The 144,179-nt window shown below is 45.9% G+C and overlaps 1 long non-coding RNA gene across 1 annotated transcript; it reads right to left on the bottom strand.

Moving 5' to 3' along the window:
- Positions 1 to 75,238: 75,238 nt before the first annotated feature.
- On the bottom strand, positions 75,239 to 75,866 carry LOC135185841 (uncharacterized). The gene is made up of 2 exons (XR_010306653.1): positions 75,806 to 75,866; positions 75,239 to 75,675 (listed from the first exon to the last, which is right to left on the bottom strand). It is a non-coding gene; the product is annotated as an uncharacterized LOC135185841 (long non-coding RNA).
- Positions 75,867 to 144,179: the final 68,313 nt, after the last annotated feature.

Below are 144,179 nucleotides of genomic sequence, written 5' to 3'. Positions count from 1 at the left end.
AGACATACCATGTAGTGGTCCTAGGGATGTATTTCTTCTCTGGCCTCCTGTGTGGGGCCATAATTGGACATGTGATTTATCATTATTGCATGATTTATTTCCTTTTCTTTCTTGCTTCCATCAAGTCTAATAGATTTCTCATGTTATTAGATAACCTTCTCTCTGAGCTGTTGCATAGATAATGGTTTTATGCCCCAGACCCAGAGCTTTAATTTTCACAAGTGCACTTAAAAAAAAAATATAATCAAGAAATGAGTTATTAGTCAGGTTATTAGTCTCAATTGTGTCACCATTAAATAATTTGGACTTCTTCCTGGCTACAAGAGCAATCAGCAAAATATCCTCCTGGTCTCTCAGCTGTGGAATAAGTCTGATGATGCCTTCATTACCCCATCACAAGGACTCACGATACTCAGAAGCCAACATTTCTTTGGCATCACAAGTCCAAGGCTCAAGTTTAGCACTTAAACTTAGTACTTATGTCTTGTTGAGTTCAATGGAATTCAAGCAGATGTTTTGTTAAGTCAAAATATATTTAAGTGTGTGATGGTTTGGGTGTTTCCTGCCCCTCCACACTTAAGAAAATCACCCAGACTAGACTCAACCCAGCTGGAAATGGAATGGAACTTTATATTCATAGCTTAGCATAATATATAAGCAGATATTTACAACATCTACATCTATAGACAGAGATATACAAGTTAAAAAGTAATACACAAACACAACAGCCCTCCCAGAAACCAGAGCCTCCAGGAGGGGCTCCCAACCACCCTTCCACCTTCTTTCCACCCCTCTACCTTACCCCAGACTTTGCCTTACATTCAAGGTGAGTTTGGAGGGTTGGTCAGGAGGGTTAGGAAGCAGAAGGTTTAGTCAGGCAGGTTAGAGAAGTGCATGCAGCCCAAAAAGCCAGAAAGCAACTCTCTTATCTATGATTGTGTTCTTGTTCTTATCCATCTCAGCAAGCCTATGAACTAATTGTGCTCACCAAAATACCCCAGCTAGGCTCAAACTAGCACAAAGTGTTTGGCACGGGAGAACTTGGTGGCACTTTGTCCCAGGAGCACATGGTTCCAGTTGTTATAGAACCATAGAACCAACCAGACTGGAAGAGACCTCCAAGATCATCCAGGCCAACCTAGCACCCAGCCCTAGCCAGTCAACTGCACCATATTACTAAGTGCCTCAGCCAGGCTTTTCTTCAACACCTCCAGGCACAGTGCCTCCACCACCTCCCTGAGCAGCCCATTCCACCGCCAATCACTCTGGCAAGAATTTCCTCCTAACATCCAGCCTAGACCTCCCCCAGCACAACTTCAGACTGCGTCCCCTTGTTCTGTTGCTGCTTGCCTGGCAGAATAGACCAACCGCCACCTGGCTACAACCACAGCAGATCCCTGGAAGAGCCACTCCCAGCTACTGGCTTGGACTTTTCCATTTGGAAATTGTATATCAAGTTACTTGGGCTTTGGGAGCCTGATCATATCAGAGCCAGAGTCCACTGTGAAGTGAAGGGCATTTGCTGCGTAATGGATGCTGCTCGGCAGCAGAGGCAAATCAGCCTCTTAAGCTCTTACTACATCCCACAATGTGAAAGTGGAGAAGTCCGAGTTTTATTTAGCTCCATGAAATATTTAATCTCAACAGTGATGGAGTTGATAAAAATCTGTATTTTGTATAAAAGCTTTTGTTTCCAGGCTACTCTTTTTATGTTTAGCCTGTACAATTGCATGGAGGAGGGGGGAAAAAAAAGCAATATCTATTATTACCAGAGAATGATCCCATAAATGTCCAGGGTATTTCTGCAAAACTCCTGTTCAGGTTCCTAATGAGGGAGATATTAAGTTAAAATCAATGTGGGAGTAGTTCTAGTAGACCAGGGGAAAGTGTGTCATTATTTTTGCTGGCCAAATATAGTATCATCATCCATTAACTCCCTAGCGGAAAAATATCCTCTATCTCCCTGGGATGCTGATCAAGTCATGTTCTTGGATATGATTTCTCTCCAGACATGACTAGCATGGATTTTAGCAGGACGATTCCATGGCAGGAGAATTTCAGAGCACTGAGAAATTTTGTGCTGCTAAATTGTACCTGCAGCCTACAGAGCTCCAAAAACAAAAAGAAGAAAGAAAAAACAGCAATAACATAACAGTCCCTGGGGAGGGACTATTGACAAGGTCTTGTAAGGACAAGATGAGGAGGAGTGGGTTGGAACTGGCAGAGGGGAGATTCAAAGTAGGTGTTAGGAAAGGGTTGTTTGCAGTGAGGGTGGTGAGACACTGGCACAGATTGCCCAGGGAGGTTGTGGAGCACAGAACACCCAATGTGATCTTTGATTCAGCATCTCCACATCCCTTTTGTCATAGGGGCTCCAGAATTGGATGCAGTACTCCAGGTGGGGTCTCAGTAGAGTGGAGTAGAGGGGGAGAATCACCTCCCTTGCCCTACTGCCCACACTTCTCCTGATGGAGCCCAGGCTCTGGTTGGCCCTCCAGGCCCTGACATGCTTTAAAGGAGTTGATGCTCTTGCTGGAGCTGGGTAATATTTGTGTGAAGCTTTTGTGTCCTCAAAATACAGTTTGGGGTTGTCAGAAACTCTTGATGGATGTGGCTAAGCAAAGTGAATAGCTCTGACTCAGAAAATGCTCTCGAGTGCACGGTTCAGCTCTTCACTGAATGCAAATTTATCATGGGTACTGCTTATGCTCTCAAGGAAGAATCCAGAATAAGTGCTCAAGAAAAGTACAACAGAAGAGTCAGTAGGAGAAAGTTCTCCACAGAGAGAGTGATTTGGCATTGGAATGGGCTGCCCAGGGAGGTGGTGGAGACACCATCCCTGGAGGTGCTGAAGCAAAGCCTGGCTGGGGCACTTAGTGCCATGGTCTAGTTGAATGAATAGGGCTGGCTGCTAGGCTGGACTGGATGATGTTGGAGGTCTCTTCCAACCTGCTTGATTCTGTGATTCCTGTCTTCTGGATAATTATCATGGTCTATATTTCTAGTTTGGTCAGAAAACTGAGACATGGTTATTCAGCCAGCTCTGTACTTGCTCACATCAGTGTAGAAATGCTACTGAGAAAGTAATGTCGTTGAGCATCATTAAAAGGAGATACCTCAAATCTAAGGCTTCTTCTCACTTCAGATGTAGCAGGAATTACCAAGGAAAGCAACAGATTCTTAATCCTAAATGAGAGACAGCACAAAAAAAATCTACCTTGCTTGACATTTTCTAGTATCATGATCCCCCACAGTGTGGCCTTCTCAGGGAAAACAGTAGAATGTGCTTCAAGAACCTTTCGTTTAACAGAAACAAGATGCAGCTCTTTGGAAAGGCTGTGGCCAAGCTACAAGTGAAGTGCATTTGAAAGACACGCTGGCTGAAGCTGTGTGGGAGCAGCTCTGCTGTGGAATCATGTGCAGCTGTGGGCAAGGGCCATGTGGGGACACAGGGCACCAGGCTCTGCTGGTGAGAGACGCCAACTCCAGACTCTTCTCTCTGCCCTCACACAAGCTGCTCAGGGAATTGCATCTGGCAGATATCAGAGGGTTTGTCCTAGGGGGACCTCCCCACATGCTGCTGGTGGCTGTGCCATCAGGTTTTGCAGCAGCTCCTGAGGGTTGCTGCCAGTGAAGGCTTACTGCTTCGCCAGGGAAGGGAAACCAGACATGCATGGGGCAGCCCTTTACAGTAAACACAATCCTCGCTCTCGTTAACAGCCTCATTTGATAATGATCCACTAATGGAGAGAATTAAAGTTGGCAGCCTTTGCCTTGCAGCTGTTCTGCACTCCCTCCTGCTGAAGACAGGCTTTGGGGAGCCGACCTGCCATCAGGAGATGCTCCTTCCCTTAGGCTCTGCCTCCTTGCATCACACGAACCTAGCCCTGTGGCTGTCTGTGAGGCTGAGGCACCCAACTGGCTGCATTTATCTGTTCCAATGCTGTTAGAAGCCAAGAAGGTTAATTTTGACGCTTGGATGTCTCGGAGTATCTGCCAGAAAAACAAGAGTCTGCTGTGAACTTTAGACTGTATGCTACCAGAATTGCCTAAATTTCTGTTAAACCTTTGTCTTTTTTCACTTTTTGGTTTTGTTTTTTCTCTTTGCTCCTTACATGACTTTTGGAAAAGTCCTTTCAGTCACATTAGAACATTATAAATCACCTGCTGAACGAGTGGGATTCAAGGTGGTTGATTCCTCACAATTTCTGCAAGATCAAAGGCATGGCTGCCCTCCAAAAGCTGTGATGCTTCACATCAAAGTTCACAACGAAAACTATCTCAGTTTTCCTCTTCAGCATTTGGGTTTGACTTGATGACAACAACATTTCAGCTGGCATGTTCAGCCTTCACTTGGGAGAGGGCACGGCTGCGCAGGTCAAGGTGGCAAACGCAGACCCAAACGGAGCCATCCTGATGTCAGAATCTCCCTTGCCTAGAATTTGTCAGTCTGTTTTTAAAAAAGCAAATGTCTTTAGCACTGCTATAAATATCCCTTTGGTAAATGCCTTGAGTATCTTTCAGTCCATGCTGATCCTTGTAATCACAGCCTCATTGTTCTGCTCATGTCACTGAAAACGCTTTTGACAGAACAAATGATGATCACCTGTGCTAGAGTTTGTAAAAAGCCTAAGATCCAATCTGCTATTTCATCAGGAGAAAAAAAAACAACATTCACTTCATTTCTTTCTCTCTTTCATGTGCAGTGCTTTTCACTGGGACATGCTGGGGTTGGTTGTCTTTTTTTTTCCCTCCAAGAGCCTTACAAAACAAATAACTGGTGGGAAGTTCATAAAGGAATTGCTTTTACTTGCTTCAGGTGCTGACGGCCTGGTGTGGCTTGTTATGTTGGGAGTTTTTTTTCTGTGTTGGTTTTTTTCTTCTTAAGAAAAAAGAAAACCCTGAAAAAGCTTAAGGACTGGACTCTGCTTTGCTTGAAAACAAGAGTTCTGCAGATGTGCAGTGGCTGATATTCCTGTACCTCTCCTTGTCCTGCAGAACTAGACTTTAAAGCGTCTGAAGTTGGTATAGTCAGGGAATATCAGTCATAAATACTTTTATGTCTGACTCATTTGAGCTAGAGTTGTAACTTTCACATTGCCATGTGCTTTTATATTATTGAAGTTTAAAGGAATTCCTTTAAAAGCCTAATGTTTGGCTCGTGATGAAAGAAAATCAAACAGCTTATTCAGAGTTACACTAAATAATTACACGTGTAACCCTTTAAATGCTAGATATGCAAATAAAGCCTTAGACGGTCACTTACACAGCAAAGACTTAAGGCCAAATTCCCCCTGCCTATCCCCCCAACCCCCTCCCCAATTCCATTCCTTTTTCTTCTTCTGAAGTTACCCCAAACAGAAATTACCCCTAGCAAAAATGGTTTGATTAGATAAAATACAATCGGATTCCTGAAAACAAAATGTTCATCGTGGAAGACTCAGTTCTGTACCTAACCCATCACTGCTGGCAGCCTTGGAAATTCAGCCAAATCAGCACTCACAGGATTATTGCCTGTTTCTCATGGTGCTTGCTGTGTCCCCCCAGTACTGAGGACTTTTCTAAGTGGGAAAAAATACATCAGAGTCACAGATGCGCCTGAAAAACAGTCACAGAGTCAGAAAGACAACTGCTGCTGTCTGTATCACTGAAATCATAGAATTATAGAATCATAGAATCAAGCAGGTTGGAAGAGACCTCCAAGATCATCCAGTCCAACCTAGCATCCAGCCCTAGACAATCAACCAGACCATGGCACTAAATGCCTCATCCAGGCTTTGCTTCAACACCTCCAGGGACAAGGACTCCACCACCTCCCTGGGCAGCCCATTCCAATGCCAATCACTCTCTCTGCCAACAACTTCCTCCTCACATCCAGCCTATACTTTCCCCAGCACAACTTGAGACTGTGTCCCCTTGTTCTATTGCTGGTTGGGCACACCAATGGGCACACCAGTGAGAGTGCAGATGGTACTCAAGTTGCACGATGCAGAACCTGGGCAAGAAGACTTGCACTTGTCTTGTCAGACCCCACCTGGAGCACTTTGTGCAGCTCTGGAGCCCCCAGCACAAGCAGGACATGGAAGTGTTGGAGCCAGTCCAGAGGAGGCCACCAAGATGCTCAGAGGGCTGCAGCAGCTCTGCTATGAGGACAGGCTGAGAGAGTTGGGGCTGTGCAGCCTGGAGAAGAGAAGGCTTTGAGGAGACCTTAGAGTGACCTTCCAGTATCTGAAAGGGGCTACAGGAAGGCTGAGGAGGGACTATTGACAAGGTCTTGGAATGACAGGACAAGGGGTAATGGGTTTAAAGTGGCAGAGGGGAGATCCAAAGTAGCTGTTAGGAAAGGGTTGTTTGCAGTGAGGGTGGTGAGACACTGGCACAGGTTGCTCAGGGAGGTTGTGGCTGCTCTCTCCCTGGATGTGTTCAAGTCCAGGTTGGATGAGGCCTTGAGTGCCCTGTTCTAGTGGGAGGTGTCCCTGTCTATGGCAGAAGATTGGAATTGGCTGAGCTTCGAGGTCCCTTCCGACCTAACCCATTCTATGATTCTCTAAAACTCAGCAACTGCTCTCAACTTGTATTAGACCTTTCTTGTATTAGGAATTCTGATGTTATTCCAAACTTGTACATAGGAAAAGGAGCTGAAAACTTAAATCCTGTAAAGGACCTAAGCCTAGCTGAGTCATTCAAGGTAATTTAGGAACTGCCTGGATTTCTGCCCTCTGCTCCAACCCCTCTTCAGGTTAACACACAGGATTAGCTGTTTAGGGTCTGTCATTTGACTCAAAACATTAAAACAGAGAGATTCACACTACAGAGGGACACATTTACAAAATATGATGAAGTCTCTTTTATGAGCTCTTGTTTTTGTAACTTCTTATTGGCTTAATTGCTGTCCACAACTCAAGGGAGTCAGAGAAAAATGCCTTTTTTCCTGGGTTCAAGTACTTCAAGGAGAACACTGGGTTCAATGTATTAGAGCATTTGGGGCTCCTCCATTGCCTTAAACCAGGACAAATTGTTGTCAAAATACATGAGCAAATACCATAAAGCTTGGGACAAGGAGCAAAATCTCAGAGATGATTGAGTTTACAACCTAGGCTATGATTCAGATCAGGTTTTGTCTATTTGTTTGTTTCTTTATGTCTATTTTTGTTGTTGTTGTTGTTGGTTTGTTTCTTTCTGTTTATTTGACCCAAGATAATCTCTCCTAGCAAAGTCTTTTTTTTTTCCCCCTGGCAAAACTCCATCTGTCTTCAGTGTGGTTTGCTGGATCTTGTGTTTATGGACCACAGAAAAATGTCTGTCTTCACTGAGAGCCTTGCCAGAGGGAAGAATTACAGTAGTTGACCTTTACGTACGAGACCAGGGAAGGGCATGAATGAGTTCAGGTGAAATGCAGAAAGAAGTTTTGATCTTTGAGGCAATCCCAAGCACAAATCCAGCCTGGGCAGTGACTGGATGAAGAGCATCCTTGAGGAGAGGGACTTGGAGGTACTGCTGGAGGAGAAGCTCAACATGAGCCAGCAGTGTGCACTTGCAGCCCAGAAAGCCAACCAGAGCCTGGGCTGCAGCAGGAGAAGTGTGGCCAGCAGGGCCAGGGAGGTGATTCTGCCCCTCTGCTCTGCACTGCTGAGACCCCACCTGGAGTACTGCATCCAGTTCTGGAGGCCCTGGGACAAGAGGGATGTGGAGATGCTGGAGTGTGTCCAGAGAAGGGCCACTGGGATGCTCAGAGGGCTGCAGCAGCTCTGCTGTGAGCACAGACTGAAAGAGTTGGGACTGTGCAGGCTGGAGAAGAGGAGGCTCCCAGGTGACCTTCTTGTGGCCTTCCAGGATCTGAAAGGGGCCACAAAGAAGCTGAGGAAGGACGTTTTAGGCTCTCAGAGAGTGCCAGGACTGGGGGGAATGGAGCCAAGCTGGAGATGGGTAGGTTCAGGCTGGAGGTGATGAGGAAGTTGTTGAGCATGAGAGTGGTGAGAGGCTGGAATGGGTTGCCCAGGGAGGTGGTTGAGGCCCCATGGCTGGAGGTGTTTAAGGCCAGGCTGGCTGAGGCTGTGGCCAGCCTGCTCTAGGGTAGGATGTCCCTGGGCATGGCAGGGGACTGGAACTGGCTGATCCTTGTGCTCCCTTCCAACCCTGCCTGATTCTATGATTCTATGAAATAATTTTAAGGACTCTCAAAATACACCAGGATGGATTTTTTTTTTCACCCTATTTTAAAAACATCTTTTAAAAACCAAACATAAAAGTTAGAGGGAAACATATTTCTGAGCCACAAACAAAACTCTGGCACTATGAGAACCAGAAATGAAGGAAGGTATTTTTAGGTGCCTGTTTCCACCATGTTACTCTTTTGTTTAGATCACACAAACAGGACCATGGCTCAACTTTGTCCTTCGCTTTCTAAATATTTTACCAAAGGGAATAAACCACCTTCATTTTTGATAGAGTGCTTGTTGCATGCAAGGGCACTCACAGTTTGTTTATAGCATACCAAAAGCATTCTGTTAATGAAACATTTCAAGGCTAATGAACCAAAACTTTGCACCAAACGGAGAGCGGCTGCGAATGCTTTCTTGTCTGCGTTTGTCGGAGTTCACGTTTCAGCAGCACTCTCCACTCCACCCACTCCCAGGAGCTGCAGATAAAACAACAGCTCAGATTGACAAGTCAAATTTGCAAGATTAGCTTTCGATGGAAAAAAAATAACCTCACTGCTGCAAGTGGTGGTATTAACTCTTTGGAGGCAAATGTTAACTCGTGATTGGTTCTGGGGCAAACTGGCTGCTGCTGGGGAGCCAAGCTGCTGGCCTGTTCTCCACAAATTTTGAAGCAGGTTCACCCAGAGCAAGTTGCACAGCATCAAGTCCAGGTGGGTTTTGATTTTTCCAGAGAAGGTGACTCTGGAACCTCTCTGGGCAGCCATTTCCAGTCATAGAATCACAGAATCAACCAGGTTGGGAGAGACTTCCGAGATCATCCAGGCCAACCTAGCACCCAGCCATAGCCAGTCCACCAGACCATGGTACTAAATGCCTCAGCCAGGATTTGCTTCAACACCTCCAGGCACAGCAACTCCACCACCTCCCTGGGCAGCCCATTCCAATGCCAATCACTCTCTCTGACAACAACTTCCCCCTAACATCCAGCCTATACTTCCCCCAGCACAACTTGAGACTGTGTCCCCTTGTTCTATTGCTGCTTGCCTGGCAGAAGAGACCAACCCCACCTGGCTACAGCCTCCCTTCAGGGAGTTGTAGACAGCAATGAGCTCTGCCCTGAGCCTCCTCTTCTGCAGGCTGCACACCCACAGCTCCCTCAGCCTCTCATCATAGGGTTTGTGTTCCAGGCCTTTCACCAGCTTTGTCACCCTTCTCTGGACACCTTCCAGCACCTCTCTTGAATAGAATCATAGAATCAGTCAGCTTTGGAAGGGACAAAAAGGATCATCTAGTTCCAACCACCCTGCCATGGGCAAGGACACCCTACCCTTGATGAGGCTGGCCAGAGCCAAAGAGCTTATCAAAGAGTTTAGCATAAGACCTAGAAGAAGTGATGAGCAAGTACCATTTGCACAGAGTGGTTTCAGGTGCATGGTTTGCAGCAATGGGCTTGTGGTTGTGACTGGATAAAATCAATGGTTAGCTAGGCAGTGCTGATGGCATTTCAAAACCTTTCTCTGGACTTTCAGGATCTACTTCATTTGGGAGAGTATTTTTGGTGGCTGCTTTCAAAATTAATTATGACCTGAGCAATTCAAGGTCTTCATGCTGCAAGTCTGTAAGCAAATCTTCAATGGCAAAATCATAATCCAAGGCTAAGTGGAAAAGGCACTACTCTGTCTCATTTAATTTACATCATCAGCAAAGTCTCTTAGCAAACTCTTGCAAAGACTTCTTCTAGCTGTACATTTGCAGGGTTCTCTGGGCAAAGACTCTGCTCTGATTTGGTACCCTCAAGCAACACCCTGAGTATGCAAGATGCATCATTAATTCTTCTGGTACAAATCTCCACACCGTGCAAAACTAAGGTCTCCAATGCAAATGGAGTGAGGAAAAGCTGTAAACAGAGAATGGGCAGATGTGGAAAGAGAGATTACTCTAAATCATTTTTTGGATCATGGTGAATATAACCACATGGTTGTGGTTGCACTTAACTTCTATTAACAGCCAAAAGATCTCTAGAATCATGGAATCATAGAATCAACCAGGTTGGAAGAGATCTGCAAGTTCGTCCAGTCCAACCTAGCACCCAGCCCTGGCCAATCAACCAGAGAGAGTGATTGGCATTGGAATGGGCTGCCCAGGGAGGTGGTGGAGTGGCTGTGCCTGGAGGAGTTGAAGCAAAGCCTGGCTGAGGCACTTAGTGCCATGGTCTAGTTGACTGAATAGGGCTGGGTGATAGGATGGACTGGATGATATTGGAGGTCTCTTCCAACCTGCTTGATTCTATGATTCTATGAAATCCAAGTGTTTCATTGCTGTCCTTGTCGTTCACACGACAGAAGAGGATAGATACACACATCAGGTACCTGAGAAGATGCTTTTTGAACAGGATCTTCTGTATCAACAGGCAGCTTGCCAGAGGACTGAAGGCAGAGCAAAAAGGCACTGGCCAGTTTCCTCCGTGCACAACAAAAAATGGTGTAGTATAAAGAAATCTGAGAGAGGAGCTAATCAGGAAGGAAAGTGTGTGGCAGGGAAGTGATAAAGGAGAGACTCACAGCCTTTATTTGGCACAATGCCATCATTCTCTGCACTCAAAAACCCCATAGTTTTGAGAACACAGTTACAGGTGAACATTCTGTCTGCTATTCTCCAGCTGTGATTATAGTGATGACTCTGATGTAAATCTGTTCCTTGGCCATTATCCTTCATTATTCTAATAAAGTTACTTCTTCTACTAGGTAAAAAAATAATACTCTTCTTTCAAATTAATAGTGCCTTTGAAAATAACAGCTGTGTATAGGCAATAGCTACTATATCTTAAAGAGCAGTCACAGCCTTTCAGGCAGCTGTGGAAAGGTTATTTTTGCTAGGTCTGAATCTGAGATAATCATCTTCACCAGCCACACTGAACAGGCCCTGTCTGGAAGCACAGACAACATCTTTAGCCTACTTTTCTCCCAAGAACACATCTGAGTGTGGTTTTTTGGTTTGGTAGTAGAGTTCTCTGATGTGTATCAACTGAAACATGGGAGTGCTTTTTCTATTTTATCACCACCATTTGTAGATGTGGTCCAAGTTAGCACTGGGTAAACCTATTACCTGCAACATGAAATATGAATAAATTCACCTGCTTACTGTGGACTCCTGTTATTCAGTGGCTCAGTTTTTATTTGTAGTTATTCCAGGCTTCATTAGTCCAGTAACATGTTTGGTAACTCCAGTGCATGGTGTATGCACATTCAACACAAACCCTGTGAGGAGAGGCTGAGGGAGCTGGGGGTGTGCAGCCTGCAGCAGAGGAGGCTCAGGGCAGAGCTCATTGCTGTCTACAACTACCTGAAGGGAGGCTGTAGCCAGGTGGGGTTGGGCTCTTCTGCCAGGCAAGCAGCAACAGAACAAGGGGACACAGTCTCAGGTTGTTTTGGGGGAGGTCTAGGCTGGATGTTAGGAGGAAGTTGTTGTCAGAGAGAGTGATTGGCATTGGAATGGGCTGCCCAGGGAGGTGGTGGAGTTGCTGTGCCTGGAGGTGTCGAAGCAAAGCCTGTCTGGGGCACTTAGTGCCATGGTCTGGTTGATTGGGTAGGACTGGGTGCTAGGTTGAATTGGATGATGTTGGAGGTCTCTTCCAAGCTGGCTGATTCTATGATAAACAGGATGAAATGTGATGAATCATTCCCAAACACTTGTCCTCAAAGGCCAAACAATGCATGAAAACAAAATTCCTATTATTTATAAAATCAATTTTAACAAAAACCAAACAACAAAGAGTTCATATTTTACACTTCAAAGAACTATGATTCATTACATTAGTAAGGCCATTAACAGAGGAAAATGTAGCTGACATAGAATCATAGAATTATAGAATCATAGAATCAACCAGGTTGGAAGAGACCTCCAAGATCAGCCAGTCCAACCTAGCAACCAGCCCTAGCCAATCAACCAGACCATGGCACTAAGTGCCCCAGACAGGCTTGGCTTCAACACCTCCAGGCACAGCGACTCCACCACCTCCCTGGGCAGCCCATTCCAATGCCAATCACTCTCTCTGTGAAGAACTTCCTCCTAACATCCAGCCTAGGCCTCCCCCAAAACAACATGAGACTGTGTCCCCTTGTTCTGTTGCTGCTTGCCTGGCAGAAGAGCCCAACCCCACCTGGCTACAGCCTCTCTTCAGGTAGTTGTAGACAGCAATGAAGCCTGCCCTGAGCCTCCTCTTCTTCAGGCTGCACACCCCCAGCTCCCTCAGCCTCTCCTCACAGGGCTGTGCTCCAGGCCCCTCACCTGCTTTGTCACCCTTCTCTGGACACCTTCCAGCACCTCATCTTTTTGGAATGTGAAAGATGTTTCACATATTTTACTATTTTGGTGACAGTCTGCCCATAATTATCTGTCAAAACCACCAACCTAACCTTCCCCATAACCCCCCCCCCCAAAAAAAAAAAAGCTACTCCATTATAAAGAATATGACTACTGTCATAACAGCTATTCTACTTTTCCCTCTGAAGTCCTTTCCCACTTGGAAGAATAATAGGGATTGAATATAATTCCATAGAACCAGCTTCTGTAAGGCTAAAACAGGTGTTTAAGTGGGGGGAAAAAAAGTGTTTAAAAAGGATTAAAATTTAAACAGGAAGCATTTTCTGCCAAAAAAATGTTGTGCTTCATGTTGCTCGAAGTTGATGTTTCAGACAAAGGATTGCTTTTCATTTGGGCAGAATGATTTCTTTGCCTTTCAAATGCCTGCAGAGGAACGTTACAAAGCCCAGCCAAAAGGGATGGACACACCCCTTATTTTGGCAATTTCTGTGAAAGTGACACCTGGACAAACATCTGGGCAGCCCTCATCTGTCAGTGGCAGTGAAAGTCAACCAGAAAGGTCAAAAGTGTTGTAGACAGTTGTAATACTTTGACTTCATTCTACATCTAGCTTAAAGCCGTGGGGAAGGCTGGTCCAAAGAGGTGCAGTGAAAGATTAGCCATGGAGAAGGGTCTGGTTTAGCCTGGCACTGGCAGAATTTTGGTGTTAGAAAGGTCACAGAATCAACCAGGTTGGAAGAGACTTCCAAGCTCATCCAGTCCAACCTAGCACCCAGCCCTGGCCAAGCAACCAGACCATGGCACTAAGTGCCCCAGCCAGGCTTTGCTTCAACACCTCCAGGGACAGTGACTTCACCACCTCCCTGGGCAGCCCATTCCAATGCCAATCACTCTCTCTGTGAAGAACTTCCTCCTAACATCCAGCCTAGACCTCCCCCAAAACAACTTGATACTGTGTCCCCTTGTTCTGTTGCTGCTTGCCTGGCAGAAGAGGACGCAGAGCTGTGAGGCTGGGACCTGCCACCTTCTCCTTGATGGCTTTTAACATTTGTGGAAAGTTGTTTCCACAGAGAATAGGACCAGGTTTGGAAAAATCTGAGCATATTCTCTGAGCAATGTGACCAGCTCTGATAGCAGCTTCTGTACCTTCACCTTTCCAAGAGCCATCAATTGGTGGCAAGGCACAGCAGAGCTAGAGGCAAAGACTGAGATGGTATTTTTGGTTTATCACCATAAAACTACACAAAGCCTAAAATGAAAGGAAAATCTGGTGGCCTTAAATCCTCACTTTCTCCTTGACTGAGGTTGCTCCAGAGCTGGAAAGAGACTGAGTAGCACAGGACACACTTATGTTGTCCTAGCTTCACATCTTCACTGCGCCTTCCTGTAAGCCTCTATACACTTCCAAATCTACATCATGATTTATCCTGTGACAGCAGGATGGTCAAGTGCCACTTAGACACATTTTACAAAGGACCATCCATGAAGCATCCAAATGATTTACCTCTGCCATATATATCATTTTCAAGCATGATGGTTTGACATTACCTACCCCCTCACTCTTATGAAACCACCCAGACTAGACTCAGCTGGCTGGAAGTTAAGGAATGAAGCTTTATAGTCACAGCTTAGCATAACACACAAGCAGAGAGTTACAATACACACAGCTACATACAGAAATATTTAAGTTATACAACACTCCTCCTAGAAATCAGAGTCCTCAGGAGGGACTCCCAACCACCCTTCCACATTCTTTCCATGCCTCTGCCTTATCCTAGAGTCTGCCTTACATGCAAAGTTGAGTTTGGAGGATCAGCAAGGGCAGGTTAGAAGCAGAATTAGTTGGCTTACACAGCAAAAACCCAGGGAGAAAAGCACAGACACCAACTCTGTCAGATAGAGACTCTCACACTGTCTTATCTATGTTTGTGTCCTTGCTTTTATCCATCTCAGCAAGCCTATGAGTGCAGCAGCCATCACCATTGTTTCCTTTCCACAGCCTAGCATCTATTTTTTCCTCATTTAAAATATTCCAGTTAGCCTGAAAGCAGCACATCAAGTCTTGTGTTCACTTTCAGTTAGCAGGCTCTCTTTTCACATTGCAGCTGAGTGGGTTTTGCACAGTAAATAGATCTGATTTCTTTAAATAATAAATTCATACTATTCCATCTTTGGGCAAACCATGTTACATTTGGTCTGTGATGAAAAAAAATCACCACACAGCCCAGGCCTGAGAGCTGACCCTGCTTTGCAGTTTCAATTGAACTTGGTCATAAATCAAACCCAAAGGGGCAAGATAGTCTAAAAGGGATGTGGTTTGCACAGTAAAATAGTAAAGCAGGCAAGAAATACTATTTAAATACTATTTCTGACAACCTAGGATTCTTTTTACCCTAATCTGCTCATTTGACCTCATAGATGAGGTAGTAACTTGGTTGCCACATTGGCACATCTGGCATAACCTCCTGGCAGAGCTTGACTTTGCTCCTGCTGGTTTCCCACAGCAAGTACTTGCCTCTCCTGGTGTAGCACAGCACACTACACTGCAAGTGGTCAGTCTGGCTCCAGCAAAACTCTAACATGAGTAAAGCAGTAGGAATCTTGCTCTTAATAAGCAGAGTACTACTATGGAATTGCTTATGGAAGAGGAGATTTCTGTACTCAGGATGCCTGCTTTGATTCATATCCCATGACAGCATACTGGCAAGAAGGGAAACCAGTTCAATTTTGTAGTAGATGTGATACCATGACTGTGCCACAGTTCCAAGCACTTGATTCCTGCTTCCCAGCATCTCCAGTGGCATCCTACACTGTCCTTTGTAGGGTAATCACCATGTTTTAAACACATCCCCCCCCCCCAGCTGTTAAATTTAGGACGATCAAGACTGTTTCACACCTGCCAAGCAAATGGACAATGCCCTCCTAAATGGGCGTCTAATTGGCCCCTGGTTTCATTTGCATACGTTTTCAGTTTTCAACAGGTGGCACTAAAGAGCCAATAAATGATTCTCTTCCCAGTCTCCAGCATGCAAACTCCTGGACAGGCACTTCTATGTGTGTTTATCTATTTAAATATGGCATTATAATTCCAACATAATTAGTCATCTAATTGAATTGCATGACCACATCCATCTGAGACATTTGCATGTACAATTAATTAGGGTTTATCTAACAGCACTCTCTTTGTTCTCTGTTTCCTACAAGTTAAATTACTCCTGGATGGAGTAGATGTTGATGTAGTTTTGAAAGTGTTACAAGGCATACATATATGTTTTGAGAAAAATAAGTGTGCAGAAGTAGTAAACAGCAGAAGGGCAATGAATGAATTTTATTTTCCTCTGTATTTTTATGATGCTACCAAAGACTACAGAGCATGGCCAGGAAGACCCAGAATTGCTGCAATCCTACAGAACTAAAACAGTGTTTTCTTCCAATTCCTTTGTTTTTAGCAGAAGCAAGGTTTACAAAAGCAAAATGGCTCTGCAAATGTTTCAGTCTTCCTCTAGGTCATTTCATACTTAGACTTAGATATTCCTGATGGCTCCACTGCATTTGTCAATTTGCATGCTTGAAAAATAGAGTCATAGACTCATAGAATGGTTTAGGTTGAAAGTGACCTCAAGGATCAGCCAGTTCCAACCTCCTGCCATGGGCAGGGACACCTCCCACTAGAACAGAAACAGAGCTGTTAAAGACATCATTGGGAAACTGCCTTATTTTCATGCAAAAGGTTTATTGCCATTGGAATGGGCTGCCCGGGGAGGTGGTGGAGTTGCCATCCCTGGAGGTGTTCAAGAAAAGCCTGGATGAGGCATTTGGTGCCATGGTCTAGATGACTGGATAGGGCTGGGTGCTAGGTTGGGCTGGATGATCTTGGAGGTCTCTTCCAACCTGCTTGATTCTATGGTTCTATGATCTATCTCAGTTCCAGGACCAAATGGAGTCTCACCTTGAGATGTGCTGTGCTACACCAAGTGGGAAATTAAATACTATGAATAGAAATAGAAATAGAAATTAGCTTTTAAGTCCTCAAACTGATGATGGGCTGTCCAGGGAGGTGGTGGTGTTGCCATTCCTGGAGGTGTTCAAGAAAAGCCTGTCTGAGGCACTCAGTGCCATGGTCTGATTGACTGGAGCAAGCTCCTAACAACCCGTCCTCTATCTGCTTTGTAAAGCTACTCAGACAATGCACTGTCCTCCCTTCTACTGAAACTCTGCTGTTCACCATCCCATTTTATAGGGTAAAGCCGTTTTTTGTAGACAACATATAACTCTTTTGCATTTTTTTGGCCAATCCACCATTGTGGATAAAAGTTATGATCTTCTCAACCTCGGTGGAAATGCTTGTTTGTGACTTTAGAGTGCACTTTGCCAGCAGCCCATTCTTTGTGACAGATACAGCAGTGCTGTTGGCATGCAGTATGCTCTGTGTGGCTGTAAATGCTCCATGAAAGCATGAGAGGTCTAGAATCCATATTTCAACAGCCAGCCAAAGCTCCTGCTGAAACAGTGGAGGATAATTTGAGCATCTAATTAATGTCTGTAAGTCTCTAACAAGCACAAAGTCAGGCAACTGTACATAGAAAGCTATTTAAAAGCCAATTGCCTCCTTTTTTACCTAGTAAAGGGATTGAAATTCTCAATGTCAAGAGTGTAACATTCAAATTTGTCTGAGAAACAGTAAAATAAAATCAAGAAGATCTTTTCCTTTGACAAAAGTATCTTCTCTGCCATTTAAAAGGCAAGTAAGGCAATAATTCCCCAGGTGCTGACTGGCAAGAGGTCATATTGCTGGAAACAGAAGGATGTTGAAAAACAGATGAGAAGAAGGGGAAGTCAGCAGTGTCTTTACTAAAATCTAATTAGGAAATAGCATCTTTTCCTCTACTCTGGAAAGAGCAGAAACTATCAGTGCAATATCAGCAAACAGTTTGGCATCTTCAAAGATATTAATTAAGGAAAATTTGAAAGTGCTTTGAAGATGAAAAATGGTAGGGAGTGCTAAATATCACTATTAGCAGGACCAATGTGTCAACTGATGTTGTCTGCCTGCATAGCATTGGGTGAACACTTGGGTAATTAAGGTCAAATGAGTAGCCTCGTCTGGTCAGTTTATTGGATGAAGTATGTCTTGTTGCTGGCTGAAGCAAGATGTTGTATCTGTGCAGCTAACAAACCTGGAAAGTGGACATCAAACATCCTTCATGAGCCCTCAGTAGCAGTAGCTGTTTCTTACTTTCTGGGCCTGCCTTATGCTCCCTAGTAACAAGGGCAACAAGGAGTTTTTCATGGCATTTAGCAGTTTCTAAACTTGTGATTATTGCTTTGGCATCATACCTGTCTTCCTTAGAGACTTGCATGCCATCCTCAACTAAGACACTGCTTCACTCTCCAGATCTAATTTCTCCAGCTTACCAATATTTTTAATACTAAAACATGTATGGAATTAATCTGGCAAAGGCTGGGGTGGTGAAGGATTGCTAGTGGTGACCAAGAGGTGCAATTAACAACACTATCCTACAGTCTGCATGCATGCTTCAGCCCTTGTGTTGTTACTTTGGAAGCTCTTGCCATGGACTGGCACCAATTTGCTACCAGTTCTAGGATATAAAGTTGAGATTTACCATAAGCTTTTACTGTAATTTTGATGTACCAAACAGAAATTGCCTAAGTAACATCCAGCCTGGAGGTGTTTAAGGCCAGGCTGGATGAGGCTCTGGCCAGCCTGCTCTAGGGTAGGGTGTCACTGCCCATGGCAAGGGGGTTGAAACTGGATGATCCTTGTGGTCCCTTCCAACCCTGACTGATTCTATGATTCTATGATAACAGTCCAAGCTTCAGTGGGGTTTTTTTGTTTACCTTAATGAAATTGCCAGAGTACAGCCAAATACACACCACAATTTCCCCATGAACATGCAGTCAAGCAACGAGTGCAGCTCAACAGGAAAGCATCCCTGAGCAATGGTCTCTTCAAGGGGTACAGAGATTGGTGTGAACAGCAGACCAGGACTTGGAGCCCCAGACCCAGTGAGCACAATCCTGCACACATCCAAGTAGAAAGACCTAGGTATCCCAAATGGTTTTGTCACAGAAGCAGGTTTAAGGGCAGCTTATACTGTCCCACATGAAAGTTCAGAAAGCAGGAGGAATCCTGTACCTTTTGTCTCAGCTGGGGGAGACAGCCAGAAACAATAGATAGAAGGTTGCTGCAAATGTTTGCTATTACCTGCCTAAGACTTTAATCAGCTGAGAAATTGTTGCAGATGCTGCTTTCCAGCTGCATTTATTTGCAGTCTCAAGTTGTGCTGGGGGAAGTATAGGAGGAAGTTGTTGGCAGAGAGAGTGATTGGCATTGGAGGTGGTGGAGTCGCCGTTCCTGGAGGTGTTGAAGCAAAGCCTGGATGAGACACTTAGTGCCATGATCTAGCTGACTGGGTAGAGCTGGGTGCTAGGTTGGACTGGATGATCTTGGAGGTCCCTTCCAACCTGGTTGATTCTATGATTCTTTGTCCAGTGCCAGGATAGTGTGGCCAACCTTAGCACAAGGTGATGTGCACTGTCTAACCACCTGCTTGACTTGTGTGCAGTCCTTTTGGTTTTGGTCTGCAGACTGGAACCTCCATTTCATAACCAGTCAGGTATTCTGGAGCATCCCTTTCTCTTAAACATATTTTCTGCTTTATTTCTTCAAATGTCAAGAAATTCTCCTGCCACATTTCACGTAGGAGAGCACCAGATGAGTATCACTGAGGTAGATTCAGGCAGAATGATGTAAGTCTCTGGCAATGAACAAAAAGCTAAACTAAGCCATCTCTTAAATCTTTTGTTTGGTTTTTGAGGGTTGTTCGTTTGTTTGATTGATTTAAATGCACTGTAATCTAATTAATATGCTAAAGATGAACTATCACTGTCCCTGGAGGTGTTCAAGAAAAGACTGGATGAGGCACTTAGTGCCATGGCCTGGTTGATTGGATAGGGCTGGGTGCTAGGTTGGCCTGGATGAGCTTGTAGGTCTCTTCCAATCTGGTTGATTCTATGATTCTATGAATATACAAACAGGTATTTACAATATATATACAGCTATATACAGAAATAGCATAGAATATCACAGAGGCACCTCCAGGCATGGCGACTGCCTGGGCAGCCCATTCCAATGCCAATCACCCTCTCTGGCAGCAACTTCCTCCTAACATGCAGCCTAGACCTCCCCTGGCACAACTTAAGGCTGTGTCCCCTTGTTCTCTTGCTGATTGCCTGGCAGAAGAGACTGCTAAGCTGCAAATACAAAGCTTCATTCTAATTTCCATTTTGGCTGAGTCTAGTCTGGGTGATTTTAAGTGTGGAAGGGGCAGGTTAACACCCAAACCATCGCAATAGGCTTAGACTTAAACTGAAAATGTGTCTCCTAATAGAGACAGAAAGACTGGTAGAAGTATTGGCACCCTGCTACCTGTCTCTTTGCTGCACACCTGATACAGATGCATGTCAAGATGTTATTCTGTACAAACATGTGAGCAGACTTCAGATGCAGGCATTCAAAAGGCATCACTGAGCACTGAGACTTTTGGCTTTCAGTCAGCATCTCTATTTTGGATTTCAGGTGTGTGTGTGTGTGTGTGTGAAGAGTCTGCCCTCACAGGAGCAGCTACCTACAGCCTGACTGGCTGATTGGAACAGTTCTGTCAGCTATGCTCTGAGAACAGAAATGCTCTTGGATGCACAGTAGCATATGGTCCTTCTTTTCTCAACACAGAAACCTGCTTAGAGCTTATGGTATTCCTATTCATATGCTAGGTGTTGCAGCATATACAGACAAAGGATCTGAGATCTAATACTGGAGTTCTTAAAATGACTTTAGGGAGTTTTAGTTAGGGATGTTGAGCTTACCTGTTTTCCACTATAGCTCAAATAATCAGCATCTAGGGTGAAGAACAGAATCCTATAAAGAATAAAGAAGAATAATTAAACTGAATGACAGACAGAGCCACCCACTATCAATACCTCCTACTGTCTGTGTCCCAGTCTCACAGGGAGCTGTACCCAGCTCCCCAGAGGATCAGGAGCTCCTTTAGCATTTGTCATACTCCAAGGATGAGTCAGCCAATGACTTAACTGATCTGGCACAGTGCACTTCCTGCAGTGCCAAGTCTGATCAGCCTATTTCAGTGGTTCAGCATTACAGAAAAGAGGCACTAAAGACTAAAAGTGATGTTGACTCAGCCATTTGGCTCCTGCCAGTGAACATTAGTGATTTTTTTTAACTGCTCAGAATTCCTTCTTCTAATGAAAATCCATTTAGACAAAGTAATTTGCATGCCTTGCTCATTTCCATACGAGGTTTGCAGCCTTTGCCACATTGCAGTTCAGCAGGCAGCAATTTCTCTCTGCTCTCATACCATGCAGAAATGATTTTGTCTCATATAATTACTTGATATCAATACTCAGTAGATATATTTTGACACATGACTGAAGATAATGGGATTTCCCAGGGAAAGGAGAGAAACAGAATATTCTAGTAGGAAGAAGGGCTTTGTATTGGATTGATTAAAGTTTTTTAGCTGGTACATCAAGAACGTTTCATCTCCGCAGCTAAATCAAGAATTGCCCTGTCATAGCTGGTAGCAAGTAACAGGCTTTTAGCTCCAAGATATTAAGGAAGAATTCCAGCTGCATTGAAGTCAGTGGAAAAACACTCATTGGTTTGCAGGAGTTGAGGATGTCATCCTACTGTGAGCAACATCCAAACAATTCAGCACTTAAATGCAGTTTTAACAGACCACTGAGAAAACAAACTTTAGGCATCGAGAAAGGAATTTGAGCTGCAGGTATTTGTGCCATCATCTTAGTGCCTAAAGGTTTATGAGGCACTGTGGGATTGGGTCTTCATTAAAAGTGAAGCAAAGGCTCCTCAGGTTGTAGTCCTACTTTGGTTTGGGCAGTGGGGAGCTCGGCCAGGTCCAGTCTCCCTCGATCTGAGGGAGTCAAATTCATCCCACCCCGAAGAGCAGTCTGGCCTCACACTTGTCAATTGGCCTTGCTGAAGTTGTCTCTGCCTGTCTTTTTTGACCTGTTATAAATGAAAGTAGTGTAAAACTCATGTGTGTGATGGAGAGACATAAGAAAAGAGCTAGACAAGGCAACTCTGGTGCCATTATTGGGAACTAAACAAATAGAGATCTCAGTTTCAATTCTTGATCCTAGAGATTTTCCTGTGTGGTCTATTTGGTAACAGATAAACTGATAAATTGCTCTTATTCTGAGGATAAAAAAAGCTGAGATCCTGAAAAGTTACAAACATTTATCTAAGTTTATCTAGTTTAAGGCCATAGCAAATTATTAGGATCCTCATGTTCAATTATTTAGAATCATAGAAATCAGCCAGGTTGGAAGAGACCTCCAAACTCATCCAGTCCAACCTAGCACCCAGCCCTAGACAATCAACCAGACCATGGCACTAAGTGCCCCAGCCAGGCTTAGCTTCAACACCTCCAGGGACAGCAACTCCACCACCTCCCTGGGCAGCCCATTCCAATGCCAATCACTCTCTCTGACAACAACTCTCTCCTAACATCCAGCCTAGACCTCCCCTGGCACAACTCGAGACTGTGTCCCCTTGTTCTGTTGCTGGGTGCCTGGGAGAAGAGACCAACCCCACCTGACTACAACCTCCCTTCAGCTAGCTGCAGACAGCAATGAGCTCTGCCCTGAGCCTCCTCTTCTGCAGGCTGCACACCTCCAGCTCCCTCAGTCTCTCCTCACAGGGCTTTCTCACCAGGTAGAGCAACATCATTGACGTTGCATTTGTATGCCCCAAAAAAATCTTGCTAAATTATTAATTTCAGACCATACAACCCTACGAGAGAGAGGCCAAAGCACAGCTGGGCCAGGGGACAATTTGCAGCTGCATTGCCTTTTCTTTCCAGCCTTCCCACAACACTACAATTTTTAACAGAGCAGGCACTCAGCTGCTTCAGTGATAGGCAATGGTGTAAAGCTCCAAGATAGAGAAGAGGATGCTAGAAGAGCAAGTTTCACTGACTCTTACTTGCCTGTTCTTTAAGTAATTAGAGCCCTGCATTTATCCTGGCACTGCTCACAGAGCCTGCATTTACAAAATGAGATTATCTGTGAGGCTGTTCACTTTCAGAAAGCCATTTCAAACTGCAGCTCTGAGGCAACCAAGTGCCTGATTTTGAATGGTGCTGAGCAGACCTAGGGGAGATGCTGGGGTTTATACTTTGTATGGTTAAGGGGTTTGGCAAGAGACATATTTGCCCAGATATGTATCATTTTGGTTCTCTTGAGAGTATTTGAAAATTGAAAGTAAGCACCTTTGGGTTCTGAAAGAGAAAATAAAGTAAAAGTAGTCTTCTTTCTCCTCTGCTTCCAGTGTAAGTTGCTAACCTTTCACAGTGTTGCTATGAAAAGTTGGTAGTCAGGACTCACCCATGGCCACAGCAGTTTTTGGTGACAGCATCCCCCAAAGTTTTCTGTTTAACTGCCAGTCTACAGGGGACTTTTAGGTAAGATGGAGCAGCTGAAGCGATGCTTTCTCTCTGTTCCACATGCTCAGGGTGTTCACTGGCTGCAAAACTGGAACAGCTCCCAAATCAAGCAAGAGAGAACTGTTGTTATGGTCTCAGTGAAAAGTTAGTGCTTACTGCAAACAGAACACCAAAGGAGGGACTGAGACCCACTGCTCTACATTGAGACACACCTTGGGTGGGAGTGCATCCCAAATGAGGCTGCTGCCATCCAACTACTCCACTTAAAACTGCCTCTGAGGATTGTTGTTAATTTCTTCTGTCGTACATTGGTTCAGCTGTTTGGGATGCAATTCGTGCAGTAAGAGCAAAAGAGAGCAAAAGAAGGAAGGCAGAGGAGGGAAAATACCAAATCCTGCTAGGCAGTGAGCTATCAAACCACAGGCAAAAATAAAGGACCTAAGGACCTCATTTCTTTGTAATCTTTTACATCTATTTTACAATGTCAGAGCTTTAATCTAGCAAAATAAGTTCTCAAATGTTAGATTTAATACAGAGCTAAAATATCAAGTCAGGCATGACCCAGTGCTGCATTCTCAAGGAAGGTAGACAGGCTATAGAGGCTGTGGTCTTCACATGAGAATCAAAGTAGAGAGCTGAAGGAAAGTAATCACTCTAGGTAGGATTTAACTCACATATCAGTACATCTAAATACAGCTTTATGTGTGTTTGTCTCCATGAGTGAGCTGTCTAAGCTTCTGCTGCTGTTAGTGAAGCTCTAATGTAAGCTCTGGCCAATGTAATCCAAAGAGCTGCTCAGCACTCTCTGTTAGGTACCTACCTGCTCTCTGATAGGGATCTGGAGCTAGTATCAGTGGGAACAAGTTAATATTAATTCTTCTCAAACAAAATCATAGAATCATAGAGTCAATCAGGTTGGAAGAGACCTCCAAGCTCATCCAGTCCAACCTGTCCCCCAAACCTATCCAGTCAACTAGACCATGGCAATATTTTATTTGGGTGCCTGGCAAACTGCTGCTTTACAGAACACTAAAGTTACACAGATAAATTGATATTTCAACTTCTAGTCTCAGTTAAAGGTAGAAAACCACCATGAAATACCAGACTTACTTGCAGAGGAGCAACATCCAAATGCCTGACTGCTTTGCTTCTGCAATAATCTGTGAGCTGCATTTGTTCCTCTTGCCAAGCTTGTTAGTAGCAGAGAGGGATAATGGCACAGATGACATAAAAGACATCTTCTATTGCTTTGCTGAGGGGCAGAGCAGTGGATTTTGGAGTTACCTGGTAGATCTGTGGCTGAGGAAATACATGTTAAGGTTGGTCAAGTCCTTATTAACCCACTTGGAATGTCAGCCTAGGCTACATTAATTGGTGAGAGTCCATTGTTCAAGCATCTGGCCACTAACTGAGAAAAAACCCCAACATGTTAAAGATAAAGATGGGTTAAGCTCCTGTGTGAAGTTCCTAATGAGAATAAAAGTGTACAGCCTCTACCCCATGTCATATAATCACCAATCAGTTGAAATCTCAAGTACCAAGCACCTCTTTTGATTGCTTCAGCCTAAATCTCGCTTTTTCAAAACCCCCAAACCAACAAACCCCCTCCCCACCCCCCCCAAAAAAAAAAAAATCCTTCCTTAATTTGGCCAAAACGTTTGGTCTCCACTTTAATTGCTTTTAAATCCTGTCAATTAAGGTTTATAATGGAGGAACAAATCTGCTAAGAGTGAAACGAATCCCCCTTGCGTTCCCAAAGTGTGCAGTAAGACTTCCCACTCAATGGTAATAAAATTTGTTGGGGCATAGGTTTTTTTTTGGTGGGGGGGACACCAATACAGCAGACCACTGCCAATCAAAGAATTTTCTACTTACTTAAAAGTTAACAGACTTTTAGTGTCTTTGTGTCGGACTGAGGACAGTCTGAGTTACCCCAGAAGATTAAATCTTTAATTTTACATTACTTCAGCCATCTCTATAGAACAAAGTGGGCTTTACCTGTTGAATATGAGGCTTATGTGAGCTGAAGTGCTCTTGAGACATTAAGAGGCAGTCTTGAACAGTCTCTGAGATTTAAGCTGAGAGGAATTCTAAAGGGATTACTGCAGCATTTTACATAAAACGAGAAATAAAAACAGACCTGAGCAATGCATGATCATAAACGCATTCCTGCTGTGATCAAGAGTCCTGTTCCCATTGCTGTTCTGAGACTAAAGCAGGAAGAACTGTCAAAGGGCAACCATACTTGTAAGGATTTGCAGGAGTCCAATCTATAATGAAATTAAGGGGCTGAGTAGTTTTAAAAGATTTGTTAAAGGGGGGGAAAAAAAGGAGAAAGACAGAAAGAAAAGGAGATACTTTTCAGTCTCTCCAGCCCAGAGGTGAGAAACACAGGCACTACTGGAATACCCTTTTGAAGAGGAGGCAGGTTTCTTCCCAAGAACAGACATGGCTAACAGCTCACACACAGAGAAGCAAAAATGCCCAAAGATTTTTGAATATTGGTCACCCTTTTCTGAAGGAAACACAGGCAAATAAACAACAAAGAAATAAAATAAACAGAGAGTGATTTACTTCTACCCTTGCATACACAGTGTGGGAGAAAATAGGTAATAATGACTGCATTCTTTCAGCTATCTGGCAGGACGTAGTGGAGAGGCTGCTGCTAGTCTCTTCTCACAGGTAGGTAGGGATAGAACAAGAGGGAATGGCCTCAAGCTGCGAGTGAGTGGGCTTAGAGTAGACATTAGGAAACAGAAAGAAACATAGAATTGCAGAATCTTCCAAAGCTGATGAAGCTCTGCCTTTTGGGCACCTTCCTCCTGTTTCATCTCTATGAGCTTCTGCCATAATTCAGCCACCTGTAATGCAACCAACAGAGCAACATTCTATGATTCTATGAATCAACCAGGTTGGAAGAGACCTCCAACATCAGCCAGACCAACCTAGCACCCAGCCCTATCCAGTCAACCAGACCATGGCACCAAGTGTCTCATCCAGTCTTTTCTTGAAGACCTACAGGGATGGTGCCTCCACCACCTCCCTGGGCAGCCCATTCCAATGCCAATCACTCTCTCTGCCAACAACTTCCTCCTCACATCCAGCCTAGACCTCCCCCAACAGAACTTGAGACTGTGTCCCCTTGTTCTATTGGTGGTTGCCTGGCAGAAGAGACCAACCCCACCTGGCTACAACCTCCCTTCAGGTAGTTGTAGATAGCAATGAGGTCTGCCCTAAGCCTCCTCTTCTCTAGGCTAAACAACTCCAGCTCCCTCAGCCTCTCCTCATAGGTTCCTCCCTCAGCCTCTCCTCATAGCACCTCAACATCTGTCTTGAATTGAGGAGCCCAGAACTGGACACAGCACTCAAGGTGTGGCCTGAGCAGTGCTGAGTACAGGGACAGAATAACCTCCCTTGTCCTACTGCCCACACTGTTCCTAATCCAGGCCAGGATGCCATTGGCTCTCTTGGCCACATGGGCACACTGCTGGCTCATCATCAGCCTGCTATCTATCAGTACCCCCAGGTCCCTTTCTTCCTGGCTGCTTTCTAGCCACTCTGTCCCCAGCCTGTAACGCTGCTTGGGGTTGTATGCCACCTCTCAGAAAGTTCAAGCTTTGCCCCTGGGGAAACATAGAAACATTCAACATTTGTAAATAGAATAACAGAATCAACCAGGCTGGAAGAGACCTCCAAGATCACCCAGTCCAACCTAGCACCCAGCCAAAGAACTGGGATATTCCACAGCAGTGAGGAAAACATTCCTGAGACCTTGTGAGAGCAGCTCTCCACAATATCCCTTCAGGTAGCTGTAGAGAGCAATGAGGTCTCTCCTCAGCCTCCTCTTCTTCAAACTAACCATCCGCAGCTCCCTCAGTCACTTCTCATCAGATTTACTCTCCAGGCCCTTCCCCAGCTTCGTTGCCCTCCTCTGTGCTGGCTGCAGCACCTCCACACCTCTCTTGTATTGAAGTGCCCAAAACTGAACACAACACTCAAATTGTGACTTCACCGGAGCAGAGTCCAAGGGGACAATCACCTCCCGGTTCCTGCTGGACACAGCAGTTTTAATCCATGCCAGGATGCCTTTGGCTTTCTTGGCCCCCAGGGCACACTGCTGGCTCACACTCAGTTGCTTGTCGATTACAACCCCCAGCTCCTTTTCTGCTGACAGCTTTCCAGCCACACTGCCCCAAGCCTGTAGCATTGCTTGGGGTTGTTGTGACCCAAGTGCAAGACCTGGCACTTGGCCTTGTTGAAGCTCATCCCATTAACACTGACCATGGATCCAATCTACCCAAGTCCCTCTGTAAAGCCTCCCTACCCTCCTGCTGATCCATCCTGCCACCTCACCTACTGAATTTAGCCAGTGGTTCTGACACTCTGCTGCAAAGCCATCCCATTGTGAGCTGAAGATTAGATAGCCCAGTCTGGGCTGTGTTTATTTTGGTATGTTGGAAAAGATATCTCAGTGGATGAAAATATTTTTTAATAGATTAAAGACATTTTTGTCATTTTTAATGACTTACCACCAGTACTTTATAAAGAGTAGTTGAGATTATGTTGACATATGCTCTAAAACAAGAAAAGCTTAAGTGGTATTTAATGGATAACTTATTACAAAGAAGGAATTCTCCAGGCTTGCTTTACCTTTAATTCACATTGTTTGGATGGAACACTTTTTCACACGATAAAGCACTGTGTGTACAGCTAGAAAGAGGTGATTCGTGTGGCCAGAGAGCAAATCAAAGTCACATTACTGCAAACAGGGAGGGGGGGGGGGACACCCAAGTGCTGTTGTGCATTCAAGAGAGCTCAGAAATGCTGAAGTACATCATGAATGCCACATTCCACACAAATCACCCCATGTCCCCAGAAGACTGATGGAGCTACACAGACATCACCAATATCACCACTGTCTTCATATCCTCCCTGTTGTCTTCACCAGTATCATCACTGTCTTCATAGCCTCCCTGTTGTCCTCACCAGTATCACCACTATCTTCATATCCTCCCTGTTGTCCTCATCAATTAGGGGCCAAAACTGGAGTTGTGGTCCCCTTTGTGGCTCCAAGTGTTTGTAGCCTAAATGGATGGTGGGAGAATAGGGTTGTCAGTTGGTGTCTCTTATCAGAGTTGTTTCTTTGTGCACAATCAACAAAAATGATTGGGAATAAATCATAGAATCATAGAATCAACCAGGTTGGAAGAGAGCTCCAAACTCATCCAGCTCAAGCCAGCACCCAGCCCTGTCCAATAAACCAGACTATGGCAATAAGTGCCCCATTCAGTCTTCTTGAACACCTGCAGGGATGGGGACTCCACCACCTCCATGGGCAGCCCATTCCAATTCCAATCACTCTCTCTGTCATAGAACCATAGAATCAACCAGGTTGGAAGAGACCTCCAACATCATCCAATCCAACCTAGCAACCAGCCCTAGAAAATCTACTAGACCATGGCACTAAGTGCCCCAGACAGGCTTAGCTTCAACACCTCCAGGCACAGCAACTCCACCACCTTCCTGGGCAGCCCATTCCAATGCCAATCACTCTCTCTGACAACAACTTCCTCCTAACATCCAGCCTAGACCTCCCCTGGCACAACTTGAGACTGTGTCCCCTTGTTCTGTAGCTGGTAGCTTTGGCATTTCTAGGTGTCTGCTGCTCATCAAAGATTTCCTCTCTGTGTTTCAATACTCAAGACAAGTATCCCACCTGGAATGATTCTGCAGACTTTTGACCTTCAGTGCCCTCCTTCATGGACTGTCACGATGAGGTGTCTGCCATGTTCATTAACAAACCTTTTCAATAGCTCTCACACAGACTACACTGATCCTGTCACCCAGCAAGGCCTTTCTCCCTTTGCCATTGGAATGGGCTGCCCAGGGAAGTGGTGGAGTCACCATCCCTGGAGGTGTTGAAGCAAAGCCTGGCTGAGGCACTTAGTGCCATGGTCTGGTTGATTTGCTAGGGCTGGGTGCTAGGTTGGACTGGATGAACTTGGAAGTCTCTTCCAGGTTGACTGGCTAGGGCTGGCTGCTAGGTTGGACTGGATGAACTTGGAAGTCTCTTCCAGGTTGACTGGCTAGGTCTAGGTGCTAGGTTGGACTGGATGAGCTTGGAGGTCTCTTCCAACCTGGCTGATTCTATTCTAGCCTTAAAAGTCAACACCAGGTTTCATCGGTTTGCATTATTTCGTTACACACCACAAAGAAGGCTTCCAGCAAGGAGTTTTCAACAATCATTAGATAATGGTTGGGAAGCATAACTAGTCATTAAAAAACTTCTGTGAGTTTAATCAGCATGCTGTTTAGGCAGGATTTTTCTGTTGCCTGGTAGGAGAGCGTGCATAATGGGGCCTCTTCGCAGGCATTTTTCACAACAGATTACTCAGCATATAGCAAGGGATATAGTCAGAATTAAGGTGTCTGAGCCAAAAGAACTGGGCAGGAATGGGCAAGCTCTACCAATTCATGCAGATAAACTTGGTAAGAAGGGCTTTGTTTGTGTGCACCTTGCAGGCAGCGCTCTTGTGTCACGACAGCTTTGCTTGCACGGGAGCAGCAGCCCGGAGAGCAGACTGCTGAGAGCTGCGCAGCACAGAGATGAGACCAGCAGAGCCCCGCAGGGCTGTGGGATTTAACAGAAGGTAAGAAAGGACTTGCACTGTGTTAGCACAACTCAGACAGACTATGTCATATGGCAAACAATACAGCTTACCTCTGTAAAAGAAAGAAGAAAAATTCCCCATCTGATGGCTACAGAAAGTGCAGCAGAGAAAACTGAATTGTTTAGGCTTTAGCATTGGTTTAGCAACACAGAATATAGACTCTGGAATAAAAACCCAATAGGAAAGACTCAAGCATCAGTTTAATCCATCTGCATAGCCCATGAGTTAATCAATACTTAAAACCAAACCAAATTGGAGTGTCAGTAAGTAATGAAATTGCATTCAACATCTGCGTTCACCTTGTTTTATAGGTTGGGCAGAACCCTGTGTGAGAATGAGACCGAGTGCTAAGGGGTAGAGATCTGGCTTTGCCAAACCAAAGGTCTACCTTACAACACAGCAACCTTGCAGCCCTTTTTCTTTTTTTCTTTTCTTTTGTTAAGAGAAAATAACCCTGGAAGAGCTTTTTGGACCTGAATAAGATTACATATATGTCATCATGCAGTTACATTTCAAAAGAGGTTTCAGATGCTGAGCCATAGGCAAGCCCCTGACGATCTCACTCTTCCCTGCAAGGAGTTCATTTTTAACTTGCTTACAACACCTCAGTCTCTTTGCCCACTCTTTGGTTACTCAGTTGTTCTTTACCCAGCCACAGGAAGGTCGAGCTTGCCTTTTGATTTCTCTCTGAAGAATGTCCTGAGTGGAGCTTGCTGTCTGCACAGATTTGAGGCCAAAGAAGGAAGATTGTAAGAGCACAGCGCTCTGCTCTGTCAAGCTGTTAGAGGTAAGAGGGCACATCTCTGCCCTTGCAGTTCTCAAAACCCTCCTTGAGAGTCATTTCTCAGATTAAGGTGGAGTTATTTCTTAGATCAAGGTTTTAGCAGAAGTAGTATGCCTCTTGCCCACTCAGGAAGGAAGAGCTTGGGGTTTGCACTTGGATTATCCTCAAGAAATGCTCACAGTTAACAAAATATACCTTATGGACTTCATGTTGAAATCCACATCCAGCACTATGCAAATATTTGCATGCTGTAACTTAACTCAACATAAATCAGGGTTCTTGTCAATGAATTGTTTGATTAATCAGTGGATTAATTTGGGCATCAGAGCAAGGGAGAGAAAAAACAACCCAAAACAGCTGTGTGATTGATTTTTTTTCTTCCTCCAGACCAGCCCAAATGATTGTATAAATAACCAACTTCTACTGTGGTTAACTTCCTCAAAAGATAAAGAAGGAGGCCAGAAGCTTGCTTTTCCACAATCCTGACTTCAACACTTGTAGGTCTGAGGCTTGAGGATCACAGTACAAGTCTAGAAAGGCCCAAGGACATTGAATTTCAGGCAACTGATTTACACCCGTTAGATCAGGTTGGGTGATGTGGCCTAGAGTACACACAGCACTGGAAGTATCAAGACTTTGGAAATGATCTCCAGCATTTGATCTCTCTGTAAGGAGAAGCTCAGTTGTACAGGATAGGGTGACTGTTCAGAAGAGGCAGATTCTCAGAATGTCTCTGTCATAGAATCATGGAGTCAACTGGGTTGGAAGAGACCTCCAAGATGATCCAGCCCCACCTAGCACCCAGCCCTGTCCAGTCAACCAGACCATGGTACTAAATGCCTCAGACAGGCTTTTCTTGAACACCTCCAGGGACAGTGACTCCACCACCTCCCTGGGCAGCCCATTCCAATGCCAATCACTCTCTCTGACAACAACTTCCTCCTAACATCCAGCCTAGACCTCCCCCAACACAACTTGAGACTCTGTCCCCTTGTTCTGTTGCTGCTTGCCTGGCAGAAGAGCCCAACCCCACCTGGCTACAGCCTCCCTTCAGGTAGTTGTAGATAGCAATGAGGTCTGCCCTGAGCCTCCTCTTCTAAACAACCCCAGATGACCTCCAAGATCATCCAGTCCAACCTATCACCCATCCCTATCCAATCAACTAGACCATAACACTAAGTGCCTCATCCAGGCTTCTCATCCAGAAGATAACTGCAAGATGTGCATTCTGAAAGGCTAATACTGCTGAGCTAAGTAGGAATGTTTCAAGGCTGAGCTGACTTTACCCTCTACATCACATACAGATGCTTTCCTGCCCTCCCTATTTGCCATTCTGTGCATTGGATAGGGAGATGAAATTGTGTTGTTATGGTTATTGAAGCAGTGTGTGACTGCTTGTGCCTCAGAGTCAGTGAGCCCTGACTGCAGGCTGGCATGAAGAAATTTGGTCTAGTGCTACACGTGGTTCCCCAGTCACTCTGGGAGTCAAACAGTGGGACATGTGTCACCATCTGGGTGATGGGAATTGGAGTGTAAACAATATCCTTTTCCTGTTAGACTGAGGGAACTGAAAGGTCTTGGAAATGTGTCAGGCGATAAGAAGTTGAGAAATAGAGGCTGGGCTTCTGGAGGTGTGTGCTTTGGAGGAACAAATGGGTTTGTGTGAAGTCAGTTTCTGTGTTTGCCTTTGCCCTGGATTCCTGCATGAAAAAGAGAAATGCTACATAGAATCATAGAATCAACCAGCTTGGAAGAGAGCTCCAAGATCAGCCAGGCCAACCTAGCACCCAGCCCTGGCCAATCAACCAGACCATGGCACTAAGTGCCTCAGCCAGGCTTTGCTTCAACACCTCCAGGGACTCTGCCACCTCCCTGGGCAGCCCATTCCAATGCCAATCACTCTCTCTGGCAGGAACTTCCTCCTAACATCCAGTCTAGACCTCCCCCAAAACAACTTGAGACTGTGTCCCCTTGTTCTGTTCCTGCTTGCCTGGCAGAAGAGCCCAACCTGCACCTGGCTGCAGCCTCCCTTCAGGTAGTTGTAGACAGCAATGAGCTCTGCCCTGAGCCTCCTCTTCTGCAGGCTGCACACCCCCAGCTCCCTCAGCCTTTCCTCCCAGGGCTGTGCTCCAAGCCCCTCACCAGCTTCGTCACCCCTCTCTGGATATGTTCCAGCACCTCAACATCTCTTGCATTGAGGAGTCCAGAACGGGACACAGTGTTCAAAGTGTTGGCTGAGCAGTGCTGAGCACAGGGGCAGAATAACCTCCCTTATCCTGCTAGCCACACTGCTCCTGATCCAGGTGAGGTTGCCATCAGCTTTCCTGGCCATCTGGGCACACTGCTGGCTCATCTCTTGGTTGTGGTGGGAGATGGGTGCAGGAGCAGTCACCACATTGTGCTGAGGTTGCAGAAATAGGGACTATGGCAGGAGACCCTTTGGGATACACACCAAGATGTCAGAGCCTGGAACTGAGGCTGTAGACAGCTCTTTGATCAGGTCATGTACTCAAGCAGTCAAGGCCATTTAGGGGGAAATGGCACTGAGCATGCACCAAATAAATAGAAAGGCATTCAGAAATACCATCAGCAGCTTACAGACTGGTTTGGTCTGTTTTGGTTTGTTTTTTTCTTCATATCTTTCCTTTCTTTGCCTCTTTGCTTTCTTCTCCTTTGCCAGCAGTGTCTTCCACTGAAAGACCTCCAGTGTTTGGACAGCTTCACATTTACCCAGAGAGATGCACACATAAAATGCTGTGCAGCAGCTGACAGCCAGGGTTATCTGTTGATTATAAAGCCCTTCAGAAATGAAGTGTTGACCATCCTTTGCCAGGCACTATCCAGTTTTAAAATAGTGATTACACAGTAGGAGTTCTGGTTAGAAACTTCACTTCATTGCAATTGAGGTAGAGCAGAAGAAAAAAAAAAAGGTGGAAAAACACAAATTTCCTGTCAGATGTAATATAAGATGCAAATTCTTGCTGCTGGAGGCTCACTGCATCCAATACAAAAGGCATCACCATCTTGGACCTCCAGGATGGCTGCATTTGGGGTAATGCAATTTTTAATGTTTGATAAGCACTTAAATGGCAGGCCAGTCAGAGATGAGGCAAGGGACTCATATCTATATGAGCACTCCTGGCAGTCTTCTAGAAACATCTAGGATGATTTAATGGATCATGAGTACCCAAATCCCTAAGGCAGCACTGAATATTTCAGCCTTGTATAGCACTGGACATGCTATACACAGGAAAGGAGGAAGGGTATTCTTCTGCAGCAGGATCAGGAATTATGCAAGGATCAGATGCCTTGCTGCTAGCCTTGGAGCTGATGATTTTGTCAAAGATGTATGTTTAAAGTGAAGATTAAGGATGCTGGGATGAAGGTTGGACTGGATGATCCTGGTTCTTTCCAACCATAGTGGTTCATAGTGATTAGAATCATTGAATCATAGAATCAATCAGGTTGGAAGAGACCTCCAAGCTCATTCAGTCCAAGTAGCATTCAGACCTGTCCAATCACAGAATCATAGAATCAGCCAGGTTGGAAGAGACCTCCAAGATCATCCAGTCCAACCTAGCACCCAGACCTGTCCAATCATAGAATCAAGCAGGTTGGAAGAGACCTCCAACATCATCCAGTCCAACAGCAACTCCACCACCTCCCTGGGCAGCCCATTCCAATGGCAAATCACTCTGGCAAAAACTTCCTCCTAACATCCAGTTTAGACAAGGACTTCTCAGTGTGAAACTAATGATTGGACTGAATGATCCTGAAGGTCTTTTCCAAACTAAGAAATTCTGTGATTCTGTGAAGATTTATAATACATGTATCACAGTATCACAGTATCACAGTATTATTAGGATTGGAACAGACCTCACAGATCATCAAGTCCAACCCTTTACCACAGAGCTCAAGGCCAGACCATGGCACCAAGTGCCACATCCAACCTTGCCTTGAACAGCTCCAGGGACGGTGACTCCACCACCTCCCCGGGCAGCCCATTCCAGTGGCCAATGACTCTCTCAGTGAAGAACTTTCTCCTCACCTCCAGCCTAAATTTCCCCTGGTGCAGCCTGAGGCTGTGTCCTCTCGTTCTGGTGCTGGCCACCTGAGAGAAGAGAGCAACCTCCTCCTGGCCACAACCTCCCCTCAGGTAGTTGTAGACAGTAGGAGAGGATGGCTCAATAAATCCTAAGTATCATTTGGCAGTGCAAGCAGCAGCTTTTGAGGCATAACAGATTTAAGGAAACAGAGTAAACAGTCATAAAATCATATCATAGAATCAACCAGGTCGGAAGAGATCTCCAAGATCATCCAGGCCAACCTAGCACCCAGCCCTAGCCAATCATCTAGACCACAGCACAAAATGCCTCATGCAGTCTTTTCTTGACCACCTCCAGGGATGGTTGCACATTGCTGGAAAAGATGAGTAACTATGCAGGTAGCAAGGCTGCACAAAAGCTCAGCCAACTACCAGTTGCCAGGTGTTGCTCCTGACGACGGCGCTGGGGTCCCAAAGGAAGAAGCAATGTTCCTAGATGTACTGGAGCATTGCTTCCTTAAAAGGTTTGTTTAGCAATCAACAAGAACAGACACTGATTTCACTGCTCCTAGGAAGTGAGCCAGGTACAATAAATAAGTAAGGAGTTGGTAAACATCCAGGGTCTCCTGTTCACAGTATCATCAGAAAAGCTCCTGGGGATATGTGCAGAAGTCAGCAGCACAGAAATATTGGCAAGGTGGGAACAAAGAACGAGGCAAAGAGAGTCGACTGCTATCGCCAGAAGAAACATCTTGTAAAAGTGGAAGACATAAAAGAGAAAGTCAGAAGTGATTTCATTTCAACAAATAAAAGCCATGTTACTCTTTTTTTTTTTTTTTTTACATGCAACACATGGGGCAAATTCTAAACAAATTGGTAAAGAAAATTCTCTAGTTTTAGGCGCGCAAGTTCTGGCTTGTTTGCAAGCCTCAGGTGAATGTGGCTACCTGTGCAGAAATCAAGCACAGGCTTGAGGCAAATGTACACTCTATTTTTTCCCCCTTATATAATGACTAATGACAACATCAGCAGCTGAATTTGCACTAATCTGCATGTGTCATAAAACAACAGTGTATCTCTTTACCCTCATTGTGAGCAAATTATTGCATCTTTCCACTAACAAAAGCAGTTGCTGATGTCTTCTTTGTCTTAATACAGCTGACATCTTTTCTCAAGTCTTTTGGAATTCTTGGAGTCTTTGCTATGACATGGCTATGAGATGATGCTACAGCATAGAGGAATGGAGTGCCCTTCACACCCAGGCTTCATAGAATCATAGAGTCAACCAAGTTGGAAGAGGCCTCCAAGCTCATCTAGTCCAATCTAGCACCCAGCCCTAGCCAATCAACCAGACCATGGCACTAAGTGCCCCAGACAGGCTTGGCTTCAACACCTCCAGGGATGGAGGTGTTCAAGCACCTCCTTGGGCAGCCCATTCCAATGCCAATCACTCTCTCTGCCAGGAACTTCCTCCTAACATCCAGCCTAGACCTCCCCTGGCACAACTTGAGACTGTGTCTCCTTCTTCTGTTGCTGGCTGCCTGGGAGAAGAGACCAACCCCACCTGGCTACAACCTCCCTTCAGGTAGTTGGAGACAACAATGAGGTCTGCCCTGAGCCTCCTCTTCTGCAGTCTGCACACCCCCAGCTCCCTCAGCCTCTCCTCATTCAGCTTGTCTTCCAGGCTTCTCACGCCCTTCATTGATTGTTCCATCCTATTTGACGCACCTTTGCTCCTGACTTGAGCAGAGTAGATAGCTGCATTCATTCCATCTCTTCCCATCTAGCAGTGAACAGCCCTATCATGTTATTCTTTACCTCCTTTCCCTCTAAATCAATGTCTCATCATATGCATGTCAAACAGAAGCGTTCCTTGCTCCTACTCATCTTGTTTGTCTTTCTTTGAACTGCCTCACTTCTGCTGTGAACCAGTTGTGAGGCAGATTTATCTCATCCAATTTTAACTATGTAGAAGTTAGACTTAATCTCATCTGATTTAATCCTGGCAAGTTCTCTGACTCATCTGTGGAGGAGAACAAGCACCTGAAGAGGGCAACTTTTTCATATGTGTTTCAGAAAAAGCAGACATCTGTCTTTGTTTTAGGTATGAAATACTTAGCACTGCTTTAGATGCCCAAAGGAAAATGTTAGTTCTTTTAAAATCTGGAGGCAAAGGCAAACATAAAGCTTCTTCCTGATGAAGGAGCCAACCTGGTCTCTTTGTATGTCCAAAGCAGATCTAGTGATCATTGCCAGTGAAAGTTTTGGTGCATCTCTTCCTCCTGAGACAAAATAGGTTAGATGAACCATGCCCAGGCTGCATGAAGACATCTATTTAGGATCATCTACAACTGATGAGCATATTGACACTGGTGAGAAGCTCTGATACAATAGTAGCTCATTAGTAGCTTGTTCCTGATGAAGGAGCCAACCTGGTCTCTTTATAAGGTCAAAGGACATCTAGTGACCATTGCCAGTGACAACTTTGGTGCATCTCTTCCTCCTAAGGCAAAATATATTAGATGAACCATGCCCAGCCCAGGAAGGTGATGGAGTTGCCATCCCTGGAGGTGTTGAAGAAAAGACTGGATGAGGCACTTAGTGCCATGGTCTGGTTGCTTGGCTAGGGCGGGGTGCTAGGTTGGACTGAATGATCTTGGAGGTCTCTTCCAACCTGCTTGCTTCTATGATTCTATTTAGGATCACCTACAACTGATGAGCATGCTCAGGCTTCATGAAGACATCTACTTGGGATGACTTACAACTGATGAGCATATTGACACTGGCACTGATACAATAGTAGCTCATTGCTCTGAGAAATCATTGTATGGGAGAAATCATTTACCTGGCAGTCCAAAGCCATCTTATTTCCTATGTAACTTAGCAGAAAATAAGGAGGATCCATAGCATACTTTCATCCAGTCCAGTTCTCTTGTATTACAGTCTGGAGCCATTCTCTATCCTTTTTGAAGAGGAGGCTCAGGGCAGAGCTCATTGCTTTCTACAACTACCTGAAGGGAGGTTGTAGCCAGGTGGGGTTGGTCTCTTCTGCCAGGCAACCAGCAACAGAACAAGGGGACACAGTCTCAAGTTGTGCCAGGAGAGGTCTCGACTGGATGTTAGGAGGAAGTTCCTGCCAGAGAGAGTGATTGGCATTGGAATGGGCTGCCCAGGGAGGTGGTGGAGTTGCCATCCCTAGCGGTGTTGAAGCCAAGCCTGGCTGGGGCACTTAGTGCCATGGTCTGGTTGATTGGCTAGGGCTGGGTGCTAGGTTGGACTGGAGGATCTTGGAGGTCTCTTCCAACCTGCTTGATTCTATGATTCTGTGATTCTCTCATTTCGTTTGCTGTGGCTTTGACCTCACCATCTGCTGATATTTCGTGCAGAAGAATTCAGTGTACCAACCACATCTGTTTCTTGAGCTATTGTTATTAACTCAAAATCATGCAAAAAAATAGTGTCTGCAGCTGCACACAGTAGCCTGCTAAAGAGCCATGCATGGCCTGGGGCAGATTAGCAGTACATTTGGCACCTTTAGAGAAAAAACACAGCACTTTTAATTGGAGCTATTCTTTGCTGAAGCATGTATTGTACAAGGAATGGGGAATACCACGAGTACCAGTAATGCCTTGCATAACAGTAAAAAGTTAAAAGGGAACATGTTTTTAAGGGCTCCCAGAGCAACAAGCTGGGCATCACATGAGCAATCCCCTCATCCATCTGAAAATAAGCTGCGTTTAATTGACTGGAGAAGCAGCTCACATTCGTTAAAGCCAGGAATGCCCCTTCAACTGTAACTCTGAACCGTAGCTTGCACACCCTTTGGCAAAGGCTTTACACTGAAACCTGCACATCCCTTGGCTATAACAGTAATTTTGGCTGCAGCAGTAACATGTACACCCTTTGGCAAAGCTCTTGTGCGGAGGAGAAAGCTCTTTGGAGAAGTGGAGCGTTTCCCAGATAAACCCTGGCTGTACAGCACACTCACTTTGTTATTGCAAGAGTAGCTTGGGATGTATCTTTCAGGCCATGACAGTGAAAAAAATACCCTGCACCACAAGCTGACACCAGCAAAGAGAAAAGGGATAATTTAGGATTATGTTGGGGTGCAAAGCAAGTTCTCAGTTATAGCAAGTCCATGGAATTCATAGGAGCCCCTAAGTGCTTTCACATCCCCAAGTGAAAGCAGGCTCGAACCATCTGACCACATATATGCACAGGTACAAAAGTCAATCTAAAAGGGAGGGTTTATTTAACTGACCTACAAAAAATCTTTGCTTGATTCTTCTTGTGTCTAAGCAAATTAATGAGTCCACAGGAGGGCCATGAAGATGTTCAGAGGGCTGCAGCAGCTCTGCTATGAGGATAGGCTACAAGAGTTGAGGCTCTGCAGCATGGAAAAGAGAAGGCTTCGAAGAAACCATATAGTGGCCTTCAAGTATCTGAAGGGGGCTACAGGAAGGCTGGGGAGGGACAATTGAGAAGGTCTTGTGATGACAGGACAAGGGGTAATGGGTTTAAACTGGCAGAGAGGAGATTGAAACTAGATGTTAGGAAAGAATTCTTTGCAGTGAGGGTAGTGAGACACTGGCACAGGTTGCCCAGGGAGGCTGTGGAGCACAGAAGCTCAAAGATCACATTTGGTGCTTCTGTGCTCCACAACCTCCCTGGAGGTGTTGAAGGCCAGGTTGGATGAGATCTTGAGCCACCTGTTCTAGTGGGAGTCCCTGCCTATGGTGGAGGGTTGGAGCTGGCTGATCCTTGAGGTCCCTTCCAACCCCAACCATTCTATGACTCTAATATAATACCAGGAAGGCTTCCATGCAGCAAGCAAGTAAACACTGAAGTAAAATTCTTGGCATCACAGAAACTCCTGTGCATGCTGTCAGAAACATAAGTTATATTCCCTCCATGCCTTTCAGAAGCAGAGGCACTGAGCTTGTGACAAGCCAGGCTGCAGTCTGCTGGAAATGTGCGTGTGTGGATGTGTACATGGGTGTCAACAATCCTTCATTAACAATGTGTACACTGTAGCAATGAGCCAGCCAATGAAATGAGCCAAAGGGCAGACTCTAACTTGGCTCAACACTCCTGCATGAAGATGAGCCAAGGAGGAGCAAAGGACATTGCAGTTAATCTGGCACGGGTTCCTGGCAGTCAGTGATCACTTGAGGTATTTTTCTTTCAAGGTGTGTATGGGCACATCCAGTGACTCACCTGTATTTATGTGCAGAGAGCTGAGATGGACCCATGCATTGGCCCTGAGCTGTACCAAGTCCTATATTTATAGCTCAGAAAATAAAAAGCAAGCAGGAGAGCTGCCTGTTAAATTGTCGTCTTGTAACAGCAGGGATTGAAAGTCCATAGCATTGGATGGGACTGATGGAGAATAGTTCCCTTTCTTTGAGGTGGGGAGAGAGCCACCAGCCAACAGGATGAGGAACCCATTGTCCAGCTGTAGCCATGATATCTTTGCTCCATAAAGCCTGTAGTGCCTTCACTCTTCTCTCATTGTCACTGCTTTATCAGTTGGAGATAATAGATAGTATCTGAACATGAGCCAGCAGTGTGCCCAGGTGGGCAGGAAAGCTGATGGCATCCTGGCCTGGATTAGGAGCAGTGTGGCCAGCAGGACAAGGGAGGTTCCTCTGCCCCTGTGCTCAGCACTGCTCAGGCCACACCTTGAGTGCTGTGTCCAGTTCTGGGCTCCTCAATTCAAGAGAGATGTTGAGGTGCTGGAAGGTGTCTAGAGAAGGGCAACAAAGCTGGTGAGGGGCCTGGAACACAAACCCTATGAGGAGAGACTGAGGGAGCTGGGGGTGTGCAGCCTGCAGAAGAGGAGGCTCAGGGCATAGCTCATTGCTGTCTACAACTACCTGACGGGAGGCTGTAGCCAGGTGGGGTTGGGCTCTTCTGCCAGGCAAGCAGCAACAGAATGAGGAGACACAGTCTCAGGTTGTGCCAGGGCAGGTCTAGGCTGGATGTTAGGAGGAAGTTGTTGTCAGAGAGAGTGATTGGCATTGGAATGGGCTGCCCAGGGAGGTGGTGGAGTCGCTGTCCCTGGAGTTGAAGCAAAGCCTGCATGAGGCACTTAGTGCCATGGTCTGGTTGATTGTCTAGGGCTGGGTGCTAGGTTGGAGTGGATGATCTTCCAACCTGCTCGATTCTATGATTCAATGTTGCATCACTGTCACCAGTTACCCAGGGAGAGTCCAGAGAGCTCTATCTGCTCTGTGAATAACAATGAAGGTAGGCACTGTTGTCTCTCTTCTGTACCATTTGGCATGCCCACTGAAGTTACAGAGAATTCAATACATTTCATATACTCTTGCTCTTCACATTCCACCAAGGCTTCCCTGTCATTCCCTTTCTTAAACTCCTTTTCAATGCAAGCATTCAACTGATACTGCAAACCAGTTTGTTTTCTGTCTAAATTCACCTTGCCACTTGGCATGGTAATGCACTCAAGGACAGCTGTGGTGAGGCAGTATTTTTAATTTCTGGGTTTTTTTTGAGACATATTTGATTGTCTTTTCTGTCATTGCTAGAGGAGAACAGAGCTGACAGACCATGATGGTAAGCAGAGTTGTAAAAGCCTAAGCAGAGGTATAGATTTACTATAAGCCTTACTCAGCATGCAGCAGAAAATAAAGGTTTTAAGTGTTGGAGTGATGTTGCAGTTCCTGAAGTAAAGATACCTTTGGCTTCTCATTGGGGCCCTGAAAACTTTTCAGTTCCACGTTTTGCCTTTAAATGAGTGTATTCAAACGAACCACACAATGTAAACCTACAGGAATTTTCCAGTCACCTGGGGAAATGAAGGTAAAATACCAAAGGGTGCAATACAATGTTAGTAAGAACTGAAGACCACTTTTCCCTCTGAAACTAAAGAAAATCAAGAGAAAACAAAAATATGCCAGTCAGCCTGACAGTTCTGCAGTCTAGGCATCATTGCCTGTGACCCCAGAAACCGAAATCTCTGCTTTTGTCTGTGGAATCTGAAGAAATCAGATGTTTTGGAAAGAAATAGTTAGTGACCATAGAATCATGGAGCCAACCAGGTTGGAAGACACCTCTAAGATTATCCAGTCCAACCTATCCATCCAACCTATCCAATTGAGATCATCCAGTCCAGCCCGAGCCAATCAACCAGACCATGGCACTAAGTGCTCCAGCCAGGCTTTGCTTCAACACCTCCAGGGATGGTGACTCCACCACCTCCTTGGGCAGCCCATTCCAATGCCAATCACTCTCTCTGGCAACAACTTCCTCCTAACATCCAGCCTAGACCTCCCCTGGCACAACTTGAGACTGTGTCCCCTTGTTCTGTTGCTGCTTGCCTGGCAGAAGAGACCAACCCCACCTGGTTACAAGCACCCTTCAGGTAGTTGTAGACAGCAACAACGTCCCCCCTCGATCAGTTTGTGTGCTTGTCAGTCCTGCACTTAACTGACACTTCAAATCCATTTCCTAATTTCCATGAAAAGCACCACCAGGCTGCTCAGGAGCTGCAAAACAATAGTTGGGTATGCAGTGGGAAAAGGTATGTTAAGCTTAGAAATGCTGTTGCCCTTTGCAGTCCTACCACAGACCATCTGAGTGCCTGACTTGCAGGCTCCATGCAGTGTGCAGCAAGCTGGTACAGAAAGCTACAAACGATGCATGTAAAAAAAAGAGGGAATCATGAACAGAAGTACATTAGGCTCAGCTTGAAAACAGTGCCTGACTAATGGTGCTTGGGAAGAGTCTGAGCGAGGATAATGAGGTGGTTCTGCAACACATGTTTACAGGTGCTTCCTCTGTAGCTTGAAAAGCAGCTTTAGATAAAACATAAGGATGTCTGCTTGAAAAGGAAACAAATTGGCTTATTAACTTTGCTTTGCTGGCAGTGCTAGGAGGCTGAGGGGGAAAAAAGCAAAAAGGCAGAAATGAGAAAGAAGAATTTTTTTTTTCCTCTTTGCTCTGGGTCTATAATGGAACAGTGAAAATGGTGATGCATGGCTGCATCTGCATATGGAAATGCTATGAGTATTTATCTCTGGATAATATTAGCTGGACATTCCCTAAAGATAAATGAGTTTTCATTTATGGTGAAGATATATTCATTCACATCGGTAGGTTTGCAGATGACAGAAAGTTGGGAGCAGGTGTGGATATGTTAGAGGGCAGGAGGGCTCTGCAGAGAGACCTGGACAGGCTGGATGGGTGGGTGCAGTCCAGTGGCATGAGTTTTAACAAGGCCAAGTGCCAGGATCTGCACTTTGGCCATAACAACCCCAAGCAGCACTACAGGCTGGGGACAGAGTGGCTGAGAGAAGCCAGGCAGAGAGGGAGCTGGGGCTGCTGGTAGAGAGTAGCTGAACATGAGCCAGCAGTGTGCCCAGGTGGCCAAGAAGGCCAATGGCATCCTGGCCTGGATCAGGAGCAGTGTGGCCACCAGGACTAGAGCAGTCCTTCTGCCCTTGTACTCAACACGGATGAGGCCACACCTTGAGTGCTGTGTCCAGTCTTGGGCCCTTCAAATTAATAAAGACGTTGAGGTGCTGGAAGGTGTCCAGAGAAGGGCTACAAAGCTGGGGAGGGTCCTGGAGCACAGCCCTGTGAGGAGAGGCTGAGGGAGCTGGGGGTGTGCAGCTTGCAGAAGAGGAGGCTCAGGGCAGACCTCATTGCTGTCTACAATTACCTGAAGGGAGGCTGTAGCCAGGTGGGGTTGGTCTCTTCTGCCAGACAACCAGCAACAGAACAAGGTGAAACAGTCTCAAGCTGTTCGGGGGAGGTCTAGGCTGCATGCTAAGAGGAAGTTGTCAGAGAGAGTGATTGACATTGGAATGGGCTGCCCAGGGAGGTGGTGGAGTCACCATCCCTGGAGGTGTCGAAGAAGAGACTGACTGAGGCACTTAGTGCCATGGACTAGTTGATTGAATAGATCTCAGTGCTAGGTTGGACTGGATGAACTTGGAGGTCTCTTCCTACCTGGTGAGTGCCATGGTCTGGTTGCTTGGCTAGGGCTGGGTGCTAGGTTGGACTGGATGATGTTGGAGGTCTCTTCCAACCTGGCTGATTCTATGATTGCTTGGTCATTACTACTCCTGACCATCTGTGTACTTTAGCATATATTTGCAAAAAATAAAAGCTCTGTCATAAAGCTTATTCAGCCAAACATCTGTAGACTGTCACCAATACTGCAAGGGGACATCTCAGAATCAGCATCATTGTAGGAGATGAGTAAGATCCATGTGGCTCCAAGGATACAAAGTAGGCTAAAAAATATAAGTGCACTCCCTCTGTCCTTTCCTATTTAGGGATGATTTTATCAGCATGACCATTGAAGACCATTAATGAAAGCAAGACCCACAGCAGGTTTGATAAGTCGATGTGCTCATCAGAAATCTGACCAGCACTTTCTTAGGACTCAGATGGTTCAGACTGAAGGCCTTTGATGATGTTTTGTTACAATAGAGCAGGTACTTCTTTACATGACACCGGATATTGCAGGGTTTGATGGCTGGGGCTGAGGGCTTAAGGCATTTTGTAATGAAAGAGTTATGATTTCAAAAATCCCCCAAATTATAAACAGAGTATCCTGGCTCCTGTTTTGCCTTTGAAAGGGATAACATTGTTTTGCTTACATAAGCCACTAGGAGTAGCTCCCCTGTCAGACTTCATCTGTACTCGTATTCACCTGTCTTTACACAGTCTCCTTTTCACATTCAGCTGTTTGCAAGATCTCTTTTTGCATTGTGCCCTTAATTCTGATAGCATCTCCTCTAGGAACAACAGGGTGCTGAAGAGCCCACAGCCTATCTGACCTCCCCAGGAGAACTGATGGAGTTATCATCATTTTTAGAATCATAGAATCATAGAATCAACCAGGTTGGAAGAAACCTCCGAGATCACCGAGTCCAACCTATCACCCAGCCCTAGCCAGTCAACCAGACCATGGCACTGAGTGCCTCATCCAGTCTTTTCTTGAAGACCCCCAGGGACGGTGCCTCCACCACCTCCCTGGGCAGCCCATTCCAATGGGAAATCACTCTCTCTGTGAAGAACTTCTTCCTAACATCCAGCCTATACCTACCCTGGCACAACTTGAGACTGTGTCCCCTTGTTTTATTGCTGGTTACCTGGGAGAAGAGGCCACCCCCCACCTGGCTACAATGCCCCTTCAGGTAGTTGTAGACAGTAATAAGATCACCCCTGAGCCTCCTCTTCTCCAGGCTAAACAGGCCCAGTTCCCTCAACCTCTCCTCATAGGATTTGTGTTCCAGGGCCCTCACCAGCTTCGTTGCCCTTCTCTGGACATGTCTCCAAAGGCCAAGTCTGTGCAGCTGTATGAGATCCAGGAGCTGGTTCTTTAGGTCTTCGCAGTTAAGGACAGGAAAATCACTCTGTCTTCTCCAGGACCAGGAAGAAGTCTAGCAGCAGAGCTGGGTCCTACTTTTCCTTCCCTGTCCCTATCAGGTATAGATAAAAACTTGCAGGTTTTCCATTCTTGCTTACCCTTGAACTCTTCCTTCTCCTCTCTCATCACTTTTCTCTTAGCATTTCCTTTTCTAGTGTTTAATTTGTGATTCAAATGGCAAACTTGTGGCTTTTGTGCCTACAGATGACTTTTGTCCTAAGGTTTGATAGTTTTAGTGGAGATTGGAGATTGACTGAGCTAGGAAGTCAGGAGCAGCCTGGCTTTTTTAGGGGAGCTACAAGGCAGATTCCCTCAAATAAAAGTGAATGGTGTCAGTCATGCAGCCCACATTCCCAAGCTGTCTGTGAGGTTTTGGCTCTCATGGGTCAGTCTGTGTCTGAAATGAAACTCTAGTGTTTGACACACACCTGCATCCAGGCTGGCTTCTCCAATCACTCTTCTTGAAGAAAGTGACACCAAAATAATCAGCTAATTAACAGCTACCAAAGAGAGTGATGATGCACTAGCCAAGACACATTGTGGTCTTCAACCATTAGTAGTTTAGTTGACCCCCATTATATACTCATAAAGTGACTGTCCTGCTTTGGCTCTCTCTTTATCTGCTCATGCAACTGGAAAAATGGGTTCTGTCCTGGGCAAATAAGGCTGAGAGGCAGGAGAGAGGAGCAGAACAGTTCAGGGGAAAGAACACATGATTAAGCACTGGCATGATTGACTTATTGTAAAAGATTAAAAGAACAAAATACATACAGCTAAAGGGAGACATGCTGGGTGCCTATGGGTGAGTAGAGGGTGTCAGCACCAGAGAAGGGAGGTGGTTGGAGGATACTCTGAAGGAACATGAAGAGTAGAGGGTGTCAGCACCAGAGAAGGGAGGTGGTTGGAGGAGAGTCTGACGGAACGTGAAGAGTAGAGGGTGTCAGCACCAGAGAGGAGAGGTGGTTGGAGGAGAGTCTGAAGGAACATGAAGAGTAGAGGGTGTCAGCACCAGAGAAGGGAGGTGGTTGGAGGATACTCTGAAGGAACGTGAAGAGTAGAGGGTGTCAGCACCAGAGAAGGGAGGTGGTTGGAGGAGAGTCTGACGGAACGTGAAGAGTAGAGGGTGTCAGCACCAGAGAAGGGAGGTGGTTGGAGGAGAGTCTGAAGGAACATGAAGAGTAGAGGGTGTCAGCACCAGAGAAGGGAGGTGGTTGGAGGATACTCTGAAGGAACGTGAAGAGTAGAGGGTGTCAGCACCAGAGAAGGGAGGTGGTTGGAGGAGAGTCTGAAGGAACATGAAGAGTAGAGGGTGTAAACACCAGAGAAGGGAGGCAGTTGATACTCTGAAGGAACATGAAGGAAAATACAGAGCAAAGGATATGCTGCTATCAGGAAAAAATCCAAAGGGAAACTGAGGGAGTGACGTTGATGTGAGATTGCAAAACCATTGCTGCAGTCTATCTGGGGACAGTAACACTCTCAGAGAGAATTTCTTTGGTGTGGGCTTCTCTGAATGCTTGACCAGAAAGGCTTCCCAATAATGAATAAAGGGAAAGGAAGCATCTTTCCTATGATTCCAAAGACACTGCAATTGTGCTACAGTGAAAGCTCTGTGGCTGAAAGATGCCAGGGGCGATTCCCAGCTCCATTGTTCTAGCAGAAGCTTTCACAATTACCTTTCTATAAAAACTCTTTCTTGGGGACACCTGTGGAAAAGCAAGGCTGAGAAGTTTCAAGATTAGAGTGGCTGAAAATAGCTTTTGGCTGAGAGAGGTGAGCAGCTTTCTTCTGGAAAGAAATGCTTTACATTTAGTCTCTTGATAACATTTGAAAATCCAATCACAGACTCTGTCCAAGAGATATTTTTCTGTTGTTTGCTATGGTTGTTTAACCTGGAGAGGAGGAGGCTCAGGGCAGAGCTCATTGATGTCTACAACTGCCTAAAGGGAGGCTGTAGCCAGGTGGGGTTGGGCTCTCCTGCCAGGCAAGCAGCAACAGAACAAGGGGACACAGTCTCAAGTTGTGCCAGGGGAGGTCTAGGCTGGATGTTAGGGGGAAGTTGTTGTTAGAGAGAGTGATTGGCATTGGAATGGGCTGCCCAGGGAGGTGGTGGAGTCACTGTCCCTGGAGGTGTTGAAGAAAGCACTGGCTGAGGCACTTAGTGCCATGGTCTGGTTGACTGGATAGGACTGGGTGCTAGGTTGGACTGGATGATCTTGGAGGTCTCTTCCAACATGGTTGATTCTATGATTCTATATGCACCTGAGAAAGGATGCAGAGCTGCTCTAAGCAGTGAGCTGCTCACCTCCTGAGCTCCAGAGGGCCTCCTCTTTTTCTTTATTAAAACCAAACAATCCAGGAAGTGAACAACTTTGCAAACAGACTTCAGTGCTCTGTATTTTCAGATGCCAATAGGGACTGGGCTCAAAACAAAGGTTAAAACCGAACTTATCTGTTCCCAGCAGTGAATTGCCACAAAGGGTCTCTGCATTATAAACCACAATAACATATTGCCTCTCAACTAATATTTTCCCTGTATCTTTAGATACACAGGAATAGTAACTTGCAGGTATTCTGACTGCTTCCCAGATTAAGGGCAAATAGAGCCAGGGAGAGTCCTTTATACAGTAGTTACCTACTAACACTCTACAACTACAAACTGCAGGTGACGTATGCAATGCAGCAGCCAGGGGAACATTTCTGGGGGGAAAAATATTTACCCAAGCTGTGAGAAGAAAGCTTATCACATAAAAACATCTCACTTTGATAGGGTAGAACACCAGGACAATGAAATTAATTCAAACATACAAATATGGGAGGAGGCAAGGTGGGGCTAACAAGTGATACAGAAGTTAATCTATGGTTTAGAAGAAGAAAAAAACCCCAACAGCACAATGGAAAAATAGAATCAGAGCCATGCATGAAGGACTCAAAGTTTTGCTTGTCTATTGCTTAACCTTAATGTTGGTTTAAGGTCATTTTTATGTTTCATAATCACAGAGGAGATAAGCAGCACCTATAAAGACAGGCTCAACCTCCACTGGGTTGCTAGGGTGCTAGGTTGGACTGGATGAGCTCAGAGGTCTCTTCCAACCTGCGTGATTCTATGATTCTTCAGTCTCATTTTCCCTGCAAAAGCATAAATTCTATTCTCTGGGAAATGTCAGAGTGACATCACAGGCTGGAGCCAGCAGTGTGGCCAGGTGGCCAAAAGAGCCTATAGCATCCTGGGCTGGCTCAGGAACGGTGTGGCCAGTAGGACAAGGGAGGTTATTCTGCCCCTGTGCTCAGCACTGCTCAGGCCACACCTTGAGTGCTGTGTCCAGTTCTGGGCTCCTCAATTCAAGAGAGACATTGAGGTACTGGAACATGTCCAGAGAAGGGCAACAAGGCTGGTGAAATTCCTGGAACACAAAGCCTATGAGGAGAGGCTGAGGGAGCTGGGAGTGTGGCAGCCTGGAGAGGAGGAGGCTCAGGACAGAGCTCATTGCTTTCTACAACTATCTGAAGGGAGGCTGTAGCCAGGTGGGGTTGGGCTCTTCTCCCAGACAACCAGCACCAGAACAAGGGGGGGCAGTCTCAAGTTGTGGTGGGAGAGGTCTAGGCTGGATGTTAGGAGGACGTCCTTCACAGAAGACAGTGATTGGCATTGGAATGGGCTGCCCAGGGAGGTGGTGGAGTCACCATCCCTGGAGGTGTTCAAAAAAGCCTGGCTGAGGCACTTGGTGCCAAGGTCTGGTTGACTGGCTAGGGCTGGGTGCTAGGTTGGACTGGATGATCTTGGAGGTCTCTTCCAATCTATGGTTCTATGATTCTACGATTCTTTCCCACTCTGCACTGGCAGTGGGACCAACACATCGCTGGTGTTCTGGTCAAAGCCTTTGTCATCTCAGTTATTTGCACAGTATAGCTGCATGATAGCTATGACTTTGGCCTGTGTCTAACAAGCAAGTGCACAATTTGGGGTCTGCCACCAGTATGTAGGTTAATGTCAAAAAAACAAAAGAGAGAAGAAAACCAAATAGCAAAACTAGATGGCTGTGTTCACAGGGAGATAAAGAGGCTTGACAAGAGCTAAAGCCAGCAGTGATGAGACATAGCTGCATGAATTGGAGCAGCAGCATCTACCTGACAAGGACTTCAATCTTTTCCCAACAGTTAAATCAGGTCTGTATGTGTTAGGAAGACAATACTGGAAAACACATGATAGGACACAGAAGATATGGATAGCTGCCAGGGCTCTGAACAGCTGTGTGGTGTGTAAGGATTACTGCAGCTGTATTTAAACTGCAAATTGAATCTTTTTCTTTTCTTTTTTAATGTGTGCAGGCTTTTTACTTCTCCAAAAGGAAACATTAGCAATTATGAAATGTTTATTTCCCCACAAGACATGCTGGGTTGGGATTTTTTTTTGTTGCTGTCTGAGAGCTCTGATGTTCAGGAGATATTAGTGCTCGTCTCTAAGAGTCTGCAGGTAGAACAGGATGGGTATTTTCTTGGCATGCTTTGCTCAGTGGGAGCAAGGTGTTCAAACTGAGATTTACACCACTTTAGGAGAAACTTGAAAAGGAATAAGGAATCAGGTCTCTCTTGATGTTTTGGAAACACTGGGAAAGAATCTGATACTAGTGTGTGTTCAGTATCTCCATGAGGCCAAGGACTTCAAGGCAGGTTCCCAGAGCATGACTGATCCTATAGGCTTGGTGAGCATGCAGGAAGTGGAGCTCACTCCTCAGCTTTGAACGTGCTTTGCTCATGCTTGTGAAAGTAGTTTCCTCGGATGGAACAAGCTGATCACAGCAGAACCGGGTCAGAGGTAGTCTTGCCTGTTTTCCAGTCATAGAATCATAGAATCATAGAATCAACCAGGTTGGAAGAGATCTCCAAGATCATCCAGTCCAACCTAGCACCCAGCCTTATGCAGTCAACCAGACCATGGCACTAAGTGCCCCAAACAGGCTTTTCATGAACACCTCCAGGCACAGCAACTCCACGACCTCCCTGGGCAGCCCATTCCAATGCCAATCACTCTCTCTGGCAACAATTTCCTCCTAACATCCAGCCTAGATCTGCCCCAAAACAACCTGAGGCTGTGTGCCCTTGTTCTGTTGCTGCTTGCCTGGCAGAAGAGCCCAACCCCACCTGGCTACAGCCTCCCTTCAGGTAGTTGTAGACAGCAATGAGGTCTGCCCTGAGCCTCCTCTTCTGCAGGCTGCACACCCCCAGCTCCCTCAGCCTCTCCTCACAGGGCTCTGCTCCAGGCCCCTCACCAGCTTCATCTCCCTTTTCTGGACACCTTCCAGCACCTCAGCATCTCTCTTGAATTGAGGAGCCCAGAACTGGACACAGCACTCAAGGTGTGGCCTGAGCAGTGCTGAGCACAGGAGCAGAAGAACCTCCCTTGCCCTACTGGCCACACTGCTCCTGAGCCAGCCCAGGATGCCATTGGCTGTCTTGGCCACCTGGGCACATTGCTGGCTCATGTTCAGCTACTCTCTCCCAGCACCGCCAGTTCCCTCTCTGCCAGGCTGCTCTCAGCCACAGCCTGTCAATTGCTTCTAGAGCAGAAATCAGAGCAGACCATGAATCACAAAAATTATTGAGAATATCAAATTCCTCAAGGGACAACTCCTCTTATTGTGGCACTTTTGCCTTACAGTAAGGTCAGCTGATGAATGGGATATTAGATGCCTTCCCCAGTGTGGACACAGCATTGCTGGCTCCCCTGCAAGCCGACAGCTTTCCTACAGCTAGAACTAAACAAGATAGTAGTAGGTACATGCGGTTTGGGAAAGAAAATTCTTGGGTTCTCCCTACAAAGCCACATCTACAGTGTGTGGTTTGGCTGGCAACTGTGGATTCTGATTTGTATGCAACCCTGTGGACACTTCTAATTTGGTGTTTGCATGGAAGGCTAACTCTGTGGCCACTGTTAATTAAGGGAGATTTCCGGCAGTTAGTCGACAGCTTCTGTTAGTGGAGGGAGAGAACTGAGTCCTGGTAAGGAGCTGCTGGAGGACTGCTGTGCAAATAAATGTTATCATAATTGGTAACAGCTGTGGAAATGTGTGAGCTCTCAGGCAGGGTTCTATCACAAGACATTTTCATGTGATAGGAGCTGTTAAACTTCCTGGTTCTCATCTCTCTCCTGGATATCAGGTTTAGATCCACAAGAAGGGAGGTGAAGGGGATTAGAGAAGCATCAGAACCCCAGACATGCAAGGCAGCACTGCCATTTTCAGGGGTCTCCTTGAGCTGACATAAGATCTTGGCCATGTCACATTCATTCACTACCTGCTGCAGACACAACCACTTTTTTTCCCCTTTCTTTATTTTTTTTTGTGTGTGTACTTCTTTTGAACACATTTCCTACTAACTCCCAGAGCAGGTGTCATGCTTGGGTGCTGCTGCATTTTTATGTCTGGAATCCTGAAAAATTCTTTTGAAGTCAACAAGGCCAAGTGTAAGGTCTTGTACCTGGGTCAGTGCAGTCCCAAGTGCAGCTCCAGGCTGGGTGGGGAATGGCTGAGAGCAGCCCTGAGGAACAGGACCTGGGGGTCTGGGCTGATGAAAAAGCTCAGCATGAGCCTGCAGGGTGAGTGCAGCCCAGACAGCAACCCTGTGCTGGGCTGCAGCAAGAGCAGTGTGGGCAGCAGGGCAAGGCAGGGGATTCTGTCCCTTGGCTCTGCTCTCCCCAGACCCCACCTGCAGTCCTGGGTGCAGTTCTGGAGCCCCCAGCACAAGCAGGACCTGGAAGTGTTGGAGCCAGTGCAGAGGAGGCCACCAAGATGCTGAGAGGGCTGCAGCAGCTCTGCTGTGAGGACAGGCTGAGAGAGTTGGGGCTGTGCAGGCTGGAGAAGAGAAGACTTTGAGGAGACCTCAGAGTGGGCTTCCAGTATCTGAAGGGAACCTGCAGGAAGGCTGGGGAGGGACTACTGACAAGGTCTTGTAAAGACAGGAGGAGGAGGAATGGGTTGGAACTGGCAGAGGGGAGATTGAAAGTAGCTGTTAGGAAAGGGTTGTTTGCAGTAGGGGTGGTGAGACACTGGCACAGGTTGCCCAGGGAGGTTGTGGAGCACAGAAGCACCCAATGTGACCACATTGGGTGCTTCTGTGCTCCACAACCTCCCTGGAGATGTTCAAGGCCAGGTTGAGTGCCCTGTTCTAGTGGGAGGTGTCCCTACCTATGGCAAGGGGTTGGAACTGGCTGATCCTTGAGGTCCCTTCCATCCTAAACCATTCTGTGATGAAACCAGAGAATAAATCTAATTGATATCAAACCATGACATTGATACCTCACAAATAGACCATGAAACTGTTCATTATAATCCAGTAGCCCTTCAGCTGAGGAGTGAATGGCCTCAAATTAAGAAGATAAATGGAAGATAAAGTCAGTCTTTGGGTTCATAGTTAATCAACTAACAGTTCCTACATTCTAAATAAAACAAAAACCTGTCTGAATTTGGTCACCTGCAAGTCAGAGGCAGAGCAAGACTGAAAAATGAAGCCAACCTTTACTCTGGAGTGGTGCTTGGATTTCCAGATGAAAACTATGGAAAGTTTGAAGAATGCCAGTGAATAAAACCCAGTGAATCAAAAAGAATGACAAAAAGTCTTAGAGTGAACATGAACACGAAGAGAGAAATTGCTAAAAGATTAAGTTTCAATCAATAAAATCACTTTCTTTTGATAATTTCCAAGTGCTTTGTTATGACTCTAATAAATGCTTTCTTTTTTCCTCCCTTTTTCTTACTGTAATTAGCTGATTTTCAGGGCCCTGCAAACAAGCTGCCACAAGTGCTAGGCTACTTAGTAATAGCTGTGCACCATTTTCACCCACCACTAAGTGTAAGATCAGTTACTTCCAAGAGGGGGAATTCAGCAGAGGGATAGGCAACCTCAAATTACCACACATTTATAACCATGTGAGAGTCTCCCCACAGGCAGTCACCACAGAGGAGTAAAATTGCTGCAGATTCAGACTCTGCCTTGCATCATATTAACCACATTAAGTGCCTGACTTTACATCCTAAAACAAGACATAATTTCTACCCATTAGACGCAAATAGTTTCAGCTGCATTGTTTAGGCAGCTGAAAACAAACCAAACATCATTTTTTTTTCCTCCTTTTCACAGTATCACAGTATCACAGTATCACCAAGGTTGGAAGAGACCTCACAGATCATCAAGTCCAACCCTTTACCACAGAGCTCAAGGCCAGACCATGGCACCAAGTGCCACATCCAATCCTGCCTTGAACAGCTCCAGGGACGGCGACTCCACCACCTCCCCGGGCAGCCCATTCCAGTGTCCAATGACTCTCTCAGTGAAGAACTTTCTCCTCACCTCCAGCCTAAATCTCCCCTGGTGCAGCCTGAGGCTGTGTCCTCTTGTTCTGGTGCTGGCCACCTGAGAGAAGAGAGCAACCTCCTCCTGGCCACAACCTCCCCTCAGGTAGTTGTAGACAGCAATAAGGTCACCCCTGAGCCTCCTCTTCTCCAGGCTAACCAATCCCAGCTCCCTCAGCCTCTCCTCGTAGGGCTGTGCTCAAGGCCTCTCCCCAGCCTCGTTGCCCTTCTCTGGACATGCTCAAGCATCTCAATGTCCCTCCTAAACTGGGGGGCCCAGAACTGAACACAGTACTCAAGGTGTGGTCTAACCAGTGCAGAGTACAGGGGCAGAATGACCTCCCTGCTCCTGCTGGCCACACCATTCCTGATGCAGGCCAGGATGCCACTGGCTCTCTTGGCCACCTGGGCACACTGCTGGCTCATGTTCAGGCAGGTATCATTCAGCACCCCCAGATCCCTCTCTGTCTGGCTGCTCTCCAGCCACTCCCACCCCAGCCTGTGTCTCTGCATGGGGTTGTTGTAGCCAAAGTGCAGCACCCTGCACTTGGAGCTATTGAACCCCATCCCATTGGACTCTGCCCATCTGTCCAGGTGGTCAAGGTCCTGCTGCAGAGCCCTTCTGCCCTCCAACTCAGTCACATCTGCCCCCAGCTTGGTGTCATCTGCAAACTTGCTGATGACTGACTCCATGCCCTCATCCAGATCATCTATGAAGATGTTAAAGAGGATGGGGCCCAGCACAGATCCCTTTTCTGAAGGAAGTTTTGCTTCAGACACTCTTAAATTTCCTACTGTGCTTTTTGTTGGGTTTTTGTCTTTGTTTTTTCCCCTCCAGTGGTTCTTTGTCATCTGAAGGTGAAATATTTTCTTTTTTTTTCCTATTGAAGCCAATGGAAGAACATTCCTTGATTTCCATCAAGAATTCCTACCAATTCTTAAGTATGTGGATGCCATCAACATTTTCTCATTCTTCTCCTTGTAATAACCCATGCCACCGATTTTTAAGGGTGTTTTTTCTGTGCCTCTAAGGTATGTGGAATATAGAAACCTGCACTGAAGAGTCTTCAGGAATCAGCTTACTGAAAAAACCTGCATAAAGCTAGGAATCATAGAATCATAGCATCAACCTCCCTGAGCAACCTGTGCCAGGGTCTCACCACCCTCACTGCAAACAACCCTTTCCTAACAGCTACTTTGAATCTCCCCTCTGCCAGTTCCAACCCATTCCTCCTCATCCTCACCACCCAACCTGGAGTTGTGCTTGGGATTGTGCCCACCCAGGTGCAGGACCTTACAGTTGGCCTTGTTGAATACCATGAGGTTGGCCTGGGCACATCTCTGCAGCCTGCCCAGGTCCCTCTGGATGGATCCCTGTCCACTGCTGCTGTGACTTCATCATAGAAAGCCACTTGTCAGGCATGATTTGCCCCTGGTGAAGCCATTGCTGGTTACCACCAATCACCTCTGCTTTGTCTTCCATTTGCCTTAGCAGAGCCTTCAGGAGGATCTGCTCCACGATCTTGCCAGGCACAAAGGAGTAGCTAACTGTAGTTCCCAGGGTCATCCTTTTTCCCCTTCTTGAAGATGGGTGTTATAAACATATTTTTTCCAGAAAACCCATGCCAGGAAACTTCAATAGAAGTTTATCTTCCTACACTAGGAAGAAAAGCTAATTTAAAAGGTTCATAGGATCATAGAATCATTTAAGTCAGAAAATATCCTTAAGATCATTGAATTAAATCATGAAGTTCATCCAGTGATCTAAATCTTGCAGAGGAAAAGTCAATCAGACTGATTATGCCTCTCGAGTGGCAAAACAGAAGCAACTGACCACACACAGAAACTGGTAGTCAGAGCATTCAAACAGATGAAATGAAGCATTTTTGGCTACTTTCCAAATGGTTACACTGTGGAGCACACTGCTGCAGGATTTCCTGGATGCAAAATGTATAAAGCAGGTTAAAACCAAGGCAGTTAACCAAGTCCATCAAACACCAAGAAACAGATCAACCCTCTGGCTCAGGAAGGCTCTAAACTGTAGAGATATTATGTAGCATCTCATACAATCATAGAATCAGCCAGGTTGGAAGAGACCTCCAAGCTCATCCAGCCCAACCTAGCACCCAGCCCTAGACAATCACCAGACCATGGCACTAAGTGCCCCAGCCAGGCTTGGCTTCAACACCTCCAGGCACAGAGACTCCACCACCTCCCTGGGCAGCCCATTCCAATGCCAATCACCCTCTCTGACAACAACTTCCTCCTAACATCCAGCCTAGACCTGCCCTGCCACAACTTGAGACTGTGTCCCCTTGTTCTTTTGCTGGTTGCCTGAGAGAAGAGACCAACCCCACCTGGCTACAGCCTCCCTTCAGGTAGTTGTAGACAATCAACCAGACCATGGAACTAAGTGCTTCATCCAGGCTTTGCTTCAACACCCCCAGGGATGGTGCCTCCACCACCTTTCTGGGCAGCCCATTCCAATGCCAATCACTCTCTCTGACAACAACTTCCTCCTAACATCCAGCCTAGACCTCCCCTGCCACAACTTGAGACTGTGTCCCCTTGTTCTGTTGCTGGTTGCTGGCAGAAGAGCCCAACCCCACCTGGCTACAGCCTCCCTTCACTTCTTCAACTTTCACTATGTCTTTGCCCAAACTCCTGCAGGGAAGCTGCCCATTCCCACTACTGACAAATTTCCTATGCTGGTAGGTCTCCATCTCCCTAACTCCCATTCACTGCAAGAATTGAGAAAATGGCTCAATTAGAGACTTTGAGAGATGCTGCTGCAGGAGATTTCTGTGAAGAGATGCTAGCAGGTAAATGTGAGTCATTTTTCAGCTCAGGAAGGCTTCAGCTCTGATTGCAGAGACTGGTTCCATTTAATTCATTTCTTTCTTTCCCTGGCTGCGAGCGAGACAGCAGGTGAATGGTAAAATACAAAACTGGAGCAAAATGGGTGTTATTAAAGGGAATCAAAGTACCAAATGGATTGGCAAGTACACAGGTAGATTATCTATGATTCATGAGCCTCTATTCTATTTAAAATGCCATTAGCCAGGTAATGACTCTACACAGATGTTAGTAAATCCCCAAAAGTTTCCTGAATTTTGTAACTTTCACTGTAAGATCCTGAATTCATGCTGCTCTGTGGAGGTCTGAAGGCTATGCTCACTCTGTTCTGAGCAGGGAGTTGGCACAGAGACCTCACCAGCTCCTGCCAGTCTGAATGACTTTATGATTTAGGATGACAAAGCTGGTGAGGGGCCTGGAGCACAGCCCTCTGAGGAGAGGCTGAGGGAGCTGGGGGTGTGCAGCCTGCAGAAGAGGAGGCTCAGGGCAGACCTCATTGCTGTCTACAACTACCTGAAGGGAGGTTGTACCAGGTGGGGTTGGGCTCTTCTGCCAGGCAACCAGCTACAGAACAAGGGGACACAGTCTCAAGTTGTGCCAGGGGAGGTCTAGGCTGGATGTTAGGAGGAAGTTGTTGTCAGAGAGAGTGATTGGCATTGGAATGGGCTGCCCAGGGAGGTGGTGGAGTCTCTGTGCCAGGAGGTGTTGAAGCAAAGCCTGGCTGGGGCACTTAGTGCCATGGTCTGGTTGCTTGTCTAGGGCTGGGTGCTAGGTTGGACTGGATGATCTTGGAGGTCTCTTCCAACCTGCTTGCTTCTATGATTCTATGATGCTACTTAATGGCTAGTCACACTATTGAAGTGTTATATTATCATGTTCGGGGTCAGTAGGTAAGGAAAGGAAGCATCCTCCAAGCTAGGGCTGAGTGCTAGATTGGACTGGATGATCATAGAATCATAGAATCAAGCAGGTTGGGAGACCTCCAAGCTCATGCATGTCTCTCCCAACCTGCTTGATTCTATGATTCCACAACCTCCCTGGAGATGTTCAAGACCAGGTTGGATGAGGCCTTGAGCAACCTGTTCTAGTGGGAGGTGTCCCTGCCTATGGCAGGGGGCTTGGAACTGGCTGATCCTTGAGGTGCCTTCCAACCTCAATCATACTATGATTCTATATACATTTTGACAAGAATAATTGTTTTGTGCAATTAGGATATTTGGGCTGTGTTTGAGGAGCAGTCCTTCCAGCTCATCAAGTGGACACATAGCATGAACAGAGAATTGCTGCTTGGAAATGGGTTCTCAGTAGAAGGTATTGACTGAGGGAGAGCAGTAGAGCAGCAGGATTTTCTGCTACTCCATATAGAAAGCTTGATATTGTAGAGTGAATTCATTCTGATGAGGGTGACATCCTCTGCTGCTCCATTACACAACAGTCAACATTCTGCCCTCATTCTCATTCCAGTTAGCCAAAAATGTTATCAGCTGCACTGATGGATACTTTCTCTACACATCAAACTCAAACCCAAACCCAACAGGAGTTTTGTTATCCAGGCTATACATACAACCTGACTTTAAAGGGCTTGGAACATGTAAAGAGGATAAATTAATCAAGGACTATATTATTAAGCCCACATTCACTGGACTACACTTGTCAAAACGGGCTGAATATCCAAATTAAGTTGAAGCTAATCCCTGCACCAGCCTAGAAAAACCTGTTCCCCAACAAGCCTTCATAATAGATTCTTTGTGGCAGGAGAGATGAATTAAGTTGTTTGAAAGCAATAATGTTTAGATAGGTTTAAAATAAATAAATAAGTGCCTGGATGCTGCCTGCTGAGAGAGATTTTTTTTTCCCCCTATGAACAAAATGAAATATTATAAAACCATATTATTAAATTCTGTCAACAACAAAAAAAAAATTAAAGGTCTTAATCTTGTTACTCTCTGGCATTGGTACCTCAGCTCTTCATAAGGATGGATTAAAGGCTGCAAACAAAACTAGAGTGTGGAAGGTGTCTTTAAAGGTGCTGAAAAAATGAACCTTGAAAGCATCAAACTGCTCTAGGGTAGGGTGTCCCTGGGCATGGCAGGGGGGTTGGAACTAGATGATCCTTGTGCTCCCTTCCAACCCTGACTGATGTTAGGAGGGAGTTCTTCACAGAGAGAGTGATTTGCCATTGGAATGGGCTGCCCAGGGAGGTGGTGGAGTCACCGTCCCTGGAGGTGTTCAAGCAAAGCCTGGATGAGGCACTTAGTGCCATGGTCTGGTTGACTGGATAGGGCTGGGTGCTAGGTTGGACTGGATGGTCTTGGAGGTCTCTTCCAACCTGGCTGATTCTATGATTCTATGATCAAAGCTTTACACTCAGATTCATGTCCTTTTATTATTGCTATGATTATTAGCTGATTAAATGCTGACTTTATGATTGGCATCGTGTAAAGCTCAGCATGAACACAGTCCTGCAGAAATGAATTCACAAACTGTCAAATCAGCCCCAGAGAAGGCATTTTTTTAAATTTAAGATTGCAGGGCTGTAAGTGCTGATCTTAAACACAACTCCTCCATATTATATGTGAGCCCAGGCCACCCTCAAGACATTCAGCAAAGCCAAGTGTAAGGTCCTGCATCTCGGTCAGTGCAATCCCAAGAACAGCTCCAGGCTGGGTGGGAAATGGCTGAGAGCAGCCCTTAGGAAAAGGCCCTGGGGGTCTGGGCTGATGAAAACCTCAACAGGAGCCTGCAGTGTGAGTGCAGCCCAGACAGCAACCCTGTGCTGGGCTGCAGCAAGAGCAGTGTGGGCAGCAGGGCAAGGGAGGGGATTCTGCCCCTTGGCTCTGCTCTCCTCAGACACCACCTGCAGTCCTGGGTGCAGTTCTGGGGCCTCCAACACAAGCAGGACATGGAAGTGTTGGAGCCAGTGCAGAGGAGGCCACCAAGATGCTGAGAGGGCTGCAGCAGCTCTGCTATGAGGGCAGGCTACAAGAGTTGGGGCTGTGCAGGCTGGAGAAGAGAAGGCTTTGAGGAGACCTCAGAGTGGCCTCCCAGTATTTTGAAGGGACCTGCAGGAAGGCTGGGGAGTGACTATTGACAAGGTCTTGGAATGAAAGGATGAGGAGCAATGGGTTTGAACTGGCAGATTCAAACTAGCTGTCAGGAAAGGGTTGTTTGCAGTGAGGGTGGTGAGACACTGGCACAGGTTGCCCAGGAAGGCTGTGGCTGCTCCCTCCCTGGAGGTCTCTTCCAACCTGACTGAATCAATGATTCTATTCTAAGAAAAACTACACCAGGAGATGCTCTGGATAGAACTTAAGGCTTTAAGACATCTGTAGAGGATTCTTTTTCCCCACCAAGGTGAACTGTCCCTCATGATCAGTTTCAATTCCTTCACTACAATTAGTAAAAGCATTCTACAGATTTACTGCTTCCCCTAATTAGATTACCTCTGAAGGAGTGCAATAGATAGATGTTCCTGCACCAGAACAGGGGGACCATAACTCTTTCACTAGTCCTTGTAAGTCGTTGTCATTGGATCATAACCCTGCTATTTAGTCAGCAATTTTTACTACAGTCCAGATCATTTATTCACATTATTTGTTGGTGCATGGCATGCTTGAGGTTTTATTAAACTCTCCTTACACTCTAAAGCACCTACATGCAACTGTCAAGAGTGGGGCAATGCCCAATCCCATTTTATTACTTCTAATATCTACTTTAGTGGAAGTAGAATCAACCAGGTTGGAAGACAGCTCCAACATCATCCAGTCCAACCTAGCACCCAGCCCTGGCCAATCAACCAGACCATGGCACTAAGTGCCCCAGCCAGGCTTGGTTTCAACACCTCCAGGCACAGAGACTCCACCACCTCCCTGGGCAGCCCATTCCAATGCCAACAACTTCCTCCTAACATCCAGCCTAGACCTCCCCTAGCACAACTTGAGACTGTCCCCCCCTTGTTCTGTTGCTGCTTGCCTGGCAAAAGAGCTCAACCCCCCCCTGGCTACAGCCTCCCTTCAGGTAGCTGCAGACAGTAATGAGCTATGCCCTGAGCCTCCTCTGCTGCAGGCTGCACACCCCCAGCTCCCTCAGCCTCTCCTCACAGGGCTCTGCTCCAGGCCCCTCACCAGCCTTGCTGCCCTTCTCTGGACACCTTCCAGCACCTCAACATCTCTCTTGAATGGAGGAGCCCAGAACTGGACACAGCACTCAAGGTGTGGCCTGAGCAGTGCTGAGCACAGGGGCAGAATAACCTCCCTTGTCCTGCTGGCCACACTGCTCCTGATGCAGGCCAGGATGCCAGTGGCTCTTTTGGCCACATGGGCACACTGCTGCCTCATCTTGAGCTGCTGCAGCCCTCTGCACATCCTCGTGGCCCTTCTCTGGCCACGCTCCAACATCTCCACATCCTTCTTGTAATGGGGGCTGCAGAACTGGATGCAGTACTCCAGGAGGGGTCTCACCAGAGTGGAGTAGAGAAGAGCAAGAGATGTTAGGCTTTGTATTTACAACCAGTGCTCACCAGTTTACATTCACAGCAATAAAAGACCCCAACTGACTTTTACTCTTCCACACTTCATCCTTGTCTTCATGTCTGTAACTTCATCTACCTATCATTGTCTCAAGCCTCTGGAATTGCACCTCTCTGGTCTTGGTCTTTTATTTGCTCCAAGTCATTTTGTGTTTTCTTCTTCCTGGATTTTGCATGATCAGGAATCCTCCCACTCTACTGGCCTTTCATTTTTCCAGACCACTGACACAGAAAATGAACAAAAGTCAATGGCTGCACTCATCTGCATGGTGCTGTGACTCCAGGCTGGGGTGGGCCTGGTGCTCTCCAAGGCAGCACAACCTGGAGATTCACCACCCTCTGGCTTCCCACAGCGGGGATTCTGTGGACATATCTGCTTGAGTACAGCAAACGCTGCCAAGGGACAGGTCCTGAGCACTGAAATGTAATACTCCATGCTTTGAAATAGTTGTAGAATGACAGGAAAGTGAAGGTTGGGAGAAACCCTTGTGGTGACCTTGCTCAGCCAATTCACTGATGTGATGTTGTCCTAAAGTAATGGATGTTTTTCTACATGATTCCTGGGTGAGATCTGTGGACCAGAAAGTGCTTCCTGTAAGGCTGGAATGAGTTTGTATGCAGTCACCCCACACTAAGGGAAATTAACTGTGTGACAGTAGCTGAACATGAGGCAGCAGTGTGCCCAGGTGGGCAGGAGAGCCACTGGCATCCTGGCCTGGATCAGGAACAGTGTGGCCAGCAGCAGGACAAGGGAGGTTATTCTGCCCCTGTGCTCAACACTGGTCAGGTTATACCTTGAGTGTTGTATGCAGTTCTGGGCTCCTCCATTGTAGAGAGATGTGGAGGTGCTGGAAGGTGTCCAGAGAAGGGTGACAAAGCTGGTGAGGGGCCTGGAGCACAGCCCTGTGAGGAGAGGCTGAGGGAGCTGGGGGTGTGCAGCCTGCAGAAGAGGAGGCTCAGGGCAGACCTCATTGCTGTCTGCAGCTCCCTGAAGGGAGGTTGTAGCCAGGTGGGGTTGGTCTCTTCTCCCAGACAACCAGCAACAGAACAAGGGGACACAGTCTCAAGTTGTGCTAGGGGAGGTCTAGGCTGGATGTGAGGAGGAAGTTGTTGTCAGAGAGAGTGATTGGCATTGGAATGGGCTGCCCAGGGAGGTGGTGGAGTCTCTGTGCCTGGAGGTGTTGCAGCCAAGCCTGGCTGGGGCACTTAGTGCCATGGTCTGGTTGATTGGCCAGGGCTGGGTGCTAGGTTGGGCTGGCTGAGCTTGGAGATCTCTTCCAACACTGCAGGCTCATGTTGGGCTTTTCATCACCCTAGACCCCTGTCCTTATTGTCAGGGCTGTTCTCAGCCATTCCTCACCCAGCCTGGAGTTGTGCTGACCCAGAAATGCCCACTGTAGAAACACAGAAATGTCCTTCTGGCTTGTGATCAGCTTGTAAACGTTTAAAGCAGGTAGGGCAGAAGGATAGGCTGGCACAACTCGACTGCCTTGAACAGAGAGAATGATTTAGTTTGAATTTGGGTGTTACTGCATGAAATTGCATAATGCAGTGCACAAACATACCCTAGGAGTTTGAGTGGCCTAGTTAGAGAGGTGCAGAGATACCAGCAGAGTTATGCAACCAAAGTGGGAATGCAGGCAGCTCCCAGAGCACCGTATCTCCTGAAACATGCAGATGCTCTTTCTTATGTATAACTTGCCCTCTCAGAAGCATGTTAAGCTAAATATGTTATCTGTGCAACCCCAGGCAGGATGATAGTTGAAGCTCTGCTGAGTTTGTTTCACAGAGAAGCCTGGTTTTGCAAAACTTCCCACCTTAAATGTGAGTGGTGAGGCAGATCTGAAGCTGGTTGCTTCCATTTGGACCTCCTTGACATTCATCCCCTTTTCCTCAGCACAAGCATTCCCCTGCTAGGCAATTTCCTTTCCTAAAAACATACTTTGTTGTTGTTTTAATGGCATCTCTTCTGTCATAGAATCATAGAATCAACCAGGTTGGAAGAGACCTCCAACATCATCCAGTCCAACCTAGCACCCAGCCCTAGCCAATCAACCAGACCATGGCACTAAGTGCCTCAGCCAGGCTTTGCTTCAACACCTCCAGGCACAGAGACTCCACCACCTCCCTGGGCAGCCCATTCCAATGCCAATCACTCTCTCTGACAACAACTTCCTCCTAACATCCAGCCTAGACCTCCCCGGCACAATCTGAGACTGTGTCCCCTTGTTCTGTTGCTGCTTGCCTGGCAGAAGAGACCAACCCCACCTGGCTACAGCCTCTCTTCAGGGAGTTGTAGACAGCAATGAGCTCTGCCCTGAGCCTCCTCTTCTGCAGGCTGCACACCCCTAGCTCCCTCAGCCTCTCCTCATAGGGTTTGTGCTCCAGGCCTCTCACCAGCCTTGTTGCTCTTCTCTGGACACCTTCCAGCACCTCAACATCTCTCTTGAATTGAGGGGTCCAGAACTGCACACAGCACTCAGGTTGTCCTTACACTGCTCACAGTATCCCTGTCAACAAAGCATTTAACATGCTGGGGCACAATGAATCTCTCCCAGCCACTCTAATTAAAAGTAACATGTGGCTGAATTTGTCAATGTGTTTTTTTTTTCCCTCTTCATTTTTCCTAGGCTCAAGCAACTATTTAGGAGATTGACAACAGTTATTGCTTTCCAAAAAACTTGTCCTTGAAATTGCTTAAAGAAATCATTTCTTTGATATGAATTTGTCTTAGTAGCCTGGGAACCCAAGTGATCAAATCTTTTTTACTTAACAGCTTTGTTTTTCCTTCTGTTGAAAGGAGTTAGTGAGTTAATTAAAGTTTGTCCTCTGTAGTGAGGAGCATTTTCAAGTTGTCATTTGCTAATGATTGCTCTGCTTTAAAATCTTCACATTCTTTGCCTATGTGCTCTTAATTGTAACATTTTAACTGTCTGGTTACATCTGTGATAAAACCTTTTGTAATCATAGAATCACAGAATGATTCTGTGCTTCTCTTTGTAGCAAGTGTAGTATTAGCTGCAGTGCAAGGTCATAGAATGGATCATGGAATCATAGAATGGTTTAGCTTGGAAGGGACCTCAAGGATCAGCCAGTTCCAACCCCCTGCCATAGGCAGGGACACCTCCCACTACAACAGGTCCCTCAAGGACTCATCCAAGCTGTTCTTGAACATCTCCAGGGAGATTGTGGAGCAAAGAGACCTCCAACATCATCCAGTCCAACCTAGCACCCAGCCCTAGACAATCAACCAGACCATGTCACTAAGTGCCTCATCCAGGCTTTGCCTCAACACCTCCAGGGACACCACCACCTTCCTGGGCAGCCCATTCCAATGGCAAATCACTCTCTCTGTAAAGAAGAATTAGGAAGCAATTAGTTTTATCATATGAAGTCACAGCTCAGAATGTATAGAATACATTGAGCCCATGAAGCATTTATAAAGCAAGTTTACAGTTGCAGAAAATGCCTTCATTTTTTTGCAGCTATTTACACACTCATGCCAGGAGATGCTGGGATTTGGAGCCAGGCCACTTTGCAGTGAACAATAAAAGCCATTATTGAATGGTAAGTTTATATTAAAAGTACCTGCCCAAAACAAAAACAAAGCAACACAAAACCAAACAGTCCCAGGAGGCAGCACTGGGATTTAAATCTCCTCTTCCAGGTAGACAGTGTCAGACCAGCTTGGCTTCACTGTTCTTGCTGGTACACTCTGCTTGGACTTTTCCCCCATGTAACTGCCATCCTGGACTTCAACAGTCAGCTGAGAAGGTCAACAGTCAGCTGGGAAGGTCAACAGTCAGCTGGAGAGGTCAACAGTCAGCTGGAGAGTTGTGCCTATCCAGGTATGTCTGAGAAGAGAAGGGCATAAAAAAGTTTGGGGATCTGATCCAAATCTCACAGACATCTCCAATGTAGTCCACTAGAGAGAGAATTCAAGGCTGTCTCTCTCTAGACTGGGAGAGCTAAAGAGAAGCCTGAGAGGGAATCTTATTAATGTGCAATTCAAGGCTGTCTCTCTCTAGACTGGGAGAGCTAAAGAGAAGCCTGAGAGGGAATCTTATTAATGTGCAGGAATATCTGAAGGGTAGGTGTCAAGCTGAAGGTGATGCTCTCCTTTTGCCAGTGTGCAGTGCTAGGACTAGTAAGAGCAGGTGCAAGGTAGAGAACAAGAATTTCCACTTCAACATGAGGAGACACTTTACAGTCAGGGTGAAGGAGCACTGGAGCAGGCTGCCCAGAGAAATTGTGGAGACTCCTCCTCTGGAGACCTTCAAAACGCTCCTGCATGTGCTCCTGTGCAGCCTGCCCTAGGTGATCCTGCTCTGGGAGCTGGATTGATGGGTCTCTAGATGGCCCTTCCAACCCCTGACACTCTGTGATTCTGTGACTTGAGTATTCTTTTCTTCTTTTTGATCTAAGAGCACCATAAGCATCTGACTCAAATTACAAGGCATTTCATTACCTCAGGTTCTGCCTGAGGTGTTTAACACACTGTACGTGGCACAAGAGGCCATATCATAAAGTGTCAACAAGAGGATTTCAGTTATTCCTTTTGTCCTTCTTCTCCTGAGCTTTTTCATCAAATAGAAGTCTTTTGTTTACTTTGAGTTTGCCTCTGAGTTCAGCTGAGTCAAATAACATCTGAGAGTGAAAGATGGATTTATGGGCCAATGCAGGTCTCTCATCCCTAAAACTGATACAGGAGAAACAGATTTGTTCTGTTGGGTGGTGGAAGACAGATACAAGTTGCTATGCCTATAATCTGCACACACAGAGCTGAGCTCAGGCAGACTGCTCTGTGCTTAGGCATTTGATTTCCCAAACAAAAGTCTTGCCAAGTCACAGCATTGATCCTTTCAGTCCACACTGGCATTCTTCCCACGGAAAAATGGGCAGAGAGGATACAGGAGGATGTGCCAGGCAGTCCAGTGGCAGTCAGAACATGCATCCAGGCTAAAAGCCAGGCTAAAAGCTTGGAATATGGACTGGAACAGCTCAAAAGCCACATGCTGTCTACAAGTACCTGAAGGGAGGCTGTATCCAGGTGGGGTTGGGCTCTTCTGCCAGGCAACCAGCAACAGAACAAGAGGACACAGTCTCAAGTTGTGGCAGGGCAGGTCTAGGCTGGATGTTAGGAGGAAGTTGTTGGCAGAGAGAGTGATTGGCATTGGAATGGGCTGCCTAGGGAGGTGGTGGAGTCTCTGCCTGGAGGTGTTGAAGCAAATCCTGGCTGAGGCACTTAGTGCCATGGTCTGGTTGATTGGCCAGGGCTGGATGCTAGGTTGGGCTGGCTTAGCTTGGAGGTCTCTTCCAACATGGTTGATTCTGTGATTCTATGGTTCTGGTTGATTGGCTAGGGCTGGGTGCTAGGTTGGACTGGATGCTCTTGGAGGTCTCTTCCAACCTGATTGATTCTATGATCTTATGAAATCTGGAGAAAGGGGTTCATTTATAAGCTACCTGAAAGGACTGGCCACATTGTTCCCCATAGTTGTGACAGTTCTAACATTCACAGCTTTCTACCAGGACCTTTGCATCCCCATTGACCAAACTACTTAAAAAGATCGTGGTCTATGATCACACCTTTACATGATGCAAATTCTAGATCTTCAGGACACTTGGTTAGCAATCTGCTGTACTTCTGAGTGCTGCATGTAAATTCCTCCAATTCTGGTACAAGAAGACCAAGAATACACCTTCTTCCCATGTGCTATGATGCAGCAGAAGTTGTAAGGTTACCTTTTGAAGGCGCTTGTGTGGCTGGGTTTAGAAAACCTTGCTGAGAAAAATTATATTGGAAGGTAGGAGGGTCTTGCAGAGGGATGTGGACAGGCTGGAGCCATGGGCTGAGGCCAATATTATGAGGTTTAACAAGGCCAAGTGCCAGGTCATGCACTTTGGCCACAGCAACCTGCAGCATCCCTACAGACTGGGGCAGGAGTGGCTGGAAAGTGGACCTGGGGGTGTTGGTGGACAGCCTGCTGAACACAAGCCAGCAGTGTGCACAGGTGGCCAAGAAGGCCAACAGCATCCTGGCCTGGATCAGCAATGGTGTGGCCAGAGGAATAGGGAGGTGCTCATGCCCCTGTGCTCAGCACTCCTGAGCCCACACCTCCAGTACTGTGCCCAGTTTGGTCACCACAGCACAGGAGGGACATTGAGGTGCTGGAGCAGTGCAGAGAAGGGTGATGAGGCTGGGGAGAGATCTGGCAAACATGACCTGTGAGGAGCAGCTGAGGGAGCTGGGGGTGTTTAGTCTGGAGAAGAGGAGGCTGAGAGGGGACCTTATTGCCCTATACAACGACCTAAAAGGGGGCTGTGGTGAGGCTGGAGCTGCTCTCTTCTCCCCAGTTACTAATGATAGCACAAGAGGAAATGGCCTCAAGTTGCATCAGGAGAAGTTTAGGCTGGATGTTGGGAGGAAATTCTTTCCTGAGCAGGTGGTCAGGCACTGGGACAGGCTGCCCAGGGAGGTGGGGGAGTTGCCATCCCTGGATGGGTTTAGGGGAGGAGTGGATGTTGTTCTTGAAGCTGTGGTCTGGGGATGAAGGATGCTGGGATGAAGGTTGGGCTGGATGCTCCTGGTGGTCCTTTCCAACCATAGTGATTCACAGCGCTGAGATGTTGTGCTGAGGGATTTGGTTTAGTCAAGGACTTGTCAGTGTGAAACCAAAGATTGGACTCATTGAGCTCGAAGGGCTTTTCCCACCTAAGAAACCCTGTGAGTCTGTGATTCTCTGCTATACATACTACAAATGTTCCTCCCCCTGTATGCATGTCCAGCGGATTCTACAGCTCTGTTCTCCATGAACTCATCTGGAATACGGTGTCACCCACCGCTATTTTGCAAGCTACACTCAAAACTAAGCAGAAGAGAGAAGCCAGGAGAGATGGGAAGAGGCCAGGGTGGATTTCTATGCTCATTCAGCCAATCAGCTTTTTAAGAAAACATCTTTAATACGTGACAAACACACAGTTTGTTAGTTTTCCCCACAGATTACTCAGAGCACATGGGCTTTAATCTGATTTGACAGCCTTGTGATATTTTCTGCCATTCTTGTTCTTAGCAAAGTGCTCTAAAAATGCAGCCATCATTTATTTATGGGACCTTCTTTAACCCTTGAGTACCTAGAACAGACACCAGACCTTTCTCCTCCAACTGTCAGTGTTGATTGCAGAAAGTGCCATCAGACATCTCTGAGGTTAAAGGGCTGAGCTTTACTCTTTCTCTCTCAAACAATAAATAGCAAAGAAGCCACTGTCAGAAGAACTATCAGAACTCTCTACTGCATTACAGCTCCACAGGAAAAAAAATCCACTAGCACCAAAAAGACCACACAGCTATTAATAATTTTGTGAGACACTTTAATTTCTAACAAAGGAAAATCCCAGGCCAATTTATTTTTGTCTGCACCAGGAGCTATTTTTTGCCACGGCAAACCATACTGAACTCCTTTTAACATGAATATGTGATTCCAAATCCTCTATAAAAAGCTCTGCATAATGGGCACACTTCCTACCTTCTGCAAAGCTCTCCACTTCCCTTAGAATCATAGAATGGTTTGTGTTGGAAGAGATGTGAAGTTCATCTTGCTTCAACCTCCCTGCCATGGGTGGGGATACCTTCTACTGGATCAGGCTGCTCAGAGCCATGAGCTTTAGAGGTGGCTTCCAACCTCAGGGGTTCCAATTCCTTGCTGCTTTCTCTCAATTTTAGAATACTTTGTTTTTCCTGCCTTTTTAGACTTAGATGCCCTTCTTATGCTTTGGAGAGCCAGTACCTTTCCAACATAGAACCATAGAATCAACCAGGTTGGAAGAGACCTCCAAGCTCATCCAGTCCAACCTAGCACCCAGCCCTAGCCAGTCAACCAGACCATGGCAGTAAGTGCCTTATCCAGGCTTTTCTTCTTACCATACCTCTGTTTGAATATATACTCTTGCAAAGTTGCTCATTATTCACTTTTTGACTTTATTTTATCCTCCAGTGCTTTTTTCAGCAGCTTGTGATGCTAACCATTGCTGGAGCCCATTGCAAAGTGTGCCCTGCAAGTGGCAAGACACTTTCACAACTACTATTGCTTTTCAGAAGGTTATTTAGCTAATGCATGCTGCTCTCTAGCAATATTGACCAGTTTTCTGCAGACAAAATGGGAAGTTGATTCCTTTCATGTGGTTATGACTCTGATTTTGTAGTTGATCTTCAGCAGCCCTGTCCCTGAGCAGTAGGGGAAGTTTCATCAGGCGCAGAACTACCTTGGTGAGCAAAATTTAGGAGCTTTAGTTATTTCCTCAGCACACTGCCCATGCCCCTAACGATCTGCTACTTCTCAGCTTATTCATTGTATGGGGACTTTATCAAACAACCACTTAAATGCTGGGGTGCTGGAAGGTGTCCAGAGAAGGGCAATGAAGCTGGTGAAAGTCCTGGAACACAAACCATATGAGGAGAGGCTGAGGGAGCTGGGGGTGTGCAGCCTGCAGAAGAGGAGGATCAGGGCAGAGCTCATTGCTGTCTGCAGCCACCTGAAGGGAGGCTGTAGCCAGGTGGGGTTGGTCTCTTCTGCAGGCAAGCAGCAACAGAACAAGGGGACACAGTCTCAAGTTGTTTTGGGGGAGGTCTATGCTGGATGTTAAGAGGAAGTTGTTGTCAGAGAGAGTGATTGGCATTGGAATGGGCTGCCCAGGGAGGTGGTGGAGTTACTGTCCCGGGAGATGTTGAAGCACAGCCTGCATGAGGCACTTAGTGCCATGGTCTAGATGACTTTTTTATATCCTTTAAACTGAAGAATTGAAAAAAAAATCTCCCTCTGGAACTCTTTGAGCCGTTCTCTTTAGGAGCTTTGAGCTGCTCCCTTTAGGGGACACAGTCAAAGAATTTTCAGAATACACCAAATCCTGGCTTTATGCTGCTGAGCAGTGAGGCAGCATCTTTGGGAGATCTTCTTGCAAGTGGTGAGCATCTTAATTTCCACCAATGGGCACAAGGTCTGGGCCAGCCTGACCAGACAGGAGTCAGCTGCTTTCTGGAAGCTCTGTAGATGGAGGAACACAAGAAACCTGGGGGTCCTGGTGGCTAACAAATTAACCATGGCACAACAATGTGCTCTTGTGGCCAAGAAGGCAAATGGGATCCTGGGATGTATTAGGAAGAGTGTGTCCAGCAGATCCTTCCCCTCTACTCTGCCCTGCTGAGACCTCATCTTGAACACTGTGTTCAGCTGTGGGCTCCCTAGTTGAAGAGGGACAGGGATCTGCTGGAGTGGGTCCAGTGGAGGGCCACGAGGATGATGAGGGGACAGGAGGGCATGGCTTATGAGGAGAGGCTGAGGGACCTGGGGCTGCTTAGCCTGGAAAAGAGAAGACTTAGAGGGGATCTGATAAATGTTCATAAGTATCTGAGGGCTGCCAGGAGTGGGGGGACAGGCTCTGCTCACTGCTCCCTGGGATAGGACAAGGAGCAATGGGTGTAAGTTGCAGCACAGCAGGTTCTGCCTCAACACAAGTGGGAACTTCTTTACTGTAAGAGTCCCAGAGCACTGGAACAGGCTGCCCAGAGAGATTGTGGGGTCTCCTTCTCTGGAGCCTTTCAAGGTCTGTCTGGATGTGTTCCTCTGTGATCTGTGTTAGATAGGATTGTCCTGCTCTGGCAGGGGAGTTGGACTGGATGATCTCCTTGGGTCCCTTCCAACCCCTAACATCCTGTGAGCCTGTGAAACCCTTCACCAAGCTCAACCACCTCTGATGCTATGACCACAATGCAAGTCCATGGGGAGCACCTTGACCAATCCACATCTGATGGACAGGGTACACCTCTGAGTCAGTGCTCCTGCCCAGCTGCTCAGTCCAGTGCCTGCAGTTAGAGCAGACTCAGGTCTGCAGCAGCAGCTAACAGCCATTTTGGAGATTTGAAAGGAGGAGTCAGGAATTCCCCATCACAACTCTGATGCCAACTCTTACATAGCCCTGGGCAAGTCATTTAACTTCTCTGACTCAATTTCCCCATCTGCTAAATGGAGATAAGAGCAGAGGAGCATTGTAAGGATTAATTAATTAGCTAATGTTTGTAAAGTGCTTTGAAGATCAAAAGCACAAAGTACTATTGTTGTTATCAAGGGTGTTGAATTAACTTTCCTCGTTTTGGCATACAAAACCCCAGCACTTGGACCATTGCCCCAGGGCAAGTGCTGGCATTAAAGCCATGATGATCATCTTTCCATAAGAAGAGATATCAAAGTACTCTTAGAGGTGCTGGGAGTCACTAAAACCCAAGCTCCCCCAGCAGATACTCCATGCTGTCAATCAGGCAGCTGGAGAGTGACCACTCTAGGTCTTCAGTGGGTCATGGCCAGAAAGTGCTTCACACTGCTCTCCCTGCTTGCACAAACGAGTCCATGAGGAGTTAAACCTTTTCTCACAGCCCATCAAGTTTCCTGGAGTCTCCAGACCTACACCTCCTTGATCCTTCTTTCAGCTTATTCATAACTGATTAGTTTATGGGTCAAAGTCTTTCAACCCAGCTTCCTTTGAGCTGGTTAGCATCTTACAGAAGTGGGATCACATCCTGACCTCCTGGCATTAGCAGGAGAGCTCTGTAGCAGTGATGGTACAGCTTGTGTTACATGTATGCACACACACACCCCAGCAGGTGCATCACCAGGTTTATTGGCCATTGTGGCTCACAGGCTGCCCTCTACAAGGTTCAGACAGAGGATGATATGCAGGCTTTTTCATTGCTGGACTGGTGCACACTCCTCTACCTTCTTGTATATTTGCAGAATCCTAGAAAGAAGGAACTCAGCTCCATATATGTAGGTAATATACCTTTTATTACTACAGAAATGTGGAATATGGACTGGAGCAGCTCAAAAGCCACATGTTAATTGATTTACCATGATCAGTTATGTGCAGGGCTTTGCATCAATCATTGATGTGATGGTTTAGGAGCTACCTGCCAACCCCCACAATTATTTCACTCAGACTAGACTCAGAGGAGGGGGACAGGCTCTGCTGACTTGCTCCCTGGGATAGGACAAGCAGCAAGGACTGGAAACTGCAGCACAGGAGGTTCCACCTCAACACAAGTGGGAACTTCTTGACTGTAAGGGTCCCAGAGCACTGGAACAGGCTCCCCAGAGAGGTTGTGGAGTCTCCTTTTCTGGAGCCTTTCAAGGCCTGTCTGGATGTGTTCCTGTGTGACCTGAGCTAGATTGTGTGGTCCTGCTCTGGTGAGTGGGTTGGACATGACGATCTCTTTGGGTCCCTTTCAACCCCTGACAACCTCTGATCCTATAAACCTTCTCAGTACACTTGAGTCATGTTTCTTCACAGCCCTAGGGACTAAAAATAAAGATTTTGCCTATCACAGCTCACAGGACGTTAGGGGTTGGAAGGGACCCAAGGAGATCATCCAGTCCAACCCCCCTGCCAGAGCAGGACAATCCTATCTAACACAGATCACAGAGAAACACATCCAGCCAGGCCTGGAAAGGCTCCACAGAAGGAGACTCCACAACCTCTCTGGGCAGCCTGTTCCAGTGCTCTGTGACCCTTACAGTAAAGAAGTTCCTCCTTGTGTTGAGGCAGAACCTCTTTTGCTGCAGCTTACACCCATTGCTCCTTGTCCTATCCCAGGGAGCAGTGAACAGAGCCTCTCCCCCTCTCCTAGCAGCCCTCAGATACTTATGTTTAGCCTGGAGAAGAGGAGGCTCAGGGCAGAGCTCATTGCTGTCTACAACTACCTGAAGGGAGGCTGTAGCTAGATGGGGTTGGTCCCCTCTCCAAGGCAAGCAGCAACAGAACAAGGGGACACAGTCTCAGGTTGTGCCAGGGGAGGTCTAGGCTGGATGTTAGGAGGAAGTTGTTGGCAGAGAGAGTGATTGGCATTGGAATGGGCTGCCCAGGGAGGTGGTGGAGTTGCCATCCCTGGAGGTGTTTAAGAAAAGCCTGGCTGGGGCACTTAGTTCCATGGTCTGGTTGCCTGGCTAGGGCTGGGTGCTAGGTTGGACTGGCTGATCTTGGAGGTCTCTTCCAACCTGGTTGATTTTATGATTCTATGAACATTTACCAAATCCCCTCTCAGTCTTCTCTTCTCCAGACTAAGCAGCCCCAGGTTCCTCAGCCTCTCCTCATGAGCCATGGGATTCATTTTTGGTATAACCTGGCATATGAATTAAAAGACACTGTTATGTCAGTATGGTCCTTTCTTTCAGCTGGCCACTCACACTGGGATATAGATGATGTAGCTTAGGCAAAGGCATAATTTAGCTTGGCTCCAAAAGGCAGCCTGAACAGTGCCTTGTAAAGGAGTAACTACCTCAGGATAGTTCTAGCAGTACAAATTTGTATATGCCTACTGGCATGAAATTCTACTCTGAGGATCTTTTGGCAAAACAAGTTACTACTTAAACACACCCCACAAAGCCACATGTCATGAAAAACACTTGACTTTAGGAGCTGAATGCTGAAGCAAAAGGTTTGGCACATGCCTCAGGAGGGACACCTCAGATGCTGACAGTGCCACTGCTGAAGGCAGAAAATGAGTAGGAAGGAGGACAATGTGAACTGTGATTAAATCCAGCTAGGACTGAAGTCAAACTGTTCTGGGTCACTCACACTTTGCTTTTTTATAGTTTTAGTACAATATAGACCATGAACAATATTGAAATAAATAGCATGTGCCTTAATGACCTCCTTGTGCCTGTCATGCAAAGCATTCCCTAACTCTGCCTACTGCCCATGGCATCCTGGCCTGGATCAGGAACAGTGTGGCCAAAATCATAGAATCAACCAGGTTGGAAGAGACCTCCAAGATCATCCAGTCCAACCTAGCACCCAGCCCTAACCAATCAACCAGACCATGGCACTAAGTGCCTCATCCAGGCTTTTCTTGAAGACCCCCAGGGACGGTGCCTCCACCACCTCCCTGGGCAGCCCATTCCAATGGCAATCACTCTCTCTGTGAAGAACTTCTTCCTAATATCCAGCCTATACCTCCCCTGGCACAACTTGAGACTGTGTCCCCTTGTTCTATTGCTGGTTGCCTGGGAGAAGAGGCCACCCCCCACCTGGCTACAATGCCCCTTCAGGTAGTTGTAGACAGTAATAAGATCACCCCTGAGCCTCCTCTTCTCCAGGCTAAACAGGCCCAGCTCCCTATTTTGCAAAGGTTCTTTCCTGTGTAGTATCTCAGAGACAAAGCAAATTCAATCTCTGCATATGTTCCTACCAAACAAACAGAGCAGCCAGATTAAGTCTCTTCATGTACCAGAACACGATTTCAGCATCAGAACCTCTCATCTTTTATCTGAATTATTCTTTCAGGAGAATGGTCCTTGAATAGTCATCGTTACATGCTTCAAGTATCCTGCTGTCTGCCTGCTTTGTGTTGCTGCAGAGACCACTCCAGTGCTGGACTGCTACCGAGATTTCCAGTAAGCTCTGTGAACCTGTGTGAAAAAACAGGGCAGCGGCTGTGGGACTTGAGGAGAGACACTAAACTCATTCTGTGCTCAGAGAAGGGGAGCCTGAGAGGGCATCCACGTTGCCAAATAATTCCACTTGCTATTCAAACATGAGAACTGAAAAAAAAAAAAACCCTGAGCTTAGTGTTTGGAGAAAGGAGGAGAGCAAAAATTGAGCACGGAAGGAACGAAACACAGACCAGTCTGCTCCTGACAACGATGTAAACTGGCCCTTGGAATGATGCTGGGGGGGAGGAAACAGACAACATCACTAAAGAACCTGTGCTACAGAACAGAAGGAAGCAGCTGAATGTTGCACACAGCTCTGTTGATACCTGGGAGGAAGCTTTCTTACACAGCTCTAGAATTTCTTGTGCTCTACGTGACCAAACACAGGTGAAAAGGCAAACCCTGACAGAGGATATGTGATGGTTTGGGTGTTACCCACCCCCCCACACTTAAGAAAATCACCCAGACCAGGCTCAGTCGAGCTGGAAATTGAATGAAGCTTTATTTACAGCTTAGCACAAGATACAAGCAGGCATTTAGTATAGATACAGAAATAGACAGGTTAAAAAGGTAATACACAGCAGCCCTCCCAGAAACCAAAGTCCCCAGGAGGAGCTCCCAACCACCCTTCTGCCTTCTCCTCAGCCCTCTAGCTTACCCCAGGCTTTGCCTTACACTTTAGGTGAGTTTGGAGGGTCAGCCACGGGGGTTAGGAAGCAGAAGGATTAGTCAGGCAGCAAGTTAGGTTACAGAGAGAATCACAGAACCATAGAATCATAGAAACAACCAGGTTGAAGAGACCTCCAAGATCACCCAGTCCAACCTAGCACCCAGCCCTAGCCAGTCAACCAGACCATGGCACTAAGTGCCCCAACCAGGCTCTGCTTCAACATCTCCAGGCCAATCAACTAGACCATGGCTGCTCTCCCTCAGATCTTCACTGATTGTCATTTTATTCCCTGCTGCAAAAAGTTTTCCCCTTTTAGTGTATACATGAACATCACTTTCAGTCCTGCCCTTACTGACATATCCAGTTGATAGGTTGGACTGGATGAGCTCAGAGGTCTCTTCCAACCTGGTTGATTCTATGACCCTGTAGGATTTCCAGCACTAACAAGCAATTGTTACCTAAATAATTGTTCTCTTTCTCCTCATTCCTAACTATATAAGAATTGCCATGGAGGGAAAAACATGAAGGTAAATCTGCATTTGTCAGCCCCTCTGTGGTAAAGGAACTCCCAGAAGATAGTTCAATGCAGTACAAAATCAGCTACAAGAAGCAAGTCAGGAAAAGAACAATGCCACAGAATGGCTTAGGCTAGAAGGGATCTTCAACATCATCTAAAGAGGTATTTTTAAAGAGAAAGGCTGGCTGGGGATGGGATCAGGAAAAGAAGAGCACTAAGTTCAACAGAAGCCAGGGCATGTGGAGAGAACTGAGAAGAGCTCCAAAGTCTTGCTGCACTCCACACTTCCAGTCCTGCTGGCAGTTCTCCACGGCTCGTCCTGGGCTGGGCTCTGAGATGCTAGGTTCAGCCAGCAGAAGCTTTAACTTCAGCAGTTATTTGACAAGCTAAAAGTGCCCAAAAAAATGCCATTGTTCAGATCAAGCACCTAACCCTAACTAGCCGGGGGGCCAAGCAGGCCCCCCGGCCTTTAGATCACCTCCACCATGCACCCAGTGCGCGCCACGGGGGACTCACCAGCGATGATGGGAGGAGGATCCCTCTGCCCAAACGGGCAAGCTTAGGGCTTGTCTGTCCTGGGCCTCATTATAAAGGGGAGTGGGCAGGGAGGGCAAAGTGGTCACACCTGGGGTGGGAGGAGACTCAACAGAACCCAGGTGCTCTGAGTTTGGGAGATTAAAGGAGAAAATGCAATGTGGGGTGGGAAAGGGACAGGGGTGGTGGTGCTGAAAGGAGGGAGATGGGGAAGAAAAGGAGGAAGATGGGATGAAACAGGAGATGGAGAAGGAAAGGAAGGAGATAGAGAGGAAAGGGGGGAGATAGAGAAGGAAAGAGGGAGATGGAGAGGAAAGGAGGGAGATAAAGAGGAAAAGAAGGAGATGGAGAGGGAAAGAGGAAAATGGAGTGAAACAGGAGATGGAGAGGGAAAGGAGGAAGATGTAGAGGGAAAGAGGAAGATGGAGTGAAACAGGAGAAGGAGAGGAAAGGAGGAGATGGGGGGAAGCAGGAGATGGAGAGGAAAGGAGGAAGATGGGGGAGAAGAGAGATAAAAGAACCCTAAAAAAGCTGGACTGCAATGTTTGCATTGAAGCAGCCTCTCTGTGGCCAATGCTGTGTCATTTCTGCTCGGAGTAGCAACCAGTCCTCTTCACTGGCTCACTATGTTTGCTGAAGAGCAAATCACACTTAAGAGGAAGAAATGAGGAGATAGAGAGGAACACTAAGAAATAAAAAAGAAAACCAAATACAAATTACAAACATAAATATGCACACAGCATGAGGTCTTTCAGCAAGTTCTCCATGGGATGCACTCCTGTGAGGTTTTGCAAGTCACTACCAATCAGCCAAGACATAAAATCATAGAATCAATCAGATTGGAAGAGACCTCTTGAGACTGTGTCCCTTTGTTCTGTTGCCTTCCACTGCACTTTCATTTAGTTTATTCCTTGCTTTAGGAGAAAAAGATAAAAACAAATGGGAAAAAATGAAGAAACTAAAAAAAACTACTTGGGGGCTGTTTGGATTCTGAGATGGATTTCTGTGCTAGTTTGAGGCAAATTGGAATAATTTAATGAGAGAAATTAGATTATAGGCTGTGACAAGGAAACAATGGTGAAAAGACAGTCAACCAGACCATGGCACTAAATGCCTCATCCAGGCTTTTCTTCAACAACTCCAGGGACTGTGACTCCACCACCTCCCTGGGCAGCCCATTCCAGTGCCAATCACTCTCTCTGGCAGGAACTTCCTCCTAACATCCAGCCTAGACCTCCCCTGCCACAACTCGAGACTGTGTCCCCTTGTTCATGTAGCCTCAGCCAGAGAATGACTCAGTTACCTACATTTATGTTCTCATTTTTTACCTCTCAGCAAGCCTATGAGTGCAGCAGCCATCACCACTGTTTCCTTTTCAAAGCCTAGCATCTAATTCTTCTCACCAAAACATCCCAGCCAGGCTCAAACTAGCACAGGATGCTGCAGATTGATAGGCAGGAAGGACATCCAGCAGGGCTGCACAGCATCAGCTCTGTCTGTGCACTGAAATGCAAATGTATATGGTTGTTGTTGGCTAGGGTGGCAAAACTGAAACTGGAGGAAAGCAGATGCTGTAATGTGATGATGAAGTTGTTCTTGCTGAGTCTGAAGGATCACTTCAAGAGCTGGTAATGAGAGTCACTGAAGCTAGTGTTGATTACAGACTATAGCAGAATGTGAAAAGATAGAGGTGATGACACTTCTGAAGTGGCAGAGTGCAGCCACAATAGAAAGAAAGAGGTTGAATGAAGGAAATTCTAACTGTGGATAGAAAAAGGAGAGTTCCAGTTCTTGGAAGAAGGCATCTTGTTGTGTATTCACCCATATGAAAACTTGGCTATTATGGATTCACAAAGGGCACTGTGAACACAAGAGCTCCTGTTTGCTCTGAGCTAGGGTGGGGGAATATGAATGCAACAGAAGCAAAGCATGTGGATTAGATGAAATGTGAAGGTTTGTCATCTCCCATTTGTAATTATAAACCTGGATGGGGCACTTAGTGTCATGGTCTGGTTGACTGGCTAGGGCTGGGTGCTAGGTTGGCCTGGATGATGTTGGGGAGGTCTCTTCCAACCTGCTTGATTCTATGATTCTATGATTCTCATGCCTCCAGATGTCATCAGAGTGGACTCTGGAGTAAGGAATACTTTTAAAGTATTGAATGCTTAAAAGTATTGGACACTTTACAATACTTTATTATAAAACACTTCTAAAAGAATGTCTTCACAAAGGAGCAATGCAAGGAGGAAGCAAAAGGAAGGCCAGTTGGTGGTTAGAAACAGCTATGCATTAGCTGATTTAAGTTGAAGAGGGGTCCCAAATGGAGGCTGAAGCTGGTTTTAAAAGGCTATTGGGCAGGTTTAATGACCAGAAAAGCTCTCACCTGAGGGGCACACAAACTTGTCAGATAGATCCAGCTTTAACAAAAGTATACTCCCAAGGATCAAGTGGATAACCCTCCTGTGATGGTTTGGGTGTTCCCTGCCCCCTCACACTTAAGAAAATCACCCAGACTAGACTCAGCCAAGCTGGAAATTGGATGAAGCTTTGTATTCATAGCTTGGCACAATACACAAGCATAGTTACAATATACACAGAAACAGATAAGTTAAAGGCAATATAGAAACACAGCAGCCCTCCCAGAAACCAGAGTGCCCAGGAGGGGCTCCCAACCACACTCCCACCTTCTTCCCACCCTTCTGCCTTACCCCAGACTTTGCCGTGCACTCAAGGTGAGTTTGGAGCATCAGCCAGGGGGGTTAGGAAGCAGTAAGATTAGTTAGATAGACAGCAGGTTAGAGAGAGAAGTTCATACAGCCAGAGCCAGACAGAAACTCTGTTATCTATCTTTGTGTTCTTGCTTTTATCTGTCTCAGCAAGCCTATGAGTGCAGCAGACATCAGCATTGCTTCCTTTTCACAGCCTAGCATCTAATTCTTCTCACTAAAATATCCCAGCTAGGCTCAAACCAGCACACCTCCTTATCTAATCCCTAGTTTTTCCAAGCATCAAAGGTAGTGCTGATGTTCTTGATGTGTCCAACAAGATGCTTGATACTATGGCTGGATATTTTGGCCTTAGTGTTGCTCCTCAGTCTATGCTTAATGGTGCACCTCACCTGGCCTTCTTTATTTTGTCACTTAGATGACTGTTCTCAGTTTGGGCTCTATGTGAGTGCTATTTCCAGCATCAGGCAATTCTCAGCTTCTTTAGTTGTGAAATATGAAGTCTCCTCACTGTAATATTTTATCATATTGCACATTGGCCAATAGCCACATAATTTCCAGTTCATAAATGTATCAGCATCAATCAAGCATGAGTGCTGAGGAGGTGAAAGAGGTTTTGCACAAATTAAACGAATTCCCCAGTTCTTGCACTTCAAGTGACTTCTGCTCATTTGTCCATTCATGAAACACAGGATTCTTTGTGGTGATAGAATCATAGGATCAGCCAGGTTGGAAGAGACCTCCAAGATCATCCAGTCCAACCTAGCACCCAGCCCTAGCCAATCAACCAGACCATGGCACTAAGTGCCTCAGCCAGGCTTTGCTTCAACACCTCCAGAGACAGCAACTCCACCCTGGGCAGCCCATTCCAATGCCAATCACTCTCTCTGACAACAACTTCCTCCTAACAGCCAGCCTAGACCTCCCCTGGCACAACTTGAGACTGTGTCCCCTTGTTCTGTTGCTGGTTGCCTGGCAGAAGAGACCAACCCCACCTGGTACAACCTCCCTTCAGGTAGTTGTAGACAGCAATGAGCTCTGCCCTGAGCCTCCTCCAGGCTAATCAAACCCAGCTCCCTCAGCCTCTCCTCATAGGGTTTGTGCTCCAGGCCTTTCACCAGCCTCATTGCCCTTCTCTGGACACCTTCCAGCATAGAATCATAGAATCAGCCAGGTTGGGAGAGACCTCCAAGATCATCCAGTCCACCTAGCACCCAGCCCTAGCCAATCAAGCCCTAGACTATGGCACTAAGTGCCTCATCCAGGCTTTGCTTCAACACCTCCAGGGACAGTGACTCCACCACCTCCCTGGGCAGCCCATTCCAATGGGTCATCTACCCCAAGACAGGTTGGAAATAGTCAGAAATAGTCTAATTTCTATTTTGAATCAAACTGAAACCAGATAAAACTCTAGAACATGCATCTTAGAAGAGCCAGCAGCACGGCTTCTGTCCCTTTAAATGCCATTGTTGTGTGGCACTACTTGTGACACATTATGTCATGTACAGTGTGATTTCAGAGAGCAGGCAGTGTCTGAGCCAAGCATGCAGCAGATGTTAAGAGACCAGGTGCCCATAAGAAATGCATAATTTTAGATCTCTTCAAATAGTTTAGCAGCCAGGCTTCTTCAGAGCTTGTGCATCCCCAGTCCAAATATCTGACAGCAAAGACAGCAACTTTGCTTTCCCTGTGAGTATCATCAAATACATGTAATTGTCTCTTGCTCCTTAGGATTTATCCACTTGGGTTTATAGCAGAAGGATGGGTGAAGGACTAGCAGGGAGAGTATGAACAGCATAAGTGGCTCTTATCTAGCTACTCCTCAGGCTAAATGCAGTCACAATTGCCAACCTGCATCTGCTGTTCCACTGAAGCTGATTCAGATTACTCCAACTTCCCCCTCCCCATGCTCTCTAATGTAAGTAATATCAATATTGCCTCTAGTCCCACCTTCCTGCCCTTCAGTCATTTCTTAGTTTTGATTCTGCTAGAGCTCAGGGCAAGCCACTGCTGTTAAAGGTGAAGATTTGACCACTCCACTCCCACCATGGAGTTCAGTTCACGTAACCGCAGCCATCTGAATCACAGAGGTTTGCTCTAAGCAAGCTGTCAAAGCTCCCTCTCTAGTCCACAGACAGGCAGAGGTGTTATTCTAAATCCTCACCTCATCTACCCTATTTTAAAAGAGGGGGAAATATATAACCTGTAAATATGTGGTGTGTAATAAAGCATGTGCAGAAACCACCTCATGTGTCGCTTCTACTCGGTCTCTTCCAACCTGGTTGATTCTATGATTCTATGGTTGATGGGCACAGTAAAAAAGAATCACCATACATTTTAGGTTATGGTGCTTAAATACCTGCATGAATTTCCTCATCTTATAGCCAGCAAGCAAGGAAGCAGATGCTCCTAGAGTGTGGTTCCTTCCTTTCCTACTTGGTGACCACACATCACAGAAGAAGCAAAGGCTTCAGGAAGTTGGGCGAGTCTCTGGTTCTGCGATGCTCAACAAGCCTGAGATCTTTATTATGTTGATTTAAGTATCTTCCAGCAGCAAAATCTATTTCTCCAAAATCCAGGGAGCTGCACCAAGGTCTAGCCACATTTGTTCTCCTGAGAGCAGAATTCCTTTTCACCTATAAATTTCAGCAGCTTTCAGCTGTTCACATCCCTGCCCAACTCTACAGCGATAGAAGCATCACTTCAGTTCTTTCTTGTATCCTGGAGCCAAAGAGTTCATTTTAGGTAATAAATCCTGCATAAGGGTAGCACAATCTAAGGAAGCAGGAACTGCAGTGATATAGAAAAGGTACTATTTTTCTCAGTCATGATTTAGGTCACAGCTTCATCAGATTGGTTATTGCTATAGCAACCACAGCTTTTGCTTTTGTAGGGAGACTTCTAACGGTATTCCACAAGGTAAAAGAAACACTCTGAAACACAGGAGAGAAACCAAAGACATAAAGGCATACAGCCCATCAAGGTGAAGAAAAATCCACCAAAACAAAAGCAATCTACCCTTTCCCCTACAGATTGAACTAATGCCTCACTGCAGAAGTGAAAGAATGGAAGCAATGAAAATAAATATCACAAGTGTTGCTTGGACCCTGGTAGAAATGAAACCATGGTAAGGCTATTAGAGCTCAGAGCACAAAGGGCTCTTGCCTCTGGTACAGAAGGTCACAGATTTAGCTGCTGTGAAGGGAAAATCCAAGCATACTTCATTTACTGAGCTACTACACTGGAATAAGCACCTTTAATTATTTTAGTCTCTCTGCTTTCCAGACAATGACAAAGCCTTGGAAAGGCAGGGGTTTATTTAATACCTAGCTCCTGTAGGATGCTTTACTTAACCAGCCTTGCCAACACAATGATTTCCTTAGGAAACTGTCTCCCTCACCACAAATTACATCCTATTCATTTAAAGAAGCAGAGACAAGCATTAATTTTCTGCCCCTTTTTGCCACAAACCTGCTACAAAAGCCATTAAAACCATACCAATCCAGCTTGTTAAACGGACTTTACATCCTCTGCTTTAAATTGGGAAAGCCCTGCCTGTAATGAGAAAGTTTTTGAGTTGCCTTTTAGTTGGGCTAACGTATGAAAAACCTAGAGAGGACCCAAGAGTGGCTAATGGTTAGCACTTACATAGAAGACCACTTTTAATCTCCAGAGTGCTTCTCCATATTAACTAATTAAATTTAACCCACTGCTGGAAGGGAGGAAATATGAATTTTTATTGATCAGGTAAATGGGGATAAAGTTTTGAACAGTTTCAACACCAATGTCAGGTAAAATCTCTGGACTAAGTTGTGAGATGTTCTCAGGATCTCAGGGTCATCCCCTGCTAAGATGGTAGACCTCAATGATTCCCCTGGACACTTCAGGAACAGGATCACACAAGTGATCCTTTTCCAGTGGGAGGTGTCTCTGCCTATGGTGAGGGTTTGGAACGGGATCATCTTTGAGGTCTCTTCCAACCTAAACCATTCTATGATTCTGTGAATCTAAGTGCAGAGTTCTACACTTTGGCCACCACAACCCCAAGCAGTGCTACAGGCTGGGGACAGAGTGGCTGAGAGCAGCCAGGCAGAAAGGGAACTGAGGGTGCTGGTAGCTGAAGATGAGGCAGCAGTGCCCAGGTGGGCAGCAGAGCCAATGGCATCCTGGGCTGGCTCAGGAGCAGTGTGGCCAGCAGGACAAGGGAGGTTCTTCTGCCCCTGTACTCAGCACTGTTCAGGCCACACCTTGAGTGCTGTGTCCAGTTCTGGGCTCCTCAATTCAAAAGAGATGTTGAGGTGCTGGAAGGTGTCCAGAAAAGGGTGATGAAGCTGGTGAGGAGGACCTATGAGGAGAGACTGAGGGAGCTGGGGGTGTGGCAGCCTGCAGAAGAGGAAGCTCAGGGCAGAGCTCATTGCTGTCTACAACTCCCTGAAGGGAGGCTGTAGCCAGGTGGGGTTGGTCTCTTCTGCCAGGCAAGCAGCAACAGAATGAGGGGACACAGTCTCAAGTTGTGCCAGGGGAGGTCTAGGCTGGATGTTAGGAGGAAGTTGTTGTCAGAGAGAGTGATTGGCATTGGAATGGGCTGCCCAGGGAGGTGGTAGAATCACCATCCCTGAAGGTGTTCAAAAAAGCGTGGCTGAGGCACTTAGTGCCATGGTCTGATTGATTGGCCAGGGCTGGGTGCTAGGTTGGCCTGGATGATCTTGGAGCTCTCTTCCAACCAGATTGATTCTATGATTCTATGACTATTCTGTTAAAAGTTGCTACCAAGAGGTTTTGTTTTGTAGACAATGAGGCACCAATCTGCAAAGCAATCTGGCTACTGTGCATGCTTCACATTTGCCATGAACAAGCCTGTGTTGAGGACTCAGCACTTGGTATCATGTGGTCTGTGGCACACAAGGCAAGCAAAGGACAGAAAGCAGATTGTTGAGCAGCATACATCAAGGCCTGAGCCCTACTCTAGTCATTTCACATTAAAATGCATTTCTGCTAACAGAGTCTGAGGCTTGGGATGAAATAATTGTTCCTCAGTGTGCTGTCAGATACAGCCACACTTAGATACTTTTGGCCAGCTGACATTTGCTCAGATTTCATAATATTTGCTTACTCATATTTCCTTTTTTGTTGTTGTTTTTTGGCTGTATTTGCTGAACTGTACAACTTTCTTTTTATCTCTGGATGTAACTGTATGCATTGCTGCAAATGGATAGATAACATCAATGCACCCACAGCTCTCAACTTATCCAACTCTTTCCTCAACTGGATTGAAAACAATGTGATTATATTCAAGTGTTTAAGCATTTTTCCCATGCAGTTATTCTAAAGAAGTCCCCAGGACCGTTTCCTAACAAGCAAGTTCAAACTGACATTACACTCAGAAATGAGACTGTTTGCTTTATTTACTACAACCTTGCCTGCCAGGCCACTTGCACAGCATCCTGTGTTGTTACCTGCCTTCTTGACACAGATGCACCAACTTATGTTTTCAGTCCACATAGTAGGCTCTGACTCCAATGGCCTTCTCCCAGTTAAACAGCAACAGAACAAGGGGATACAGTCTCAAGTTGTGCTGGGGGAAGTATAGGCTGGATGTTAGGAGGAAGTTGTTGGCAGAGAGTGATTGGCATTGGAATGGGCTGCCCATGGAGGTGGTGGATGCACCGTCCCTTGAGGTCTTCAAGAAAAGCCTGGATGAGGCACTCAGTGCCATGGTCTGGTTGACTGGATGAGGCTGAGTGCTAGGTTGGACTGGATGAACTTGGAGGTCTCTTCCAACCTGGTTGATTCTGATTCTATGATTCTATGACATCACCCTGATCCCACAGATTTAGACTGTTGTGAGAACAGCCATGAGACACAGTTTCCATTTCATTAAAGCCAGTACAAACATTCCAGTCTCTATGACTACATCTATCCAAGTACATAAAATGAGCCAGGGCCCATTCTTTGCCCTAATGGCAAGTGGCAAGGCATGGCCTGTAACTGTACTGCTACATCCTGCTTTTTTGCTTTCTGCTTGCTTGGAATGGTCCCTGCATAGTGTTGTTGCCTGCATTGTGACTGGGAATCACATGGAAGTGTGATGGCATGGGGTGAAAATACACAAGAGGAGTTGCAAATGATTAAACAGTATGGACCACATGAGGAAAGGACTTGAATCCTTAGCCTGCTCCCCTACAGTGTGCAAGTATAGACATGGGCTGTGGAGACATCTTTGCAAATAAAACAAACTGGATTTCAGAGAGAGACTCTCACCCTCACAGCGAAACCCTCCAGGTCCCCCAAGTAAGGATCCTAACCCACACTACTTACCAATCACACCTAGCCATCAAATACCAGTGTAGATCATCAGTGCTTGGCCTTCACTAGTCTTATCCAACTTACCCTCATAGATGCAGCCTGTGTGCCTTTTTAGTTCATGGGGCAACAAAACTGATTTCAAAATAATGACCATTTTACTATGAGTTTAAGCCAAACTGAGTGCATTTCAAGCAACAAAATGCATGCACTGTACCTACACTGCTTGGATAGCAGCCAAAGAGAAGTGGAAAGACATCACATTTAAGCTTGAGGAGTCTGTATTATCCTCTGTAAGATTGCAGGCTTCCAAAATTCAAGAACACCTGGGAGAGGATGCTAGGACAGCTTGGCTCAGCAAAAGAAAATTACGTGGGGAGTTTGCAACGCTGCATGGAAGTTTCCATCAGGGTGGAAATGAGGCCACGGCCATCGATAAGTCGAGCGTCAGTGAGGTAGTCCCATAAGATCTGTTGAAGTCAAAATCATAGAACCAGTCAGGGTTGGAAGGGAACACAAGGATCAGACAGTTCCCACACCCCTGTCATTGGCAGAGACGCCCTACCCTAGACCAGCCTGGCCACAGCCTCATCCAGCCTGGCCTTAAACACCTCAAGCCATGGGGCCTCAACCACCTCCCTGGGCAAACCATTCCAGCCTCTCACCACTCTCATGTTCAGCAACTTCCTCCTCACAGCCAGTCTGACTCTCCCCAACTCCAGCTTTGCTCCATTCTGCCCACTCCTGTCACTCTCTGAGAGCCTAAAATATCCTTCCTCAGCTTTTTTGTAGCCCACTTCAGATCCTGGAAGGCCACAAGAAGGTCACCTGGGAGCCTCCTCTTCTCCAGCTTGCACAGCCCCAACTCTTTCAGTCTGTGCTCACAGCAGAGCTGCTGCAGCCCTCTGAGCATCCTCCTGGCCCTTCTCTGGACACACTCCAGCATCTCCACATCCCTCTTGTAATGAGAGCTCCAGAACTGGGTGCAGTACTCCAGGTGGGGTCTCAGCAGAGCAGAGTAGAGGATGAGAATCACCTCTCTCGACCTGCTGACCACACTTCTCCTGCTGCAGCCCAGGCTCTGCTTGGCCCTCTGGCAATCCTGTCCTGCTCCTGCCCAAGCAAAAATCCACAGCAGTAAAGACATCCTTTGTTATAAAGCCTTTATTGCCACAAAGAACCACTCTTTCACACCTTGCACTTGTGCTAGAGACAATGGTGTCAACCTGGGATTCACCCCTGGCCAGACATCATTGGGTGGGTAGGAGGATTCAGGATAAGATTCCCCCCCCCAGCACAGATGCTCAGCTGTCAGATGAATTGGCTTCCCAGTTTGGTGCTCTTCATTTCTCTATGGTGCTTCAGCTAAGCAACTTTTTTGTGTGCAAGTATCTGGTTGCTGGTTGCACCTGTGTGCTGTTAGGTAAGGCAGGGCTGTTCTGAATACTAAACAGCTGAAGATGGAGAGAGAAACTGATAAATTACAGGCTGAGCAACAGAGGTGGGTTGGTTTTTTTCCCCCTCTGTCTTTAAAAAAGACCTTCAAAGCTAACTTTAACAACTGAAATCACAGACAGATATGATTGAAAACTATTCTGGGCCGGTTAAGCTATTTTTGACAATGCAAAGGCTTTTATTAGCTTAACATACTCCTGCAGTGCACACGAGTGAAAACGAAGCGTGGCTTCCTTACCCTGCCAAGATTATGCACATTTCCCTCCTGACTCACCACCACACTGATCATAATGGCTTTAATTGATATTCATGTGCATGCCATATTTACTTCTGCAGAGTTCCCGTGTAATTGAGCAATAGTTAATGGGCACTTAGGACTCTATTCACAGGAGATTACAAATGTGTGTGTGCTGGGGAGCTTTTCCCCGCGGAGTTTCCATGTGTCTGGCTAGGTGCATAATCAGCACGCCAGACAGAGCAGCTGACACTCGTGGCCCTGCTGAGGACTCCAGCGAGACACATTCTCAGCCTCTGCCCAATTTGGGCCGGGGAGGGAGCCGGGAGCTGCATCGCGGGCGGAGATGGTTATGCATGGGGGCTGCTCAGCAGAGCTGGAGCTGGCACCCACAAAGAACCGGGGCTTAGGTGAATCGCGGCTCCAGCCTTCTGCAGACCACAACTGTTTGCCCTCTGCCCTGGGGCAAACGAAACTCTCCTTCGTTTTCTCTGGTTCAGGAAAGCTTGGGTGGACCTTCCCTGTGCTGCAGGCGTCATTCTCACAGAATCTCATAGAATCTCCTAGAATCAGCCAGGTTGGAAGAGACCTATGAGATCATCCAGTCCAACCTAGCACCCAGCCCTAGCCAAGCACCCAGACCATGACACTAAGTGCCTCATCCAGGCTTTTCTTCAACACCTCCAGGGACGATGCATCCACCACCTCCCTGGGCAGCCCATTCCAATGCCAATCACTCTCTCTGGGAAGAACTTCCTCCTAACATCCAGCCTGTACTTCCCCCAGCACAACTTGAGACTGTGTCCCCTTGTTCTGTTGGTGGTTGCCTGGGAGAAGAGGCCACCCCCCACCTGGCTGCAGCCTCCCTTCAGGGCACAGCAGCCAAATGACCTGTTTCCCCTCACTTTCAGTCTTTAGGCAGAGACAGGCGCTCATAGATGCACTTCCAAAAGCATCAGAAAAAGCAGAAGGGCTGGGACTCAGCAGTGCTCCACTGCGTAACCTTTAAGATGTAGCAATAACACAGCCAGATAGCAGAATTCACTGAGTGGAACCCCAAAGCACTTTACAAATTAGAGAGAGAGGAATCATGTTAACTCCCTCCTGATCTGCTGTCATTCCTGGTCTGCAATGCAGCAGCTGGTTCGCAGCCCTCAGCTGCACTCTGCAGTGGTTCTGGACAGGCAGCAGGGCTCGGTACAGCAGCCAGTGGCACGGCAGGAGAAAATAAACCAGACATAGTGTGGCTCCTTGGATTGCACAGGGCTTTTCATACGTGCATTTGGGGAAGGCTTCAAAGGAGGTTGAGTGTGATGGGATGGAGACTTCCCTGGGATTTGTGAGTTAATGGAATGAGGGAGAGGAATGAATAAAGATGAGTTTGCTAACAACATTGCCACATCAGTGTGTTAAGTGGGAAAGAGTTTTTCATTTTCTTTCTCTTCCCCTGCCCCCCCATTTCCCTCTCCAGAGTTCATTCTGCTCTGGTTACTGGGATTAATACAATAAAAGCCTTGAGGTGATGATAAGGGAACTGGTACTTAATTTTTTTAAGTTCCCTTCCAATTTTGGGTGTCAATGGTACTGAATATATTGTATGCTTTCAGAATGCTTGCCTCTTGCAGTGCTGCTTCTCAAGCTGAACACTATCATTTTTGACTCTGAAACTTGCCCTTTCTTTGTGATAGTCAAAATATTGAAAACTAAATGACAGGAAAAAAAATTAAAATAATAAAAAGCAAAGCAGGTCTGCAAAATGAAAAGAAGACAAGATGGGAACTCACACTACTGGCTTGTGAAATGGACCCCAACAAGAGCTGTGTGAAAGCCCAATAGATGCCAGTTCTGGAGAAAACACAAGATAGCCTCTCAGGTCATAGCTCCTGCCACAATTTAGAGTCATACAATGGTTTAGGTTAGAAGGGATCTCAAGGATCAGCCAGATCCAACCCCCTGCTGTAGGCAGGGACACCTCCCACTAGAACAGGGCACTCAAGGCCTCATCCAACCTGGCCTTCAACACCTCCAGGGAGGTTGCGGGGCACAGAAGCACCCAATGTGATCAAAGATCAAAGATCACATTGGGTGCTTCTGTGCCCTGCAACCTCCCTGGGCAACCTGTGCCAGTGTCTCACCACCCTCACTGCAAACAACCCTTTCCTAACAGCTACTTTCAATCTCCCCTCTGCCAGTTCAAACCCATTCCTCCTTAGAATCATAGAATCAACTACATTGGAAGAAACCTCCAAGATCACCCAGTCCAACCTAGCACCCAGCCCTATCCAGTCATCTGGACCACAGCACTAAATGCCTCATCCAGTCTTTTCTTCCTCATCCTGTCATTACAAGACCTTGTTAATAGTCTCTCCCCAACCTTCCTGTAGGCACCCTTCAGATACTGGAAGGTCACTCTGAGGTCTCCTCGAAGCCTTCTCTCCAGGATGAAGTTTGGAATTTCATGAAGTTTGAAAGCTGCCCCAGTCACACATTTTTCTTCTCCCACCAAATACACCTGGGTTACTGCTAGACAGAAGGGCAATATTACCTGCTGGTACAGGTTGTGCTTATCAGAAAATGGGATGCTGCTTTGTCACATAAGCACAGTTTAAATTAGAGTGTAGAAGCAGTGGGCTGCTGGGCTGCCTGTGACACAACCACCCTCAGCAAAGGGGGAGCACCCACCTGTGGAGAGAGCTCAGAGTTCCTGGAGATGATACAATTTCTGCATATTTCAGAATCATCTTTTCCACTGCTCAGGTAACAGGGAAGCTATTTCCACCCTGGGAAAGGTAGGAGAAAGTTATCACTAGGCTTCAGAACTGCATGGAGTTGATGTGATCTAGTATGATGTGTAAAGAGAAGCATAAACCCCTTTGCTCTCAGAGTTAAAATACAAGGTAGCCCACAAGAAGATTCCTTACACATGGATTCCCCTGATATAGGGATATGGTTAACACATTGCACTCATGTGATGACCATCTGCTGTGTGATCTGGTATAGGAGATCCTGCTCCATCAGGGGGGTTGGACTAGATGATCTTTTGAGATCCCTTCCAGCCCCTGATATTCTGTGATTCTGTGCTCTTCAGGTAGAAAAGCTCTAGCAAATAAAAATGAGTATGAGAACCCTTTCTTACATTGATCATGACAGCAATGCCTCTACTGCTCTAAAGAACAGCATTTCTTGCTAGTGCAGGTAGTGCTGTATTTATCACATCCATCACGATGCTAAATGCAAGATCAATGTTTTGTAGATCTTTCCAAGTCCAAGATTTGATTGAGAATGAAACCACTGACTTCACATATCAAAATCCTGGCTGGGTGAGATATTGTTATGGCACAAAAGCATTTAGGTTTCATTCAATAAAAAAGACTGTCAATGATTTTTCTTCGCTCTGAGAGCTGCAGACTTGGTTTCAGGGCAGGCTGTTGTGTAATGTCTTTCTCTGCATTAGAGCATTTCTATCTTCTCTTCCCATTTGAATCCTTCACTCCCTGAGGCAGAAAGAATTCTAGGATGGGGTTTTCTCTATCCACCCTTTTGGAAGACCTCATGAAGACTAAGCTATTCACTTAGTATTATGGATTCATTGGCAGTTACAACCATCCATGTATGAATTAGATATTGCAGCATTCAGGAATGCAGTGCATACAGCACCATCTTGGATGTGTCCAAAAGTCCAGTGACTACACTCTGCTGAATTATATAATTACTTCATTACTATCTGTAGTAGAGCTTTTGTGTAATACTGCATGCAGGGTTTAATGGATCTGTCCCACAGATGAAGCCCATAGAAACAACTACAGGGAGCTACTACTGCGTTAGAGAGGCACTGGAGAGCATTATCCCCCAAAATAAGGGGGAAAAGGCATATGACTCATCAACCCTACAGTCACCTAGGTGTGTTTGGCTGTCTGCTCCACAGAAAGTGGTTATATAAGTGTGCTGCATCCTTAATAGCAAATTGTTGCATCCTTAAAAGGGACAGAAGGAAGGCATCCTGCTTTGAAAGTACTTGTGTGCTCTGGACATGGACTACACCATGCAAAGATGATCAATTATCCTTCCTGAAGGGAAGCTGTTAAAACTGCAAACTGGAACTTGTGTGACATGCATGGACATGGAGTGTGGCAGCTCAGCACCACACAAAGTCATGTGGGGTTGAATGGTGTCCACAGGTAACCCCAACCTCTTTAGAATATAGTTACAAAGCTTAAAGAGTTGAAAGAGCTGTATAAGTTAGCATAAAGACAGCACCTAAAACACTTTTCCTACACTTCTACCTACTCATTTGTAAGCATTTGTAAATGTATACAACACAGCCAAGAGGGAAAAAAATCATCTAATGTTCTTTCTTTGTATGAGGGTGTGATGGTTTTGGACTTACCTGTCCCTCCACTCTTAGGAAATCACCAAGAGTAGACTCAGCTGGCTGGGAGTTGAGGAATGAGGCTTTATATTCACAGCTTAGCACAATAGACAATACACAGAGAGTTACAATATATCACAAATACATACAGCTATATACAGAAATGCAGGATCTGTCCTTATGAGGAGAGGCTGAGTGAGCTGGGGGTGTGCAGCCTGCAGAAGAGGAGGCTCAGGACAGAGCTCATTGCTGTCTACAACTACCTGAAGGGAGGCTGTAGCCAGGTGGGGTTGGGCTCTTCTGCCAGGCAAGCAGCAACAGAACAACGGGACACAGTCTCAAGTTGTGCCAGGGGAGGTCTAGGCTGGATGTTAGGAGGAAGTTGTTGGCAGAGAGAGTGATTGGCATTGGAATGGGCTACCCAGGGAGATGGTGGAGTCTCTGTGCCTGGAGGTGCTGAAGCCAAGCCTGGCTGAGGCACTTAGTGCCATGGTCCGGTTGCTTGGCTAGGGCTGGGTGCTAGGTTGGACTGGATGATCTTGGAGGTCTCTTCCAACCTGGTTCATTCTATATGATTCTATATGAAATATACAAGTAATACAGAATATAAAGTAATACAGAAACACAATAACCCTCCCCGAAATCAGAATCCCCAGGAGGGGCACCTAACCACCTTTCCACCTTCTTTCCACCCCTCTGCCTTATCCCAGAGCTTGCCTTATGCTCCAGGTGAGTCTGGAGTATTGGCAAGGGCACAGAATTAGTTGAGTCACACAGCAAAGGCCCAGGGAGAAAAGCACAGGCACTGACTCTGACAGATGATCTTGGAGATCTCTTCCAACCTGGGTGATTCTATGATTCTATGATAGAGACTCTCACACTCTCTCTTATCTGTGTTAGTGTTCTTGTTTTTATCCATCTCAGCAAGCCTATGAGTGCAGCAGACATCACCATTGTTTCCTTTTCACAGCCTAGCATCTAATTTCTCTCATTAGAACATTCCAGCTTGCCTCAGACTAGCACAGAGAGTCGACTCCCCCAATGAGTGAACATTACAGAATCACAGGCTCACACCTATATGTGTATAGATGTGATATATTTGTCGTGGTGTTTTAAAGCTACATTTTATTCATGCCTTTGGACAGTCCCTGCAAGCCTTCAGACTTGAGCCAGGTGGATTTAGGGGCAACAATGTGACAATGACAAACCTTAACCCGCTGTTAATCGGCCAAAGTTGGTTAAGAGTAATTCCAAAGCCGTCATATTTCCAATTAAAGTTTGAAAGTGACACACAACAAAAGGACTCAGAGAAACTTTAATTTCATATTCCAAACTAGTTAGGCCTATTTGTTTGCTTTGAATCACTCATTTCAATAAGGTGAAAACTTGTGTTAATCCTCCATTCATCAGTTGCCTGGGTGCGTGTGAAATGAGTCATGTGGACAAAATAAACCACCGCTAGCCGCAATATTCCATTGTCCCTTAAGCTTCTTCAAGGGGCCTCTTCACAGGTACCAAAAAGCCACTCTAGACACTTCACATAGTTTTGAAGATCCTCCCTTCTTTCACATCGTGCATTACTCACTCATTGAAGAATAGCAGAGAACAGGCATAAAACGAAGGAAAAGCTGAAGTAGACCAAACTCATTTTCTACACAGAGAGAGATAATTGGCCCTGCAGTGATTTTGGAGAACTGAATTAAATGAATAAATTGTGACATGGGAAAAACTGAAAAGGACAACAGTTTCCTGGCTTGCACATAATGGTTACTTTGGAGGGCATTTTTCTTGGAGACCAATTGATAAAACAGGACAAAAATGTTTTTCCCATTAATTGCTTTCAAACATTGTCCTGCTAAATGCCCAATTAAAAGGTAGAAGTGTGAGCTGCTTTTTTTTTTTTGCTTATAATGACCACATATTGGGGGGAAAAAAATCAGTAGCAACGTCCTGGCATTTTCTTTTGTGGATGTGGGATAAAAAGATCAATGGAAAAAAGGTTCTTAGCTTACCTTAAACGAAAACAGCAGCCTCAAAACCTGCAGATCAGCGTGGGGCTGAGGATGAGGTTGTGGATAGTGGGACACATACAGTACCACTGCCCTATTCTGAAACTATCATTTCTACCAAAAGGCTTTTATTTCACAGGAGGGTGACATACACAACCAGAAAAGTTCATAAATTGCCAGAATGATATTTTGAGTGAATTATAAATGGGGTTATTTCATGTCTAAGAAATAAACCCTTTTATATAAACCCTCTACTCTGCTCTGCTGAGGCCCCACCTGGAGTACTGCACCCAGTTCTGGAGTCCCTATTACAAGAGAGATGTGGAGATGCTGGAGTGTGTCCAGAGCAGGGCCAGGAGGATGCTCAGAGGCTGCAGCAGCTCTGCTGTGAGCACAGACTGGAAGAGTTGGGACTGTGCAGGCTGGAGAAGAGGAGGCTCCCAGGTGAACTTCTTGTGGCCTTCCAGGATCTGAAGTGGGCTACAAAAACGCTGGGGAGGGACTTTTCAGGCTCTCAGGTAGTGACAGGACTGAGGGGAATGGAGCAAAGCTGGAGGTGGGGAGAGTCAGCCCAGCTGTGAGGAGGAAGTTGTTGAGCATGAGAGTGGTGAGAGGCTGGAATGGGTTGCCCAGGGAGGTGGTTGAGGCCCCATGGCTGGAGGTGTTTAAGGCCAGGCTGGATGAGGCTGTGTGCAGGCTGCTCTAAGGTAGGGTGTCCCTGCCCATGGCAGGAGGGTTGGAATTGGGTGATCCTTCTGTTCCCTTCCAACCCTGACTGATTCTATGATTCAATATACAAATCAAAGTTCACCTCCGTTAGGTTTTTAAGAAGCACTAGCTGTAAAGGCACAATTCTGTGACAACTGAAAAACATTCTATAATGAGTCAAGCCAACAAAAGGCACTGCAGTCAAAATTATCTCTGAGATACCTCCACTGAATTCAAAGGGGGTTAATTCATCACCTTCTTATTAGTTGTATTGCCTGAGCTCTTAGAGCTGTCACTGCCAGGCAATGCTATAAACATTAATTACTTCTTGCAATGCTACTTTTAACAGCAGATTCACTGGCAGGAGGAAAATCTTTTGCTAGATGGGATTAACTTAAATCTAGCAAAATCATTTTAAAAGCAACATCTTGATAATAAAGTAGCTTTTATCTGTCCATACATCTTACCTGCACACCAAGTAGTGCCTATATGTTTCACGAGGCTTTACAACCTAGAATCATAGAATCAATCAGCTTGGAAGAGACCTCCAACATCATCCAGGCCAACCTAGCACCCAGCCCTAGATAATCAACCAGATCATGGCACTAAGTGCCCCAGCCAGGCTTGGCTTCAACACCTCCAGGCACAGCGACTCCACCACCTCCCTGGGCAGCCCATTCCAATGCCAATCACTCTCTCTGGCAGGAACTTCCTCCTAGTTGATTTGACAGGGCTGGGTGCTAGGTTGGACTGGATGAGCTTGGAGATCTCTTCCAGCCTGGCTGATTCTCTGGTATGGACAGCTTCTGAAGGCTGTGGATGAGCAGATATCCCTTTTAAGCAAAAATCTGTTGAACACAAAATGAGCAAAAGTTCAGTTACAACTTACCATTAAGGCCTCCTGTGCCATCAGATCTATTCCACCTCAATAATTCCTCCTGGTAGAGCTGCAGAAGGCTGGATTTCCATGCAGATTGTATATCAATAACAATCATATTAGCCCCTGAATTTATTGCATGTCCTTAACAGTATCCTGAGGGATGTTATAGCTTCGATGGGAATATAAAGCAGACAATTTGTGTCCCCTGAGCAATTTATACAATACCCTTCTTTTTTAATGTCCCTACTACTTTAACTGGAATTAGTGAAGGCAGTATGTTATCCTCAGCCACTATCCACCAGAAGTTACCTTGAAATTGATTACAGTATTACTTCTTTTAAGTACTGTTGGCCTATTTTCTTTCAAACCTGTTACACATGCATGTAGGATAAAATCTACAGTAGGAACTATGCAAGGATATGGGATGAAATTTGGGCTTCTGCACAGAACATAGCAGCTGGATATTTACCAAAGAGCAACTTTCTGAATGCTCAGGAGCTGCTCCTAGGATCTAATTTTAACATCATACTGGACGGTGGAAGGATTCTTAGGGATGAATATTTCTCTTTCCAGCCTTCATACTCTTCTTTTCCTCATTCTCCTGGGTTTAATATTGTTCTGTTTCCTGCCATCTCTCTTTGTGACTACAGGCTTTAACTGCTTTTCAAATTTCTTTCCATAAGGATCATGGCCTGGGGCAGGGTTCACAGCCAGAGCAGGCTGCCAAAACGAAGGAACAAAACAACCAAACCTGACCATAAATGTCTTTTTCATCTGCCCATCCATCCATCCATCCACCCATTTTCTACTCACACCCACTCTCAGACAGCAGTGTACTGCTGCACAGACTGATTCCATGACTCTGTATCAGCATAAGGTAGCTCACTAGATTTCATAAATTGCATCCTCTACCTTTTTAAACATAACCTAGCATCACAGAAAATAACATTACCTGGATGAGGAACACCTTTTTGACCTGGGTGATGAACACCTTTTTGACCTGGGTGATGAACACCTTTTTGATGAGACTGAAAATGCTGTTCACATGGCAACTCACTCACAAAACAATTGCTCCCAGGCCTCTCCTGCCACATCCAGAGGCTGTCCAGATGCTCTCTTGCGTGTTCATCCTTTTGCTCAAGTTAGAAATGAAAGCTGACTTGCTTGTCAGCAGAAAAATCAGTTAATAAAACCTCCATCAAATAAACCACTGACTTCTCTATAGTCCTTTTGACAGTGACTTCTAGCAACAGGATAATGATTGTCTGCCTCTTCAGTCAGTAATGAAGAGGAGTTTTATAGCAAAACACTGATAAATTTATGCCTTGGTAATGGTGAAAGAAGGAGAACAGGACAATGTCTGATCCTGGTGAGTATGAAAATAGGTTTGAACTTATTCTGTAGGCAGAATGAGGACAGGCTACAAGAGTTGGGGTTCTTCAGCCTGGAGAAGGCTTCCAGGAGACCTTAGAGTGGCCTTTCAGTGTCTGAAGGGGACCCACAAGAAGGCTGGGGAGGGACTATTGACAAGGCCTTGTAATGACAGGACAAGGGGTAATGGGTTTAAACTGGCAGAGGGGAGATTCAAAATAGCTGTTAGGAAAGGGTTGTTGGCAGTGAGGGTGGTGAGACACTGAGAGGAGAATTTGAGACTTTCCCAGTGAGACACTAATGTAAAATTAAATTATTTTACTCTTGAAATGTAAAGACATTGATTGGACAGGGCTGGGTGCTAGGTTGGACTGGATGAGCTTAGAGGACTCTTCCAACCTGGTTGAGTGCCATGGTCTAGTTGATTGGACAGGGCTGGGTGCTAGGTTGGACTGGATGAGCTTGGAGGTCTCTTCCAACCTGGCTGATTCTATGATTTTATGATTCTATGACATTATATATATTTCTTTTTCTCTCTTATTTCCTTCAACTGTCAGTTCAGTGAGAGTTTGTAGGTTTGACAGGCTACCCAAGCACTGTCAAACACGCAAAAAAGTCTGCCTGGGTACTTGGCAGACACAACCATGAGTAGGTTTTTTAGGGCAGGTTGGACAAACATCTGTCAGGAATGACGCAGGTAGACATGTTCCTGCCTTAGGGCAGGGAGCTGGACTAAATTACCTTCTGTGGTCCCTTTCTGCCTTTCATTTAATGATTTCAGTGCCTTGGGGTAAGGTGACACATTGAGTCTGATCTTTTTTCCTGGAATATCTGCAGTATTTTACATTGGTTGCATGTGGCTACACAACATCATAACTTTCTGGCCACTACTTCTCTGTTGCTCCCTCTTTTATCTAGAGGCTACACACAAGCTCACACCTGTTTAAGCTATTATTAAACCTTTCAAACTGTAACCATAATGACGCAATATGAATATTGGGGATTGACAATGGTGTTTGGTACTCCAGCCCTATTGCTGCCTGCTGGAGTTTGGGGTCATTAAAGCTATTTGCATTTGGGATTTTGACACGTTTTTTGCAGTCTGCAGTGCTTGTGAAGTCTTCTGGCTGGTTCTTACAGTTTGTTTTGGAGAGCTAAAGGTTTGTGTTGTGAAATGCTAGGAGACAGAAGGCTGCGACTGGGTGAAGGTAAGGTGTTTGTCAAGGGGACTCTCTAAATGCTGCTTCTGCCCTCTTTTGGAAGAATTCATGCATTTCTAATGTCTGGAGTTCTTTAGGTGCACAGCACTGGGAGCAGAACCCCAGATCTCACTCACACTGTGGGAAAATCCCTCTCCTATCCTTATGATTCCCAGCACTGTTTCCACAGACTTCAGGGTCTTCAGCAAGTTCGACTCATGCTGCTTTTCCTACTGAGTTCAGCTACTGCCAACACACAACTGCCACTAAATCCCACAGCTTCACACAAGGCCACGCTGCAAGCAGGCAAATGAAAGCAAATTAAAGTCAATTAAATTAAATTAACCAAAGCAACCTTTCCAAACACCCCCATTTTGTACAACAGCTATGCATACAGCAGCTGTGTACTTCCACTTGTTGAGTACCTGTTCGTGAGCACATCACCAAGAAGGGACCTGCATCACACTGCTTTCTGATGAGGGTTTTGGCTCTACCTGATCTGCAGTCTGTTCACCTTCAAGCACATGGTTATGAATATTCAGTTTTCACAGATACTCTCTGGTACCTGAGCACTCATTCTGGGACTGGATTGTTGTGCTAGTTTGAAGCTAGCTGGAATATTTTGGTGAGAAGAATTAGATGCTAGGCTGTGAAAAGGAAACAACGGTGATGGCTGCTGCACTCATAGGCTTGCTGAGATGGATAAGAACAAGAACATAAATATAGATAACAGAGTTGCTCTCTGGCTTTGGCTGCCTCCCTTCTCTCTTTATCTTGCAGTCTGTGTGACTAATCCCTCTGCTTCCTAACTCCCCTGGTGGCTTCTCCAAACTCACCTCCCTTGCCCTGCTGGCCACACTTCTCCTGCTGCAGCCCAGGCTCTGCTTGGCTTTCTGGGCTGCAAGTGCACACTGCTGGCTCATCCCCCAGCACCCCCAAGTCCCTCTCCTCAGGGCTGCTCTCCAGAAATTCACTGCCCAGCCTGCATTTGTGCTTGGGATTGCCTCGACCCAGATTTGGGACAGAGAAGCTGGGAAGACATAGCCTTTTAGCATGTGTAGGAGAAAGGACAACAGAAGAATGGTGCTCACTAGAGAGCTCACAACTCTTGCTGATTTTGCCACTTGTAAGTGTTTACAAAGTACTTTTTGAGACTGATTTAAGTTCTCCAAGTTGTGTCTCACTTCTTCTTTGTAAGTATTCACCAGGTGCTCCTCTGGCCGAACTAGATGGGGAATCTGAAGCGTGGAATTATTCCTGCTCCTTGGCAAGACAACTTCCATTATTTAAAAAGAGGCAATAAAAAACGATTATCAAATGAAACAGTTTGCCTACCACTTGTAAATATTCATTCCTGGCTCCTATCCATGAATTCTACAGAATACACAGTGATTTCATGGTCATGTGAACGACCATCTGAAGATTCTCTAACACTCTGGATAGCAAGGAGCAGAGGAGTGAAGTGATTATATTTATGTGCTTTATTTTTCTTCCTTCAATTTGCCCATTTGTCAACGAGCTCTGCTTTTTAAAGTGTGACAAAAAGACACACAGATGCTCTGTATGCTTATTTTCTGTATTCCTTCACATTCTAAAGAGCTCAGTGGAAAGGCACCTGCATAAAACAATATCACAAAGAATGGTCAATAATGACTGGAAATGGTGTTAGTACAGGTGTTGTATTAATATCTTTGATCTTGAAAGCTCTGCTTCTTTTAAAAGCTTTAGGAAGAATGAATGTGTTCAAGTCAAAGAAAGAGCCTATGAGTATTGTTTTCTAAAGTAGACAGGAAGAAAAATCACTGACTTTACTCAAATACCTGCTACACTGCAGCAAGAATAAAGGCTGAAAAGGAGCTAAGGCTTTTCATATAGATAAAGAAATATGAGTGGATGAATTCAGCTAGCACTGCCTCACCAGGGGCAAAAGAAGTGTGATGCATTATTCATAACACATAGCCTCAGAAGTGTAATTCCTAGAGTAAAGCCAATGTAGCTCCCCTTCTCTAGGTTCTCAGCTGCTCATTTCCTAGTAGTTTGCAGAGTGGGATAGCAGATATGATTGCTCCCTGAAATGCTGACCCTCTTCCTGAGGTTACAGTGAGAACTGCAGAGGTTCTTTGCTCTTGCAAAGATCTCTGGGCTCATGTTGTGTCCTCATGGAGGCTGATCATAACCATGATCTCCAGAAGTTCATTTCCTGGAGACAGAAAGAAAATGCAGGTGTGGAAATATCTTCTTGGCTTGTGAAGAAAGGTCTATAGCTCCTTAAGAGCACATGGGCTCAAATCTCAGAAGACAAGACAATCAGTTGGAGGTGTCTGTCCAGGAGGAACCTTATCTTCTACAAGGGAAGGCCTCAGTACATGCCTGAAGTCAGGCATCCAAACACTGAAGACAGATGCCTGCATGCCCATTTTGGGGTGGTAACACGCTCTTTAGTGCATTGCTTTGCTGGTAGCTCGGTCATAAGGACATGGTGCAACCACTCACAGCACCTGTACTGCAGTACAGCACACAGGATGGATTTATTTTTTCTTTCTTTCTTTCTTTCTTTCTTTCTTTCTTTCTTTCTTTCTTTCTTTCTTTCTTTCTTTCTTTCTTTCTTTCTTTCTTTCTTTCTCTCTTTCTCTCTTTCTCTCTTTCTTTCTCTCTCTCTCTTTCTTTCTTTCTCTCTTTCTTTCTCTCTTTCTTTCTCTCTTTCTTTCTCTCTTTCTTTCTCTCTTTCTCTCTCTCTCTCTCTCTCTTTCTCTCTTTCTCTCTCTTTCTCTCTTTCTTTCTCTCTTTCTCTCTTTCTCTTTCTCGCTTTCTCGCTTTCTTTCTTTCTTTCTTTCTTTCTTTCTTTCTTTCTTTCTCTCTCTTTCTTTCTTTCTTTCTTTCTCTCTCTCTCTTTCTTTCTTTCTTTCTTTCTTTCTTTCTTTCTTTCTTTCTTTCTTTCTTTCTTTCTTTCTTTCTCTTCTCTCCTTCTCTCTCTCTCTTCCTTTCTCTCTTTCTTTCTTCCTTTCTCTCTCTCTTTCTCTCTTTCCCTCTTTCTTTCTCTCTTTCTCTCTCTCTTTGTCTTTCTCCCTCCCTTTCCCCTTTCTTTCTCCCTTTCTCCTTTTCTTTCTTCCTATCTTTCTTGCTTTTTTTTCCTCCTTTCTCCTTTTCTCTTTTCTTTTCTTTTCTTTTCTTTTCTTTTCTTTTCTTTTCTTTTCTTTTCTTTTCTTTTCTTTTCTTTTCTTTTCTTTTCTTTTCTTTTCTTTTCTTTTCTTTTCTTTTCTTTTCTTTTCTTTTCTTTTCTTTTCTTTTCTTTTCTTTTCTTTTCTTTTCTCTCTCATATCCTGTTCATTTTCAAGCCTACACTGATACCTTTCTTCAGTTTGTTTGTCCTTATAAGCCAAGTGAAACACCAGAAGTTAAAAGAGACAGAGTAGCCAGTTCAGGGCTAGACCCTGGGCACTCAGCAGTAACCTGTAGCTCCACAACATGTCATATCAGAAGGCTGATTTGAAGACAAAAGTTACTATCTCCCTTGAAGAGTGAACTCAGTTTAATTCTAACATCCCTTAACATCAACTTTGGCCGGAGAATAAAGGCAGAGGCCTTCTCCTAAGTGATTTGACCCTTAATTTTAGTAGCTGAGATTAGGAAACAAACCTAAACCTCAGACCAGTGAGCCTAGAAGGATTTTTATTCACTCTCTGTTCAGACAATCTAAACCCCAAAATGCAGGGGAGATAAAAATAAAAGGCTGCCATTCATCAATCTTTCCTGTAGTCAAACTTCAGATAAGAACCTCCTAGATGAAGCTGCTGTTAAGAATGTGGATATTGGTACTTCTTGAAAAGGCATCATTAAAACTGTACATGCAGCTGGAATTGGCTGAAATTCATCCTGAGTTAAGAGGGATGGCCAGAGCTTCCGGAGAGAGGCAAAGTTACCCACCAATGACAGTGTCTATTAGAAAGAACTAAACAGATTGATTTGGTTCACTGCCACAACAGATCAGTGAAAGGTGCAGAATGTCTCTGTGCTGAGACCTGCCAGCAAGTTCCAGAGTGATGTGAGCAGGAAATGCGACCTACCAGCTGATGTTTCAGCTGAATTTAGCCACTACTGAAGTAATTTGGCTTTAGAGGGAAAGAGAGGAGGTCAGTGTTGGAAAACATCAGCAGTGAGTCAGCAGCTTGTGAAGCTGGCTAATAAAGATCCTTTTTTAACGAGCCAAAGTTCATTTAAATGAATTTCTTGTGATGATTTTGTTAGTGTTGGTGCTAAACTGTGAGGTTGTAGCCTCGGTACAGCTTAGAACTAAGTTTGATCTTTTTAATACAGACAATAACACAAAAGAAGCAAAGGACTTTGTATCTCTGGCATTCACTTCAGAAGGGAAGGCAGGTTGGAAAACAAGAAATCAATTAGTTAAGCTTTAACACGAACTAGAATTGCCAACTAATTGCTTTTGTTGCCTTCAGAGCTGACATTTAAAACCTGCACTCTCCTGCATAGTTCAAGGAACTCCTCTGTAAGTTCCCCTGAGAAGAGACACTGCTTTTTAGGTTCCCAGTAGTAACTCTGCTCCATTGTCACACTAATCCTCAACAATGAGATCTTCAACCTCAATAGCAGGAGGAAGGTTTTTACACCAGCAAATTTTCCCAAAACCAAAGTGGCTAAAAGCTACTGCAGCTCCACATTCCCTGAGGTGTCTTGTGGAAACATTTAGAAGCTTAGCACCCTACTTAGCCAAGGGTTTGCTAAGTTTTGTCTGCTCAGCCCATGTCTGCATTAAAAGAAGCAGTCAGCATCTTGGGATTACAAGAGCAACAATTAAAGTAAAGCCTAAAAGCTGACCTCTCTTCAGAACCTTGAGCTATTGCTGTGCAGGAAACTATTTTATACTTAGGTGCCAATCTTTGCATAAGCCTTAAGCTTCCCATAAGCAAACAAAGACTAAAGAAACATTCATCTCCACCAAACACCAGTGGCAAACATAAACATAGAGGGGTTTTGTGTATAGGGTGAAAAGATGGTTCAGGAACAGACCCATAATTCACTCTAATTGCCAGATCTGACTTCTGCTCTTTCAGAACAAAAAGATGAATTTGAAGCCTTACAATCTCTTGGGTCAACTCACTTGCATCAGACATCAGACACTCTCATTTTCACATAGGCTTGTGAAAAGTTTAGCTTGAAAGTGTCCTTTAATGTCCTGGCAGAGAAGAGAAAAGCAAAGGGAAGAAATATCTCTGACACCTTAATGCCAGGCCTCTTAAGGCAAATGGTACAACAAGTAAAGCTGGAAATATATCCCAGGCATTGGCATTTCAAATCATATCTGCATATGATATGAGGCAATTTTTATTTAGAAGTCCTTTATAGATGAGTCATCAAAGGCTCTAGGAAAATCACCTTTTACTAATGAGATGGAAACCTCACACAAAAATATTGTCACTGCAATACAATGACCAGGGATAGAGTCTGCTGAATTGCAGATGTCAGTGCTGGAGAGATATGAATTGGTTGGGGTAGCCCTGTCCTTCACAGGGTGATGCTGCTGGGTGTTAGGTTGGACTGGATGAGCTTGGAGGTCTCTTCCAACCTGCTTGATACTATGATTCTAAGAATCATAGAACCAGCCAGGGTGATAAGTTGGGCTGGATGAGCTTGGAGGTCTCTTCCAACCTGCATGATTCTATGATTCTAAGAATCATAGAACCAGCCAGAGTGATAAGTTGGACTGGATGAGCTTTCTAAGAATCATAGAACCAGCCAGGTTGGAAGAGACCTCCAAGCTCATCCAGTCCAACCTAGCACCCAGACCTGTGCAATCAACCAGACCAAGGCACTAAGTGTCTGGGCCCTTGGCAGGGGGTTGGAACTAGATGATCTTAAGGTCCCTTCCAACCCAAGCCATTCTGTGATTCTTTAAACCTTGTGCATTTCAAGCCTTGCATTGAGTCTCCTCACATCCAAAACTTATTGAACAGAACTGAGAGCTGGGCAGTGTATGAGAGGTATCTTGCCTATACTTTGACTAGTTGCATTTCACAGCAGGAGAATGAGTGACATAGGTTACTCTTGTGTTGTTTTTTCTTTCTTCTCACAGCTAAGGATTTCATTTCTCTCAGTAAAACACTCCAATTAGCCTCAAACTAGCAGATGGAAGATGAAGGAGGGTGCAATGATCCTCACTCAGAGTACCCCTCCTCACTCCAGAAGAATGACCAGTGAGATGTCTTATTCTCCCCAAGGATTTCACCCTGCTCACTCTCTTCTTGCTTGAGGAGGTAGAGCAGCAGGTAGAGTAGATACAGCCACCAACATGCTGGGCTTTTGGAGCAAAGGCAGCATTGACTACTTACTAATTGAATTGCTTAAATGCTATTTCTACTGTAAAAGTTTCAGTCTGAGAAACATGCTATAAACATTTTAAAACTGTGAAGAAAAGTCTGCCTCTCCCAAATGTGGTGGAGCATATTGAAACAGTCTGGCAAATCAAGCAGACAGCTAGGAGGCCAATGGGCTAGCAGTATCTGACTAGTTAACAAGTAGAAAGGTGGGCAGAAAGTGAGAAAAGTGAGAGGAAGGAAGAGAAAACACTCACATGAACAAAGGATGCAAATAAGAGCATTTCCTCCCTCCCACTCTGCCTTTCAGAGAAGCAGCCTCTAATTTTTTACCTGGAAGTTATAAGATTTAGAAGCCATGCTTTGAAAATTAATGGGATGTCCTTGTGCTGCTCTACTGCCCTTCACATACATAAACTGATGAAGGCTGGAGCACTAAAAGATGTGGCATGTGGAAGTAATGCCTATTTGCATATTTACACACACACACACACATGTATATGTATAACCATAGAATCAACCAGGTTGGAACAGACCTCCAAGATCATCCAGTCCAACCTAGCACCCAGCCCTGGCCAATCAACCAGACCATGGGACTAAGTGCCTCAGCCAGGCTTTTCTTGAACATAGAACCATAGAATCAACTAGGTTGAAAGAGACCTCAAAGGTCATCCAGTCCGACCTATCCAACCAAGATCATCCAGTACCCAGCCCTATCCAAAACTAGGCCATGGCAGCATCTCAAGGGACGGCGACTCCACCACCTCCCTGGGCAGCCCATTCCAATGCCAATCACTCTCTCTGACAACAACTTCCTCCTAACATCCAGCCTAGACCTCCCCTGGCACAACTTGAGACTGTGTCCCCTTGTTCTGTTGCTACTTGCCTGGCAGAAGAGACCAACCCCACCTGGCTACAGCCTCCCTGCAGGCAGCTGCAGACAGCAATGAGCTCTGCCCTGAGCCTCCTCTTCTGCAGGCTGCACACCCCCAGCTCCCTCAGCCTCTCCTCACAGGGCTGTGCTCCAGGCCCCTCACCAGCTTCCTTGCCCTTCTCTGGACACCTTCCAGTCCCGCCACATCTCTCTTGAATTGAGTAGCTCAGAACTGGACACAGCACCCAAGGTGTGGCCTGACCAGTGCTGAGTACAGGGGAAGAACAACCCCCATTGTCCTTCTGGCCACACTGCTCCTGAGCCAGGCCAGGATGCCATATACATACATGCATATATATATATATATATATATATATGCTCACTAGCATCCATTGGTTTTGGACAGCCACAATTTCTGGCTGTCTGACATAGCATCTTCATTAATAAGTTTGGAAACCTTCCTACTCCCCCACTGAATCGCACCTGACTGATTGATTCTATGATTCTATGATGACTCAAAAAGTGCTGGGTATGGTACAGCTTGCAGAGGTGCCTCAAGACTGGTCAGCTTGTTGTGGGAACAGAAGGATTGGTATCTGCCTACAGCCAGCTTTGTCAAGGTACCCTTATGATGACATTCAACTCACAGACCGTGAGGTATCTGTAAGCTAAACCTCTATTTCAAGCTAGGCTGCTTCTATAGCAGTGAAGAGAGAAATGCAGCTATGATGAACAAACAAACTTCTCGAGGTGCCAAGTTCCAACTGTGACTCACTCATTAGCTACTAGTTTAAAATTAAGGAATATTTTCATCTTGTCATCTTTTTATGTGGCATCTAGACAACATTAGATTTTGGATTTTTTGGCAGGGTGATCACAGATTTGTTATGCAAAGCAATAGCTTGAACAGATTTTGTCCCTAGGTACTGCAGAAGAAGATGATGAAGTCAACTTACTGCCATTGGCTCTTAATTCAAATCATGCAATCCTAGAATCAACCACTTTGGAAGAGACCTCCAAGCTCATCCAGTCCAACCTAGCACCCAGCCCTACCCAATCAACCAGACCATGGCACTAAGTGCCCCAGACAGGCTTTGCTTCAACACTTCCAGGCATGGCGACTCCACCACCTCCCTGGGCAGCCCATTCCAATGCCAATCACTCCCTCTGACAACAACTTCCTCCTCACATCCTGCACCTGGGTGGGCACAATCCCAAGCACAGCTCCAGGCTGGGTGGGGAATGGCTGAGAGCAGCCCTGAAGAAAAGGACCTGGGGGTCTGGGCTGATGAAAAGCTCCACAGGAGCCTGCAGTGTGAGTGCAGCTCAGACACAACCCTGTGCTGGGCAGCAGCAAGAGCAGTGTGGGCAGCAGGGCAAGGGAGGGGATTCTGCCCCATTGCTCTGCTCTCCTCACACCCCACCTGCAGTCCTGGGGGCACTTCTGGAGCCCCAACACAAGAAGGACCTGGAACTGTTGGAGCCAGTCCAGAGGAGGCCACCAAGATACTCAGAGGGCTGCAGCAGCTCTGCTCTGAGGACAGGCTACAAGAGTTGGGGCTGTGCAGCCTGGAGAAGAGAAGGCTTTGAGAAGACCTTAGAGTGGCCTTTCAGTATCTGAAGGGGACTACAGGAAGGCTGGGGAGGGACTGTTGACAAAGTCTTGTAATGACAGGAAAAAGGGTAATGGGTTGGAACTGGCAGAGGGGAGAGTCAAAATAGATGTTAGGAAAGGGTTGTTTGCAGTGAGGGTGGTGAGACACTGGCACAGGTTGCCTTGGGTGCTTCTGTGCTCCACAACCTCCCTGGAGGTGTTGAAGGCCAGGTTGGATGAGTCCTTGAGCAACCTGTTCTAGAGGGAGGTGTCCCTGCCTATGGCAGGGGTTTGGAACTGCCTGATCCTTGAGATCCCTTCCAACCTAACCCATTCTATGACTCTGTGTTCAGAAAACAGGGGGCCTGCTATGGACAACATTGCAGCTCACCAGCAGGTGGAAAATTTCCTGTACTATGGCTAGGGTATTAGCTTTTAATAAACCCTAAAAGTGTCTGTATAGAACAGGTAAGTAATTAAAATTCTTAGCTGCAGAGTCAAACCCATACAGCAGCACATTGCCAGCTACAGACAAAAGTAAGGCTGTACAAGTCTGAACATGCAGCTATTTATTAAATCTTATTTAAAACACTGAAGTGAGAGCAGTGTCTGATGAAATATTTAGGCTGTTTAAACGTGCCACAGCTGACAGAAAGCTCCTTTTTTTCCTCTTTTTCCCCCTACTGGCACAAGATTGTTTTGGTTTGCTTTTCCCTCCTCTTTTCTTGCAAAAAGAAAGAAAAACCAACCAAAAAAACAGAGAGAAGCTAAATTATTTGAACAACATCTAAGTACAAGGTAGGATTTTCATGCCTCTAGTTTCAGCATGGGGCTTTCTAGAAGTGTTGGTGATTAATTGAATAACTCTGGTTTGCTGGATTTAAAGCCACAGAATTGCCTTTGTATTGCTAAAGACACAAGTGTTTGCATATAATATGGCATTGTGCTACTTAATATCACTGCATAGCTCTGGAGTTGGCCCCAAGTATAATTTAAACCTAGGCAAACTATGCCTTTGAAGTGGATGTCCTGGTAGAGTTTCTGGCAAAGCACAAAAAAAGGATGCTGTGCTACGTAGTTCTTTGAAATACATAGGTCTTAGTCCCCCCTGTCCTTCCTTCAAGCTATAGAATTATAGAATCATAGAATCAGCCAGCTTGGAAGAGACCTCTAACATCAGCCAGTCCAACCTAGCACCCAGCCCTAGACAATCTACCAGACCATGGCACTAAGTGCCCCAGCCAGGCTTTGCTTCAGCACCTCCAGGGATGGTGACTCCTCCTTCAGGCAGCTGCAGACAGCAATGAGCTCTGCCCTGAGCCTCCTCTTCTGCAGGCTGCACACCCCCAGCTCCCTCAGCCTCTCCTCACAGGGCTCTGCTCCAGGCCCCTCACCAGCTTCATTGCCCTTCTCTGGACACCTTCCAGCACCTTAACATCTCTCTGCAATGGAGGAGCCCAGAACTGGACACAGCACTCAAGGTGTGGCCTGAGCAGTGCTGAGCACAGGGACAGAAGAACCTCCCTTGTCCTGCTGGCCACACTGCTCCTGATCCAGCCCAGGATGTCATTTGACTTTGTGTAAGGCTCCAAGAACCCAGAGGTCATTGCCATACAACAAATAATGGTCTTTTCTGCTTTGTAAGTGTTGTTTCTTTTACACTGATCACAACCTATTTCATGCCTCTGTGCTTACACAGAGCTTCCCACCAATGGTAATGGTTGTCTTGGTGCATGTTGGTGCAAAATATATACCCTGACAGCACTGATAATTGTTTGCATGCACACACACAACCTTCTCTTTGCTCCTTCTTGGTGGCTTACAAATCTGTCACAAATTATTCTTGATAGGGTTATTAACAGGTTGGATTTGAATGTTGTGGTTTGAGTCACACCACAGCAATCACTCAAGTCCTCACTGCCCATTTTGCAGGCTATTAAGCATAGCTGTGGCACAAATTATCCAAGAAAGCACAGAGCATCTCTTAAGGTGACTTTGAGTCCGGCCCTGTTTGCTGAAATGAGAGTGGTCAGCAATCTCTCCCACACACATCTTGAGTAGTGGAGAAGGTAATAAGGGGAAAAAAGCTTCAGTGAGCTGTGCCAGGTCATGCCATAGTCACTCCTGTTGCAAGATGGTCTTGTTTTGAGGACTCAAAAACAACAATAAGGAGAGGGCAGGTCAAGGTAGAGCATCTGGGCAGGGCTCAGTAGGGATACCAGGAATCTAAGACATGGTGACAAGCAAGCCAGGGTAGAAAGAGTGGGGAAAGCAGACATGAGAAAAGAAGGTGGCAGTGTCACTCCAAACAGCACACTGCAGAACACTCCTAGAGGACTCCTCCTCTTATGACTGACTTATCTGGATGTAGAGGTAGACACAGGGAAAGCCTTGGAGAAAAGCTATGGTTGCAGTGAATGTCCATTTCAAGCCCTTGAACAAAATCAAAGTTTGATAGAACAATTTCCACAGCTAAGACCTCAATTCTACTCAGCTGTCTCTGGGATTTGTGGCCTTCAACACAAAACACATGAAAAATGCTTTGATGAAGGCCCTAAAGGATACCACTAGAGCAGCAGCAGCCTGGCAGGTCAGCCATCGAAAGGACATAGAATAAGCCTTATGAGGAGAGGCTGAGGGAGCTGGGGGTGTGCAGCCTGCAGAAGAGGAGGCTCAGGGCAGACCTCATTGCTGTCTGCAGCTACTTGAAGGGAGGCTGTAGCCAGATGGGGTTGGGCTCTTCTGCCAGCCAAGCAGCAACAGAACAAGGGGACAGAGTCTCAAGCTGTGCCAGGGGAGGTCTAGGCTGGATGTTAGGAGGAAGTTGTTAGAGAGAGTGACTGGCATTGGAATGGGCTGCCCAGGGAGGTAGTGGAGTCACTGTGCCTGGAGGTGTTGAAGCCAAGCCTGGCTGGGGCACTTAGTGCCATGGTCTGGTTGATTGGCTAGGGCCGGGTGTAGGTTGGACTGGCTGATGTTGGAGGTCTCTTCCAACCTGGTCAATTCTATGATTCTATTTAAACTATAAGAAATACTATTTCATCTTTCCCTGACTTTCCAAAATGGTAGGTATAGGCTGGATATTAGGAAGAAGTTCTTCACAGAGAGAGTGATTTGCCATTGGAATGGGCTGCCCAGGGAGGTGGTGGAGGCACCATCCCTGGGGGTCTTCAAGAAAAGACTGGATGAGGCACTTAGTGCCATGGTCTAGTTGATTGGTTAGGGCTGGGTGCTAGGTTGGACTGGATGATCCTGGAGGTCTCTTCCAACCTGGCTGATTCTATGATTCTATGATTCTATGAGTTTATTCTGCAGTGGGAGGGATCCATTCTAACCCAGGACAGAGGAGCAAGACATTTATAAGCTATGCAGTTAATGATTTCAGCCCTACTGTATTAAAATTTTGCAGTTTTCTCATGATTTGGGTTTTTTCCCCTTCAGATGAAAAAAAAAAAACTATCTGTTTATTCTTGGATTGTGCTGATGGCTCACTGATGTGGAATTTGGGTTATTTTGTTCCTTTATGACTAGTTGTAAAAGTCACACAATCTGTGTAGTTTCAAATCCCAGATTGGAGAAGTGCAAACTCACCCACATCTTCAGTTTTAAAACAGCTTTTAGAGTTGGCTCTTCAGAAATGTTTCTACCAGATGATTGTCTACTTTAAACCAAAGACAAACTTCCTTTCCAATCCCTTTGATTATAGAATCATAGAATCAACCAGGTTGGAAGAGTCCTCCAACATCAGCCAGTCCAACCTAGCACCCAGCCCTAGCCAGACAACCAGACCATGGCACGAAGTGCCTTATCCAGGCTTTGCTTGAACACCTCCAGGGATGGTGACTTCACCACCTCCCTGGGCAGCCCATTCCAATGCCAGTCAGTCTCTCTGGCAACAACTTCCTCCTAACATCCAGCTTAGACTTCCCCTGCCACAGCTTGAGACTGTGTCCTCTTGTTCTGTTGCTGGTTGTCTGGGAGAAGAGCCCAACCCCACCTGGCTACAGCCTCCCTTCAGGTAGTTGCAGACAGCAATGAGGTCTGCCCTGAGCCTCCTCTTCTGCAGGCTGCACACCCCCAGCTCCCTCAGCCTCTCCTCACAGGGCTGTGCTCCAGGCCCCTCACCAGCTTTGTCACCCTTCTCTGGACACCTTCCAGCACCTCAACATCTCTACCATAATGACTCTTCCCCCAGATGCGTCAGAGATACCCCAGGTTTTGTATTTAAACAGCCTAACACAAAAAAGGCATTGACATGAGACAACAAAAGTCATCTTTCCCTCTTCTAGCATTTTCAAGCACAAGAGCACACTTAGGTTGGAATATGAAACATGAAATAGGTTGAAGGCAACCCAGTTTTAACAAACACAATAACAGCATCCTGCTCCTGGTGTTTGCTGACTCCTCTCAGAAGTGGCAATTTTGAACTCTTCTCTGCAGAGGGATGGGCTAGAAAGTTCTTTTGTGGAAAAACTGGAAGCTGAAAGCCTCATGTGATAATCTAACATTTAGACATTTCAAACAGCAAATCCACATTGAAAGGGTAATGATTGTAAAATAAATATTCACTCTTCAGGAAGGGAGAAATTATTCTCTAACATAGGTTGACAAGACCTGAAGTGGAATCAGCAATCATAGAATCAGAGAATCAACCAGGTTGGAAGAGACTGCATGTTGTATCTTGACAGAAGAGAGACTACCAAGCTGTGCCTACTCCAGGGTTTGAAGTGCCAAGCTCAAACAAAACAGCATTCAAAACATGTGCCTGGGTGCTGCTTGAAACTGAATTTGCCACAAGTCCTTTGGCAAGGATACCAGGCTTTGTGTTGGAGAAGCCACTTCTGTGCCACTCATCCATACACTGGGGAAGGGTAGAGACTGGCACTTCGGGGCTGCCAAGCCTCCTATCTTGCAGCCAGGGAGGATATGCCTGGAAATCTGGGGGCAGAGAGAAGGAGCCTTGGGCTGGTCACAAGGAAAGGGAGTGGAGAAGGGACTGAGAAAGTGCCACTGGTCCCATATGTGCAGCAATGGTTGTGGTACCTTACAGTACAGAAAGGGAACATCCCTCCCAAGGACTGTTATTTTCTGCCTTCTTGATTACTTTGCAATGGCAGAGCAGATACTGATGCAGGATATTTGGAAGAAATCTGGAGTGTTTGGTTCATGAAAGAACATGAAGTTGCTTTGACAATGGATGTAACTGTTCATAATGTGGCAGTAAGGAGAGACCCCTCTCAGAGAACCAAGCCGCAGTTAAGTGACACATATGTGTATTTTAAACCCCCAACAGTTTCTCCACTAAAGATCTCACCATTTTAGCATGGGATGAAAACAACAGGTGGATACAATGAAGAGGCAAATAAAGGATTTGGGATAACAGCTTATTTATTATCTTGAATAGAATAAGTAGCAGCACACCAGCTGCTGGGCTATTGTCAGATGTTTTCCAGCCACCGCAGAAAAAGTGAGTTTTAAGGAGGGGGTTGAAGGAGAATAGATTAGCAGCCTCATGGCATTATTATGAGGGGATATACATATGCATAAGGAGTAGCTCTGAGAAAGTGAGAAGGCTCTTGGACTAACAAGCAATGAAGAGAGGCATCATGGGGACTCCACACTGTAGTGCGCCTTGAATCCGCTTTCATATGTAAACACAGAGCACACTACAGCCTCCCAAGCTCCATCTCGCCTTTTATTCAGCTTCCCAGTACTGCACGTAGTGGTGGCTGCTCTGCTAGTGATACATTAAATACATCCAATTAAATAGATGTCCCTTACAATGTCTCAGCATTTGCATACTAAACACAGTCACAGTCTGATAAAGAAGAAGGGGAGGAAGCAATAACTGCAACAGACTGGATGAGGCACTTAGTGCCATGGTTTAGCTGATAGGTTGGACTCAGTGATCTCAAATTAACCTGGTTAATTCTGTGATTCTAGGGTGACTGAAATAATTGACCAATTTGCTATCAACATCATCATCATATGCAATCCCAAGCACAAATGCAGGCTGGGCAGTGAGTGGCTGGGGAGCAGCCCTGAGGAGAGGGAGTTGAGGGTGTGGCTGGACTAGAAGCTCAACATGAGCCAGCAGTGTGCACTTACAGCCCAGAAAGCCAAGCAGAGCCTGGGCTGCAGCAGGAGAAGTGTGGTCAGCAGGGCCAGGAAGGTGATTCTCCCCTTCTACTGCACTCTGCTGAGACCCCACCTGGAGTACTGCATCCAGTTCTGGAGTCCCCATTACAAGAAGCATGTGGAGATGCTGAAGTGAGTCCAGAGAAGGGCCACTGGGATCCTCAGAGGGCTGCAGCAGCTCTGCTGTGAGCACAGATTGAAAGAGTTGGGATTGTGCAGGCTGGAGAAGAGGAGACTCCCAGATGACATTCTTGTGGCCTTCCAGGATCTGAAGGGGGCTACAAAAAATCTGGGGAGGGACTTTGTAGGCTCTCAGGGAGTGACAAAGCTGGGGGAATGAGCAAGCTGGAGTTGGGGACAGTCAGAGTGGATGTGAGGAGGAAGTTGTTGAGCATGAGAGTGGTGAGAGGCTGGAATGGGTTGCCCAGGGAGGTGGCTGAGGCCTCATGGCTGGAGGTGTTTAAGGCCAGGCTGGCTGATCTAGGGTAGGGTATCCCTGACCATGGCAGGGGGGTTAGAATTAGCTGATCCTTGTGATCCCTGCCAACCCTGACTCATTCTATGATCACAGAAATCTAGATTCCACTCTAAGCCTTTTGGAGAAGAAACCTAAACCTTTCAGCTAAGAAACCGAAACCTTCCCTTAGTCAGGGAATAAGGAAGCTTTCAGCTGCATGTAGGGATGGCTTTCCTTATTAATAGCTTAATTCACCTTTTGCAGGGTTTCCACCTTCCTCTTGTGCAGGAATGTAGCAACCATAGCTCTGGCCCCTTGCAGAGAGCCTTGTGCTTCCAAGCACTTTCTTGACATAACTGCCTCTTTGCAGGGAAACTCAGGAAAAACACTTTGGAGTCACACAAAACTTTCCCTATTTTCTAGAGAAGTCTGACTTTTTTTTCCTCCTCTGTCAGTCCTTTGCATCAATAATATTAGGAGAAGGAGGAGATGGTTTTTCTTTCAGCAGCATTTACTTGAGGCCAGTGAATGTGCTTCCACACGAAGCACACGAGCCATGCCTGTACATGTCCCTGTACTGCACATAACCTTTCCGTTTCAATGTACATGTGTTAGGAACACATTTGCCAGGGCTACAGTCGATGCTGAACACTGATATTTGCACAGGAGGTTCTGTTCCTGCATTGATCCCTTCGTGGGCAGGCTCCTTGCCTTCCTTTGAAGGCATTTATAGGAGCGTGGCTCAAACAAAACGCACTGCAGACCGAAATCACTTGGTGCAAAACTGTATGTGAAGGCTATTTGCTGTGCTGAGTGCTGCCGTATCGCTGGGAGAAGCCGTGGGGACTACCTGCTATTTTCATTAGGTACTTAGGTTTTAAATGATTTCAAGTAGAGGGGGGAAATTGCTGAACAGCCTCTTTGCCTACCTTGGGAAATATGTGAGCTTTCCAGTATTTCAGATATTTCCACGAGCAAATAGGCACTTCTAGAATATCTCTTACGGTTTATCATCGGCGGAGCTCTGTACAGAAGGCCACTGGAGTGCCTTGGCATTCTGCAAACACCCTGAACAATTTACAAATGCTATTTTGCCTCCTTATCAATGGATGGAATATATTACAAGGCCCAGCCCTGATAGAGAGCTCCTGCTCACACAAATAGTGGACTCGGCATCAGAAAGAGAAAGATTTTTAACTCTTTCCATCCCCCCCCCCCCCGGTATGTACCACACCGAGTTCTTCCTTCAGGGCTACTACAGGCATGTGGAAAAATGTAGAGACATCAGACGTGGTGACAAGAATCCACTGACCCCAGGAAACTGGTGGTGCCAGGCAGCCTGCTGTCAAGCCAGTCCCACCAGGCAGATGCGTAGCAGGGAAGGAGCTGGGGTTGTTTAGCCTAGCGAAGAGGAGGCTCAGGGGTGACCTCATTGCTGTCTACAACTACCTGAAGGGAGGTTGTAGCCAGGTGGGAGGGTGGCCTCTTCTCCCAGGCAACCACCAGTAGAACAAGGGGACACAGTCTCAAGTTGTGCCAGGGGAGGTCTAGGCTGGATGTTAGGAGGAAGTTGTTGTCAGAGAGAGAGATTGGCATTGGAATGGGCTGCCCAGGGAGGTGGTGGAGTCACTGTCCCTGGAGGTGTTGAGGAAAAGCCTGGCTGAGGCACTTAGTGCCATGGTCTGGTTGACTGGATAGGGCTGGGGGACAGGTTGGACTGAATGATCTTGGAGGTCTCTTCCAACCTGATTGATTCTATGATTCTATGGCAGGGCTCTGCACCACCAGAGTTCAGACACAAGACCAGAACTGCAAACTAATCAGAGGTTAACCTGCACCATTTCTAGGATATTTCCTGGACTTCTTTGTTATTGCAGCTCATCTGCCCTTTGCACAGTTTCCTTACAGTTAAAATACTTTTCCAAGCAGCTTGCTACAGTTTTGTGTGCATCTTTCTCTTTACTTTTATTTCCACAACAGCCTGAGCTGCATCTATCTCTGATACCACTTGCAGAGTGGCCATTGTGTTGAGCGCCAGGGTGAGCTGTGAGAGGCCAGGGGGATTAGGCATCTCCCTTTATGTTTAGGAATGTTATTTAATTTCCCACCAACAGACCCACAGAGGGCTTGAGAAGGAAAACTGAATTTCAGCATGGATAAAACCTGCACAATTTAATGTACTTGGTACTGCTTTTTTTTTTTTTCCTTTCCATTTATTTCCTTTTCTTCTTTAATGTTTTAGTTTATTTCAGAGCAATGCCACAGGCAATATCAGTGATGAAGCCTGATCAGGTTTTAAGTGTCAAAAATACAGAATGGGTTTTCCAAGGATAGGTAGGAATACAGCTCTGTTGGATTTCAGTGGGTGTCTTACCTCTCCAAATAGCCTTATATTATATCCCCCTACAGCTGGAAATCCAGTTGGGGAGCCATGTGCATTCTGCAGTCTCCCACACTCAGTTGTATGACCCTTTTTTAGCTGCCTGGCTGGGGCCAGAGGCAGGTCAGTGTGCAACTGCAGAGCCATATGGTTGTGGTTGCAGTCACAAGCTCCACTTCCAGGCAAGTGATGGGCAAAGAAGAAGAAACAACCTCCTTAAACCCTCTTCGTCAAATCCAGACCAGCGAGTCTCAGTTTGCACAACACATCCTTTTGTTGCTCCTCTGCCGTGACCTTTGTCTGTTTGTCTGTCTGTCCACCCAGAGGCTGAAAGCTCCAGTTCTTCCTGAAAGCCTAGAAAGTGCCTATAACATTGTGGGTCCTCCTACAAACAAACATCAGTAAAGACAAAGTCCTATAAGATGTTAATAGGAATGCCAAAGCAAATAGTCTTGCAAAATGCAGGAGATCAGAGCAATTATTCAAGGAGTCCTTCCTGGACCTCGTTGTTTATCATTCCATGATAAGGGATATATTTATCTTTTAAATTCTTGCTAGTCAAACAGAGGGACTTTGCTTTCCCAGAGGAGTGAGTTTCCTCCATCCCACCACGAATGCTGCTGCTTTCCTCTATCCCTCCCCTCTGCCTGACACACACAGCTCCTGGTGCGTGGAAACAGCAGTGGGACATGTCAAGTACATTTTTTCTCCTTAAAGCACATGTACCTGGGAGGTCACAAGCTTTACAAAGTCAAAGTTTTGTGTGTTTGAGAGCTTTGCCCTACTACCATGTAATTGAAATCAAGCTTTTAAAAGCTCACAGCAATGTGTTTGTTCTTTAACCTCACCCAGCGAAAAGAGAGGGCTTTGCTGAGAGAACCCATTGTTAAGCTGCTGCACTTAACTGATAAGGCACTGATACAACCAGTAGCAAAGAAAGCAACCAATAGTATATATCAAAAAGAAAAAGATTCACATGCCTGCCTTCCCCAGTACACTAATTCCCTGCCCAGATTCATGTGCCCACTTCTTAGCAAATGAGGCACAGCATCTTTAGTCGTATCAAAGTATTGTTACAAGGCTTCTTTCATAGCACACAGATGTAATGGGTTCTCACATCAGAATCCAGAGGGTTTCATACCATTTGAAGGCTTGCTCATTATCCATTCTAACATTTTACTGAGAGATGGGTCCATTACTCAAAATAGTAGAGGAGTATCCAGTTCTGGGCTCCTCTGTTCAAGAGAGATGTTGAGATACTGAAATGTGTCCAGAAAAGGGTGACAAAGCTGGTGAGAGGCCTGGAACACAAACCCTATGAGGAGAGGCTGAGGGAGCTGGAGGTGTGCAGCCTGCAGAAGAGGAGGCTCAGGGCAGACCTCATTGCTGTCTACAACTCCCTGAAGGGAGGCTGTAGCCAGGTGGGGTTGGTCTTTTCTCCTAGGCAAGCAGCAACAGAACAAGGGGACACAGTCTCAAGTTGTGCTGGGAGAGGTCTAGGCTGGATGTTAGGGAAAAGTTGTGGTCAGAGAGAGTGATTGGCATTGGAATGGGCTGCCCAGGGAGGTGGTGGAGTTGCCATGCCTGGAGGTGTTGAAGCAAAGCCTGGATGGGGCACTTAGTGCCATGGTCTGGTTGATTGGCCAGGGCTGGGTGCTAGGTTGGACTGGATGATCTTGGAGTTCTCTTCCAACCTGCCTGATTCTATGATTCTGTGGTTCTTTGAACTATTAGAGAATGTTGTGAGAATAAATGACTGGAACAATGCCTAAAGCATCTTGCATCATCTCCCATTGGCATGGGACACACTGCTAGGTGAAAACCTCCACACACATGAGGAGGCAAACCAAAGATTTACCTGGGACAGGGCTGAGGTATTGCTTCTATGATTCTATGATTCTATGATTCTATGATTCTCTGCTTTGGGGAGGTGATATTCAGGTTGTGGTGAGTGTAGACAGCAGTCAAAGCAATCACATCCTCTCCCATTCAGGAACTAGGACCTCATGAGTGAACTTTGCAAGCGTTTGGAGTCCAATTTGGCTTTATTCATGCCAAAGACTACTCACAAAAGCATTTATTTGCTCAATATAGAAAGTTTGCAGAAGCATAATCCATCTTTTACCAAGTCACACCTCTGGTGTGCCACACAATTTATAAACCCTGAGGTTTCTACTGGCATGAAAACCTCTTGCAGGGATTGAACTGTTTTCACCCTAGCTAGTTTTCCTTTCCTTACACCATGAAAAGGGAAGAGGATTTCAATAAATGACTCCTATTGGCCTCATCCTTTGATAAAAAAGATGCCTGAAATCCAGCAGTGAAAATCCTAGGATGATGGTATCTTTAAAGACAAGGAGTTTCCAACGACTCTGATTGGATTCAACCAGCAAACGTTTTAGAATGGGGAATTGCTAGTAGCCAGTTTTTCCTTGGGAAATCACCCAAAGATAGAACTTTGAGTTGAATTCATCAAAGGAGATTCTCAACTGTGAAAAATTATAACACCCCCATGGCAAAGAAGTGCCTCACAATCAAATAAGCCTTGGAGCAGTAGTAACTGGAAGGGGAGTTGGTTGTGATACAGCAAATATCCGTGCGCTGCATATACAAAGAAACACTGTGAGGAAGGGACAATTTCCACAGCAGTCTAAAGTCCTTCAAAAGAAACTCAAAAAATAGAATGTACTAAGAACCAAGATGTATCTGAAGGAGATAAGAAAGAAAAAGAAAGCTGGGGAGAGACTATTGACAACGTCTTGTAATGACAGGATGAGGGGTAATGGGTTTAAACTGGCAGAGGGGAGATTGAAAGTAGCTGTTAGGAAAGGGTTGTTAGCAGTGAGGGTGGTGAGACACTGGCACAGGTTGTCCAGGGAGGTTGTGGAGCACAGAAGCACCCAGTGATCACATTGGGTGCTTCTGTGCTCCACAACCTCCCTGGAGGTGTTCAAGGTCAGGTTGGATGAGGTCTTCAGTGACCTGTTCTAGTGAGAAGTGTCTCTGCCTATGGCAGGGGGTTGGAACTGGATGATCCTTGAGGTCCCTTCCAAGGTAAACCATTCTATGATTCTATGTTTTTCTGAACAGTAAACCAAGCTGCTTGGAATAACCACAAAAATCCAGTCAAATATATGTTACTCTCAACAGAGAAAATGGGAGGAAAAAAGAAAGCCTAAACCTAAAGTCATTTGTTGAGTCGTCTTTACACCTGAAAGCTGTCCCTGTCCAGCAACAGAAGAAGGGGACACAGCCTCAAGTTGTGGCAGGGGAGGTCTAGGCTGGATGTTAGGAGGAAGTTGTTGTCAGAGAGAGTGATTGGCATTGGAATGGGCTGCCCAGGGAGGTGGTGGAGTTGCCATCCCTGAAAGTGTTGAAGCAAAGCCTGGCTGAGGCACTTAGTTCCATGGTCTAGTTAGTTGGACAGGGCTGAGTGCTAGGTTGGACTGGATAGTCTTGGAGGTCTCTTCCAACCTGCTTGATTCTATGATTCTACTTAATGGCTAGCCACACTATTGAAGTGTCACATTTTCATGTTCTGGGTCAGTAGGTAAGGAGGCATCCTCCAAGCTAGATCCCTTGCTTTCAAGAAGCCACAATGCAGTGATGCTGATTTATATATCCAGAGAGACAAGCAGGGAGGCCTTCTTAGTTCATGGCTTATTGCAGATTTATCATGGTGGCAGCACAAACTGGTCTGTTGCCTAAAGAAGCTGCCATCTAACTCCCCAGCAGAGAAAACCAGTGGATGCTATGAGCATCAAAGCAGTTTGAAGCAGCAGTGTGTAAGACAGCAGTCACTCCATGCCACCTGTCTAAGCTTTATCAGGGCTTTTAGTTGCTTTTGTGGCCTAATGGTAAATAACTCAGCAGCAACTGAGAAATGCAGACAAACACAGACAAAGCCAGAAATGTAAAATAAAAAAGATCAGAGGAAAGATCCATCACTAGATTTGAAAGGTCATCAGTAAAACCCTATTTATAGGCTTTTTCTGACCAGCTGAAGCTCTGTCCCTGGAGGTAAAAGCTCTCTGAAATGTCCCCATGTGGGCAGAGCAAACAGAGCCATTCTAACGAGCGAGGAAAGGTTAGGCTCAGGGATGAGTATGAGTGAAAAATATTTGGCTAGACTCCTGGTACAAACTCCCACGCAGCCCTTTGAAAATCTACCCTTCTGTGTCCTCAGCATTGGCTTTCAAAGTACAGCAGCCTAGAGACAGATGTGCCATTATTGTTTATGGTTCAAAGGCAGAGAACTCGTTTGGTGGGGAAATAAAATCCATACTAATAGAGCAAGCACCAAAAAATGTTCTAAGAGGGAATAAGCATGTTCTAAGGTGTTTTAACAATCTTCTGGCTCCTAGCCCAGAACTCAGTTGAAACAGTTGTATTCATCTCCAGGCCACCACTCTTTGAACTTATGGAAACCTATGGTTATATTTAGCTAGTTAAAAGATATATGGCCAGCACCTTGTAGCCTTTTTGTCAATGACTCCCCATTACAACTTCTAATTTTATTGGGTTTTAACCACAGTTGCTTAATTCGTGGGTTCAGCTAAGAGGGATGGGAAGACAGTTGATGGATGGTGTGACGATGGCACTCCTGGCTGCTGCTAGGGCACTACTCATCATCTTAGGGAAAGAAGCCATCTTGTACCACTGTTTTCAAAGGCCCATCTCAGAGTTAGACATGCTCTGAACCCCAGCCCACTCTCTGCTTATGGGGCTATTAATAGATCTGCTGTCAATAAGACAATTTGCAAGCAGAACATCCCCTTAGATAGACAGCATACACGGAACATTGCTGCTGGTAGGTTTTGGAGCTTAAAAGTGAAACGTAGTGGTCTCTGTCACTGTTCAGGTGTTCATCTGCATGGGACTAAAATAGAAAATCACTGAATTAAACAAATGAAAAACAATCATACAAACATAGAATGGTTGAGGTTGGAAGGGGCCTCAATGATCAGCCAGTTCCAACCCCCTGCCATAGGTAGGGGCACCTCCAACTAGAACAAGTCGCTCAGAGCCCCATCCAATCTGGCCTGGAACACCTTCAGAGAGGGAGCAGCCACAACCTCCCTGGGCAACCTGTGCCAGTGTCTATGAACACTGTATAGACACTAAATATGGACACTATAATTCCAGCATCTATGGCAGCAAGTGCTGAGACAGGTGAAATCCCCAAAATCAATTAAGGGAGCAGGGTGATTTTCAACCCTCCCTGGGTTTTGCATGAGCATAGGCACAATGGATGCATCAGGAACTTCTGTTCAGAGGAAGGAAAAAGCAAAACTGCACCTTTCACCACCAGTCCTCCCAGAGTTTTGCCTAAAGCAGTCACAAAAATCACAGCTTGCTCATATGAGACCTACAAGATGCCTACAGGGAGAAGTGTGATGTGATGGGAACGTGTCCTGTCACTGCTCAATGAGAATAAGCAACCTTGCAGTTACCACACATTGCCTGGCCTGGGAGCTGAGCCCATCAGAGTGCTCAGTTAAGTGGTTATAAATAGGAGCTGGAGGCAGACCTTCAATTCAGTGCCTAAGTAACAAAGCAGTTAGACATATGTCTGCTGCAAAGACTGTGTCTCAGTGCCAACACCAAGTTCAACTTCACATTCCCTGTTTCACTCAAAACCAAGGGGGTCATTTGTTTTGATCTCAGCACCTGCAACTGCAGCTGTCTGCAAGGGCTCCTGTATGGTAGCTTCCTTGAGGAAGCTTAGAGATATCTGGATTTCATTTACTTTAGGCTCTGGAGAAAGCTAGCAAGATGTGCAAATAACCTCCACAAGAGAATCAGGTGGGAAGGTGTATCAAAGAATGCAGCAATATATCAACCTTTTGAAAGCATATCAATATGTTTACTGCTTTTGTTTTTTCAGATGTTTAATAAGGTAACCCAAAGCATTCCTAAACTGCTTGTGAATATTGTTGCCTGCTGCTCTTCCTAAAGCCTCTTGACAGGGAGTATTAACAGCTACGACAGGGCTTTCATATGCAACAGCCTAGAGATTTCACCCCACGCATAACACACAGTCCAGACTGAGCTCATCAGAAAGACACACTGAGGTGCAGGGAGAAGTGGACAGTGAGGCACTGTATGCATTTTGGCTCACTCCTACCTCTTGACTGTTGTGTATGCTTACTAAAAACTAGATCCCAAGCCTCACATGTGTTAATTAGTCTTTTGCTGCAGTGCAGCACAGCTTTTGCATAATGTACCCATCTCTCTGTGTCTGTCACTGGTAGGCAGCTGAGACCTGTCCTTTAAACTTAATTTTTTTTTTCTCTAATTCTTCTTCCATTCCTCTTGCTTTCTCACTTCTCCAGACTCTTGTCATCTTCCTTCTCAATACTGAAACAAGGACCAGCCGTGGTAGAAGAGCCATCACTTCTCCAGTCTCTTGTCATCTTCCTTCTCAATACTGAGACAAGGACCAGCCGTGGTAGAAGAGCCATCACTTCTCCAGTCTCTTGTCATCTTCCTTCTCAATACTGAGACAAGGACCAGTTGTGGTAAAAGAGCCATCACTTCTCCAGTCCCATGTCATCATCCTTCTCAATACTGATACAAGGACCAGTTGTGGTAAAAGAGCCATCACTTCTCTAGTCCCTTGTCATCTTCCTTCTCAATACTGAGACAAGGACCAGTCGTGGTAAAACAGCCATCATTATGTCAGAGCTTTTCTCTCATCCAGCTTTTATTCCAGTTACCATCAAAGAATATGTCCCAGCAAGAGTTAAAATTCAGTAGCATCACTTTCTGTCTATCTGCATATATATTAGTGTAGCAGGCTAGGAAAACGTGAATGCTTTAGTCTCTGTGTCACCACCAGAACTTATGTTACTTTCAGGAGCTGTCACCAGTGTGCAGTCACGTTGGAACAGAGCCAGAGCTCCTTCCACCTTTGGAGGTATGGAGTGAAGATATGCTGTTCCTGGAAAACTATCATTTTCTGGTGGATTATTTATTACCATTCTACAAGAAGGTACTACATAATCCAGGCAGGAGCTGTACCAGACTAATGCAGGCTAGAAAATCAGTTCCTCTCATTTCTGCTTTCTCCCTGCGTGGTGCACACAGTAGTCAAACTTCCTTCTCATCAGACATCACATCAAATTGAACAGGGATAGAAAGAGCTGTGCATTTCAATGAAAAATGAGATTATTCCTATGAGCTCTTAGCTTCTGTTCATCTATCTGAGAGGAGATTGCAGCCAGAATATGCTCTCCAGTATCATTCAGAGCAAATAAGTCTATTTGCCAGCAGGCCCCTACTAGGGAGCTGTGTCAGAATAGATATTCAAAGCAGACAGGATTTGGAGTAATCACATCAACATCTTGTGGTGAGGAAAAACCTTTGGTCTCACCTGGATTACGTGCACAGCCTGTGAAAGCAGAAACTGCCTCATGATTTTATAGCCTAAAACCAATTGTAGAGATACATAACAAAGGACTGTAACAACTCTATCCAAGTTAAACCAGCGAGATCTGCTGCTGCCGCACGCTGCTGAGCCCTAGGGAAAGCACCTCAAGAACCTGGGATTTGAGTCCGAGACAATTAAAAGGAGGTTTATTCATCACAAGTCTGGAAGCACAGGGTGGGATTCAGCTGCCTAAACACACATGTCTAGTGCCATTTTTTATGCCTTAGGGTACCTCATCTGGCCCCCAGCTGCTGCTCCAGAAGGGAGTGGGTCTTTCATGATCCTATGTCACATCTACCAGTCCCGTATGGATGTCTCAGGTAGCCTCAGGCATTAAAAGTGACACCACATACTTATATTTTGCCACCTGGATTGCTCCCAGTTCTCTTTATTAAGAGTTTATCCTTCTGGGGGGTTCTTGTCATGTAGACAGTTGAGCCATTGTGTCATTTGCTTTAAAATCTTACTTTTAAGTTACAGATGCTTACTTTAAGTTACAGATACTCACTTTTAAGTTACAGATACACACTCTGGTGACATCGCCTGCTGTTGCAGCATAGGCACAGGGATTTCTCTTCTGCTCCATGAAAAGTCAATGATACCTTTTGCTACAGATGATTTAGGTAGGCTGCTAACACTTGGGACAGTAAAGAGCTGGTATGGGTAAGGTCTTTACTGCTGCATTCAGTCCACTTATGTAGAGAGAATTGTTTTCCAGCAGGGGCATTATGAAATTATTGTGTCTGCCAAGCAGGCAAAAGAAAGATGAAGAAATCTGTTGACCCAGAGTAGCTTTTCATAAACTATTTCCTCTACAAATACTTACAGGGTGGTGAATGCCTACTCTGATCTGCTGGTTACAGGAAAAAAAACCCTCCTCATGCTCTGTGACAAATGTCACACGTTCAAGAGCAAACCCTAACACATCAGTGAGGAAACCACCACAAGCTGCTTCAGCATAACAGCACAAGGACAGCTTTGTAGCACCACCTACAAAAGCCAGCCAAGGATCCCAAGTCTGAACCAGAGCAGAAACTACAGGTGCTTATTTTGCCTTTTTGTAGCTCATCAGTGTCATGCAACTGTTGGCTCAGTCAGCAAATGTGTCAGCCCTCGCAGTAACAACTGCTCATGTAGGTTGGGTGCCCTGCCAAAAGGCAAGGGTTTTGAAGAGTAAAATCATAAAGCATTATGGACCTGTGATAGTGAAGGTGACTCCTCTGCATTATGTGTCACAGCTACACCAACCAAGGGCAGGAGAAGTCAGCTTTATTTTCACCACTGCCCCCAGTCTTAAACAGTGCATCCTGTGCTGCTTCAACCTGAGTTTAGACAGATCCTTTCCCAAGATGTGATTTTTCCTCTTTTAATATCTAGTAAACACAGGGCTCCCAAACAGCAGGTAAGGATTGGGTTTACATGGCAAAGACCTGTGCAAAAGGTATTCTATGGTCATGCTCTGGGCAGCACCGTGTGCTGTAGAAGCATGAGCCTAGGGACAGTTCATAAGAGAGATGAGAAGCCTGGGGAAAGCCAAGCAGAGGGCTTACAACCCAGCCCAGGGGCAAGTGCACATGACTCAGAGGGAGAGGCTAAAAGAGCTGGGTTTGTTTAGTCTGGCATAGAGGATAAGGGGCAATATCATAGCAGCTGACATCTACTTGACAGAGTTACAAAAATGACAGAGACAAACTCCTCTCAATGGTCCTAGACAATGCAACATGGAGCAGGAGCCACAGACTGCAGCTCGGCATGTTCAGGTCAGACAATAGGGGAAAAGTGCACTTGGGAGGGGGGGGTGCAGCACTGCAGCAGGTGCCTGAACAGGTTGTGGGAAAGTCTGTCCACAGAAGTTTTTAAGACTCTATTAAAGATATGGCTGGAAACAGTCCCACTTCTCATGGGAGATTGAGTGAGGGACCTCCAGCATTTCCACCCAACCACCATTTCTGCTTCCTGTTTCAACTCTTCACCTTTGTGACTCTGCAGGGACCTGTGCTTTAAAACAGTAGTTTGCACCTCCTATTTTTTCACACTTAAAGTGGCCCTTTAATACTTTGATCTAGAGGGAAAAGGGCAGTGCTACTTCTTTTCTCAGGTGTGCTGTGCCTTGAATGAAACTCCCACGAAGTAGGCATGTTCAGAGGACATCGTCCAAGGGGCAACCAGCAACAGAACAAGGGGACACAGTCTCAAGTTATGCCAGGGAAGGTCTAGGCTGGATATTAGGAGGAAGTTGTTGGCAGAGAGAGTGATTGGCATTAGAATGGGCTGCCCAGGGAGGTGGTGGAGTCGCCATCCCTGGAGATGTGCAAGAGAAGACTGGATGGAGCATTTAGTGCTATGGTCTAGTTGTGATTGGCTAGGGCTGGATGATAGCTTGGACTGGATGACCTTGGAGGTTTCTTCCAACCTGGTTGATTCTATGATTGTATAATTAAAGAGTAGCCATACAGTATCAAATTAGTCCAGTCCAGTACCTTGCCTCTGATGGTGGCCAGTAAGAAAAGCTTGAGCAGATAGGTCAAATAGAGAGTTCTTCCCCTGGGCACTTCATCCTCTTAGTCACTCCAGATTATGGTCTCCTTGATACGGTGATTATATCAAGGTCGTTGTGCTTAACAGTCACCAAAGAATGTATTCTTCATTAATTTATTCAATTCTTCTATAATTTAAACTTCTGGCTTCTGGAGATTTCAGTATCAAGTTGTATCAAAATTTAATCATCAAGAAAAAGTTACTTTTTTCTGTGTTAAGCTTTCTGCTTCATAGCCTCACTGCATACCCCCTAATTCTTTCATTACAGGAAACTGTGATACGAGTCACAAAGGAGTGTCCTGATGACTGCATTGAAGTATTCGAGATGAGTAATCTGTGCTTTGATGACATGATACAAAAGCAGAAGGAAAACCAGACTCTGCAAACAATTTATATCAGTTTCCTGGTAGCTTTGATTTTCTGAAGAACTAGATTCAGTCTGAGAATGAAAATCCTGTCTCAGTGAGAAGCAGCATGAGCTAAACCAAGCGTGTCTACGTAACGCATCCACAGCAGCTGGTTAACCGTTTCAGAGGGTTACCTTGGCATTGTAAGATAAAAGAGAGCAGAGCAAAGAGGAGTGATGAAGATGCTGGCACATTACAGAAAAATCCCCAGAATGGCTTCATTTCATTTCAGTGTTGACACTGTTAAATCATGCTGTAAAATCCTCTGGTGCCATTTTGTGAATACCACAGATCTTGTCTGCTCTTATCCCCTGCTCGTAAGGTGTGCACATATAGAGGTGAGATAAAGGTATATAGAGAAAGTAGTCTATATATAAATCATAGGAGGGTTATATATATACACACATATATATATAAAGCTGATATTTGATGATTTTCTTTTCCTTCTTCATGAAACACTGTACATGTTTTAATCATAGAATCAACTGGATTGGAAGAGACCTCCAAGATCATCCAGTCCAACCTAGCACCCAGCCCTAGACAAGCAACCAGACCATGGCACTAAGTGCCCTAGCCAGGCTTTGCTTCAACACCTCCAAGGATGGCAACTCCACCACCTCCCAGGGCAGCCCATTCCAATGCCAATTGCTCTCTCTGACAACAACTTCCTCCTAACATCCAGCCTAGACCTCCCCCAACACAACTTGAGACTGTGTCCTCTTGTTCTGTTGCTGGCTGCCTGGCAGAAGAGCCCAACCCCACCTGGCTACAGCCTCCCTTCAGGTAGTTGCAGACAGCAATGAGGTTTGCCCTGAGCCTCCTCTTCTGCAGGCTGCACATCCCCAGCTCCCTCAGCCTCTCCTCACAGGGCTGTGTTCCAGGCTCCTCACCAGCTTTGTTGCCCTTCTCTGGACATGAAACCTTTCCTTGGAGATATCTCTATTTCTTTGTAATTGTTTTCCAGCACATGCTGAAAGCAGACTGCATCCACAGGACAATTAAAGGCTCGAGTGATTCATACCGAGTACTTAACAATAAATTACCCCTGGATTTCCGAAGACCCCAATTCAATTCTCATTATAAGCTCACAGTAAGCACTGCCCTTCAATGCTTGACATAAATTATTTGAGGCAGTAGAGATTGCATCTGCCTTGATACCAGAAATTACAAATGGCCTGATGGTTAGTGACAGAAGTTGACATATCAAAGGAGTCAGAGGAACATCAACATAAAATAAATCACCGTCCCGCCGCCCCTCCCCAGCACTAAATTCCTCATCTTACAAAGACCATATAATCCTTTCATTTTCAAACAAATACCACCCTATCACTGTTATTCTAGCATAAGCTGGCATAAAGCTTACAATAAGGACATGTTTAATGTGTTTTTTAATAGCCTTGTTTGAAGGACTTCTTACTGACATCGTATCGCCGGGGCGATCCGGAGGGGATTACGTGTGTCAGCCCAATCAATTGGTGGTAATTGTAACACAAAAGACCTATCTGAGAGCTCACAGAGGCACAGGAACTGCTTCTATATTCACCTACCTTGTTAAAAAAAGAAAGGTAGGGGGGGGGAAAAAAAGCTATTAAATTAATTTGCACTAAAAGCATGTAATAGTTATCTAATCTATTAATTTTTAGTTGAATATTAACTAGGGTGTCTCCTATGACAAGTATTTGACCTGTAGAGAAAGAAAGGAGTAAGATCAGCAGTGCAGTCTTTCAAGTTAACAAAACAGTTGCTTGAAGGAAAGAGGTGAAGGCATTCTTTAGCCTCTGCCTCGTACTCTAAGACTGTATTTGTTTTCATCCAAGTATTGACTTTATGTGAGGCCAGCCCAGTTGTGCCTGACGCAGCATGTTTCTCTGCAAACTTCAGAGCTTTCAGCCCAGGGGATGGAGGAGGCCACATTGCCTCTTTGCAGAGCGTGGAGGGTGCACTCCTGGCTCGTGTTGGCTGTTCAGTCACAGAGGGGCACAAAGAGGCGATCATCGCTCTCATCAAGAAGCTCTGGGTATTACTGTATTGAGAAAGAGGCTCAGGAGCCCTTGTTACCTCCAGAAGGGTTCCCATCTGTGCACAGGGGCTAAGGAAATAACCTGGGAGGCAGCATCTTTTTCCCATCTCTATCTCTTTGCTTTTCTTCTCTATCCCCTAAGGTTCAGGATATAAGATCATCAGCCTGCCCATAGGGCCTGATCCTCGCACTCTGCTGCAGTCGTGGCAAGCTGTAGGTGTTCAAGCCTGTCTCCATCTCAGTCTGCAGCTCACCCATCACACAGGTCAGCTCTCAAAAGCAGCTCAGTTGTTCTGATTTATGCTGGTGTTCCTGAGGTCAGGTTCAGTCCCACCAAGTCTCAGCAGCGCAGCATTAGACCTGACACAGGTCCAAACCCCCTTTAGCAGCCAATTAGTTCTAATTATGGCAAAAAATAATTTGCCACTTACTACTCCCCTTGAAGGAAAGGTTTGGGGAAAAGCATCAGGAAGAGCAAGATAAATATCCAGCACACAAATCATGATATCACCCTTTTGAAAAGAAGCCTTCATGAGGCTGAGATGTGTTGTTGATCTTGGTAAGGGCTGCGGGGGAGCGGCTGCCACAAGCAGCGCGCACCTGCGGCATGATCCATTGCATCCCCATCACCAGCGCGATGACGCACCCTGGGCAGCTCCTGTGGAGCCATAAAGCTGGCAGAGCTGCAGGTTAAATGCAGTAACACACAAGTGAAGGGGTTCAAATTGGTTCCCTAAGAAGACTCAGTCACCAGATACTCTCTCCTATTAGGAATAGCTTTAAAAGATGAACATGTTTTATTTATGGGCAGCCTACCTGCCAGGACTTTCTAAACACCCCACAAAACAAATTAAAAGCACTGAAAGGAGTAAAAGTCATCACACAGGGCAAAACTGCAAGAAGCTAACGTTGCCCTAGCAATAAAACTAGTATCCATTTTGGCTCTGCCATTCTTGGGCAGAGAAAGCTAACAAAGAGGGTCAGAAGCCCCCATTACAAGAAGGATGTGGATGTGCTGGAGAGTGGCCAGAGAAGGGCCAGGAGGATGCTCAAAGGGCTGTAGCAGCTCTGCTATGAGGACAGACTGAAAGGGTTGGGGATGTTAAGTCTGGATAAGAGAAGGCTCCCAGGTGACCTTCTTGTAGCCTTCCAGGATCCAAAGAGGGCCTACAGAAATGCTAGGGAGGGACTTTTTAGGCTCTCAGGGAGTGACAGGATTGGGCAGAATGGAGCAAAGCTGGAGGTGGGTAGGTTCAGAGCGGCCGTGAGGAATTCAGCATGAGAGTGGTGAGAGGCTGGAATGGGTTTCCCAGGGTGGTGGTTGAGGCCCCATGGCTGGAAGTGTTTAAGGCCAGGCTGGATGGGGCTGTGGCCAGGCTGATCTAGGGTAGAGTGTCTATGCCTGTGGCAGTGGGTTTGGAACTGGCTGATCCTTGTGTTCCCTTCCAACCCTGACTGATTCTGTGATTCTATGATTCTAAGTTAAACCTTTTATAAGCCAGGTTGAGTGACCCTCATTAAATTTATCTACTTCTACCTGTGCAAAAAATATACACTCCTCTGTGCTGACATTGATTAGGACTCAGAGGCCAGTTATGGAGAGTGCAACAACTGATGATCTCTCTCAATGGAGCACAGTTATCAGAAACTTCTCTGTAGTGATGAAAAACTAGAATGGAAGTTAGGTGTGCAAGTATGATTTCTGAATTCATACCTTTCACTGCCATCCCAGTAAAGTGAGCAGTAAAAATGGTGCTGTAATTTTTCCAGTGACTGATTTGACTCCTGTCTCTGAAAGCCCTCAAACATTCCTGTGGCAGGACCAAGCTTAGGTCATTAATCTAGCAAGAAAAATATTGAAGTTTTGGTGGCCTCATCACGTTCAAAGGTACAATCCAATAACTGAATCCAACTATGGGTGTAAATGTGCTGACACACCAAGCTGTTGGAGGGCAGGAGAGCCCTGCAGAGGGACCCTGACAGGCTGCATGGGTGGGCAGAGGCCAATGGGATGAGATTTAACAAGGCCAAGTGCAGGGCTCTACTCTTTGGCCACAACAACCCCAAGCTGCACTACAGGCTGGGGACAAGTGGCTGAGAGCAGCCAGGAAGAAAGGGACCTGGGGGTGCTGGGAGAGAGTAGCTGAAGATGAGGCAGCAGTGTGCCCAGGTGGGTAGCAGAGCCAATGGCATCCTGGGCTGGCTCAGGAGCAGTGTGGGCAGCAGGACAAGGGAGGTTCTTCTGCCCCTGTGCTCAGCACTGCTCAGGCTGCTGGGCAGCCCATTCCTATGCCAATCACTCTCTCTGCCAACAACTTCCTACTAGCATCCAGCCTAGACCTCTCCAGGCACAGCTTGAGACTGTGTCCCCTTCTTCTGGTGCTGGTTGACTGGGACTAGAGACCAACCCCACCTGGCTCAACCTAAATCTACCTGCTTCTCTTATCTACAGGGCAAACAAAACACACTTGCTTTAGGAGCCTGCAAGGACTGCTCAGTATCTCTGCCCTGCTCAGAACAGCTTCTCTTTGGCTTCCTGTGAAGAACATGGCCAGGATCTCAGCAGCAGGCCATTGCCACATTCTCCTCTGTTGATCTGGTAGTGCTCTTGAGTGATAAAACCCGGGGGTTTCATAACAAGTGGAGTTTGTGAAGTATGTTTGGAATTTGAAAGAAGTGTTGAGCTCACAGTGTGCATCTCGCTGCAGTGAGGTAGCCTTCTGCAAGCGAATCAAAGTATGCAAAGCGCAAACCAGTCCTTGTCCTTCACGAGTGCCTGGCAGCCTCCATCCCCCTCAGACTGCAGCACACCCCTAGCTGCTTTGCAATCCCACTCCTTGGCTGTGCAGCTGGCACCAAGGAATCTTGGTACACTGACATGGCTGATGACATTAGCTAATGGCACTAGGATTGCAAAAATGTAGAAAAGAAGTTTCTGATTCAAGCTTGGCAGGAGGAAAGGGCATAAGGGCTCTGCTTTTACAGTTCTTTAGCCATCTGAACATTTCCTTCCTGTGTGCCAGTGTTTCCCCAGGACATGATGGGTCAGTGTGCTGTCTGTGTAGTCAGGAACTTGCTAGAGGAGAGGGGTGTCATCCAGAGGGACCAGGATAGGCTGCAGAGGTGTACCCAGGACAACCTCATGACATTCAACATGGTCCTGCACCTGGGGCAACGCAATCTCAAGCACAGATCCAGAATGGGTGGCAAATGGCTGAGAGCAGCCCTCAGGAAAGGCCCTGGGGGTCTGGGCTGATGAAAAGCTCCACAGGAGCTTGCAGTGTGAGCGCAGCCCAGACAGCAACCCTGTGCTGGGCTGCAGCAAGAGCAGTGTGGGCAGCAGGGCAAGGGAGGGGATTCTGCCCCTTGGCTCTGCTCTCCTCACACCCCACCTGCAGTCCTTGGTGCACTTCTGGAGCCCCCAACACAAGAAGGACATGGAAGTGTTCGAGACAGTCCAGAGGAGGCCACCAAGATGCTGAGAGGGCTGCAGCAGCTCTGCTATGAGGACAGGATAGGTGGAGCTGCAGCCTTGGAAACAAGAAGTTGAAGGACTGCTGTCTCCTGCCTTTCTCAAAGTCAAGCTCTTGGTGGCCAAACAGCTGGTAGCAGCTGGTTCTACCTGGGTCTGGTAGGAAGAGGGAAACTAATCAAAATAGACTTTTATGCACTGTAATTGTACCCACTTCCCAACTACAATTGTGCAGCTGATGGCTCATTTTTAAGGAGTATGAGCCAGCTAGATTGCCATTATCACATTAGCAGCATCCTGCTATTTACCTTAGGAGCTACTTACTCCCCACTGTCTGCATCTGGATCTTGTGTAGGTACAGAGCCAGGTGGTGTGTTTTATGGATGGTTCCTACCTGAGTATCTCCTATGCCAGAAACGGCAGGCTCTGCAGCCTGAGAAACACTTTTCTAGCCAGGACACAATGAGAGCTATTCAGACTACTCACTTTCTTGATATAATTAACCATATAATTATGGAATTAAGACTCTTTGCAAAGCACATGCTGTTATTAATGATAATTTGTACTACAGCAGTGCCTAGAGGAAGGGATGCCTTGCACAAGGTGCATAGGAAATACACTTACATGAAGTTCAGATTCAGCTACAATTTCACTCAGCCAGAGATGCAAAGGAAAAGAGAAGAAAATATTAGCATGATGATAAAGTCAAGCTCTAAAAAGAGAAAGGAATGGCTCAGAATCATGAAAGCTGATCTTCAGCAGAACCAGGAGTTGTACATACACCTCCTGAATACTACTGTGCTGTACTACTCACAACACTCCCTGCCCTCCCCTGCTGCCATTTTGTTCTATAGAATAATATAGAATCATAGATGTAGAATCATAGAATCATAAACTGGTTTAGGTTGCAAGGGATCTCAAGGATCATCCAGTTCCAATAAATAGGCCTTCTGTAGTCCTCTTTAGATACTGGAAGGCCACTATAAGGTCCCCTCAAAGCCTTCTCTTCTCCAGACTGCAGCACCCCAACTCTTGTAGCCTGTTCTCATAGCAGAGCATCTTTATTGAGCTTTTCATTGCTCACTATTGACTATTTACAAGGTCTTGTAAGGACAGGATGAGGGGTAATGGGTTTAAACTGGCAGAGGGGAGATTGAAAAGGGAAAGAGTTGTTTGTAGTGAGGGTGGTGAGACACTGGCACAGGTTGCCCAGGGAGGTGTTCAAGGCCAGTTTGGATGAGGCCTTGAGTGCCTTGTTCTAGTGGGAGGTGTCCCTGCCTATGGCAGGGGTTTGGAACTGGATGATCCTTGATGTCCCTTCCACCCTAAACCAGTCTATGATTCTATGATTCTATATCTACTAAATACATACAGGTTCCTTTTTGGTTCCTGTTTTCTGGGGGGTTGTGGTTTTTTGGTTGTGGGTTGTAGTTTTTTGTGAGGGGTTTGTTTTGTTTTGGGATTTTTAATTCATTGAATCTCCTAGACTTTTCTACCCAAAGGAATATACAGCTCACAAAAAGATGTGGACTCACAACTCATATCCCTTTGGCTGGTCCACTCTGATGTTCAGAGGAAGCCTATCAGAGCACACTCTAAAAGAGACTTAGGGATGGGTTTTATACCTTCTGGCACAAACTCCCTCGAATGTCCTTAGTCAAATCACATAATGATAACCAATTTCTAGACTGGAAAGATTTATGGTGCTCCTGTAAGGCTGCAAATGCAGCCTCACACTGGCCTCTGAAGCTAAGGAGCTATACCTCCAGGTAGTCCCCACCACAGGGATTCCTTCTGCAGCAGCATCCTACCACATCCCATCTAGCAGCACGTGACAGGATTCCAGTTGGAGCTTGCACTTACAGTCAAAGGCTTTCAAGTTTGATCCCTTCAAATCTGTGAAGCTCACAAATACAATTATCTCTGCTGTTCAAAGCAATCTCCAGCTTAGATGGAAATAAAGAGTATGAAAAGATTCCCCAGCTTGCTCTTGGAAAGTTAAAAGGAATGGAGAAAATAAAAAGTAAGAAAGGGAATAAAAAGAAGCAGATTACACCTTGAAGCTCTTGCAGCAGCGGCAATACATCTGACATCAAGAAGCCAAGCTCTGCTCTTGAGTAGTTGTGGCCAGCCTAAGCTCTACTAGTCTGCCACAGATGTCTGCTCAAGCTGTGAATCCTAGTTATCCCGTGTGCACAGCAAGGGGAATCTCTGGGATGCCTGAAGACAGGGAAGCTACATTTGCTGGGAAAAGCCCTGAGGACCTTTTCTGTCAACCCCCATCCCAAAGTCTGCCACATTTCCAACTGGAGAAAACACCTTTGCAGAATTCAAACTCTGTCAGGCTGAGGCTCCAGCCCAGTGTTTTATTAGTGATGAATTGATGTATTTATACATTGATGTGTATATACAACTTGATTGATGCATATATACAACAGCCTGAAGAGACGCTGTAGCCAGCTGGGGTTGGGCTCTGCTGCCAGGTAAGCAGCAACAGAAGAAGGGGACACAGCCTCAAGTTGTGCCAGGGCAGGTCTAGGCTGCATGTTAGGAGGAAGTTGTTGGCAGAGAGAGTGATTGGCATTGGAATGGGCTGCCCAGGGAGGTGGTGGAGTCACTGTGCCTGGAGGTGTTGAAGCAAAGCCTGGCTGAGGCACTCAGTGCCATGGTCTGGTTGATTGGCCAGGGCTGGGTGCTAGGTTGGACTGGATGATCTTGGAAGTCTCTTCCAACCTGGGTGATTCTATGATTTAGAGGCCATGCCATATATTACACTCTATGCTAGATAACAAGCAGCAATTTCTCCTTTCAAATTGGTACCAATCAACCACAGATTTTCAATACTGCCTCCACCTTCTGCCTTCCCTCGCTTCATCCGTCCTTTATCCAGCTTTGACCTTACTACTTGCATTTCTCTTTCTTCTCCTGCTAATTAAGGATATTTGTATTTCTTAGGAGGTCATCTGATCTTCCAACTTATTTCCCACTTGGATAAAAACTCTTAGGAAAAAAAAAAAGCTCTGTCTTTTAAAACACATTTTACGAGGTCCCTATATATATAACTAACCTCTTAGGATCGCTTTTGACCTACATCTTTCTATTCTCTCATAATAGGCTATCTTTACCTGATGCTTAAAATATTCCTTTCACCTGAGTGATTCTGTCATTTACACTTTCTTCCTCTTTCTGTCTGTTGAAAGGAAGAGAAAAGGAGCAGAAAAGCTGTCTGTTGGATACAGCCTGTTTGCACTGGGCACACAGGTTTATGCATCAGATTAGACCTTTGTGTGTCAGGTAGGTGGTGGCACTAAGAGCTTTTATATATATCACGACATCAAAGCAGCCAGGAGATGAAAGAGCATATTTTTGCATCATAAACAATATTTACATATTGTGATATTCCAAGAATCTTTCATTTAAACAGGTGGAAAAACAGGGAAGCAGGCACACATGTGAAGCAAAGTCTTACTTGTGGTTGATGATTAAGTTTTATATGGCTTTGATATAACCACTGCAATTAAGCGCAGTGATGAGCAAGAACTTGTTTGGCTCTTTATAGGGTACACGTTGTTTACTAACCTCTGGTTCATATGATAAATCCATCATCAGCTGGGCACAGCTGCAAATAAAATTTTAAGAGGACAATTTTCACCCCATGGGACAAATTTCAGGCTTTTTCCTCTTTCCTGTACACCTTCTGCCTCTTCTTTCCCCTCCCTCCTTGAAACGAGCTATTCTTATGAAGCAGCTTTTATATCTCCAGACTTGCCGGACTGGGGCAGCTATTCTGTAGGATAAATTCCACTGTTTGCCAAGCTGCAGATAACACAAATGCAGTGCAAACAGAGGCTGGAGATTCACTTAGCAGCTCAGCCCAAGGTGGCTGTTAAAAACTGGAACGTGCTCAATCACCGCAAATCAACGCGCTGCAATTTTCCCTTTTCCTGATTTTGAGCATTCATCACCACTAGCTCTTCACCCTTGAAAAGAAGGGCAAAAAGACAAATTACTTTAATTAGGAATTAGTTACGAGAGAATGAGGTGTTCTAATTATATCTAGAACCTCTTAAATAGTTTCACTCAGGCTTCTTTGATTTCTTAATTACTGGAAGAGAAAAGCCGGGCACAAATTGCACCGGTTTGTGAAACCAGAAATGCTGCCATTCATCTGATATTATGGATTAGGCTGCAATGAGCAGCAAGAACACCTCCAGGACAGCCACATGCATTAGCACAGGATACATTTTTTTGTTCAAACATTAGATAATCACCTTCTTCCCCTCTCTCAAAATACATAATTTTATACACTACGGTGTGAAACCAGAGATGTGACAGGCTGCAATGATTTATTTATGAGACATTATTCTTTGATGCAAGAATACATTAGGTTAGAGATTCCACTTCCACAGATGCAAGATCTCATGTGCTGCCTCTGAGCTCCAGGAAGGCACTGTAGGCTGTAAGGTTCATTTTGTAGGTAGAACACTATGTGTAAATATATACTCTGACTACATCGACAGTCAAAGGTGCACAGCAGCCTCCCTTTTAACAGATCCTTCAACACATATTTTTCTTAGCCTCATCTGCAATATTGATCTAATTGGTGGTGGGGTCTAGGAGAATGTGGTGGGGGCAGCATTTGATTGTGAGTGGTTTGGATAGAGTTGTTTATGATGCAGGTTGAATTTTACCTATTTCAGGATTTTTTGAGTTGTTTTGAATATAACTGTTGTGATGATTGCCAGCATTTGTTTTTTTCCATCATGACCTCCCTTCTCTTAATAAAATGCCCAACAAGATCTGAATTAGAGAGTTCAGCTCGAATTTTAAACCTAAGAACCACAACCACTTTTATTTCTTCCCTTTCTCTGTTCTCTTAGTGAGGGACAAGTCCTCAGAAGTCTCTGTGGTGGTTTTGTCAAGTTCTGGGCTCCATAGACAAGGAACTACTGGAGAAAGTTCAATTAAGGGCCACAAAGATGCTTAGGGGATAGGACCATCTCTCTTACAAGGAGAGGCTGTAGGATTTGGGGATCCTAATCCTGCAGGAGAGAAGACTGGGAAAGTGATCTTCTAGATGCTTCTATATATCTAAAGGGCAGCTGTCAAGAGAATGATGGGACTGGGCTCTTTTCAGTGGCGCCCAGTTATAGGGCAATGAGGAGTGGGTATCACAGAATCATAGAATCAACCAAGTTGGAAGAGATCTCCAAGATCATCCAGTCCAACCTAGCACCCTGACCTAGCCAATCAATCAGACCATGGCACTAGGCTGCATGTTAGGAGGAAATTGTTGGCAGAGTTGCCAGAGGTTGTCATTGGAATGGATTGCCCAAGGATGTGGTGGAGTTGCCATCCCTGGACGTGTTGAAGTAAAGCCTGGATGAGGCACTTAGTGCCATGGTCTAGTTGAATGAATAGGGTTGGGTGCTAGGTTGGACTGGATGATCTTGGAAGTCTCTTCCAACCTGGTTGATTCTATATTCTATGATTCTATGATAAATTTTCTTCAGTAGAACTCTGAAGTGTTTTGTTTTTTTTTTCTTTGATATTTTATTAACTTTTTTTTTCTTTCTGATTTCAAAACAGCTTGCCTTTTAAATCCATAGGAAAAATTATCAGTAGTAAAACCTGCTCTGAAATATGTCAGAGTTGTCAAATCAAAACTTTGTATTTATTCATTATTGACTCACAAACTTACAACAATTTCTTGTTCATTGCAGTTCAGACAGGAATATTCTGAAAATGCAAAATACTTCTCAGAATCAGGAAAATAAATGTGTCTCACTGTTGTAAAATCCCAGAGATGTGTCTGGAGCACAGCCCTGTGAGGAGAGGCTGAGGGATCTGGGGGTGTGCAGCCTGCAGAAGAGGAGGCTCAGGGCAGAGCTCATTGCTGTCTGCAACTACCTGAAGGGAGGCTGTAGCCAGGTGGGGTTGGTCTCTTCTGCCAGGCAAGCAGCAACAGAATGAGGGGACACAGTCTCAAGTTGTGCCAGGGGAGGTCTAGGCTGGATGTTAGGAGGAAGTTGTTGTCAGAGAGAGTGATTGGCATTGGAATGGGCTGCCCAGGGAGGTGGTGGAGTCACCGTGCCTGGAGGTGTTGAAGCCAAGCCTGTCTGGGGCACTTAGTGCCATGGTCTGGTTGACTGGCTAGGGCTGGGTGCTAGGTTGGACTGGATGAGCTTGGAGGTCTCTTCCAAGCTGCTTGATTCTATGATTCCGTGATTTAAGCAGTCAGCTCAGGCTGTTGGTATAGTCAGTGAGAACCTGGACAGGCTATGCATAGGAACCTTGGGTATGATTCATGTACCCCTTAAGTAAATGTCTATAATAAGTCAGGCAATTCATAACTTTAAAACACTTCTCTCCCTCGACTATAAAGGGAGCTCAGAGTGATTAGAACAGCTGTAGGCATCTACTTTGTAGATGTTGAAAGATAAATTACATCAATCCCACTCTCACCTCTACACACATGTGAAGCATTTGCTACCTCCCTTGTCCTGCTGGCCACACTGCTCCTGAGCCAGCCCAGGATGCCATTGGCTCACCTGCCCACCTGGGCACACTGCTGGCTCATGTTCAGCTCCTATCTACCAGTATTCCCTTCTCCCTAGGAACTGCCTGCCTTGACTTTGCAGCCCTTGCCAGCACAGTAAGTGAGAGATTTCATCACAATCATTTTAATGTCTTTCAAATGGCTGCATGGATGGATAGCAGTCCTGGGAGAATATACACTAGAGGGTAGTCAGGGAGCATGATTAGTATTGGGAACAAGTATTTTTCTTGGCAGAGGCCGAGCATGCCATTTGATAGATAGCGAAACACGGCAAGAATGCTGCTCAGAAGCAGATGCCAAACATTCTCTTGTGTACGTTGAAGAAAATGAATTCTGGTTTGGTTTGGTTTTGGGGAGGTTTTGCTCTTGTTTTTTTAAAGGATAGGAGAAGGGAGGGGGCTTCTTGCTGTCTGAAATAGCACACAGGGCACTACCTACCTCCAGACTGTGATCACATCGTCTGGGAGCACTTTCCATGTGTGATACCACATCCCCCAGCCTTGTGTTTTACAATCATAGCATCAACCAGGTTGGAAGACACCTCCAAGATCATCCAGTCCAACCTTTATTGATGATCTGGATCAGGAGATTGAGTCCAGCATCTGTAAGTTTGCAGATGACACCAAGCTAGGAGCAGGTGTGGAGCTGTTGGAGGGTAGGAGAGCCCTGCAGAGGGACCCTGACAGGCTGCATGGGTGGGCAGAGGCCAATGGCATGAGATTTAACATCAGCCAAGTGAGGGTTCTACAATTTGGCCACAACAACCCCAAGCTGCACTACAGGCTAGGGACAGAGTGGCTGAGAGCAGCCAGGAAGAAAGGGACCTGGAAGTGCTGGGAGAGAGGAGCTGAAGATGAGGCAGCAGTGTGCCCAGGTGGGCAGCAGAGCCAATGGCATCCTGGACTGGCTCAGGAGCAGTGTGGCCAGCAGGACAAGGGAGGTTATTCTGCCTCTGTGCTCAGCACTGCTCAGGCCACACCTTGAGTGCTGTGTCCAGTTCTGAGCTCCTCAATTCAAGAGAGATGTTGAGGTGCTGGAAGGTGTCCAGAGAAGGGCACAAAAGCTGGTGAGGGGCCTGGAACACAGCCCTGTGAGGAGAGGCTGAGGGAGCTGGGGGTGTGCAGCCTGCAGCAGAGGAGGCTCAGGGCAGAGCTCATTGCTGTCTGCAGCTCCCTGAAGGGAGGCTGCAGCCAGGTGGGGTTGGGCTCTGCTGTCAGGCAAGCAGCAACAGAACAAGGGAACACAGTCTCAAGTTGTTTTGGGGGAGGTCTAGGCTGGATGTTAGGAGGAAGTTGTTGTCAGAGAGAGTGATTGGCATTGGAATGGACTGCCCAGGGACGTGGTGGAGTCTCTGTGGCTGGAGGTGTTGAAGCCAAGCCTGGCTGGGGCACTCAGTGCCATGGTCTGGTTGACTGGATAGGGCTGGATGCTAGGTTGGCCTGGATGCTCTTGGAGGTCTCTTCCAACCTGCCTGATTCTATGATTCTATCATTCTTTGATTCTATTACATTGTAAAATGTAACAGAGCTGGAATAATGCTCATACATCAGGTCCCAAGCATTTATTTACCAGTAGTATCACATTAAACTAGTACAGGCTGTGGGAGACAACTCCTTGAACACGCTGTGGAAAAACACTGATGAACCACAGTGTTTTCAAAGCCTTTACTAGGACTTTACTACGGTATTGACCTGCTGACAAAATCCATTTCCTTATGAAACAAAGAGCCAGGATGAAACAATCAGCCCTTGGCCAAGGAGAGGGCTTGGCTGCTCAAGTGTGATGTAGCTACTCTGAAGCATTCAGGCAAAGCCTTTCACTCCTGTCCTGAGTTGTCTTCCTCGGCTGTGGCTTTTCCGCGGGAGGCGCCAGCCAATTCTGCTTTCCTCTGAAACACAGATTAGTGGACAAAGCAGGAAGGCTAAACAAAACCTTCTTCCTTTTGATTGAAGCCCAAAAGAAACATCTGGAGAGCTTTTCCCTCAGTTCAGCCTCTTCCAAAGTTTGGAAACAACACTTCATCTTTTCTTCGGGCTTGTGAAAGTAGAAGTGTTTTCTCCTCCTCTCCGTTGTACACGTTCAATCATGCTACCTGCTACACTTGGAACAGCATTCTACATCCTCTCATGTTTTCTACACCCTCTCATGTGTTCTACACCCTCTCATGATATCTCCTCCCACCCCTCTCTACAAAGCACTCCCAACAGCAGCAATGCTTCCCTTTCTTTTCACACGAGGTCATTGCTTTCTGAGAATTTGCATTACCTGCAACCTGCTGTAGCATTCTTCATATCCTCCCTATTAGCCTGTGTGCTCCTCAAGGATACCTACCCTGCCACATATTCCATTGCTGGAGAAGTAAACCAAAGCCCAACTGAAGCTAATGGCAAAATTCCCATCAGCTTCAGCAGAGCCAGGATTTGGCTCAAAGTATTCAAATGAGGCCTCAGTTGGATGTCTGTGCTAGAGATATTTCTGTGTGCAAGGGCAAATTACATCTGCTGCCTGCATTTAAAGTACACTGAGCAGCTGATACTTTTGGTGCTGTGTTTGTTTCTAAAATAGCCCAGTGTGGTCTGACAACGATGCAGAACTTCACATAGCTTAAAAGAAGAAAAAAAACCCAAACTGAGAAACAACCTAATTCATATCAAGTTCTTGGGGTTTTTCTCTTCAGCTGGCAAATAGATATATATTTGCAGGCAGTTGATCTGCATGTTGCTGTTTCCTTGAGTGCCTCAAACCATCAATTGAAGCATGCCTCGTGGTAAGACTGGTGAGGATTTTTTCTCTCTCACCCACGTACATACCTACAAAGGTTTAAAACACAGGTTTTGAAAAGGCTCAGGACTGAAGGGGGGGGAAATAATCTTATTATGCAACAATTTATTGTCCTGCCAAATGTGGGTGCCTTGGCAGCTCCAACAACCCGCCAACACACCTGTGTACATTGGCATGGTTGAATCAATAGCAAAAGCCAGGCCTGCAGCCAATTACCTGTCACATGGAGAATCCTTTTAAGTGGAGGTTTTACAAGCAGAACTTGAATCATATCTAAGTTAGAAGATAGTCCATGTAAGATATTTACAAAGATGTTTGACTTCAGAATGTTTGCCCCCTCCCCCCCTTCCCCCCAAAAAAAAGCCAAGCATGAGATGTTATTAAAAGGCACTCAATAGCCCTGATAACAGTTGATTTGCCTTCACAGCAGGGAAGAGTAAGCCACAGTAATACTGATAGGAGAAAAGCAAAATTATAAAAGAAAGGCATTTTCTTTAAATTACAGTTTCTTGTGATCATCTTCTTCTATCAGATAGATCAGACAAAAGTCACTCTCTGCTTCCAGTGTTTCACTGTCTGGTGCCTTCCCCAAGGATCAGTGCTGGGCACAGTCCTGTTCAACATCTTTATTGATGATCTGGATGAGAGGATTGAGTCAAGCATCAGTAAGTTTTCAGATGACACCAAGCTAGGAGCAGCTGTGGAGCTGTTGGAAGGTAGCAGAGCCCTGCAGAGGGACCTGGCCAGGCTGCATGGGTGGGCAGAGGCCAATGGGTTCTGCACTTCGGCCACAACAACCCCAAGCAGCACTACAGGCTAGGGACAAAGTGGCTGAGAGCAGCCAGGAAGAAAGGGACATGGGGATACTGGTAGAGAGTAGCTGAAGATGAGGCAGCAGTGTGCCCAGGTGGCCAGGAGAGCAAATGGCATCCTGGGCTGTACCAGAGCTGTCCTCTTCTTCTGTTGCTGGGTGCCTGACAGCAGAGCCCAACCCCAACTGCCTACAGCCTCCTTTCAGGTAGTTGCAGGCAGCAATGAGGTCTGCCCTGAGCCTCCTCTTCTGCAGGCTGCACACCTCCAGCTCCCTCAGCCTCTCCTCACAGGGCTCTGCTCCAGGCCCCTCACCAGCTTTGGTGCCCTTCTCTGGACACCTTCCAGCACCTCCACATCTCTCTTGAATTGAGGAGCCCAGAATTGGACACAGCATCCAAGGTGTGGCCTGAGCAGTGCTGAGCACAGAGGCAGAATAACCTCCCTTATCCTGCTGGCCACACTGCTCCTTGTACAGACCAGGATGTCATTGGGTCTTCTCTTCTCAAACCCAAACTCTCTCAGATAAACAGTTTCATTAAGTGATCCTTATTAGCTACTGAGCTGTAATGTGCCTTTTGGGTTCTGATTTTTGTAGCACTGCCTATGAGTCCTTTCATCTGAAAAGTAGCTGTACTACCTCTTGTTCACTCTCCACATCACAGAATCAACCAGGCTGGAAGAGACCTCTAGGATCATAGAGTCCAACTGATCACGTAACCCTTCTATTGACTAAACCATGGCACTAAGTGCCTCCTCCAACCTCCTCATATACTGCCCTAGCTAAGAGGTATCTCTGCTTTGCTGCCAGGCAAAATGCCTGGCTGCTATCAGCTTAAACACAGATCTAGGAGAAGATAGGAGAAAACACATGTGAAAATTAATGTAAAATAAAGGTGTTTTGTTTTGTTTAGTTTTTTAAACTGATCATTTTCCAAGAGGGGGGGGGGGGGGGGGGGGGAGGGAAAGTACCATAAGAAAGCTCTCATAGTTCCCTTTCCCAGGGGAAACAGTTGCAAAACATGCTACACCTCACTCCAGGTAGCTTCTTTGAAGCCTCTATTTATTGAATACAATAAATACTTCAGAATTATCAGTATCTGCTGTAACCTGGCAGTATTCTCAGTTAGAGGCTTACTAGTTAATTAATGGAGAACTACTGAGTTAGAACCACCTCAGAGGGCATCTCAGTCAAAGGGTTAATAATGGCAGGAATTTATCCTTGAGATCCAGCTCAAAGATGGCACAGAAGTGCCAACGCCTCCTTCCACAGTGCTGCGAGTTGAAAGAGTTGAGAGCTTCCGCCTCAGCAAAACAAAAGCCAAGAGATAAAGATGCTTTAGGTCAAATATGCCAAGTGTGTATGTAACCCCCTCCAAGGTAAAAAGATTTCCTCGTTGTTAAACCAGACCTTGACCTGAGATATGCTGCAGCACACACCAGTCAGGCACAAAACTCAGAGATGTCTGCTAGGTGGTCTCACACAAAATCACCATCAACGTGAATAGGGACTTAGAGATCGGTCCAGAACTTCATGTGAAATCCAAGTTCTCTGGAAAACTGCTATCAAAATGATCTTCTGGTTCTTTCTGTTCATGGGATCCTCAAGAAGCAGATAGGGTTTGAACAGCAGCTGCAACTGAAGACATTTTTAAACAGCTAATATGTTGTGTATGATTTCTCTCTAAGAAGGTTTCTCTCTTTGGTAGCAGGTGATATGGCAAACCTTCTGAGTGTTGACAAACACAACTGTGGGCTATCAGAGAGGCAAAACCAGGCAGAATATTTACAATGATGTGTTTAAAAAAAAAAAAAACACACCCAACTTGGAGCTGTTTTTCCCTGTTTTGCATCCCTCAAATCTGTGCAGACAATGATAATGCATATTGATGTATTTGTGTTCATGTGTGTATATTGCACTTGGCTGGAAAACACTTTGGGGCTGCTTTTAAGTGAAACTGAGGTTTCATTGTTCCTATGTAGCTCTGCTGGGGCACTCTTTTTGGTGTGAAATAGATATCATCAAGAAACTTAGCATTAAGCAGTCAGTGGTGAAACTACAGGCACTGTCATATAAAATGCTGTGGGACAAAGCTAGTGCATTCTTCAATAGTCATGCTTGAGACCACTTTTATGGTCACCTTGATTCAGACTTAAGAAACAGAGAATGTGTCAACACAACTTTCCCTTTAAGTATTGCTAAGGAGCATGCAGGAGCCCACATGTTTGCTTAACTGGCCCTGCAACCAACACTGCTAACAATAAAACCAGAAGTTCAAACTCAGTTCCTTGCTTTCAAGTATGCCCTTCAAACAGCAAATACCAGTTTATCATCCCCCCTAAAACAGGCTGAATGTTAACCAGGAATAAATCCAACATATCTACACCAAGATGTTCAGCACAGGAGATACCAAATCATTTTACTGACTGCTTTTAACGCACACTTTCCCCCCAACCTTAACAGCTACTTATGGCATATATGTGTGTGCATCAGAGACATGCAGCCTCCCCCCACCCTGTATGCTCAAGGACCATAATACACTGCCTGCTTCCTAGTCCTGCCAATACCCTTGAAGTGGAATAATGTTTAACAGAGGGCAACGCTGCGGGAGAACTGCCAAAGAAACGAAGGGTGGGGGAAGTCAGTCAAAGCATTCTGGTGAATATTTTTGTACCTCCCAAGACACAACTGTTATACAAACATTGACCTGTTTGTCAAGCAATCACAGTTTACTATTGCTTAAAGGTCACAGAAGTTTCTAAGATTATTAAATAATGCATGGAGCCAAAGACCAAGGGTATTATTTAAACAGTGGAGGTAACTTTTGTTAGTGAAGGACAATATGATGACAATGCCCCTTTATTTTCCCTTGAAATTCTGCAGTGTGGTATAGCAATGGCCCATTTCAGCTGAAAGAGGGAACTCTGCTGAGGAAATGGGACTCAACACTACAAGAAAATATTACCTAGAGGGTTTTTTTTTCCCTTCTGTGTACATTTGTCAGTACATGATTTATATATATATATATATATTTCTTTACAGGCATTTGAATGGTGCTAGGGAGTAGCAATCTCTCTACATATACAGAAATGAATGCAATGATCTGTCCCTATTTGTCTTTCCAGTGTGGTTATGAGTCAGTGCAAAAAGTGCTCTGCAACAATTTAGAGTATGTGTTGTGCACACATGGACAGGAATCAGTAGGGGTTTGTAAAACTCAGCATCTCCTTAGGCTCCTCTTAAGACAGACTCATTCTAATAAATATTGCACCTTCCACATCCCGATGTCCACAGTCCTTCCTTTCAGGA

The sequence above is a fragment of the Pogoniulus pusillus genome, chromosome 23 (genome assembly GCF_015220805.1).
Source record: "Pogoniulus pusillus isolate bPogPus1 chromosome 23, bPogPus1.pri, whole genome shotgun sequence".
In the NCBI taxonomy this organism is placed as follows: Eukaryota; Metazoa; Chordata; class Aves; order Piciformes; family Lybiidae; genus Pogoniulus; species Pogoniulus pusillus.
The sequence above is the reverse complement of the archived record's forward strand: the minus strand, read 5'-3'. Positions and strand labels throughout refer to the sequence as shown.